Here is a 144,179-nt window from a genome sequence, read left to right as displayed (position 1 = left end):
TAAGGGCACGTCCTCATCCTCCTCAGTAGCACCAAATAGAAAGGAAAGGACAACAGAGTGGAAACAAATGATCTGAAAACTAAACTGAGTTACTACCACTATCATTCACTTAAGCTGGTGAGCAAAGAAATGCATTAGGTTCAAGTGAAGTACACACTCCACCTCCACCATTGAAGTTTTCAGTCATACAAAAGGAGGAAATATAGACTAACATGTCACATATACTGTTGGTTGCTCACAATAAAATATTAATAGTGGGTGTCAGTGATGTTTACCCATCTTTTATACAAATGCTATTTTTACATGGTTAAAACATCTGAGCAGAGCCATGAAATAGATTTTCTCCAGCAAATAAACATTTTGCACTTTTATTCAGGTGTCATATTTTCCTGGTAGCTGGCCAGCTTCTAAAGAAGCAATACTGAATTAATCTTAACATCAGATTCTCATTTAGCAGCTTCAAATCTCTCGCAGGAAATTACCAAAATACAAAAATCTGGAAAAGCAAAAGAAAGTAATAATGACCCTTTTTAAAAGAAAAAAGAGGTTATTGCAATTGTCAGTTTGTTATTGTTTATTTGCTTGTTTAAATTTGTTGGCTACCTAACTCCAGTACAGTATTGGTTGTCTTTATGTGAGCAAATTGTACATTCTGAAAAATGCTTTCAAAGAAACTTTGAGATAATACTATAATAAAAGCCTTCTCAAAATGGCTTCTAATGTAAGGTGACCAGATGTCCTGTTGTTGGGGAGAGTCCCGTGGTGTTTCAAAAATGTCCTGCTTTTTTAAAAAGATCAACTGCCGCACAGATATAGCTGGTGCGATAGTCACCACCACAGTCATTGGTGGCTCCAGGCCGGGTAGCCTCCTGTCAAGCTGCCCCCACTGGCCTAGACCCCCTCCTGGATATGATCTGGGCAGATTTGCTGTGGGCAGAGCCTACAAGTCCAGCTGAGCCGGGCTACTCCATGAAGAGGCAGGTGGAGCCGGAAGTCGCTAGGAGAAAGCCGAAGCGGCCAGGCATTTGACATTGCAAAAGGCTGGGCGGCTCAGCTGCTGAACATTTTCTCCTCCCCCTCCCCCTTCTTCTTTCTCCATCAACCCCCTGACTCAGCCATGGTGTGCTGCATGATCTTAAAATGAACTCTCAATTTTGACCCTTTGCTGAGCCCATCTGAAATGATGGAGGAGGGAGGGAGGGAGAGGGAGAGAAGGAGGGAGAGATAGAGAAAGAAAGAAAAAGAGGAAGAGGAAGGGAGAGAGGGAGAAAGAGAGGAAGGAAGAGAGAAAGAAAGAGATAGAGAGAGAAAGAAAGAGATAGAGAGAAAGAGAGAGAGAAAAATAGAAAGGGAGGGAGGGAGAAAGAAAGGGAGAGAGAAAGGGAGGGAGGAAGAGAGAGAGAGAGAGAGAAAAGGAGAAGGAAGGGAGAGAAAGAAAGAAAGAGCGAGAGGGAGGGAAGGAGGGAGAGAGAGAGGAAGGAAGAGAAATAGAGAGGGAGGAAGAGAGAGAAAAAGAGAGAGGGGAGAGAAAGAAAGAGAAGGAAAGAAAGGAAGGAAGGAAGGGAGAGAGAAAGAGACAAATGGAGAGAAACAGAGAAAGATAGAGAGAAAAGGAGGGGAAAGGAGAAAGAAAGAAGGGGAGAGAAAGAAAGAAAAAGGGAGGGAGGGAGAAAGAGAGAAAGAGGGAGGGAAGGAGGGAGAAAGAAAGAGAGGTGGAGGAAGGGAGAGAGAGAAAAAAAGAGAGGAATGAAGGAAGAGACACAAAGGAGGGAGAGAGAGAGAGAGAGAAAGAGAGGAAGAAAGAGAAAGAAAGGGAGAGAGAGAAAGAGAGAAAAAGAGAAAGAGAGAGAAAGGGAAGGAGGAAGAGAGAGAGAAAGAAAGAAAGATAAATCTTTTTTGCTCTATATAGACCAAAATTTTCATCAAGAACCCACCCCGTCATTTGTGTCCTTCTTTACCAATGTTAAAATCTGGTCACTTTATTATAATGTTTAGGGTGGGAGTGAAACTTTAAGGATAATAAATGGTGAAATTCCAGACAGTTTCCTATGAAGAAAAATTTGGTCAGCTTAAGAGTTTTGACATGATCCTATGAGACAGTATATATAAATAAATTATGTAGAAGTTCCCAGTTTCTTTTTAAAGAAATAAAAACCCTAACTATGCTGCCTTAGACGTTTCTACTTCTTCAGGAACTAAGAAACATATAGCAACTTATTTCAAAGTTATTTCTGTTCCCAGCCCACTTTCTAATCCTATCTGTGCTATTCCTCTAAGCAGAAGTGCTTGGTTTATTTTCTTTTTGTCCTTTGTAAATCATCCATGAATATTGATGGTTCTTTACCTTAATATCCTTTCATATTTCTTCAACTTGTATTAAAGTCATCGAAGCTTTACTTGAAGTTTGACTTTGTAATTAGATAAGAGAGAAAATTTGGGATGTTTCTGAGGATTCAGTAATAGGATTCAGGGATACAGAACATTTGGGATGTACAGTATCCCCAAATTCAATTTTGATGTTTGGTAAGAAATCTTACAGTAAGATTTACAAAACACAGTGGAACTTTTCCATCATCTGTTCTATATTATTTCAGTTCTACTTGGAGAATAGGATCTGCTAGAGCAGTGGTTCTCAACCTATGGGTTGGGACCCCTTTGGTGGTCGAATGTCCATTTCACTGGGGTCGCCTAAGACCATGGGAAAAGACAATTTTCCCATGGTTTTAGGAACTAAAGCTTCTAATCTGGCACCTTGGAACATATTTTTACATTCTGACCAGTCAGGTGTTTACAGTGGAGCTGTACCATTGATCTTCCTGCTAATCAGTTTAAAGCTCTGTTGGGAGAATTGGTGCTATATTAATGGTTGTGGGATCATCACAACATGAGGAATTGCATTAAGGGTTCGCAGCATTAGAAAGGCTGCCAACCCCCGTGCTAGAATGTCATTTCGACACAACATAGCTAGGGGCAAGAATAGAGGGAGAACTATCCCTGTGTATTAGAGTCAGGAGATTACCAAGTCCACACTAGAAAATCATTCTCAATTAGTATTTTATTTATGTATTTATTTAAATCAATCAAGAACAGATTAAGTATAAACATAATTATGAACACATGAAATGGACACAAATAAAAGGGAATATTAGGACAGGGATGATAGACATGCTGTTGCGCTTATGCACACCCCTTAAAGACCTTTTAGGAACAGAATGGCATATGTAAATCTCATGACAATCTCTATGGTCACTTCTTTAACTTGGTCACTGACCAACAACCTATCCTAGGGTTAATTGCCAGTGACAGACAGAGCCCTCATGTTCTCTTGCCCTTCATGTCCTGGTAGTTTGAATTTCTTGCCTCCAATTTTTACCAGCTGCACTATCAGCCTGGTTGCCAGATGGGCCATGCTGATGCTCTGAACCAGTGTCAATTACCCCTTCCCATAATTGCCCCTGGTCCGCCATCTCCTGTTTTGCTTGTCAATGAGTTCTGGGACCCAGTTACTTCCACCCACGTTGCTTTTCAAGCAGGCGTAGTCAGGTTTTCAGACTGGGTATGCAGTGGTTGGCCCTCAGTGTCCCCCACTCTGAGTCCAAGTATTATTTTAACAGACAACATGAGTTGACAGTCATGCCTGCTGTGGGGCCATAGGGTTGTCATGCTCCCAGGCTTCCAAAACTCTGTATTCCAATGTTTGCACATGGCCCACCCAGGCATAGTGCATATGAAATCACTGGAGCACAGCTATGCCTGATGGCCTAAAATGAACCAACAAACTGAGGCCTGGGTGGCTAAATGCCAGATTTGCAAGCAGTCTAGGCCAGTCTCGCCGGCTGCCCTCATATTTGACTCCCCCATGGTCCAAGCTCCACCTTGATTTTGATGGCCCTTTCCATGGCCAGATGTTTCTAGTACTGTTCGATGCCTATTCCAAGTGAGATTGTTCACATGCCCACTACTTTTTCTAAGGCCATAATTAGGATTCTGGAAGCCTTGTTTGCCACCCATGGCTTCCCTGACACCCTAATCATAGATAATGGCCCCTAATTCCACATCTGTCACCTTCCAGGTCTTTTTGGCATAGCTAGGTGTTTGCCATTTGATCTACTAAAGAGGATCTGGGCTGCCTGAGGCATTTAAATTGGCACGCAAGCCTCACCACCTACCTCCTGGCACAACATGCCTCCCCATACCAGGCCATTGGCCTGAGCCCAACCAAATTGCTCCTGGGTCACTGCCTAAAAATCCAGCGTAACCATCTACACCTCAGCTATACCATGGGACAACAACTCCATGCTGTGACCAACAGTAGACACTTCTAGCCAGAAGACTATTTTTTGAAAGAAAATTGGACTTTGTTATTGCTTTAAGATGTTTCTTTCTTCAGATGCTTCTTGGATGAGAAGTTTAACATCTTCAATGAAAAATAAAGTCCTGTTGCCTTTTGAAAAAAGAACCATGACCTGGATGACTGAAAATCTCCATAGACATTGAGTCATTTTTATAAAACTAGAAAAAATACGTTTCATGATTTTGTTGCTGATAAACAATGTAGAGTCCTAAAGTCAAGGACAACCATTTATTTATACATCACCTTTATTATATTTATACTGTACATAATTCAAGGCAGAGAACATACCTAGGTGAGTTGGACTAAGAGAGAATGACTGACAGTCACCCCGTTAACTTTTATGCCTAAGGCATTATCCAATCCAGGAATATCCACTCTAATACCCAATCAAAATGTAGTACCCACCCTAGTAGTCCTTTTATTGTCCATTGGACTGGCTGTTCTTTGATATCTCTTTGCATTGAACTTATCAGTTAACAGAATTTTCCAACCTTAGAAACTATTATGTATATGTAGAAAAATGAAGAAAAAATTAGGTGGGGGGGATCACAAATTCAGAGAAACGAACATGTACAAACCACTTCTCTAGACTATGCTTGCCAGTCAAAAGCAAGAACGATTCATGAAAGAAAAACTAATTACTGAGTATGAAAGCACTAAAAAGTGAAAATACTTTTCTGCTTTAAAAGAGTTACTTTATACATGATTTTTTTTTCAAAATTCTTTGTTTTGTAATTTATATTATTATTGACCATTTTCATACCCACATTTCTATGTTTTCTTTTTCTTTATACAAATTCCTTGCATGTCCAATAAATAAATATTATAAATAAATAATATTCAGTTCAATTCAAATTTTATGTTACACCACATTCTTAATAGCATTGTATGAATACAAAAATTCCTGTCTATTTAATTTAATAAAGAAATATTTTTAAAATGATAAACTACTGCATACAAATAGCTACAATATGCCTATGCAAATCTTTTGGGTCATATGTTTTAAACAATGGACAAACTTATTTTTCCAATTATTCAAATTATTAAAAGCTTTAGTGGTGCAGTGGTTAGAATGCAGTACTGCAGACTAATTCTGCTGCCTGCCGATTGTCTGCAGTCCAGCCGTACAATTCTCAACAGCTGGGAGTTGAGTCAAGCGGGTGTAGTCAGGTTTCAAGAATAGAGTAAAATAGAATAGAATGGAGTGGAGTGGAGTGGAGTGGAGTAGAATAGAGTAGAGTAGAGTAGAGTAGAGTAGAGTAGAGTAGAGTAGAGTAGAGTAGAGTAGAGTAGAGTAGAGTAGAGTAGAGTAGAGTAGAGTAGAATTCTTTATTGGCCAAGTATGATTGGACACACAAGGAATTTTTCTTTGGTGCATATGCCCTTGGTGTACATAAAAGAATCATAAGGTACAACACTTAATGATAGTCTGGGTACAAATAAGCAATTAAATCATATTAGGAACTAGTCAATATACATTGTAAGGATACACGCAACAAAGTTATAGTCATATAGATTTGTCGGAGTAGAGGGATGAGGGGAACAATGAGAAGATTAATAATAGTGCAGACTTAGTAAATAGTTTGAAAGTGGTGAGAGAATTATTTGTTTAACAGAGTGATGCTGTCGGGGAAAAAACTGTTTTGCGTCTCGTTGTTCTGGTGTTCAGTACTCTATAGCATTGTTTTAAGGGTACGAGTTGAAGCAGTTTGTGTCCAGGATGTGAGGCATCTGTAAATATTTTCACAGGTCTCTTTTTGACGCATACAGTGTACAGGTCCTCAGTGGAAGGCAGGTTGGTAGCAATTGGGTTTTTTTGCAGTTATGATTATCCTCTGAAGTCTATGTCTGTCTTGTTAGGTTGCAGAATCAAACCAGACAGTTATAGAAGTGCAGATGACAATGTCAATAATTCCTCTGTAAAACTATCAGAAGCTCCTTGATCAGTTTGAGTTTCTTGAGTTGGCGCAGAAAGAACATTCTTTGTGGTGCTTTTTTGATGGTGTTTTTGATGTTAGGTGTCCATTTTAGATCTTGCGATATGGTTGAACCTAGAAATTTGAAGGTCCCTACTGTTGATACTGTGTTGTCTAAAATTGGACGGGTTTATCCTAAAGTCTATCACCATTTTTTAGGGTTTTGAGTGTATTCAGTTCCACATTGTTCCAGTTGTAACACAAGTCTAGTTGTTCAACTTCCCATCTGTATGTGGATTCATCGTTGTCTCAAATGAGCCCGATGTTGTATCACCTGCAAACTTCAGTAGTTTAACAAATGGATCATTAGAGAGGCAGTCATTAGTATTTAGAGAGAAGAGTAATGGAGAGAATACATAGCCTGTGGTAGCTGTGCTAATTGTACAGGTATCTGATGTGATTCTGCTTAGCTTCAACTGCTGCTGCTGCTTCTTGTTTGTTAGGAAGCATGATCCACTTACATGTTCAGGTATCACTAGCTGGTTCAGCTTAATTAGAAGAGTATCTGGAATGATGGTATTTGATGCTGAGCTAAAGTTAACAAAGAGGACCCTTGCGTAGCATCATCTGTTGATCTCAGTATGCAAATTACAGGGGGTCTAACAGTGGATCGTGATGATTTTCAAGTGGGAAAGGTTTTCATAACTACAGATGTTAGAGCAACTGGTCTGTAGTCATTTAGTTCCTTGACGGTGGGCTACTTCAGCACTGGGATGATAATAGAGTGTTTGAAGCAAGAACAAACATAGCACATCTCTAGTGATTTATTGAAGATATGGCTGAAGATGGGGGCCAATTGATCAACAGAGACTTTTAAGCAAGAAGGAATTATCTTGCCTGGGCCTGGAGCTTTTCCTGGCTTTTGTCTGTGAAATGGGTCTTGCACTTCCTTTTCTGTAATCACTAGGTGTTGTGAACCCAATGGTATGGGGTCAGTTTTAGGAGGCTTTGCTATTGTTGGTGTGTCTAAGGTGGGAGTCGTGGAGATAGGTGGCTGTAGTTTCCTTTCAAACCTACAGTAAAACACATTCAGGTCATCTGCCAGTTGCTGATTTCCTTCAGCCTAGGAAGGTGGTTTACCATAACCAGTGATATAAGTGTTCTCCGCATGTTTCCTGGTTCATTTGTTGGTAACTGATTCTTTAGCTTTCCAGAGTAGCTTCTTTTTTACTGCTCTGATCTCCCTTGTTAATACAATTCTGGCCTGATTGCACAGTATTTTATCATTTTTTTCTCTAGGCTTCCTCTTTGAAATGATGTAGCTACTTAGATTTAGCTGTAAACCAAAGTTTGTTGTTGCTGTATATTCGATACACATAGGTCTTCACAGAAGCTGATATATAATGTTACAGTATCTATGAGTTCATCCAGGTCTGCAGAGATATCTTCAAAAATATTAAAATTTGCTCTAGACTCAGTGAAATTAAATATCTGTCATCTGAAATGTGTTTTCTAATAATGGTTTGCTGGGAGACTTTCCCTGGGTTCCTTTCTTCCAAGCCAGGAAATGAGAGCACTGACAATCCCCCTGGGATAAGTGAGGGAGAGAAATGCAATCAAGACACTAAGGCAAGCTGATGGAAATGTGGTCTGTCTTTTATTGTTCCAAAAGAACAATACAAAGTTTTGCTTCTGCGCCAACTGGCAACAGACTGACCCATCAGTAAGATTTCTACATCATTCTGAACCTTTGTAAAACACATGAGTGATTATGTAATTTTATGACCAGGGCAGGAAGCACAAATGACTTTTATAGTTAAGAGGATATACAGTGATCCCCCGCTCGTTGCGAGGGTTCCGTTCCAGGACCCCCCGCAATGAGCGGGTTTTCGCGAAGTAGCGCTGCGGAAGTAAAAACACCATCTGCGCATGTGCAGATGGTGTTTTTACTCCCATAGCGCTAGCGAGGAGCCGAAGATTGGGGGCGGCGCGGCTGTTTGCCGCCGGCATGGAGGGCTTCCTAGCAGCCCCCCAAACCCGGGTTGGGGGTCCGGGGGGCGCTGGCTATCGGCGCTTTCGAGCTGAGTCCGGGAACGAATTCGCTCCCGGACTCAGCTCGAAAAAGCGCCGAGACAAGCCGTTCCTTGGCGCTGTTTCTCGGCGCTTTTTCGAGCTGAGTCCGGGAGCGAATTCGCTCCCGGACTCAGCTCGAAAAAGCGCCGAGACAAGCCGTTCCTTGGCGCTGTTTCTCGGCGCTTTTTCGAGCTGAGTCCGGGAGCGAATTCGCTCCCGGACTCAGCTCGAAAAAGCGCCGAGAAACAGCGCCAAGGAACGGCTTGTCTCGGCGCTTTTTCGAGCTGAGTCCGGGAGCGAATTCGCTCCCGGACTCAGCTCGAAAAAGCGCCGAGAAACAGCGCCAAGGAACGGCTTGTCTCGGCGCTTTTTCGAGCTGAGTCCGGGAGCGAATTCGCTCCCGGACTCAGCTCGAAAAAGCGCCGAGAAACAGCGCCAAGGAACGGCTTGTCTCGGCGCTTTTTCGAGCTGAGTCCGGGAGCGAATTCGCTCCCGGACTCAGCTCGAAAAAGCGCCGAGAAACAGCGCCAAGGAACGGCTTGTCTCGGCGCTTTTTCGAGCTGAGTCCGGGAGCGAATTCGCTCCCGGACTCAGCTCGAAAAAGCGCCGAGAAACAGCGCCAAGGAACGGCTTGTCTCGGCGCTTTTTCGAGCTGAGTCCGGGAGCGAATTCGCTCCCGGACTCAGCTCGAAAGCGGCGAGAATGAACGGCGTGGGCTGGCGAAGGGCGGGCGGCAGCGAGGAGTTTGCGTGGGCGGTGGGGAAACTCCTCGCTGACGCCAGCAAGAGAGGGAAGACCCAGGAAAGCCGCCCAGCAGCTGATCTCCCGGTTGCCATCTACGCATGCGTGCCCATACACGCATGCGTAGATGGTATTTTGACTTCCGGGTTGAAAAATAGCGAAGTACCCTGTTCGCAATGGTTGGGGACGCAATAAACGGGGGATCACTGTATTTTGCTTGTTATCTCCTTTATCAGAAAATATCATCCTGACCAGGCACATGGTATAAAGAGCAAGGGCATAGCTGTTAAAATGTTCATGCCTTTTAAATGTTGATTGATGCCAGCCCTGCCTGTGAGGAAACTTAATGATTACTTAGGTGAGAAGCATGGGGGAAATGCAAGTTGGCAGGGAAGACTGCCCTCTTTTGGGGCAAAAGGGGATGGCTCTTTGAAACAGTAGGCGATGAGGTTCTATTGACCACTAGGAGGCAGTACATGATCAGATTGAGTATAATCAGACATCTGTTTCATTCATGAAACTAGGACTGACAGGAAAGGAGGTGAGACCGAAGTTGAACAGGAACCCATTTAACGTTAGAATAGAATATAATTCTTTATTGGCCAAGTGTGATTGGACACACAAGCAATTTTTTTGGTGTATATGCTCTCAGTGTACATAAAAGAAAAATACACATTTGTCAAGAATCATGAGGTACAACACTTAATGATTGTCATAGGGGTCAAATAAGCAATGAGGAAACAATCAATATTAATAAAAATCGTAAGGATACAAGCAACAAGTTACAGTCATACATTCATAAGTGGGAGGAAATGGGTGATAGGAATGATGAGAAAAAACTAGTAGTAATAGTAGTGCAAACTTAGTAAATAGTTTGACAATGTTAAGGGAATTATTTGTTTAGCAGAGTGATGGCGCTTGGGAAAAAACTGTTCTTGTGTCTTGGTGTGCAGTGCTCTGTAGTGACGTTTTGAAGGTAGGAGTTAAAACAGTTTATGTCTAGGATGTGAGGGGTCAGTAAATATTTTCACTCTTTTTAATTCGTGCAGTATACAGGTCTTCAGTGGAAGGCAGGTTGGCAGCAATTGTTTTTTCTGCAGTTCTGATTATCCTCTGAAGTCTGTGTCGGTCTTGTTGGGTTGCAGAACTAAACCAGATAGTTATAGAGGTGCAGATGACAGATTCACTGATTCCTCTGTAGAACTGTATCAGCAGCTCCTTGGGCAGTTTGAGCTTCCTGAGTTGGCGCAGAAAGAACGTTCTTTATTTATGACATTTTTGATATTAATTGACCATTTTAGGTCTTGAGATAGATAGAACCTAGAAATCTGAAGGTCTCTACTATTGATACTGTGTTGTCTAGTATTGTGAGAGGTGGTAGGATGGGAGGGTTTCTCCTAAAGTCTATCATCATTTCTACAGTGTTCAGTTCTAGATTGTTCCGGTCTTCGGAGAGGGGCGGCATACAAATCCAAATAATAAATAAATAAATAAATAAATAAATAAATAAATAAATAAATAAGACTAGTTGTTCCACCTCCTGTCTGTATGCAGTTTCATCATTGTCTCAAATGAGACCAATCACTTTGGCACCTCAACAGCAACTCAGACCAACAGCAATTGGGAGAGGATTGTATGAGGGATGTTTGCCTGTAGCCACAAATTCCCTCTAAATTGTCAAGATCATCCTTCCTCTTTGCACTCCTGCACTTGCACAGAAGGAGATGGGAGTTTCTGCCAAGTTGACAGATGAGGATTGGTGAACATGATGGGCTTGGGAGTGTTGAAAATGTCATAGTGATTTGCATAGCAGCTCTTTCCATGGTTTAGGTCCATATGAAGTGGACAGAGTTGGATGAATTCTCAGAATGATACCATTTAATTTCCTTTCTTTACACATGTCCCAGTGTGTCACTTGCTCGGGTTTAGCTAAGTTTTCGTCATGTTTTTACTGCCCGGTGTAGTCCTGATATGAACAAGAGCCCTGATATGAACATTAAGCCTGGAATATTGCCATATTTTGCTTAAAGGTGCTTTAACACCATACAAACAACATGATTATTTGCACTGTTGCAGTCTAGGGCAGTGGTTCCCAAGCTTTTTTTGGCCAAGCCCCACCTAAGCATCTCTAAAATCCTGAGCCCCCCCCCCCCCCCCCCACATATAATTCTTATTAATCAAAAAGTGAACTACTCACACGGAGAAAGCCTAAATGGCCATTAACTAGGTTCAAACAAGATTCCAATTGCCCCCATTAAAAATGAAATTGCCCCCCTGTGGGACTTGGGCCCCACATTGGGAACCAGGGGTCTAGGGGAAACCAAGGGGTAAAAGTGATGGGTAAAGCAGTGGTGTTATATTGAAATGGAGACTGCAAGAAATAGATGTGCTTCAAACTCATTCCTATTCCACTGAAAATGTCTTTTCTCCACAGGGTGATTCCGGAGGACTCTCAGTTTGCAAGTCCAATGGGGCCTGGACACTGGCTAGGGTGGTGAGTTGGAGGGAAGGCTGGTGCCTTTCTACCTAGATTGGATCCAAAGCAATATAAATATAAATAAGGGTGGAGTTTCAAACTTCCCTAGGGTGTCTCTTTTTTTGCTTATTTTTGCACCACTCTTCCTATGAAATACACAGCCTCAAGCCTTCAGACATGAAATCTGTACCAGCAACACTATGAATCTACTTTCCTTTTCAGCAAACTATTGACCAAGGGATTGATCATGTCAGATTCTTTTGGGAAAACAAGATTTATATATCATAAAGAAGTTGTTTAAGTTCACTACAGACCACAAAAAAGCAGTGTTTCATCTGTACGGGTGAGAGCCAAGTACTAAGAAATACTGATTAATTTGGTAGGGAAGAGGGGGAAATGGTGAAAATCTCACTTATCAAATCAGATCTAAGACTCTAAGGTATATTCTGCCATCTGGTGGTGAAATATATAACTGTGCGTTTTTGTTCCATTGTAGCACTTCTAAATCTGGGTTTTTAAATTGTTCAAAATATTTACACCTTACCTGGCCTCCATGAAATTCTAGGCAGTACATTTCCATTATTCAGAGGACCCATAAAATCTATTGGTGGCTTCAGTTTTACTTACCAGGTGGTGTGAATGTAAACAATTGTATTTTGTACGTGTTTATGGTACTTTTCATTATCACTATCAACTGGAGCCATAGAACCTATTGGTGCATGGCATAGTTTGGGCTTTGCTTAACACATGTTGTAAATTCAAACAATTATGTTTTGAACACAATGTTTATTATTTACAACAGACTTCTTAATTGACTACTGCCTAGAGTTGAAGATGATGGCAAATATTCAAATATTTCTACTGATATTCTATTTCAGTGAAGTTCAAGAAGTATTGGATAGCACAAACTGTATCAATTTTACTGTAGGAAGATGACAGTATTTTTAGATAGGAAAACCTACCTATTAAGGAAAAAAAGAACTTTCCAGTCCTTTCTTTAGCATTCTGAGTTTTGAATCCCTACAGCCTTAAGTGACAAAGTGCAATTTATGTTATGGCCTAGTGGTCAAAAACATTAGTGCATTATAGTGACAGACTGGAAATGTTCTAGATACATATAGAAATGAAACTTTTTCTTCAGCAAAAAAAAATGTTAGTATAACTCAGATGTGGCAGTCTATCCCAAGCATAGCATTATGTTCGGGTCTTTCAAACTGTGGAATTCCCTTGGAAGGTGTGGATAGAGTCCAAGGGGTAAATAATCTTTTGATTACATATTTCCAATAAACCCATTTTTAAAAGCTTAATTGTTTTTTACAGTGTTTTCATTGTTCTTTTGGGTTTGTTGGGAGGAAAATCCATTTGATTGGGTTCCAAGCTGGGAAAAAGATACTGGAAATAGCATAGAAGCTGATTGGGAATAAAGATTCTGTTTATTGGTGAACAGAACTACCAGGTTTGTGGGTTTGGAGCAGCTAGCTAATTAGCTAGATGAGTGCCAGGATTTTTATACAGGTCTTGAAATGCTGCTAGGAGGAAGGGATTGTGCAATGTTTGAAATGCCCTTAGGAAATTGTGCAATGTACTGAGCTCTGCGTCTTCTGCTAAATAGTGGGTAAATCTTATGTCCTAAATTAGGGGTCAACCTTTCAAACCTAAGAGATCACTAAATTCATTCACTAAATCCCTATATTTTGTCATTTAATGTTTTTATTGTTTTTTAAATTATATGGGGAGTTTTTTTATTGATGGGTACTTGTGATTTTTGGAATGAATGGGATTGTATGTTTGGAACAGATGACTATGGAATGAATGGATATAGTATAGATGGGATGCTTAGCTTACCTGGCGACAGAGGGGCAAGAGGGTTGGGGGAACCTATCTCTGGGGTGGTAGAGGGCCAGAAGATCCCGGGGTTGCTGGGGAGAAGCAGATATGGCGGGACCCATGGGGCAATTCGTTCTGGAGGAAGAAGGGATTGCTGCCTGAAAGCAATCCCTTGTTCCAGCCCCATGAGCTCAACTTGGGGCACTGGTGACGAGTGTAATCTGGGCCCTGGGCTCAAGCTGCTGCTACTCAATGCTAGGTCAGTGGTTAACAAGGCTCTCCTCATCCGGGATTTGATCCTAGAGGAGGCCAACCTAGTATGTGTAACTGAAACCTGTCTGGGCCCAGAGGGAGAAGTTCCTCTCTCTGCAATTTGCCCAGCCGCGACCCCAGGGAAGGGGGGGAGGATTGGCTATTATAGCCAAGGAGGCTTTTTGCCTGCGTAGACTCATTGCTCCTGAGATTGCGGATTGTGAGTTCCTCTTTGTGAAGTTGGACCTAGGGGTTCAGGTGGACTTGTTGCTCACATACCTGCCTCCCAGCTGCGTGTCAACAGCCCTGTCTGTGCTGCTCGAGGAGGTAACCGGGTTGGCGGTGGAGTTCCCCATACTTATTGTCTTGGGGGACTTTAATCTACCGTCACTCGGCGAATCCTCCAGGATGGCACAGAGGTTCATGGCCGCCATGGCAGCCATGGCCCTGACTCAAGTAGTAGTACAGGGTCTGACTCACAAATGGGGGCAGGCACCTGACGTGATATTTCTCTCAGAGCAATTGAGTAATGGTCTGATATTAAGGGGCTTAGATGTTTTGCCTATGTCATGGTCAGACCATTTTCTACTATGCTTGACTTCGAGGCTCCAATCCTCCCCCGCAGGGAGGTGGAACTGACTAGGTGGTTCCGCTCCAGACGCCTGATGGACCCTAAGGGCTTTCAGAGGACACTTGAGGTTTTACTAGATTCACTCGTACACAGTTTGGCAAAGTCTCTTGCAGTGGCCTGGAACAAGGCTGTGACAGAGGCTCTTGACTGGATTGCGCTGTTGCGACCTCTCTGTGGCACTAGACTCCAGAGAGCTCCTTGATTCACTGAGGAATTCCAGGTGTTGAAATGCCAGAAGAGAAGTCTAGAGAAGCGGTGGAGGAAAGTAAATCAAAGTCTGATTGAACACTTGTAAGAGCTCATATTAAGACTTACAAAGTGGCACTCAAGGTGACAAGATGCGCGTATCATGCCTCCTTGATTGCATCAGCGGAATTCCGCCCAGCTGCTCTGTTCAGGGTGACCCGCTCCCTTCTTAATCGGGGCGGAGGGGGAGCCCTTGCAGAGTAGTGCCAAGGAATTTAAGTATTTTTTTGCTGATAAAATAACTCAGATCCGGGCGGACCTTGACCCGAGTCATGAGTCAGTTGAGGTGACTGGGACCCGTCCTTGTCCATCTGTCTGGGAGGAGTTTGACCTGGTGATACCTGTTGAAGTAAATAAGACCACTGGAGCTGTGAGTTCCACCACCCATTTACTGGATCCGTGTCCCGCTTGGTTGGTCTCAGCCAGCAGGGAGGTGATATGGAGCTGGGTCCAGGAGATTGTCAATGCTTCTTTGAGGAGGGGGTCCTTTCCGGCTCCCTACAAGGAGGCACTTGTGCGCCCCCTCCTCAAGAAGCCTTCCCTGGACCCAGCCATCCTTAACAACTATCGTCCGGTCTCCAACCTTCCCTTTATGGGGAAGGTTGTCGAGAAGTTGGTGTCGTTCCAGCTCCAGCAGTCCTTGGAAGAAGCCGATTATCTAGGCCCTCAACAGTCAGGATTAAGGCCCGGCTACAGCATGGAAACTGCTTTGGTCACGCTGATGGATGATCTCTGGTGGCCCCGGGACAGGGGATTGCCCTCTGTCCTGGTGCTTCTTGACCTCTCAGTGTCTTTTAATACCATCAACCATGGTATCCTTCTGCGCCAGCTGAAGGGGTTGGGAGTTGGAGGCACTGTTCTCCAGTGGTTCTCCTCCTACCTCTCCGGTCGCAGTCAGTGTTAGTGGGGGGTCAGAGGTCGACCTCTAGGTCTCTCCCTTGTGGGGTGCCTCAGGGGTCGGTCGTCTCCCCCCTACTATTCAAAATCTACATGAAACTGCTGGGTGAGATCATCCAAGGGCATGGGGTGAGGTATCATCAGTACACCAATGGTACCCAGTTATACATCTCCACCCCTTGTCCAGTCAGCGAACAGTGGAAGTGATGTGCCGGTGCCTGGGGGCTGTTAGGGCCTGGATGGGTGTCAACAGGCTCAAACTCAACCCTGACAAGATGCAGTGGTTGTGGGTTTTGCCTCCCAAGGACAATTCCATCTGTCTATCCATTACTCTAGGGGGGGATTATTGACCCCCTCAAAGAGGATCTGCAACTTGGGTGTCATCCTCGATCCACAGCTAACATTAGAGAAACATCTTTCAGCTGTGGCGAGGGGGGCGTTTGCCCAGGTTCACCTGGTGCACCAGTTGCGGCCCTATTTGGACAGGGAATCATTGCTCAGTCACTCATGCCCTCATCACCTCAAGGTTCGACTACTGCAACACTCTCTACATAAGGCTACCTTTGAAAAGTGTTTGGAAACTTCAGATCGTGCAGAATGCGGCCACGAGAGCATTCATGGGCTTTCCTAGATATGCCCATGTCTCATGAACACTTCGCGGCCTGTACAGGCTGCCGATCAGTCTCCGGTCACAATTCAAAATGTTGGTTATTATCTATAAAGCCCTACATGGCATTGGACCAGAATACCTTCAGGACCGCCTTCTGCCGCACGAATCCCAGCGACCAATAGAGTTGGCCTTTTCCGAGTCCCGTCGACTAAGCAATGCTGTCTGGTGGGACCCAAGGGAAGAGCCTTCTCTGTGCCCTCCCCGGCCCTCTCAAATCAACTCCCCCCAGAGATTAAGACTGCCCCCACCCTCCTTGCCTTTTGTAAGTTCCTGAAAACCCACCTATGTCGCCAGGCATGGGGAAATTGATATATCACTCAGCTATTATGGTTTATGTATGGTTTGTTTGGGTTGTATGATTGCTTTTTATTATAAAGGTTTTTTAAAACTGTTTTTTTAAACATTGGATTTGTACACTCTATATTGCTTGTTGTGAGCCGCTCTGAGTCTTCGGAGAGGGACGGCATACAAATTTAACTAATTATTATTACTATTATTATTATTATTATTATTATTATTATTATAGTTAGTGATGGGCGAACCCAACGGTGTTCGTGTTCGGCAAGTTCGGACGAACTTCACACAAAGTTCAACCGAACCCAAACCGAACCTGAACTCCTAACGCTCTGTGATGTCAAAGCTCCGCCCCCGAAATCCCATCGTTTTTTTATTTTTACAGATTTTTTATTTTTATTCATTTTTATTTTTACGAAAAAGGATGCCACACCGGCACCACAAGCAAAGGGAGGTCCTTTCATGTAATTTTTTTTAAAAAAAATTTACATGAAAAGACCTCCCTTTGCTTGCGGCGCCGCAAGCAAAAGGAGCTGGGGAATCCCACGAAGAGATTCCGGGGGCAGAGCTCTGACGTCACATATACTGGCAGGTTGCTAAGCACACCAAGGTGATCACTTCCTGGATTCCGGGGGTGGCACTAGAATAATGGAAGGAGGATGGAATCCAGGGTTTTGTTTGGCTCAGAGTTTGGGGTCCGGCTATGTGCTTATGGCATGTGTCAGTTTGCTTTGTGTGGATGTCGGAGGGGGATGCAGTATTTTGAGGTGCCACTGTGGTTTGGCTTCTGGGTGATGGCTGTATTTCATCTGTGGGGTGTGTATGGCCAACCAACCTGCCTACAGCAACTAAGCCAGCACTCCACGCACAGAGACCAATATTTATAGAAAGTTGGCAGCTCTGACCACCAACTAACTAATGTCGTTTGGCGGGGCCCAGGGGAAGAGCCTTCTCTGTGACGGCCCCGGCCCTCTGGAACCAACTCCCCCTGGAGATTAGAATTGCCCCCACCCTCCTCGCCTTTCGTAAGCTCCTTAAAACCCACCTCTGCTGTCAGGCATGGGGGAACTGAGTTATTCTTTCCCCCTAGGCCTTTACAATTTATGCATGATATGTTTGTTTGTATGTATGTTTGGTTTTACAACAAGGGTTTTTTAGTTGTTTTAGTATTGGATTTACATGCTGTTTTTTATTACTGTTGTTAGCCGCCCCGAGTCTACAAAGAGGGGCGGCATACAAATCCAATAAATAAATAAGTAAGTAAGTAAGTAAATAAGTAAGTAAGTAAGTTAGTTAGTAAGTTAGTAAGTAAGTAAGTAAGTAAGTAAATAAATAAATAAGTAAATAAGTAAATAAGTAAAAAAATAAAAAAGTAAAAAGTAAGTAAATAAATAAATAAATAAAATAAATAAATAAATTTTGTTCGCCCTAGCACGAAGCTGAAAACACCAGCCTGAAGATGACGAGTGGAATTTTGTCAAAACGTCACCAAGATACTATCAATTTTACACGGGAAAAGACCCAAATACACCAAGACCTACCTGTACATATGTATGTAACATATTTTTGTTGATAATGAAAAGGAAGGGACAAGTATAGACCTATTCCAAGCTATTTTGCTCTCATTATCTAGCCATACCCTTACTGGGATTGGAACATGGGGAACATATGTATGTATGTATGTATGTATGTATGTATGTATGTATGTATATATATATGTATGTGTGTATATATATATATATATATATATATATATATATATATATAGGTGAGACATCAGAGGGAAGAAAGAACCATGGGTTACCCCCCCCCCCGTGGCTTTGGGCCCCCTGTGCCGCCATCCCCCTTTGTTGCAACAGCACCATTCCCTCATTCCAGCCAGCAAGTGATGCACTATTTCTTGCACGTTGCACCATCTGCAAAATTGCAAGTTGTACATATCTCCCTCTACAGCAGATTTCCAGCCTCACTTTCTCTCTCTCTCCCCTTCTCTCTATCTATGTCTCTCTCTCTCTCCTGTCTCTATCTCTCTACCTCTCTCCCCCCTCTGCATCTCTCTATGGCTCTCTTCCCCCTTTCACTATCTCTCCCCTCTCTCTGTATCTTTCTTCCCCTCCACCTTTGTATCTCTCACTATGTCTCTCTCCCCACTCTGTATCTATGTCTCTCTCTTACCCTGTCTGTATCTGTCTGTATCTCCCCCTTTCCCCTCCCCTCTCTCAGTATCTCTAGCTCACTCTCTTCCCCTTTCTGTATCTGTCTCTATCCCCTTCTGTATCTCTCTTTCCCCCTCTCCCTTTCTCTTATACCCCTCTTCCACACACTTTGTATAAACTAGCCACTCTTTTACAATCTGACCCATAACAGTTCATTTAGTGACCATTCAAAGTTATAATAGCACTGGAAAAAATGATTTATGACTGTTTTTCACACTTAAATCATTACAGTCTGTTACATTATCAAAATTGATTAATTAATTGCTTAGCAATTAGCTCATATTTATGACAGTTGCAGGGGACATATTATCTCATTTTGTAACCTTCTAACAAACAAAATAAAAGGGAAACACAAGATTAATTTAACAACATAACTGCAGTGATAACTGTGGCAAGAAAAATCATAAAATGGGGAAAATTCACTTAACAACTGTCTCACTTAGTAACATAAATTTTGGGCTCAATTGTGGTCATAAGTCAAGAACTACCTAAATTGGTCCCATGCCAGAGCCTCTAAATTTTCTGAAAGTATATTTATCAAATGTGAAGCTATTCTAGGAATATATACCTTGTTTCACTTCCCTGGCTGAGCAACTTTCAATGCCTATGAACAGTAAAAATGCTAAAAGATCTTAAGAAAGCAAAATGAAACACCATTCTGAGCATTAATAACAGTCCTCAAATAAATTATACCGGTATTATAAAATAAAATACAAATATATTCTAACAGTCTCACTAGATCAGATGACTAACAGGTATGACATAGGAATATGTTATAATTATTTGTGAAGAAAAAACTAGTTATGTATGCACATGAATGAAAACGATAAAAGCTCAAGTTTTTAGATTTCTAAAAGTACAGAAACTGTGAAATGTAATTTAGTCTTGATACATTAAGACAGTTTGATTTTGTCAGGTGCTAAACTGAATAAAAATATTGCTTGTTCTCAACTTCACGAAGAAATAACCAAAAAAAATCATAATGCAAAGGCATAATGTGAACTGTATTCCATGAAATAGCTAATTGTACAAATACCAGAAAGCTGAAAACAGTATACTCATTTCACTGAGGCAATCTGCCTTCCATTTAAATTACTTTTAATATTAGATTTGTTTATATTGTCTTTTTACTGTTGTTAGCCGCCCCAGTCTGCGGAGAGGGGCGGCAAACAAATCAAATCAAAACAAACAAACTCAATTCTATTCAATTCAATTCAAAGGAACCTGAATTGGTATATATTTGGGATTGCACAGAATCTGTTAAAGGGCCATGCATAAGTGGACCAGCATGCCTATTGTCCCTGTCCTAATGTTTCTCTATTATTAGTACCAATATCACACGTATAAACATTAATACATACTTGATAAAATACATATATAAATAAATAAACTTGTGGGAAGCCCTCACATCTCCTACAACAAGGGTCAGCAAACTATGGCTACTGAGTCATACGCAGTTCTTTGGCCGCTTGAGTGTGGTTTTCTGCAGAAGCTGGAAGGGACCTTGCAGCTCATCTAATCCAGGCGTAGGCAAAGTTGGCTCTTCTATGACATGTGGACTTCAACTCCCAGAATGCCTGAGCTATCATGATTGGGTCAGGAATTTTGGGAGTCAAAGAGCCAACTTTGCCTATCCCTGATCTAGTCCAACTCCCTGCCCACGCAGGAGACCCTTACACCTGCTTTACTTAGGATCTAACTCACAATCTCCTGATTGTGAGGCAAGAGGCCTAGGATTGCTTGGATTTTTAGGAGACCAGTACAGTATAATTAAGTTTACATTAAAGGGAGGTGTGATAACAAGGTTGAGGAACCTCTATTTATATATAAACTTAATATATATATACAGTACACACACAGTATTTCCTAATAATTCAACGGTTTGTAATACAGCACAACTGGGGAAATGATGGTGTGTGTGTGTGTGTGGTTTTCTCACATTTGAATCGAGGTTCCGTACTGCAAAGCACTGAAAATACCAAAATGCCAGGTATTCCATTCAGCGTCATGAAACTCCAAGTTACAAAATGGGGTCTTCCCATACAAGCCACAAACGCCCTTCTCAAAATGGCGACCACGTACGTAATTACGTATAAGGACCCTAGCGCTTGACTCATGAACCCCTTTTAGCTCGGAGAGGCGTAAAACGGAAATTATCTCCCGAAGACAACTCCCACTTTATGAGGAAGCGAATTCTCGCCAAGATTCGGCGTTAATTGTATATTTTAAAAAATTAAAAGTTCTTTTTAAAACACACACTCACAAAACCGCGAAAGGCAACCTTTCACTTCCGTACTCTTAACGGAAGCAACCATAGAGACTAGTCGGATCACGAAAAAAAAAGCCCTTAAAAGGTGGCGGCGCTTTAGAAAAGCGACGACCTCCCCAAACTGGGCAAAGCTTCAAGTTGCCTCTTCTAAAATGGCAGCGAGTGTTTCCGTGGCGTCGACCCGTGGTTTGTTTGTTTTTTCACTTCCGCCGGCTGCTCCTGCGAGCTCTTCTATGCGCTGTCTATGGTCTTTTTTTTCCACCCGGACCGAAAGCCGTAAGGCGAGCCTCGGATGGGGCGCATGCGCCATGGTGTTCTTTCCTCCCTCCCTCCCTCCCTCCCTCCCACCACCACCACTACCATTAAAACCGGGTTGGGTTAAATACCGAGATTTGCAGTGCATGTTGGGAAACCGGGGGTTTTGCTGCTTTTTTTCCTCTCTTGGGGGGTCTGAACTGAGGCTGCATCTGCAGAGATGGTGAGTCGGGGAGGGTAGCCACCTCGAAATAAGTAGCGAGAGGGAACGTAATCCGGACCGCGGATCACCGTCCTCGCTCCCTTCCCTTTTTCTTTCTCGGGCTAGAGGGGGAGGACGGGGCGTCCCCACTACCCTTCCGTGGGATGCTCTTAGTCGTCCCCCCCTCCAAAAAAAGGAATAATAATCTCTTCCGCGGCTCCGTTTTATCCGGACTCCCCCGAGCATCGTTTTTTCCGACGCCCCGAAAGGAGGCGGTTTCCTTTCCTTTTTTTGGCTCCTTTTTCGGGTTTTTTTGCCTCTCCTTCGGACGATTTTAATGGGGTTTGCTCTGGTTCCTCCTCGGTCCCCCCAGTCCCCTTTATCGCCCCAACAGCTCTGCCAGGTAGGCTCCGAGGAGGGTATTGAAGGGGCAGAGAAAGCAGCCGTTTTAACGCGACAAAAGGAGAGGTTTTTCCCGGTGCTCTGGGTGGCGCTGAAGCTGCCTGAACGCCTTCCATCTTGGGACTTCCAAAAACGCCGCCCTCGTTATATTCCTCGCAACTCCTGGTGTTTATTGAGTAAAAAAGCGTTGTTTGGTGGCTTTAAAAGAAAAGGCGCCCAGAAAAAAAACCTCGGATGGAAAGATTTGGGTTAAGTTTAGCTTGGAAAGGCTTGACCTCCAGGGGAGTTAACGGTTGTTTTTTGGCATCCAGGCTGCTTTGTATGGGAGGAAAAAAGGGAAACATAATAAAAGGGGGGGAAATGTCTTTCAATGTGCAAAAAGCTCTGCTTCTGGGTAATAATGCCCAGTACTGTATAACATACTCTACGTAGGATACCAAATTGGTTCTTAGAAATGTTACAAACATAACAACTCTAAACTTCTAGGTACTTTCACTCTCTAGGGAAAACATCTTAAAAGGAGGATAGAGTAAAAATCCAAAACTAAGAATTTGGACAAGTTCAATGGTTGGAGGTGACTTTCAGTTTCATAAAGCCTTTTTAAAGGCTGTATGAAACTGGAAGTCACCTCCAACCATTGAACTTGTCCAAATTCTTAGTTTTGGATTTTTACTCTATCCTCCTTTTAAGATGCTCTCCAGAAGCTTTGGACTTCAACTCCCATCAACCCTTGCTCACCTGGCCTCTGGCATTGGGGACAATGTAAATTAAAATATCTAAAAAAAAAAAGACAAGTGATGGGTTTAATGCTACCCTGAAATGGTCAAACCACTATTACTGCTTCTTATCAATTCAAGAGGAAGCGGTTAAAAGTGTTGTTTTCCTAAGAAGTTTAGAGGAGTATAGCTGAGTGTTACATTTGCAACATTGTTAAGAGCCAATTTGGTGTAATGGCAGTAGTTCTTGAACCTTCCTAATGCCGTGACCCTTTAATACAATTCCTCATACTGTGGCGACCCACAACCATAAAATAATAAAATTACAGTGATACCTCGTACCTCGTCTTACGAACCCCTCGTCATACAAACTTTTTGAGATACAAACCTGGGGTTTAAGATTTTTTTTGCCTCTTCTTCCAAACTATTTTCACCTTATAAACCCAAGCCGCCACCACTAGGATGCCCGCCTCCGGACTTCTGTTGCTGGCGAAGCACCCGTTTTTGCGCTGCTGGGATGCCCCTGAGGCTCCCCTCCATGGGAAATGCCACCTCTGGACTTCCGTGTTTTTGCGATGCTGCAGGGGACTCCCAGCAGCACAAAAACGGGTGCTTCGCTGGCAATGGAAGTGCAGAGGTGGGGTTTCCCAGCGAGGGGAGCCTCAGCGAAATCGCAGCATCACAAAAACACGGAAGTCCTCGAAACCCCACCTCCAGACTTCCGTGTTTTTGTGATGCTGCGATTTCGCTGAGGCTCCCCTCGCTGGGAAACCCCACCTCTGCACTTCCATTGCCAGCGAAGCACCCGTTTTTGTGCTGCTGGGATTCCCCTACAGCATCACAAAAACACGGAAGTCCGGAGGTGGGGTTTCCCATGGAGGGGAGCCTCAGGGAAATCCCAGCAGCACAAAAACGGGCGCTATGGCTGGCAAAAGGGGTGAGTTTTGGGCTTGCACGCATTAATCGCTTTTCCATTGAGTCCTATGCGAAACATTGTTTCGTCTTACAAACTTTTCACCTTACAAACCTCGTCCTGGAACCAATTAAGTTCGTAAGACGAGGTATCACTGTACAGTATTAAGAAACTGACCTTATCAGGGGTGGGATCTAACTTACCTCACTGCCGGTTCATTTCTTCCTGTGCTGCCTGGGTATGTCTCGCAGCTATGCATGTGCTCGCAGCACAATGCTGATTTTTTTAAAAAAAATTGCCCCCAAAAAGCAGACTACAATATGGCGAAACATGCGCATTGCCCTAAATTCGGCTTCTGCATATGCTCTGAAGTTCCCATGGTACAATATTTTTTTTGACAGTGTTCTATTTGTATGTGGGTGGACCTGCGTTGGAGACAGATAGAGGAGTGGTGTCTCGGTTCCTAAGATTATCGGAAATACGTTTTTTCTGATGATCTTAGGTGACCCCTTTGAAAGGATTGTTTGACCCCAATGGGGTCACGACCCACTTAAGGCATCAGACTAAAACCGCGGAGACCATGTATTCCAATCCGACCTTGCTTACTAAGCCAATTGGATGACTTTGGGCTGATCACTCAACCCTAGAAAAGAGGTTCTGGAAAAACAGCCAAGACAACTGCAGGGATTTGTCCAAGCAGTTTCTAAGAACCAAACACAGTTGAGCAGAAATAAAAATACACTTTCAGTCTTAATACATGTATGAGAGACCCACCTAAAGTTATCTATGAATATCTTTTCTGAGGAGTAATTTGAGCTTGGGCTCTGTCATGGCCTCCTTGGTACATAAACCCTAATGTCATGATTTTGGATTTAATTAAATCTATAACGTTCCTTACCATATTAATTAATTAATAACTCAAGGCAGCTAATGTATCTAATACTTCTTTATCCTCCTATTTTCTTCCAACAACAACTTGTGAGTTGGACTGAAAGTGACTGGCCCAAAATTACCCAGCTGACTTTCATACCTAACGTGGTGGTAGAATTCATAGTTTCTAGCCTGGTGCTTAACTATTAGACCAGTGGTTCTCAACCTTTCTAATGCTGCAACCCCTTAATACAGTTCTTCATGTTGTGGTGACCCCCAACCATAAGTCTAGCGCCAGTTCTCCCATCATAGCTCAAAGCTGATTGGCAGGAAGGTCAGAGGGACACCCCCACTGTAAACGCCTGATTGATTGGATAGTAAAAATATGTTCCAAGGTGCCAAAATAGAAGCTTTAGTTCCTAATACCAGGGGAAATTTCTCTTCTCGTGGTCTTAGATGACCCCTGGGAAATTATCGTTCGACCCCCAAAGGGGTCCCGACCCCCAGGTTGAGAACCACTGTATTAGACTAAAGTGGATCTCTTCATCACATCTCATCTCTACATCCTGTTTTTCCTCATCCAAAAAGCCTATAGAATAAGATGGATTAATTTATTAGATTTGTATGCTGCCCTTCTCCGCGGACTCCGCAGATTGAGAGGTATTTTGCAAACCAAAATGAACTACCCCACTTTCCTGGCTTAGGATGGATTGAATCTGACTGTATCCAACATCTGAACCTTGGGAGTAAATCAAAGGCTTGGTTTCTGTAAAATAGGGTGATTTGAACATTACTTATTAAAGGTTGCCATTTATGTTGGAGTGAAGTTGCCAGAATTTTTGCATTCTAAATGGGCAGGTATCTAAATTAACCGAGATTTTTACCACAAGTAACAGAACTTTCTAAGTCCCATTCTAAAAATGGGACTAAAAACATAAAATAATAGTTTGGGGAATCTTGCAAATGTGAAGACCAGACTTGCATTATATACGAGAATTTGTGAGCCGCCCCGAGTCCCCGGAGAGAGGCGGCATGGAAATCCAATTAATAAATAATAAATAAATAAACTGAACCATTGCTTTACCAGAGCTTTTCCAAATTAGTGCCAGATAATACAGACTACGATGCCTACCGTTCTACTGTTATTCCTACTGGCTGAGAATGATGGGAGTTGTCAGCCAACATATCTGAAGAACCATTAGATTTTAGCCCCCTGTCCAATGAGTGCTTTATGGAGTGAATGGTGATATATGTCTTTAAAAATTATATTGGAGTTTTTAAGTTCTTTTAGACATTTTAATCGGATTTCTGAGATATATACTGTTGCGAGCTGCTCCGAGTCCTTGGAGAGGAGCGACATACAAATCCAATTAATAAATTAATTAGTAAATAAATAAGAGTACCATGCTGAGGAAGCTTAAATTCTCTAAAACCTCTAAATCAATCTGGAAGCTCTAGCTTCTGTTATTCCTCTGCCAGGGTGTCTTTTATTAGACTCGCAAATTGCACTAAGCGAAGATTTATCTAACAAAATTAATTGTGTTTGCCCAATGTACTTACCACTCAAGATTAAATATGTTATGTATTCTTTCTAGTATCTATGGAGGGTCTGATAGCATTGGCTACCTGGAGTGCCTTCTGTGGTTTTGGCTAATATGCCCAGCTATCTAAGGAGAGAGGAGCAACCTTGCCATAGCCCTTGGTGACCCTGGGTTCTATCTGGAGAAAACATACTCTGTAATACTCTGTTTGTGGTTTAATAGAGAGATTACTTACTCTTGTGAAAACTCTGAGTTTTAAAGTAGGCCATAAGAACTAGTCATAAGATTGTAGTATGTTTTAAAAGTAGGGTCTCTGATGGCTTCATCCTTGGGAATACCTGAAGGAGGATTACATTTACTACAACTTTGGGATTCTGTGGTGTTAATCGGGTTGTAAATAACAGTGCTAATTTTAGTATTCAATTGTTAACTACTGGTGTTTTATATTTTTTTTATAGTAAATCTCAATTGGCTGACACACACACACCCAAGACCTCAGAAGCAAAAACAAAGTCTGAATTTAGGCCATTTCTTTTTTCAAACAGTGGACTTGTCTATTGCTTGGCAAATCAATTTATTTATTTATTATTTTATTAATTACTTAGATTTCTATGCCGCCTTTCTCCACAGACTCAGGATGGCTTACGACAGGAACAATACAAAAACATACAGGAAACCCAGTAATTAAAACAACCTAAATTTATGTAAAAACCGCAATAATCCAATTCATCTAAAACCCCCATTATAAAACATAATCACATTCATTCTACATACACTCATGGCCGGAACAGAGTATCCATGCCCATTGGCCCCAAGCCTGCAGCCTAGATGAGTTTTCAAACATTTCCGAAAGGCCAGAAGGGTGTAAGTGGGAATGTCGGGGGAACTGATTCCAAGGGCCAGGGCTATCACAAAGGAGGCTGACGGACCCGGAGTAGGCCAACTCTGGGACCTAACCAGCCGCTGGGATTTGTGGGGCAGAAGACGGTCCTGTAAGTAACCTGGTCCTAAGCCGTGTAGAGCTTTAATCTGAACGGTATAGATCAGCAGTGGGTTTTAAAGTTTTAAATATTTTATTCTGTTGTTAAGCCGCCTGAATCCTTTGGGAGCTGGGTGGCATATAAATTTAATTTTTTTTAAAAATCTTGCTGTCGGTTCACTTCTTCCCGCACTACGTGGGACCCCACATATTGCACACCATATGGCCACACCACATGGGCATGCACAGTGCAGAAAACTGCTTCTGCGCATGTGCAAAAGTAAAAAACTGCTTCTGGACGTGCACATAAGCCAAAAAACAAGATAGAGGCCCCTATGGCACCATCCCAAGAGCCCATTTGGGGGCATGGCCAACTGGCCATCCCAGTTTGGCAAGCGGGAAATTCTATAGAACTAGTCCAAACCGGGAAAAACCCACCTCTGGCGTAGATATATTTTATGTATATTAACAAATGTGGATGTTAGTAATTCTCAATTGTTCTACAAAACTGAAGTTTTATGTACTTTGTATTTTATATTTTGGAGAATAATTGTCTATCCTATATACCAACTTGAGTTTTTCCCACTGTATAAAACAATGTCATCATTATTGATAGTGATGGCTTGTTTGGATAAAATTACGAATGCTACCGATCGCCTACTCTGTTCTCCAACAGGATGTTTTTCTAATGATCCGACGTCACAAGACAACTATCTTCACAGACGCGAAGGAGTCTAGTACAGTTTATGAACTGAAAAGAATTGTGGAGGGGATTCTTAAGAGGCCTCCAGAAGAACAGAGATTATACAAGGTATGGAGAGCTTATTATAGGAAGTACTATATCTATGGGACTCTTAATAAATTACACCAGGATGTGCTGTTTACTAAGTTGGTATATCAGTGGTCTTGATCAGTTCAGAGGTTATATTGATTTTTTAATCTAACCGAAATGCTGCTCTTAGGACAGTGTTGGTGAAGCTATGGCATGGGTGCCACAGGTGACACGCAGAGCCATCTGCTGGTATGCGAGCCATTGCCCTAGCTCAGCTCCAACATGTATGTGTGTGCCATCCAGCTGATTTTTGGTTCGCACAGGCTCTGTGAGGGCGTTTTCGGCTTCCAGAGCCTCTGGGGGGATGGAGGAGGGTGTTTTTACCTTTGGAACCTGGGGAGGGTGAAACACGAGCCTGCTGAACCTACCAGAAGTTGAGAAACAGGCTGTTTCCATCCTCCGGAGGACCTTCTAGGGTTGGGGAAAAGTGTTTGCATTGAATCATGGGTGTAGGCACTCACGCATGCACAATAGTGCACGCACATGCTCTTTCAGCACTCGAGAAAAAAAAGGTTCGCAATCACTGTCTTAGGAGATATTTCCATCTGAGATCCTACCCTGTAAGCCTTCCAGAGGGATTTAAACACCTGGCTCTTCCCTTAAACATTGGGTTAGGATACAAGTAGAGCTATGGCGGTGTTTGGTACTTAAGGGGAAAGATATTTTTGTTTTTAACTTTAAAAAAAACAACCCTGATTGTTGTGAGGTGTCTAGCGTTATCATATGAGACAGGTGGTCATGTATGCGGAGTCTTCGGAGAGGGGCGGCATACAAATCTAAGTAATAAATAAATAAATAAATGCCCTGTAAATAAAAGAAATATTGGTCCTTCGGCATCCAGAAATCCCAAACGGCCTCAATTGTATTTTTTAGATTCTAGAATTTCCAGGAGCTCTGCCCCCCCCACACACACACACACTGCTTAGTCTGCAGCCAGATTGTAAGAAACAAATTACTCATTAGCTGATTCTGATGGTCTTTTGGAATCCCCACTGTTTTAAGGGAAGAGGACAGCAGTTAGGCTTCTGGATTTTTCTGGTCCTTATCTCAGTACTGAATGTTTGGGAATTACGTTTATGGCTTGGCCAGTAGCTGTATGTAGTATATCTTAGTTTTAGTGTTGGAAGTAGCACTCTCAGTATCCTGATCTTCATATAATTGCTTAAAAATCATACACAGTACATACCTGGGTATCTCTTCAGTGGAATAATTTAATAACCAGCCATTAAATAATAGCTATGTAAAACATGAAGTAGCTAACAACCCAAAGAGTTGTATCAGATATATCAATGCAATTGGCTCACTAGCCACTTGGTCCTTTGCCCATCTAAGAAACTATTTTTCTGTGTGCCCTAGAAAATTGGGGATTAAAGAACCCTTAGAATTAGAGCTCTAACCTCATACGTCATTTTTTTTGTAAGATCAGAAACAGAAATAAGGAGGGAGATAAATTCTTTCCATTGCATACTGGTTTGCAAGTAGTACAGTTTTAGTGAAGAAGAATAGAATACAGACTTCTTACTACAGGTATTCCTCAACTTAAGACCACAATTGAGCCCAACATTTCTGTTGTTAAGTGAGACATTTATTAAGTGAGTTTTGCCCCATTTTACGACCTTTCTTACCACAATCGTTAAGTGAATCACTGCAGTTGTTAAGTTAGTAACTTGGTTGTTAAGTGCATCTGGCTTCCCTATTGACTTGACTTATGAGAAGGTCGCAAAAGGTGATCACTTGACCTTGTGACACAACAATGGTCATAAATATGAACTTTCCAAGCATCTGAATTTTGATCATATGATCATCGAGATGCTGCAAAGGTCGTAACTGAAGAATGGTCATAAGTCACTTTTTTCAGTGCTGCTATAATTTAGAATGGTCTCTAAATGAACTTTTGTAAGCCGAAGACTAACTTTGCCCCTAACTCTATGGCAATGTGATGTGCGTAGAACAGTAAACCATATTCTAAACAGAGTTTGCAGTCTCATTGTCTAATTTCTTGATTTTAGTTACACATCTAAGTAGTAGTTGTTCATGATTACCAGACTTTTTTTTAAAAAAATGACTTGTCTTGCATCCTGGTGCAAATTACCCCATTTTTCAGGATGAGCAACTACTGGAGGATAGCAAAACTCTTGGAGACTGTGGCTTCACCAGTCAGACAGCACGGCCCCAGGCTCCAGCAACAGTCGGCTTGGCCTTCAGATCCAGTGGTGAGTTAAGTTGTTGCTTGCTTCTTGAAACCAAAGAAACACAGCATTGCCATTGAAGATTAGGAGACTTAAGACAAGGAAGTGGTTTTTACTGATAACCTAAGGGCGTTAGCCAAATTTGCCTTAGAAGAATATTCTGTGCCTGAGGTGCTCCCTTTGAAAAGACCCACTTGTAATCAGGAAATGCCACATCTAAGACAGCAGCCAGCCAGGAGATGGCTTCCAGAGGTGGTGTTAATGTGTAGCTAGATATATTGGGTCTCTGCAGCACAAGCCACGTAGACCTTTTAGCACTTGCCATTTTAGAGCCAATCTGATCGAGGAGTCCCTGATTACTGACTGCTACTGTGGTTCCCTGAAAATAAGACTCAGTCTTATTTTCTTTTGTGCTTGAAAATAAGGTCTTATTTTCAGGGCATGTCTTAACCTGCTTATCTTAGGACCACCACAGCCAGGCCTCCCACACCCCAACACCTGTCACAGTGCTGCTAGACCTCTACCCCACTGGGTCTTAACTAGGACTTATTTGGAGGGTATAATTTATATTAGGCAAGGTTATCCCACTGCTTAACAATGCTCACTGCCAGGAGATTCCTCCTTATTTCCAGGTTAGATCTACCTCTGGTGAGCTTTTACCCATTGCTGTTTCTCCTACTTTCAGGTGCTGCGGAGAAAGTATATTTTCTCTGTAGCAGCCCTTCAAATATTGGAATACTTCTCTGTCTTAAGCTTAACATATCTAAATGTGTATGTAGATTCTCAATCATCCAAGTCATAGCTGTCAGTTGGATGAGAAGCGAAACATTTCCTTCAAAGAAAAACAAGAACGTCCAGTTGCCTCTTGAAAAAGGGACACTATGTCTAGTTCCTTTAGCCATTTTTCATAGGATTTAGCCTCCAGACCCCTTATCCCCTTTGTTGCTCTTCTCTGCATCCTTTCTAGAGCCCCAGCATCTTGATCACCGGAACTGGATACAGTATTCCAACTGTGGCTTCATCAGTATGAATGGTATAGAAATAAAATGCCTATATGCTGCTTCTTGTTAAGGTTTAATCAGGATTAAGTAATCACTATTTGAAAAAAAAAAATAGGTGTGGGCTGTTAATGTGCTCGATTAATTTGCCATCGCTTTGGATTTCTCATGATCCTTCATTTTTGGTTTGGGATTTGTAGTAGCCAGTGATGTAGCATAAAACAGGACCGTTCCAAGGTGACGGTGTCGCGTGTCTTTCTCCCCCTTCAGAAGATGCCTTTGAGAACCTCCGCATCGATTCCTTCTCCAGCCCACCAGAGCTTCCAGACGTCATGAAGCCCCAGGACTCTGGCAGCAGCGCTAATGAGCAAGCAGTGCAGTGAAAAAAAACCCAGGCTTGTGGAGTTTGCTGCACAACCCATGGTATCCTTGAACCTTCTTCCCCCCAGCCTCATCTGACATGGAAAGATGCGGCGTCATCCCTTGTCTCTGATCTTGATTTTCCTTTTAGCCTTCCTCCTGTAAGCAAGGTTTATGTGTCGCCCTTCTAAACCCAACCTCACTCATTTGACAGAGCTATTTTCACTTTGGTTTTGAAAATAATAAAAAGGTCAGCTGTTTTTCCTCCCCTTTTTGTTGTGCGTTGTATGCCTGTTCAGTGAAATGGAAAGAGGACCTTAGGAGAGTTGATATTATGACAATTATTCTATAAACATTACTGCAACAGTTATTCTGCTCATGTCATTCCTTCTATCTTAAAGATGAAGACAGCCAATCTGTAGTGGAATAGAATAGAATTCTTTATTGGCCAAGTGTGATTGGACATACAAGAAATTGGTCGTTGGTGCATATACTCTCAGTATAGATAAAAAAACAAGATACATTCATCAAGAATCATGAGGCACAACACTTAATGATTGTCATAGGGTACAAATAAGCAATCAGGAAACAATATTAATATCATTCATAAGGATACAAGCAACAAGTTAGTCATACAGTCATAGGTGGGAGAAGATGGGTGATAGGAACAATGAGAAGACTAATAGTAAAAATAATGCAGCCTTAGGGAATAGTTTTACAGTGTTGAGGGAATTATTTGTTTAGCAGAGTGATGGTGTTCAGGAAAAAACTGTCCGTACCTCTAGTTGTCTTGGTGTGCAGTTCTCTATTAACACTTTAAACCAGCCCCAAAGGTGCTTTTTTTTTTTTCCTTTCAAGAGGCAAGTTGACTTTCTTTGTTTTTTCTTGAAGATGTTTTGCTTCTCATCCAATGTCATAAAGGAGAAACAAAGATCAGTTGCCTCTTGAAAGGAACGGGGGGGGGGGAAGCATCGTTGGGACAACGATGACCTGGATGGCTGAGAATCAGGCTTCTAAGGCAGCTTTCATCAACCTGTAACTTTCCATTGTGTTGGGATTCCATCATCTAAATTTTCAGGGAATTCGTGAAAAAAAACCAGAATAAATCAAGGGGGAAAAAACAAACTGTATTAAAATGGTTACAAGTCAGGGGAGAATCATGTAAAAAAATGGATCGCCCTGCCTGGCAGAGTCAAGCAAAAATGAGCATAACTGGCAACAACTTGCTTCCTCAGCTACCAATATTTCTCCATGGTTTAACTGCTTGGTATGACGTCATCTACGACTGTGCCTTAACTAGATTGCAAGCTACAGAGGGAATTTCAAAATGCTTTCCCCCTGGACACCCTGATAATCACATGTCATTGCAGTTAATCCTCTGCTTCTTGATAGGCAACATGTCTTGGACCGTAAGCCTCACAATCCTTTCCCATTAGATGAGGTGGCTGAAACTGATGGGGTTGACATTAAAATACTTAGAAGGTATTCAGTTGCCTTGCCTGTCCTGTCCTACTTTATCACTGTAGTATTGCTCGCTCTCCCCACTTTTTAAAAAAACTAATTGTCAGATCTAGATTGCATGTTGAGAGCTCAATAATCTGTGACTACCAAAAGGTGGCAACAGCAGCAGTTTCCTGTAGTGTCACTGCTTAGATTCGAGGTAAGAGCTAGCTATTTTTCTGAATAATCTAAAACAAAAGCATGAACTTTTTATATGGCCATGTCTCTTGTCATTATTAAACTTAGAAACCATCAACTAAAATTGCTTGGAGAAATCCATGTTTCCTTTGACTGTGATATCTAGGTTCTTAAAAAAAGATAGCCAAACAAGACCTGTGTGAAATAATTATAAATGCTGATTAGCTTTTGAACAAAAGTACCCACATCTATGAGACAATGCAAAATAAATAGGTTTCAGATTTGACACAGGAAAGAAACTCTGTTGCTTTAATTACTCATATACCATGTGCTACTAGCAGTCCTGCATAAAAAGCAGTGCCAAAAATGAAAAGATCATGACACAATCGGCTTTCTCCATTTTATTCAATATGTTTTAGCCTCCTAATCATTTTCGTTGCTCTTCTCTGCACGCTTTCTAGAGTCTCCACATCTTTTCTTAGATTGTGGTGACTAGAACTCGATGCGGTATTTAATCTTACTAAGGCTTTGTAAAGCGGTACTAGCACTTCATATGATCTTGATTCTATCCTCTATTAATGTAGCCTAGAATTGCATTGACTTTTTTGACTGCTGGCCCATATTTAAGTAATTGTCCACTAAGACTCTGAGATCCCTCTCATTGTTACTGGCATTAGGCCAGGTTTCACCTAGTCTGTAGCTATGGAGTTATTTTTCTTGGCTAAGTGTAAAACCTTACTTTTATCTACGTTGAATTTCATTTTGTCACATAGTGTTCTGACCTAGCCTTAGCAGAAACAAGAAACAGACTCCTTGTTACAAAACCCCCTCTTTATTGATCTCCTATGAATCAATGTCATTCACACACTGAAAAGGCCATGCAATAGTCTTTTAAGGAGTTAAGGTTTTAAGTTTTATTAAATTTATAAGCCGCCCAACTCCTGATGGACTCTGGGTGGTGTATAATGATTAAAAAACAGTATACAACAATTAAAATCCCAATACAAAAACAATCATCACTTCTGGGTCAGAGCAGAGTGTTATACATCAACGGCACCCGGCCTGCCAGCAAAGCCATATTTTTAAGGCTTTCCAGAAGGATAAGAGGATGGGGGCGGTGTGATAGCCGGGGTGGTGCAGCAGGTAGAATGTTGTACTACAGGCCACTGAAGCTGACTGTAGATCTGAAGGTCAGCGATTCAAATCTCATCACCGGCTCAAGGTTGACTCAGCCTTCCATCCTTCTGAGGTGGGTAAAATGAGGACCCGGATTGTGGGGGCAATGTGCTGGCTCTGTTAAAAAGTGCTATTGCTAACATGTTGTAAGCCACCCTGAGTCTAAGGAGAAGGGCGGCATAAAAATCAAATAAATAAATCCGGGGGTACTTTGGTTCCAGAGAGCCAGGGCCACCACAGAGAAGGCCCTCCCCTGCAGTCCCGCCAGTTGGCACTGGCTAATGGGACCTGGAGAATACCAACTCTGTGTGTTCTATAATCAGCCTCTGGGAAGTGTGAGGCAGAAGACAGTCCTGTAAAATAAGTGTTAACCAACACTTAAAATTGTGTTATGTGGGGGTACCTAGGCACACTCACAAACGCTCACACGGCTCCCTTCTGGACTAATTGTAGTCTCCGAACGTTCTTTAAGAGTAGGCCCATGTAGAGCACATTGCGGTAGTTGAGCCACAAGGTGACACGGGCATGAGCAATTGTGAAAAGAGACTCCCTATCCAAATAGGGTCAAAACTAGTGCACTAAGTGGACTTGTGCAAAGGTCTCCTTAGCCACAGCTGAAAGATGTTCTAATCTCGGCTGGGGGTCTAGGAGGACTCCCAGATTGCGGACCCGCTCTGAGGGGGTTAAAATCCCCGCCCCAAGTAATGGACAGGTGGAACAGTCCTTGGGTGGCAAAACCCACAGCCATTCAGTTTTGTTGGGTTGAGTTTAAGTCTGTTGACTCCCACCAGGCCCCCACAGTGTCCAGACACAGGCACATCACGTCCACTGCTTCACTGAATTGACACAGGGTGGAGATGTACAGCTGAATGTCATCAGAGTACTGCTGGAACCTCACCCTGTGTCATCAGATGATCTCACCCAGCAGTTTCATGCAGATGTTAAATAGCAGAGGGGAGAGGGCCTTAAAGAAGGGGCCTAGGACCTCTGTCTCCCTACCAAGTAACAGACCTTTATCAGTTCCTTGCAATAATTGCAAGGCTAGGAGCTCCCAGCTGACAGGCTTCAAATTAAATTCTGGCAAGCTGTCTTTGGCACAAGCACAATATTAAATATTAAAGCAAAAGGACAGAGTCTGTGAATGTAAGCAGTTGGCCACCAGAGAGCACTAAACGTTTTTTTAAAAACAAGGCACTACAGTATATAGTTGGGAAAGCTAAGAGAATGGAACACAAAACTTTTAAGATCTCGACTTGCTTATTCTGTACCATTATGCTAGATCTCTGATCAAGAAAGCAACTCAATTAGCCCATTTCACCGCTTTGTTAAAGATTAAGCAAGGTAATCTCAGGCATGCTGTTTATCACATTCAAATCAAGGGCCAAGGACCAATGAGAAAAGACAATATGGAATATGGAGGTTGAAACTACCTTTTTTATATATACTACCTAACTCTATAAAGGTCTCGTGTTTCTTTTTCCTGAGGTTGGGAGAAGATAGAGGAATGCCCCTTTCAGTTGCGACCCTATTTGGACCGGGAGTCACGGTTCACAGTCACTCATGCCCTCATCACATCGAGGCTCGACTACTGTAACGCTCTCTACATGGGGCTACCTTTGAAAAGTGTTCGGAAACTTCAGATCGTGCAGAATGCAGCTGCAAGAGCAATCATGGGCTTTCCCAAATATGCCCATGTTACACCAACACTCCGCAGTCTGCATTGGTTGCCGATCAGTTTCCGGTCACAATTCAAAGTGTTGGTTATGACCTATAAAGCCCTTCATGGCACCAGACCAGCTTATCTCAGGGACCGCCTTCTGCTGCACGAATCCCAGCAACCAGTTAGGTCCCACAGAGTGGGTCTTCTCCGGGTCCCGTCAACTAAACAATGCCGCTTGGCGGGACCCAGGAGAAGAGCCTTCTCTGTGGCAGCCCCGGCCCTCTGGAACCAACTCCCCCCCAGAGATTAGAATTGCCCCCGCCCTCCTTGCCTTTCGTAAGCTACTTAAAACCCACCTCTGCCATCAGGCATGGGGGAACTGAGATATTCTTTCCCCCTAGGCCTTTACAATTTTATGTATGGTATGTCTGTATGTCTGTTTGGTTTTTTATATTAATGGGTTTTTAATCGTTTTTAGTATTGGATTATTTTGTATATTGTTTTATTATTGTTGTTAGCCGCCCCGAGTCTCCGGAGAGGGGCGGCATACAAATCCAATAAATCAAATCAATCAATCAAATCAAAATGGTAATATTCAAAGCATAGCTCAGAGAAAGTTATGCTTGTTAAATCTGGCACTTTTAAAATCTGATTACCATTTTTATAAAGAGATCAGACTAGCACATGTTTCCTCTCCCTTCATAAAATCTTTGCTGTGGCCATTTTAATTAGAACTACGCTGAAGGCTATTTGCATCCTTTCTGTCACTTCCAGCCTGGAGTGTTTGAATTCATTATAGACGATAAACCAATTTTCCAAGCTGATATCCATCCAGTGTTGGACTACAATTCCTGAATCCTTTGATGTACCTAAAAATGTAGTCCAATATCAGTGCAGGAACCAGCATGGTGAACATTGCAGCAACTCTACTGTTGTCTATATAGGGCACAGTCTATTGAAACCCAAAGATAATATGATACATTGTGAGAATTATAATTGGGATACAATTTTATCTTGGGCTGCTTACTAGACTTCTCTTTCTTTGCATATATTCAGCTTATAAAAATGATGAGAACTATAAAAGCAAAAGAGGACTTTTCCCCTTAAATATGTTTTACTTTCTATTTCTCTTCTGGACGTTGATTCTATGTCTACCTGTAAAGGCAATTTTTAATATAGTTACCTATCTTTCACTTTTACTTTTATAACATTGGCTGCTGGTATCACCAACATTTTCTATATTGGAGCTGACAGTTTTTCACAGCGTACCCTAAAATGGGAAATCTTAATCTAATTGGATAGTTACAATTTATTATCATGAGTTATGTTGATGTAATGAGACCTGTACTTGGGAATCTCAGCTATGTGGCCATAATTTGTGTAAAGTTTTGTCCAAATAGTAATTGAAATTGTTATGTAATTATTTTTTAGATCTTATGACTTGGTCCACACATTACATTAAACCATGGTTTATTAAGTGCGCCATAACCTGCTTAGTACAAAAGTCAGCTATGAACTCAAAGCTAGCACACCAGTGACTTAAACATGTTGCCTATCCCTATTTCCTTAGAGGAAAACTTCATTCTGTCACACTTAGCCTAGCATGTGTAGAATTGAGTTGGGTCACTTCTCAATGTAGATCATTCTGTGCCTGCAGAATTGTATTTTGGAAGCATGTCTTAGTTCTTGGCTCAGTCTGCAGCTGGTTTTTTTTTAAGAAACCATCTTACTTATTTATTTTATTTTATTTATTTATTTAATTGGATTTGGATGCGGCCCCTCTCCGAGGACTCGGGGCGGCTCACAGCATATATAAAAACAGAGCAATAATGTAATCCAATTAATACTACAATTTAAAAACAATTAAAAGAAAAGATTAACCAAACAATTAACTTATTAACCAAACATTCAGCAGTAATACTTAAGACATTCAGTGGTCAGGGGAAGATCTAAAAGTCCCAAGCCTGGCGGCAAAGATGAGTTTTTAAGCTGTTTTGGAAGGCAAGGAGGGAGAGGGCAGTGTGAATCTCTGGGGGGAGTTGATTCCAGAGGGCCGGGGCTCCCACAGAGAAGGCTCTACCCCTAGGTCCCGCCAACCGACATTGTTTGGTCGATGGGACCCTAAGGAGGCCAACTCTGTGGGACCTCACCGGTTGCTGGGATTTGTGTGGCAGAAGGCGGTCTCAGAGATAATCTGGTCCTGTGCCATGTAGGGCTTTATAGGTCTTTGAATTGTGCTCGGAAACTGATCGGTAGCCAATGCAGTCCCACGGAGTGATAGTGAGATGTGGGCATTTCTTGGGAGGCACTGTCCTTCAGTGGTTCTCCTCCTACCTCTCCGGTCGGTCGCAGTCGGTGTTAGTGAGGGGTCAGAGATCAACCTCTAGGCTTCTCCCATGTGGGGTGCCCTCAGGGGTCGGTCCTCTCCCCCCTGCTATTTAATATCTACATGAAACCGCTGGGCAAGATCATCCAAGGGCATGGGGTGAGGTATCATCAGTATGCGGGTGATACCCAGTTGTACATCTCCACCATGTCCAGTCAACGAAGCAGTGGATGTAATGTGCCGGTGCCTGGAGGCTGTTGGGGTCTGGATGGGTGTCAACAGATTCAAACTCAACCCTGAAAAAACAGAGTGGCTGTGGGTTTTGCCTCCCAGGAACAATTCCATCTGTCCATCAATCACCCTGGGGAGGGGATCATTGACCCCCTCAGAGAGGGTCTGCAACTTGGGCATCCTCCTCGATCCACAGCTCACATTAGAGAAACATCTTTCAGCTGTGGCGAGGGGGTCAATAATTCCCCCCCAGGGTGATGGATGGACAGATGGACGTGTCCTTGGGAGGCAGTACCCACAGCCACTCCGTCTTGTCTGGATTGAGTCTGAGCCTGTTGGCACCCATCCAGACCCTGACAGCCTCCAGACACCGGCACATCACTTCCACTGCTTCGCTGAGTGGACATGGGGAGGAGATGTACAGCTGGGTGTAGTCAGCGTACTGATGGTAACTCACCCCATGCCTTTAGATGATCTCATCAATTAATGGTGGAGATCCATTTTAATGATTATGATACAGTCTGAGCCGTAAAATTTTCCAAGTTACAAAAAGATTTTTTTTTCATTTTTAATTTATTTATTTAAAACATTTATATAGACACTCATTGTATTATAAACTCTGGGCAGCTCCCACAATAATGAAGTTACATCCTCTGCCATGTGCATCTAGCATCACCACCATTCCCCCACAAACTTTTCTAGAATTGTCATTTTATTATATCTTTTTGTGCAGATTGTATGGAAAAATATAGACGTGTTTTTCCAACAAGCACACAAACTCCAGAATATCCAATACTGCATTGTATACAGGGGCATGTCAAGCTAAATATTATATGGTTAAAAAAATAGAGAATCTTTGTAAACAGCTAAAGTTGTATTTTTTTAATATACCGTATAGTTCCATTTAACCACTGAAGTGAGACAGGAAGGAAGCATAACGAGGACAAGCAAATATGGAAACTACCCCATAACTATAGAAAAGTATTTCTGCATTTCAGCAGAAATTACTCATCTGTTTACCTGTTCAGGTTCATAAAGTGCTAGTTCCTGTAAAATAAAGTTTGAAAAGAATATTTTTCATAGGTTCATAAATAAAAATTTCTGCTACCCAGACAGACTAGGGTGGTTTTTTAATGTATCCTATAATAAATATCCATGCATTCATAGGCCTAATAAAGGGAAGTAAAAAGCTGAATGTATATGTATAGCCTCACCTCCCAAAAGCATTCATCTGGATTGTCCTTTATCTTGACAGCTGCCCTATCTATTTCAATAAGTGCAAGGTATCACTTAGGGCCACATTCAGTGCAAAAGAATAATAGGAGATGATGGCAACTAGAGAATCTTAAGAATAAGATCACATAATATTGTGGCTCCCTGTCCAAAAAAATGCCTTTTTTAAAAAAAAGTGGCCACAGTTTCACCACGCAGGGATTCTTTCGAGTGTAAACTGCCATACTCTGATAGAAGCGGTCAGTTACATTTTTAGGATGATAGAATGACAATCAGTGCTATAGCAGTAACAAGAGATCAAGGAACCTTGGAGGTCATCTAGTCCTGCTCATGTAGGAGAGCTATACTATTTTTGACAAATGGATGTCCAATCTCTTCTTAAAAGCCTCCAGTGATGGGACAGCCCCAAAATCCAAAGGCAATTTTCTTCATTGGTTGGTTGTTTCTGAATTTTCTCCTTAGTTCCAGGTGGCTTCCCCCCTTGATTAGTTTCCACTCATTGTTTCTTGCCTTCAGGTGCTTTGATAAATAAGTTGGTCCTTCTTTTGACTTGACTATCTATACTCATTTCCTGCAATTGTTCTTCATGTGTTATAGCTAGAGTACTATTTTTATCAACGCAATTTCTCCTCCCACAGCCTAATCCTGTGATGGCGAACTTCTGGCACACATGGTACAGTAGGCACAAAGAGCCCTCTGTGGGAACACCAGCCGGCACACCAGCCCAGCTCCACCGTGCATGCGTGCGTGCCTCCCGCCAGCCAGCTGGTCTCCAGCTCTGCCACGCATGCACGGGTGGGGCGCATGCAGGAGACATGCAAGTGTGGGGGTGAGTTGCATGCACGGGGATGCTCGCATTGCATTTTGGGGCTTCATGTGGGACCCCATGCCCCATTTTGGCTTCCAGGTTGGTGCAGGATGCCTTCGAGTCCCCCTATATCCAGTTTTGGATCTGGAAAGCTTCCTGCATCAACCTGGAAGCCAAATATGAGAAAGGGGAGAAGCACGGGGGTCACATATGCATGCATGGGGGGTCACGCGCACATTGCATTATGCAGGTGCGCCATCGTACATGTGCTTTCGGCACGCAACAACAAAAAGGTTAGCCATCACTAGTCTAATCCATTCCACAGTGGAAACTTCTATGCCATCTTCCCCTCCAGTGTGTTGAGAATAATCCATTGGGGAGATTAAAGTAAGATAGAACTCAATTCCTGAGTTCACCTACAATCCTGTTATTTCCTGGTCTTCTCTCACCCAGCCTTTTGCTATCAGAAAAATACAGATTTAAGATGTTCTTTCCTCAGCTGCTTTAAACAATTGCTTGATGCAAGAACCATGTCTACAAAGCTTCCACCTATCTCTCATTCAAACTCAATTCAACATAATTCATCATAGCCACCAATAAATCTAGATACAAATTCAGCATTTGTACAGTTTCAGTCAATTTGAATAATGTGGAGAAGCAGAACAACAGGTCATCAGAAGTACTTAAAGTTTCCATTAATTTTTACTCTGCAGATATACAAAAAGCATAAGAGATAAGCTGGGCCACCCATAATTGCCAAAGTGTGAATAAACATCACCCTAAGATATAAACAGTACCACTGTATCATTTTGCCTCTTACCCACAAGGCCAAGTCTATTAAGAGATCACAGTAATTCTTAACTGATCAAGGATCTACAAGGTCATCTTCCCTTTTTCTCTCTCCTGATAAGAGGTCATATATCAGAAAAACCAAAGCAGTATTAGCAACAAGCCAAGCTATGAAAAATTATTGTTTTAAACCAAACTTCCAGGTATTGAAGGCCTACAACTATTATTGACCTCGACAAGATACATTGCACTAATCACAAATGATCACACTTCTATGAAAATCAGTGCAAAAGTTGTAGTTCTATAGCTCTTGAGTTACGATTTTGGGCAAGACTGCCCCAAGAACACAGCTGGCTACCATCAGTTTCCTTGGGGCCCATTTCTCATAATATGACCAGGACTTGTGGCTTTTTGAGCAAACGGCTTTTCAGTTGATCAACAAATTTCTATGGTCACAAAATATGCATTCTGGTTGCACTTTTCGCGACAGTAATTTTGGTGCTAGTAATCAGGCTATGGGACTTAGCAAGAGGGAGGAGAGCAATGGAAATGTACAGCGGAAAACATGCCAAGAAGGTTTCGGAACAGGTCACTGAGCCTACAGTACTTGCAGGTGACAATTCCCCTTCCCCCCTCACCAAGCACACAAGCAAACGTCTTTCTGCTAGCAGAGACCGCAAGCCGACCACATCCTGTCTCATAAAATGGCGGCAGAAGCCTGCCTGGTTCTTCTCTGCAATTTCTGCCCATATAAGGCAATCGGCGATGAGTGCTGTAGCTCACCACTCATCCAATCACATGAAGCCTAAGTGCAGCACCCAAAGCAGGAAGTCTTAGTCACACATATACGCCAGTCTGGGCAAGCAAGTGAAGGGAGGAGAGGAAGCATTTACCAGGTTGCATTGAGGAACAGGGAAGGGATCTGGGAACCAGGGCTTAAAGATTCGCCACTTGGGGTGGGGAAACATCATGGGTTTGGGGAAGGATAGAGTCAGGATTTGAGAAGCAAGGTTCTTTGGGCAGAGAAATGGAGCAAGAACGATAGGGGTGTACAGAAGAAGGAACTAGATGTTGGAGCTTATGTATAAGAGCCAGAAGGGGGAACATCTCTAAATGGTTACAGAAGGACAGGGTGGAAATGAATGACACAAGATGTCTGTTGCATTTGCACGCAGACTGATGGTCATATCCAGGGGTGGGCTGCTGCCCAGACAGGGGAATACAGTGGGGTAGCAAAAATGGAGCTCCACCCCAAAGAACTCAATTTGCACTGAAAGATGTTAAAGAAAATGCAGGGCGTCCAGCATAAGCCACGCCCACAGCGTGGTAGTGAAAAAATTTGGTAGCCCTTCGCTGGTCATATCAAAACCTGACTCTCCTGCCTGCCTTCTGTCCTTTATCGCAAGGGTCTTCAAGTTCGGCAACTTTAAGACTTGTAGACTTCCAACACCCAGAATTCCTCAGCCAGCTTTGCTGAAGCTTTGCTGGCTGAGGAATTCTGGGAATTGAAATCCACAGGTCTTACAAGTTGCTGAAGTTGGAGACCCCTGCAAGTTTATCGTGTCAGAAACATTGGTTCCATCAGACACAAAAAAGGGGGCCTTCCTGTTTCATATCCAGCATGAGGTTCTCACCTAGTACATGTACTGTACATTTCATTTAGTACAAGAGCAGCAAACATTGTCTAAAGAAGTGGTTCTCAACCTGGGGTTCAGGATCCCTTTGTGGGTCGAACAACCATTTCACAGGAGTCATCTAAGACCATGGGAAAAGACAAATTTCCCATGGTGTTAGGAACTAAAGGTTTTTTAGTCTGAGCACCTTGGAACATATTTTTACAATCGGACCAATCAGGCGTTTTCAGTGAAGGTGTCCTTTTGACCTTCCTGCCAATCAGCATAAAGCTCTGTTGGGAGAATTGGTGCTAGACTTTTGGTTGGGGGTCACTACAACATGAGGGGTTGCGGCCAAGTGTCAAATTACCATAACAAAGCAGCATTGGGCTTTCTTTTTGAAACTTGATAGGCCAGGTCATAACCAATTATTTGATACTAATATTCTCAGTTTTTTTCAGTGCAGTTATTTTTAATAGCCTCACCAGTTTCAAAATTTAGCCCATTTTACAAATGGACAGAAACTAAAGCTGAAAGCTAAAGGGGTTCACATTCTGCACTAAGCTAGAAATTGGGATGCTCACCCTTTTTTTCTCCCAGATAGCAATGGAAATAGATAAAACTCTTGGTACAAGGTCAGCTACATACATGTTTGATTCTTAACTCTTCCTAGCCGACTAAGATAACCAGATGATGGGTTGATCAAATACCCAGACTGATCAGTGCTTCACTGGGACAAACTACTATTTAAGATGACTTTAGGAAACCTCTACTGAAGAAGTGCACTCTGGGGTGCACCAAGTTGGATAATTTGCTCCAATGTAATATTCCTGTGCGAAGTGCTTAAAGGCCTTGTAGCATCTCAGTTCTAGTCAATTGTAGATGAAAAATATCATCTACCTCTATTTTAATCTGAATGCGGACCTGGGCTAAATGGCAACATGACATTAGTTATCTTTACAGATTATCCACACCAGGCAAGGCAGGCGGTATGTGTCTACTGGCCTTCCAATTTAGGAGGTAGCATTATATATTAATGTCGAGGGGACCCATGAACAGCTCTTTGGACACAAATACAGCATGTTTTACTTTATCCCATGCATTATGGTATATTTATGTGGAAATTGGTGGAAAATATTATAAAAAGATTTGCAGCGTTTTATTATCAACCTATGTGAAATACACATTATATTTCTCATTTTCATTTGGTATCAGGGTATTTATTGATGATTAGAATTGATGTCTGATGGCAACAATAAACTGGGTAGAATGAGTGAATTGAAAGATCATCTGTTAACCAAGACCATGATTAGAAAGCAGACAGATTCAGAAATAAAAATCAACTATGTTCCAAGTCTCATGATAACCTCATTGAAGAATCAGACTAACAGTCTATTGCTGCCTCAGATTTATTGTGTTTGTTTGTTTGTTTGTTTGTTGATTTGGTTTGGTTTGGTTTGGTTTGGTTTGGTTTGATTTATATGCCGCCCAACTCCCCAAGAACTCTGGGTTGCTCACAACAAATAAAAACATTTCAGCTCAGGTGGTGACTACTGGTTGTGACTTCGGCCAGGTTGCCAAGTACATTCACTTCTGATGAGATCAGACCAGACTACAGTAACACGTGCCTGGATGACACATAGATTAGATATTGAATTGTACATCTGATAGAGGTCACTATTTAAGAGGCTTCAGAGACAACAATCAGTCCAGATTGCAATGACGACATGGATTGACATTTGCAGCAAGATCCATAAGGATTGCAGTGATTGCCAGTTTGATATTTTAAGCTCTAAATTCATTAGGTCCAAAATATCTTAAGAACCCTCTCTTCCCATGCAAGCACATCTATTTCCTAAGTTCTGAAGGAGAGACTCTATATATCTCAATGGTAGCCAAGGAATGTTTCACTGGCCATTTTCATTCACTGTGTCTGGCTTTCTGTAATTTCACTTTTCAGGAGATTAAACAAGTACTGGTATTTCATTCAAATCCACCTTTTAAAAAAAATATTAAAAATCAAATATTAAATATTTTATTTGCTTTTTAAAAATGAATTGATGGCAGACAGGTCTTTTAGAATTCAATTGGTTTTAAATGCTGTAATTGATAGGGCACTGACTTTTTAAAAAGAGAAAAAGAAAACCTAAGTAGCAGACAGTTTTAAAGTTTGTTTGTTTTAAGCTAAGGTAAGGATTTAAAAAAAAAAACTATGCTACTTAAAGCTTCAGAGTTTATATTGACATCAGATACTTAATTCTAATGAATACTGTTTGATTTCACTTAACTTTCATTTGCAAATCCAGCCACAGTGATATAGAATACAGTGTTCCCTCGATTTTCACGGGGGATGTGTTCCGAGAGCGCCGCGAAAGTCAAATTTCCGCGAGTAGAGATGCGGAAGTAAATACACCATTTTTGGCTATGGACAGTATCACAAGCCATCCCTTAACACTTTAAACCCCTATATTACCATTTCCCATTCCCTTAACAATCATTTATTCACCATTATTGCTGGTACTCACCATTGAATAAGATACTTAGTGATCTGGATATTTATAAACATAATTATTTATTAACAATAATTATTTTTTTGTTACTTATTTGCAAAAATTATTAGTTTGGCGATGATGTATGATATCATCGGGCAGAAAAAACCATGGTATAGAAAAAAAAACCACTAAGTATTTTTTTAATTAATATTTTTTTGAAAAACCGTGGTATAGGCTATTCGCAAAGTTCGGACCCACGAAAATTGAGGGAACACTGTACATAGCATGGCTTAGAAATACGTAGGAACTTGTTCACAGGTTCAGTCAATACAGAATGTGAATCTTCAGAGTGACTGAATGAATCAATACTGCAATGTGTATCCATAGCAGACAGGAAACTTGGACATTTTACTCGATAGCTAGACAGAAATGTTTAACTTAATGTAATTGATTCATCCTAAAGAGTAATTGGCTCTCAAACAAATCTTGTCTGTCTGTCTGTCTGTCTGTCTGTCTTTATTTATTTATTTATTTTTTCTTTCTTTCTTATTCATTCATTCATTCATTCATTCACTCACTCATTTGATTTATATGCTGCTCCTCTCCAAGGGCTGTCTTTCCTAAATACCAGTGGTTTCAAACAACCTACACCCATGGAAAAAAACTCTGACACATGTGCCACAGGTGGCATGTGGAGCCATATCTGGATTTAAAATTAGATTTAATCCCTGGATAGTTCAGTGGATTTGCAGCTGGCTGAAGCGTAGATATCAGAGGGTTGTTGTTAATGGCGAGTATTCTGAGCAGAGCCTGGTTACAAGTGGTGTGTCACAAAGGTCTGTTCTGGGTCCTATTCTTTTTAATATCTTTGTGAGTGACATAGGGGGAGGTTTGATAGGGAAAGTTTGCCTATTTGCCGATGACTCTAAAGTGTGCAATAGGGTTGATATTCCTGGAGGCGTCTGTAATATGGCAAATGATTTAGCTTTACTAGATAAGTGGTCAAAGCAATGGAAACTGCAGTTTAATGTTTCCAAATGTAAAATAATGCACTTGGGCAAAAGGAATCCTCAATCTGAGTATTGTATTGCCAGTTCTGTGCTAGCAAAAACTTCAGAAGAGAAGGATTTAGGGGTAGTGATTTCTGTCAGTCTCAAAATGGGTGAACAGTGCAGTCAGGCTGTAGGGAAAGCAAATAGAATGATTGGCTGCATCGCTAGAGGTATAACAAGTAGGAAGAGGGAGATTGTGATCCTGCTGTATAGAACACTGGTGAAACCACATTTGGAAAAATGTGTTCAGTTCTGGAGATCTCACCTACAAAAAGCTATTGATAAAATTGAATGGGTCCAAAGACGGGCTACAAAAATGGTGGAAGGTCTTAAGCAGAAAACTTATCAGGAAAGACTTCATGAACTCAATCTGTACAGTCTGGAGGACAGAAGGGAAAGGGGGGACATGATCGAAATATTTAAATATGCTAAATATGTTAAAAGGTTAAATAGGGTTCAGGAGATAAATGTTTTAATAGGAAAGTGAACACAAGAACAAGGGGGCACAATCTGAGGTTAGTTGGTGGAAAGATTAGGAGTAATGTGAGAAAATATTATTTTACTGAAAGAGTAGTAGATGCTTGGAACAAATTTCCAGCAGTAACTGAATTTAAACATGCCTGGAATAAACATATACCCATGCTAAGATAAAACACAGGAAATAGTACAAGGGCAGACTAGATGGCCGTCAATCTTCTGTTTCTGTATCTGCCAGTACATGAGCTATTGAGCTAGCTGAGCTCTAACGTGCATGTGTGTGCCAGCCAGCTGGTTTTTGGCTTGCCCAAAGGCTCTGGAAGAGCGTTTTTGGCCTCCGTTGGACCTCCGTGGGGTGGGGGGCAGGGCAGGGCATTTTCATCCTCTCTAGGCCCCAAGAAAGCTTCTGGAGCCTGGGGAGAATGAAAAACGGGCCTACCTGGGCCCACTAAAACTTGGGAAATGGGCCATTTCTGCCTTCCAGCAGGCCTCTCAAGCCAGAAAAGGCTGTTTTCACCCTCCCCAGGCTCCAAGGAAGCCTCTGGGAAGAATGAAAAATGAGCCTACCTGGGCCCACTGGAAGTTGGGAAATGGGCCATTTCTGCCTTCCGGCAGGCCTCTCAAGCCAGAAAAAGCTGTTTTCACCCTCCCCAGGCACCAGGAAGCCTCTGGAACCTGGTGAGAGCAAAGAAACAGTTCTACCAGGTCCACCTGAAGTCAGGAAATGGGGGAGAAGGAAAGGAGGGTCGTGCATGCATCCACAGGGGCAGAACAGCACCGGGGACTATGTGCATATGCAGAGGGTGGGGGGCATTGAATTATGGGTATGGACATGTGCGCATATACAATCACACACGCTTTTGCACCCAAGGGGAAAAAGGTTCATCATCACTGACATACACTATGGATAATTAAATCCAGATCCCATTCTGTTGATTGGCATTCATTAACATTGCGCATATTACCTTCCTGTATCATTCTAGTGTCAAAAATCACCTAGATAGAAAATATGCCTTAACATTTTTTTCCTTTTCTCCTTCCCCCCCCCCAAAAAAAAATGCTATATACCACTGAAAAATCATGAAATGCAGATGAGTCCTTGTTGAGGATTCAAGGGAATAATTGTATGAGTGACAATGAACAAGGGTCTTTCCGATAACATTGATTTAAATTTTACAAGTTTTAAACCCAGTTCTGTTCTCCCCCACAGTTACACATGTATCCAGAATGGGGAAGTGAGGAGAACAGTAGAATTGAAGAGGAAGCAGGTGGGCTGTTGGGTGAGGGAAAGGGAAGCTTCTAACTAGTTCTTTTTTTAGCCCAATCAGTAAAAGTAGAAATTAAAAGTCTGAGGTTTAGATTCACATGATATCTTCCACCTGGGCGTTGTGTGTGTTGAACCCATAAGTACTTAGTAGCCCCTAACGAACCATTTAATACCTTTCAGTGCAGCATTTTAATCAATTTTTTTAAATGCGCCAATTAATTTGATAACAAGATTTGTTTTAATCTTAATTATTTTGTATAAAATCCCTATCAAACAACTTCTTCCCCTTCACCGCCACAGAGGAAATGCTTGCAATAAATAAGCTAAATAATTTCCTCTGCATACACTCACACAAAGTACATTGTGTCCAAGGGGGGGGGAAGGTTTAATTCATGTCAATTTACCCAGGTTCAATCCATTAAATCAATATCAGTTGGCCAGTTCGTTTTAATCACATGGCTGCTTCAATTGTTAGTCCTATGTTAGTTCAACTTTTTAAACCAGGGTGGCCTCAGTCTAAGTCAGTATTGCAGGTTTAAAACAGGTTTGCCACGGCTGACCGAAAGTCCTGGCCCTGATGTCAGATTGCCAATTTATTTTCATAAACTTATACGTTTCTAAGAGATATCTTTTTCTACCACTTCGTATATAGATAAAGAAAGTATAACACTTGTAAAATTTCATGCTGTGCTTTAAGTGTACATGAACAGATCTAAAGCCATGAGGGAAATATACAAATTGATGAGTCTGCCCGCAGAAAAAGCACTAACACACTGTTCAAACTTAGCTTGTTAATTCTAGTTTGTGTATTCAACTGTTCCAACACTCCCATTGGTGCTTCCTTGTGCTAACTGTAAGTTCCTGCTTGCAGCAGAAATCATCAAGATGATGGCCAACTGAAAGAGCATCCTCCAATCATATCCCAGAGAAACAGTAATGCACAAAAGGAATGAGAAAAATAATATGGGAGGTTCATACTATGGGAGAGGGAAGTAACAAGGGGTGTGTGATTTCTGTGAGTTTTGTGGTGGGCTACCAAAATAGGCTTTATTTTAAAGGAAGAACAAGATGCTAAGGAAGTGACAGCCACAGAGGAAGAAAATAGGGCCCACTGCATTTAAAGGGGCTACAGATGTTTGTTTAGTGACTGTTCAAAGTTACAACAGCCCTGAAAAAAGCGACTTGTGACCATTTTTCACACAACCATTGTGGCAACCCCATAGCCATGTGATAAAACTTCAGATGCTTGTCAACTGACTTGTATTTATGACATTTCAGAGTCACATGATCATGTTTTGTGACTTTCTCACAAGCAATGGAGAAGCCAGATTCACTTAACAACCTGTTTACTAACTTAACAATTGCAATAATGCACTTAACAACTGTGGCAAGAAAGGTTGTAAAATGGGGCAAAACACACTTAGTAAATGTCTTACTTAGCAAAAGAAATGTTGGGTTCAATTCTGGTCATAACAGGACTACCTGAAACACAATTTCATACAACATCGCTTGGAAAGAAGAAAGAGCAGAGATGAGAAATTGCAGGTCTGTTACTGCTCCAGAGTAAATCCAGCCCTTTGAGAAAAATAATTTCCAACTGAGAAATAAATAGACCAAAGAGAGATTGAACCCAGAAATAAGGAGGGACTTTCTGATGGTGATAGCGAATAACCAGTAGAACTGTTTGCCTGCAGAGGTTGTGAGAGCTCCAACACTTGACACTTTCAAAGGGAGACTGGATTGCCATTTGTCAAAAATGGTGTGGGAACTCCTGCTTGAGCGTCCATGCATCTTAAAGTTGGCAAAGTTGAGATATCCCTCTAGAGTATCAAGAGTAACTAAAATGAGACGATCCTGTAGATTAGAGGTAGAAATGATCAAGGCAACCAGCTATTTGCCCATCTGGAGCAATGTATCTAAGCCTCTTCAAATAAAGGAAATTGCCCTACCTTAAGCCATGACAGAGTCATAGCAGCTTGTCACAAAGGATCTTTAGGTTTAATGTCTATGGAGATTCTCAGTCATCCAGGTCATAGTTATCCTAAGAGGAACTGGACTTTCTTGGGGTTTTTTTTGAAGACATTTTGCTTCTCACCCAAAAATACAAGCAGATGAGAAGTTAAATGTGTTTAAAGAAAAACCAAGAAAATCCAGTTGCCGCCTGAAAAAGCACAATTGAGATGATCATTAGGCTTATTTTACTTTCATGTAAAAAGCCGCGCCCCCTCTAAAGAGTCCTCCTTTAAATTCAACAATGAGTAAATTAACATAGAGAAAATTATAGGACCTTGAATTTATATGGTATCTTCCAGTTCCAGGCTAAAATACCTTTGTTCTCACAGACATTTTAGATTTTGATTGTTGAAAACTTAATGTTAAGTGCCTGCATTTCTGGAATCATGGCTGATACACTTCACACATTTATTGGTTTTATTGTGTGTGCTCAGTGATCAGACATATAACAACAGGTTGGTCCTGAAGATGAGGAATTTCTGAACAAAGGGGTCTCAGAAGGCAGGATATTGTACTTTTAAAGATTTATTGAAAGCTGCAATAGACAGAACTGTGATTTCTTAAATACATTAAATATTTAGTCAATTAGTTCTTTAGGTATTAAAGTGTGTTAAATCTACTTTAGGATCTACATTATTGCTTTCATGTTTTCCTTCTCAAGGTAGAAACTGCAATGTTGGCAATTGCTTCTTTGAATAGCAGCAGCATTAATGAGTCTCAATCAAAAACAGATTCTGAGGCCAAAGATTGCCTAACCATGCATTGGTGGATTCTGATGGACTGATTTGATAAGAGCCCTTTGTTGATAAGAGCAACAGCAGGAAGAGCCCATCAAGACAAATGAGTTATTACCTCTAATTTGCCTTGGAATAAATAACACACCGTTGTGGCACAATGCAGTGCAGTGGCTAGGAGTAGGGCCTTCTTGGTGGCAGCACTATGCAACTGTTTTTCTAGAATACATTTCTTGAAAGTACTTCTGAACTGTACAACCACCCATCCTTCGCTTACAATATTAAATATTAAATTAATAGGTAACTAATATAAAGAAATAGTTAATCCCCACAAAAATGCCATAGAAATATTAGCAGAAGTCCTTCACATTCAAAGATTTAAGTCCCTTCCTGTTAAAATACTAGGAATTAGAAAGGAAGGGCTGGGAGGGATATTTGAATGTTATGAAGAGTCTATATCTAAACTGCACAATCATGCAAGTTATGTCACAAAGGTGTTTTTTCAAAAGGCAACTGGACTTTCTGGGGGTTTTTTGAAGATGTTTCGCTTTTCATCCAAGAATGAGGATGAGACATTGGGACAACCATGACCTGGATACTGGGAATCCAGTATTTGCTGTGACACTCTATCCATGCAAAAGGTGAACTGTGAGGAAATAAGATAGGAAGAATATTGCCACTGGTAAACATAGCTCTTTGAGAAGACTCTTGAGAATACTGCAGAGCACAAAAACCCCACCATAATAAGAACATAGAATAATAGAGTTTGAAGGAATCTCCAAGATCCCTTCCTTGTTCAATGGATATTAATCCTAAATTGAGAGGCATAAATGACCATGCTCAAATTATCCTACAGTAATTTGGACAGAATATGCACACATATAACATTCTCTAAACAATGCTATGATGCTGGGAAAGGTAGCAGGAATGGAAAGAGCACAACCAGGAATAAGTTGGGTGGACTCATTTACAATGGTGATACATGTGCACCATCAGAAGGCTTGAAAGATTAGGTAAGGAATGGATAGCATGGAAGAAATTTACAGTGGTATTTAAAGATTTGTGAATCCTTTTGAATTATCAATATTTCTGCATAAATATGAGCCAAGATATGATCTGGTCTCCACCCAATTCCCAAAGCCAAATAAAGAGAATCCTGTTAAATAAATTAGTCAAAAACATTTTATTTGTTCATTAAAGGAAATGATCCAAAACTATGTATTTGTTTGCGGCAAATGTACGTGAACTTTTGCTTCCAGTATCTGGTGTGCGCCCCTTAAGCATGATAACTGCAACTAAATATTTTTTATAATTGTTGATCAGCCCTGCATATCAGTTTGGAAAAAAATGTAGCCCATTCCTCCTTTAGCAGGTGAACCTAAGAAAAATCACATCGGATACATGTACAATTAGCACAGGTGCCCCCCAAGGCTGTGTACTCTCACTACTTCTCTTTATACACTAATGACTGCATCTCAAACGATCCATCTGCTAAACTACTGAAGTTTGCAGATGATACAACAGTGATCAGACTCATTCAAGACAATGATGAATCCGTATACAGACAGGAAGTTGAACAACTATCCTTGTGTGATCAGAACAATCTAGAACTGAACACACTCAAAACCGTAGAAATGGTGGTAGACTTTAGGAGAAACCCTTCCATCCTTCCACCTCTCACAACACAGTATCAACTATAGAGACCTTCAAATTTCTAGGTTCTATCATATCTCAAGACCTAAAATGATCACCTAAGATCAAAAACATAATCAAAAAAGCACAACAAAGAATGTTCTTTCTGTGCCAGCTCAAACTGCCCAAGGAGCTGCTGATACAGTTCTACAGAGGAATCATTGAGTCTGTCATCTGCACCTTTATAACTGTCTGGTTTGGTGCTGCAACCCAACAAAACCGACACAGACTTCAGAGGATAATCAGAACTGCAGAAAAAACAATTGCTGCCAACCTGCCTTCCATTGAGGACCTGTATACTGCATGAGTCAAAAAGAGGGCGGGGAAAATATTTACTGACCCCTCGCATCCTGGACACAAACTGTTTCAACTCCTACCCTCAAAACATCGCTGCAGAGCACTGCACACCAAGACAACTAGACACAAGAACAGTTTTTTCCCGAACGCCATCACTCTACTAAACAAATAATTCCCTCAACATTGTCAGACTTTTTACTAAATCTGCACTTCTATTCTACTAGTTTTTCTCATCATTCCTTTCACCCATTTCCTCCCACTTAGGACTGTATGACTGTAACTTGTTGCTTTTATCCTAAGATTTTTATTAATATTGATTGTTTCTTTATTGCTTACTTGACCCCTATGACAATCATTAAGAGTGGTACCACATGATTCTTGACAATTGTATCTTTTTCTTTTATGTACGCTGAGAGCATATGCACCAAGACAAATTCCTTGTGTGTCCAATCACACTTGGCCAATAAAATTCTATTCTATTCTTTACAGAAGAGCTTCAACTTAGGAATGTTGATAGGCTTCCTTGCATAAACTGTCTGCTTTAAGCCCTTGCAGAACATTTCTATAGAATGAAAACCGTGACTTTGATTTGGCTCTTACAAAACATTGACTTTCTTTTGTTTTTACCAAAACAAGTTGTGTGCTTTGGGTTATTGTCTTTCTGCATAATCCATTTCCTCTTAAGCTTCAGTTCATGCACAGACACTGACCTTTTTACCATGGAATTTTCTGATACAGTTCAGGATTCATAGTTCCATCAATGAGGGCAAGAAGTCATGGTCCAGAGGCAACAAAGTTGGTCCATATTCACAAATGGGATAAAGCTCTTCAAGTGGGATGTTGTGCTTGGCTTTCACCAAACTTTGCTTTCTATTCAAGGTTCTGTTTCATTCTCACCTATCCACAGAATATTCTTCTGGTAACCTTCTGGCCTATTCATGTGGTCTTTTGCAAACTATAGGTGGGCAGCAAAGCAAAGGTCTTCTTCTCTTAACTAGCCTGCCATGTTATTCAGTGTTCTCTTAATTATTTATTTTTAATTTTCATACTTTTCACCCTTAACCCTCCCGCTCCCTTCCCTCAGTTCTTTCTTATTCATAGTCCCAGCCAGGTCAGAGTTCTAGACAATTTCTTCTTTATGTCTTCATTGGCCTTATCCCTTTCCACCCATGCAAAATAAAGTTTCCTTTTTTTTTTCTTATCCTTTCAGCTTTTTCTTCCCATGAACAGTTCAGTGTTCTCTTGATGGTAGACTCATGAACACCGGCATTATCAATTCAAGAGAGGTCTTTAGTTCCTTAGACATTACTCTAGGCTTCTTTGAGATCTTCCAAATCTTGCACATCTTGTTCCTAATGTGATTTGGCTGATCAAAAATTTTGGGGAGCGTAATAATGATGCTGAATTGCCTCCATTTGTAAACCATCTGCCTGACTATGAATTAGTGAAAACTGTTTGGAAATTGTTTTGTAACACTTTTTATTATTTGGATTTGTATGCAAGTCTGGTGAGTGTCAACAACTGTTTTTTCACAGAAATGACCTTTGTTTTAGCCATGATACACTTCCATACCCTTATGTTATAAAGATCAGACTTTGACAGCGAATATCCAGAAATGTATTTTTTCAATAAGGCAGAACTTCCCAGGCTCATGCTGCATTATCATTCCATTGATTAAAACACCCAACTCTAATCTCCCCTTCAAATGATAGGCTTGGATCATTTCCCTGCATAATTGAAATAATTGAACAGGTTTAATGTGTTTTTTAAACTCATTTTTTAAATTGGGTTGTCTTTATTTGATTATCGGACTTTGTGGAAAACAGATCAGCAGAAATATTGAAAATTCAAGAGTTGCCAAACTTTTAAGCACCATTGTGTTTAGATCAGGGCTCTCTAACCTTAGCAACTTTAACACTTGTGGACTTCAGTTCCCAAAATTGACTTGTGGGCTTCAACTCCAAAAACAAAGCTGGCTGAAGAACATTGGTAGTTGAAGTCTTAAAGTTGCCAAGGTTGGAGTCCCCTGATTTAGATGGTCACTAAGAATCAACACAAATTTGAGCCGGGGTGGCGCAGCAGGTAGAGTGCTGTACTGCAGGCCACTGAAGCTGACTATAGATCTGAAGGTCAGCAGTTCAAATCTCATCACCGGCTCAAGGTTGACTCAGCCTTCCATCCTTCCGAGGTGGGTAAAATGAGGACCCGGATTGTGGGGGCAATAGCCTAGCTCTGTTAAAAAAGTGCTATTGCTTACATGTTGTAAGCCGCCCTGAGTCTAAGGAGAAGGGCGGCATAAAAGTTGAATAAATAAAATAAAATAAAATAAAATATATTCACAGAGGGGAAGGATATGGTACAATGCCTTCTCTAGAATATTTTTGTTGTTTTGTCTACCAGCTTCCTAGCAATGTCTCTTTTCTGGTTTTGTTTTGTTTCTTTTTCCTCCACCATCACCCTCTGGCTCTTGCAATAAGGGCGCAAGAGGCCAATTGAGCAAGGGAGGCTGCAAACTAGAGGGAGGGAGTAACAAACTAAACGCAGACAAGCTTGTGAGGGCTTTCAAGTTTGCTCTCAGGCTCTGGGAAGGATGTGGTTGCCTCATCTTCTTCTCAGTAGTTCTCTCCCCCCCCCACCCTTTCTAGGCTGCAAATATTGAACTGAATACTTCTTTGCAGCCAAGGAAATGAAAGTGGGGGAGGAGGAATAAGAGCAGAGCAAGGTGATTCAGTAATGCTGTATAAACAACATATTTTTTGAATCAGACCATGGGCCTCTCCCATGTATTTGTGAAGGAGATGAATACAGAATAACAGAGTTGGAAGGGACCTTCTGGGTCATCTAGTCCAGTGTTTTTCAACCAGTGTGCCGTGGCACACTAGTGTGCCGCGAGACATGGTCAGGTGTGCCGTGAAGCTCAGAGAGAGAAAGAAAACAAGAGAAAGAAAGAGAAAGAGCAAGAGAGAGAGAAAGAAAACAAGAGAGAAAGAAAGCAAGAGAGAAAGAAAGAAAGCAAGAGAGAGAAGAAAGAAAGAAAGATAGAGAAAGAGAACAAGAGAGAAAGAAAGCAAGAGAGAGAAAGACATAGAGGGAGGCAGGGAGGGAGAGAGAAAGAGCAAAAAAGAGGAAAGAAGGAAGAGAGAAAGAAAGAGGGATGGAGAGATAAAAAAAAGGGAGAGAAAAACAGAGCGAAAGGGAGGAAGAGAGAATTTTTTTGTCCACACTTTTTTTAGCCGTCTCCCCCCCCCCCCAATGTGCCCCATGGTTTTGTAAATGTAAAAAATGTGCCGCAGCTCAAAAAAGGTTGAAAATCACTGATCTAGTCCAACCCCCTGCTCAAGCAGGAGACCTTATACCATTTCTGACAAGTGGCTATCCAATCTCTTCTTGAAAGCTTCCAGTGATGAAGCACTCACAACGTCTATAGCCATTAGTTAATTGTTCTCACTGTCAGTAAATGTATCCTTATTTTTAGGTTAAATCTTTCTTTCATCAAGTTTCCATCCAATGAATATGGTTAATGAAAGTGAGAACTGATGGATGTTGGGATAGTGTTAGAGGTTATATATGGTTAGCAGAATCCAAGACCAAGCTGTGAAGAATAAGTTGGAATTACTTTTTAATATGTAAATAAATATATTGATTTTAGCTTAAAAGGTTTTATATAAAACATATCCTTATTTTGGTAGTGGGGTTTGAATGTTGTCTGCTGGTGGTGCACAGATCACTGAGTTATATGTTGTATGTATGTTCCTCATTATTACAAAAATTAATACAATTTATTATTTTTTTTAAAAAAATATCAGCTTCAACCCATTGTTCCTTGTCTGGCTCTCAGGAGCTTTGGAAGACACCCTGCTCTCTGTGACAGTTCCTCAAATATTGGAACCCTGCTATAATGTCTCCCCTGGTCTTTCTCTTCATTACACTAACCATGCCCAGTTCTTGCAACCATTCTTCCTATGTTTTAACCTTCAGCTCCCTATTCTTTGTTGCTCTTCTCACTCCTAGAGTCTTGGCATCATTTTTTATAGTATGGTAACCAAAACTGGATGCAGTATTCTAGCTGTGGTCTTACCAAGGCTTTATGGAGTGATATTTGCACCTCTCTTGATCTAGATTGTATCCCTCTGTTAATGCAACTCAGGGTTGGCTTTTTTGGCTGCAACTGCACATTACTGACTCATATTTAATTGATTGTCCACTAGGACTCCAAGATTCAACTCACAGTTAATAATAACAATTAATAATAATTTATTAGACTTGTATGCTGCCCCTCTCCTAAGACTCAGAGCGGCTCACAACAAATAGTACAGAAATGCAAATCTAATATTACATGCAATTATAAAAAACCCATTATGAAACAGTCATACAATCCAAACAAACCATACATGAAATGGAACAGCTAGGGGTATATCAATTTCCCCAAGCCTGGTGACAGGTGGGTTTTCAGAAGTTTACGAAAGGCAAGGAGAGTGGGGGCAATCATAATCTCTGGAGGAAGTTTTTTCCAGAAGGTCAGGGCCACCACAGAGAAGGCTCTTCCCTTCCTCAGACGACATTGTTTTGTCGACAGGACCCGGAGAAGGCCAGCTCTGTGGAACCTAATCAGTCACTGGGATTCGTGTGGCAGGAGGTCCCGAAGGTATTCTGGTCCGATGCCATGTAGGGCTTTATAGGTCATAACCAACACTTTGAATTGTGACCAGAAACTGATCGGCAGCCAGTGCAGGCTGTGGAGTGTTGATGAAACATGGGCATATTTAGGAAAGCCAATGATAGCTCACGCAGCCACATTCTGCATGATCTGAAGTTTCCAAACACTTTTCAAAGGTAGTCCCATGTAGAGAGCATTGCAGTAGTCGAGGTGATGAGGGCATGAGTGACTGTGAGCAGTGACTCCCTGTCCAAATAGGGCCACAACTGGTGCACCAGGTGAACCTAGGCAAACGCCCTCCTCGCTACAGTCGAGTTACTGCTGTTAAGCCAGATTTCATCCAGACTATATGTGTACTTTTGGTTTTTCTTGCCTAAGTGTAAGACTTTATTTTTCTCTTCACCGAATTTCATTTTGTTTGATAGGTTCCCGTGTTTAAGGTGTCAATATCCATCCAGCTCTTCAGCTTGTCTTCTGGGGTGTTGGCTATTCCTGCCAGCTTAGTGTTGTCTGAAAAATTTACTTGTTCCTCTTCTATTCCCTCAACTAAATCATTTATGAAGTTATTGAAGAGTAGTGGACCTAAGACAGAACCTTGTTGTTAGCATTCAACCCCTCTCCCCCCCCAAGAAAACACCCTCATAACTGACACTTCTGGTATTCCATTGCTTATTTTTTTCCATGAAAGTCATCAGTCTTTTGTCACTGAAGTTCCAAAATACCTCACGTTCAATGGCAACTGCTGAGGTAGCTGTACAGTAATCCCTCACCTATCGCGGGAGTTACGTTCCAGACCTTGCCGCGATAGGTGAAATCCGCGATGGGGAATTTATCCTCCTTCCCACCAGCTCCGGATGCCTGGAGGCGAGCAACGACCGGCTAACCTTTCCCCCCCACTACTACTTACTCTGTTCTTTGCAGCAGTTCGGCCAAATGTTGTGTTTTTTGCCTTGCCCCGGCTGTAAAGTCCCTGGTGAGTTGCCCCGGCTGTTTCTTTTTTTCTCTCTCTCTCTTCCGCCCTCGAGCACTTCCTCTTCCGCCCTCGAGCCCAGTCTGGAAATCCCCGCCGCGTCGCGTTCCTTTCTTTTTTTTCCTTTCGGCACTGGTGAGGGGGATTGAACGAGGGGATGGGCCTCCGCCGGAGCTCAGTCCCCGCCCCGCTCATCATTTGGGAGTCCCGCTGGGGGATTCTAGCGCTTGTTTGTGTGGTAAAATAATTCAAATGAAGCTGACTTCAAAACCCGCGATGAAGTGAAGCCGCGGCAGGTGAAGCGCGATATAGCGAGGGACTACTGTAGTCCAAATTCTGCAGTCCAAAAAAAACTTTTTAAGAAGCAGGAGATGAATAGAAGGACCTTGGAAGAATACTGATAAGTAGCTCAATATGCTCAGACATTAAAGATCAGATGAAACATAAAAACATAGAAGATTGACAGCAGAAAAAGACCTTGTGGTCCATCTAGTCTGCCCTTATACTATTTCCTGTATTTTATCTTAGGATGGATATATGTTTATCCCAGACATGTTTAAGTTCAGTTACTGTGGATTTACCAACCATGTCTGCTCGAAGTTTGTTCCAAGCATCTACTACTCTTTCGGTAAAATAATATTTTTTCACGTTGCTTCTGATCTTTCCCACAACTAACCTCAGATTGTGCCCCCTTGTTCTTATGTTCACTTTCCTATTAAAAACACTTCCCTCCTGAACCTTATTTAACCCTTTAACATATTTAAATGTTTCGATCATGTCCCCCCTTTCCCTTCTGTCCTCCAGACTATACAGATTGAGTTCATTAAGTCTTTCCTAATAAGTTTTATGCTTAAGACCTCCCACCATTTTTGTAGCCCATCTTTGTACCCGTTCAATTTTATCAATATCTTTTTGTACATGAGGTCTCCAGAACTGAACACAGTATTCCAAATGTGGTCTCACCAGCGCTCTATATAGCAGGATCACAATCTCTCTCACCCTGCTTGTTATACCTCTAGCTATGCAGCCAAGCATTCTACTCGCTTTCCCTACTGCCTGACTGCACTGCTCATCCATTTTGGGACAGTTAGAAATAAGACAAAATGCAAACAATGAACATCAGATATTATTCATAATGAAAGAAAGAAAATAAACAGTTGTTCAGGAGCAATGATAACTAAATAATTCTGGAGACACCTGAGTTCAAGTTCGTTTTTGGCAATACATGTTCACTGAATGACTATGGATTAGTCACACATTCTCAGTATCACCTTTCCCACAGGGTTATTGTTGGGACAAAGAAAACTAATTATGCTAACTTGAGCTCTTGGATGAAAGAACGATAAGGTATAAATCTAGCAAATACGTAACAAACTAAAGAGATATAGTTACTGGCTTTTTCTTTTACTATAGGCTTCTAAGAATATAAATATTCATTCCATCAATAAATTGAGGGACAGGCTGAAATACCAGAACATCAGCCTGATTACGGATACTTGAAAGTACTCACTGTTATTGAGTTCAATTCTTCAAGACCAAACAATGGATTGAATTCTCCTTAGACCAAAACAATAACATTCTTCTGCATTCTTCTACACTTCTTATTATTAAAAGAACTGCCTGATGGTCTAATATTATTAAAAGAACTGGCTGAGGGTCTAACCAAAACTATATCCATTGTTGTTGTTGTTTTTTGCTTTGTTTTGTTTGGTGCTTTAAAATATGTGTTGATTCAGGACAATTTTCTGGACAAGTCTTTGCCTTTTTCTTGGCAAGATAAGATTAGAGAAATGGTCAAGAATTGCTGAGAGTGTGTGACTGGCTCAAGGCCATTCAAAGGGCTTTGTGTCTAAGACAAGAATCCCACTCCCTGGTAATTTAGGATTGAGAAATCCTAAATTACCATGTGGAAAGAAGATATGGTTAATGGTTAAGATGAAGACGGAGTAAGATAACCTGAATTTTAGTTTACTTTAAGTACAAAAGCCTACTGAGTAACGTATGGCCAGTCATTAACTCAGCCCTTGGAAGAAGACAATAGCAAATGACTTCTGAAAACATTTCCTAAAAAATTGCATGGACTTGCCCATGACCAGAACAGAAGTCTGACTCTAAAGCATGCATACATAAATAATTTTAAATTAACAGATGACTGAATGAGGGCAATTGCTATTCCTGTTTTCAAAAAGGAAAAAAGTAAGCCCAAGCAATTGCAATAAATAATGATGACATTGACATCTATGAAAATCCAAAATGTACGAATGTTGAAAACAGTGAGGTGGAAGTTAAGCCTTAATAGACTAATCTTGTTTCATTTTTTTAATTAACTTCCTTAATAGATTTCAGAAAGGTATTTGACAAAATGTCCTCAATTTCTCATTAATACTTCTTCAAACTAGAGCAATATGCCAAGTGTCCCGCTACAAACTTATCTTGGGCCCAGTTCTTATCAACTTTTTCACTACTGACTCAGATGAAGAGGTGGCAGGAACATTGATCAAATTTGCCGATGATACAAATAGGTAGAATTCTGTATTGGCCAAGTGTGATTGGAAACACAAGGAATTTGTCTTTGGTGTATATGCTCTCAGTATACATAAAACAAAATATACATTTGTCAAGAATCATGAATCAAGAATCATTTGTCTAAATTTATGGGATAGCCGCTACTTGAAAAGATACAGTACAAATAAAATTCCAATGACTTTAGAAACATAGAAGACTGACGGCAGAAAAAGACCTCATGATCCATCTAGTCTGCCCTTATACTATTTTTTGTATTTTATCTTAGGATGGATATATGTTTATCCCAGGCATGTTTAAATTCATTTACTGTGGATTTACCAACCACGTCTGCTGGAAGTTTGTTCCAAGGATCTACTACTCTTTCAGTCAAATAATATTTTCTCATGTTGCTTTTGATCTTTCCCCCAACTAACTTCAGACTGTGTCCCCTTGTTTTTGTGTTCACTTTCCTATTAAAAACACTTCCCTCCTGGACCTTATTTAACCCTTTAACATATTTAAATGTTTCGATCATGTCCCCCCTTTTCCTTCTGTCCTCCAGTCCAGACTATACAGATTGAGTTCATGAAGTCTTTCCTGATACGTTTTATGCTTAAGACCTTCCACCATTCTTGTAGCCTGTCTTTGGACCCGTTCAGTTTTGTCAATATCTTTTTGTATCAATATCTTTAGGGAACAGCTTTAAAAATAAATGGAAATTTAGGTGGGGAAAAATAAATCAAATTTACTCCACTTTGCAAATGACACAATAGCTTATTTTCAAAGAGCACCTGGAGGCAGAACAAGAAGCAGTGGATGGAAACTATTCAAGGAGAGAAGCAGCCTAGAACTAAGGAGAAATTGATATAACTATTAATCAATGGAACAACTCAAAAGTTGTGAATGTTCCAATGCTGGAAGTTTTAAAGAAAAGATTGGACAACCTTTTTTCTGAAATGGTATAACGTTTCCTGCCTAAGCAGTGGCTTGGACTAAAAGACCTCTAAGGTCCCTTCCAATTCTCTTATATCTGTTATTCTGCAATAAGTATGAAACGGATTCTGAAAGCAAGACAAATGAATAGCAAAGCAGAATTTGAAATATGAAGCAACATAGGTATTAAAAATGCAAACAAAATTTTAGACTATAAAAACTCAGAATTCCAAATTGGAGACTATAATCTTTCCACTGTATTCTCAGTAGCTGAAGCTTGTTATCGCTGATTCTGGACACCATACTTTAAGATTCAGGAGAATTGAGTGAGATAGACAAAAAGGTTAATAAGCATAATAGTGACTTTAAAATTAAGTCTCATGAAGAGATATTAAAGGAACTGTGTATGTTTCAGTGCCAAAATATGAGAACTGAGAAGAATATATTTTAAATAACTGAAAAGTATCACATAGAAAACTTGTTTTCTATAAAGTATTTTTATATAATATGGGAGAAAGATAGTTTCAAGGAAGGCAGAAAGCAGTTGATTGTTATAACATTATAACCCATTACTCATTAGAAGTGAGATCTCCACAGAGGGATTATCAAATAATTATGATGTTCAGTGGAGCATCTTTCCTTTTAGGAAACTGCCAAATTCAGTAAATCAACCAGATGATATAATACATAGGTGAAGAAGAATTTCCAGTTTGATTTTCTAAAGCACATGACATTAAACTTTTTAAAAAATTCATATTCCTGAATCAAAAGGAAATCTGTGTTTCAAGAAGCAGTGGAGTCACAACATATAGAGAATATATATTTTGTGGTCAGAAGTAACCCTGCGTTTAACCAATTTCCTTCTAAAAAAGTTAAGTTAGGTAATGGAAAGAGCTTTTCTCTAAGACATAGAAACATAGAAGACTGACGGCAGAAAAAGACCTCATGGTCCATCTAGTCTGCCCTTATACTATTTCCTGTATTTTATCTTAGGATGGATATATGTTTATCCCAGGCATGTTTAAATTCAGTTACTGTGGATTTACCAACCACGTCTGCTGGAAGTTTGTTCCAAGGATCTACTACTCTTTCAGTGAAATAATATTTCCTCACGTTGCTTTTGATCTTCCCCCAACTAACTTCAGATTGTGTCCCCTTGTTCTTGTGTTCACTTTCCTATTAAAAACACTTCCCTCCTGAACCTTATTTAACCCTTTAACATATTTAAATGTTTCGATCATGTCCCCCCTTTTCCGTCTGTCCCCCAGACTATACAGATTGAGTTCATTAAGTCTTTCCTGATACGTTTTATGCTTAAGACATTGAAAATTGTCTCCCTATCTAGATGAATTGTTTGACATATTAGAAAATAATATCTCTCCCTCCCTCCCTCCTCTCTCTTGCAACAAAGCTGCAATGCCTCCACAGACTGTCCACATACTATCAACTTCCCTTTCCCCTGAAGTCACCTTACTTCTGCAAAAAGATTTTGGGGGGGGGGGGGAGAGATAATCAAAAATAAAAATTAAGTCGCGACCAGGGAATTTTTGTCTCTAACCGTCTCTCCTAAGAATGAAAAGAGAATCTGAGAGGTCAGGCCAAAGGCCCGTTTTATACAGCATTCAGCTTGTTACACAGATTATTTGGATGCCTTTGGAAAATCCACAAGCAGATGCCCAAGACAACGGTCACACAGCTGCCTATCATTAAAAAGTCTTAACAGAGCGTTAGCTGAGACACTAGTATCTTAGTTGTAAACACCATTGCCTGCTTTCCTTAAAAGATAAAAAGCACTCTTGCCTCATCAGATAAGATGTTCTTGTACGTTCAGGAAACCACAAGGGAAAACTGAATAATGTCATGTTGCTTGGGGATGAGGAAAGAGGAGGGAAAAAAAAGAAGTCAAAGTCTTCTCCAAATTTCCTCATGCTCTCAGCCAATATGGGCATCTGCACTGGCCTGGGATAAGGGGAGTTGTACCCTAACATAGCTAATTAGGAGAACTATGAACAATATGCTGGTTTCACCAAAGCAGCAAAATAAAGACTGAAAATCCTGTACAATCTAGCATCATTCACACTTTTCCTAAGTTACTTTCTTGTTTTAATATATAAAACTAACCGAAAAAATGCTTCCAATGAGGCAGAAGACCTGTTGGTTATCCTGGATTTAGAGGAGTCATTCCTAGTACAATTTAACTTTGGTGACACTCATAAAATGAGTTAAAGAATAGTATGAGTATATCCTGTGAGAGGGATCTTGGAGTCCTGGTAGACAACCATTTAAATATGGTTGTGCTGTGTGTGTTGCAGCTGCCAAAAAACCTACACAGTTCTAGGCTGTATTAATACAGGGATAGACTCAAGATCACATGAAGTGTTAATACCACTTTATAATGACTTGGTAAAGTCACACTTGGAATATGGCATCCAGTTTTGTAAAAAAAATATGTTGAAACTCTGGAAAGAGTGCAGAGTCAAGCAACAAAGATGATTAGGAGACTGGAAGCTAAAACAGATAAAGAACAGTTACTGGCATATGTCTGTCTAGTTTAATGAAAAGAAGACTGGGGTATCATGATAGCAGTGTTCTAATATTTCAGGGGCTGCCACAAATAAGAGGGAGTGAAGCTATTCTCCAAAGCACTTCAAAGTAAGACAAGAAGCAATGGGTGGAAATGAATCAAGGAGAGAAGCAACCTAGAACTAAGGAGAAATTTCCTGATAAGAACAATTAATCAGTGGAACAGCTTGCCTCCAGAAGTTGTAAATGCTCCAACGCTGGAAGTTTTTAAGAAGAGATTGGATAAGGAGTTGTCTGAAATGGTATAGGGCAGTGATGGCGAACCTTTTCGGCACCGAGTGCTGAAACGGGAGTACATGCGGGGGGAGCGCGAGAAACTGGAAGAGTAGTTCGCTGGTGCGCCGGGAAGCTGAGTTTCCAGTTTTTGGCGTGCATATGCATGCTGGGTCACCTAGTATTTCTGGTTTTGGCACACATGTGCGTACCAGAACCACCTGGCCAGCTTGCATGTGCACACTGGAACCAGCAGCTCAGCTTTCCAACATGCGCATGTGCACCAGCGATCCGCTCTTTCAGTTTCCGGCATGCACAAAGACCAGTTGGCTGGTGCCCATGAACCGGAATGAGCATCTCCACTACCCCGAGAGGAACTGTAGGTCAAGTGTGTGCTCCCCCCATCCCATGAGTTGGACCCTGAACTACCTGGGACAGGTTCATGGTTGTCATGGAAGCCATGAATCCCTATGGATTCGCCAAGTGATGGCAAGTATAAACATCCTTAGTTTGCTCTCAATCCTGAGCCTGCTGCTTCTTCCTAGATACTTTCAGACTCTTTCAATTAATTACCAGTGGTAAACAAGATACTCAAAAGATTGTTTATCTACTTCTGACATCTGCCTGTTGCAAAATTGTCATAAAATGTTAATGGCAATCTGGAGTCAACAGTCTGGAAAGAAAAACATTTTTACAAGGATTCATGATGTGTCTAGACAAATACTGGATCCCCAGTACTGCAGCACAGAGTGGCAACATGTTCAGTGACATATTTCTTGGACCTTACCAGGGTCTAGTTCATTTTATTTTATTTCTATTATTTTTATGCCTTGGACATTATGGAAAGCTCCGGGGTTTCTCAACATTCCCACAGATATGCTTAGAAAATAAAAGACTAGACTTTGGGAGTGAGTCTAGTTGCTCAGAAAATAATAAAGAAACCTCAAGTAGTAGAAACCTAGAAGATCTGTTAGGAAAAACATCACCAGTTTGCCTTCAAATAAAAATGGATGTAACGATTTGCCACATTCTGTATATGGAAGCCATTTGATGAAACTGCATGTTCTCAAAATTCTAAATATTCCCAGAAGAATCTTGGTAGAAAACTTATAGCAAAATACAAGATCCACTAGGAGAAGCTGTGAAGAGAAGCTGTGAAAAAGGCGCCTAAAGTCCCAGCACAAATTATCATCAGGTTATAATCAGGTGACAAGAAAAGAAAGGAAGATAGAGCACAGTACAAAAGGTTGCCCAAGTACATAAGCATCTGACAGTTTCCCTATATCAACTGAATAATATCCCTTAAAATCTGTAGTAATGGAAGATATTCTGATCTCAATCCAAGGCCAGTGCTTAAGTATGCTGCTAGAATTAAAATCAAATACCACCAATCCTAATTTAGAACCATCCTTGGAATGACCATGCAATTCGGTGTGATGGTCCCAGATGGAAAGAAATGCTTCCAGACAAACATGGACCTGGATTTTGTCCAATCTGTCCATGCCCAAATTCAGCTGTATAGGCTAGTGCTGCTTCTGCTGCTGATATTGTTATTATTGTTGTTGTTGTTAGATACATATATATTAATGCAAGATAAATTACTGAAGGAGGATAAAAATATTCCCATGGATATATCCCAACTGCAAAACAAAAAAAAAGATAAAATATATAATCAAAGTGATAAGGAACAGATTTGTAAAGCCACCAACAGTGGGTCAAGCTTCATCGTTAGCATACAGAGATTTTCTAAAATGTGTACTGATATATCTATGGTGAGAACAGAGAACTAATTGTGGGTATAGAGAAGGGACCATGCAACCTTCTCTTGAAACAGAATTGTCTTCTATTGTACAAAGGCTTCTACTCCAGAGTTCCACAGACCATATCTGCACCATTCTACTGCATAGCTCAGCGGGGCTGCCATTTCAACATACTCTGCTAAATCTAACTTCACTTAGAGCTGCTTTAGCTTCAGAATCACACTATTTTTAAAAGATACAGGTGGCCAAGCCTCACCCAGAGTCTTTCGGCCTGTTCCTTTTGCTTATAGCCAAACGTAGCTGAGAGCTACACCCCACAAATAGATTTAACCACAGCTCCCTGCTACATGGGGAGGGGTGGAGGCAACACTCTGAGACATCGGGGTGGGTAGATATAATTTCCTGCTCTACTTAAGAGAAGAGAGGCCTCTTGACACTTCCTGTGGTTTGGGCCTGGGAGGGAAAGGAGATAGCAAGAGTCATGTGATTATCTTCTCGAGTGGGAGGAGAAACTAGGCGGGGAATATGACGAGGCATCTTCTATAAATGAGCGAAGCACCACTGCCTCCATCTCTCTCTACTTCATCTGGCAGCTGGTTTCCTTGGTGGTCCGGAAAGATTGCAAACAAGCAAGAGGTAGTTTTACAAAATTGCTATGGGCTGTTAAGGGGAAGGGTGGGCGCCATGGATAGTTGCTCAAATTTCAGCTATGAACCTAGAATAATCACTTGTGTCTTTCATGAGACAAATGATTATTCTAAGTTTTCATAGCTGAAATTTGAGCAACTATATCCATGGGCTCCTTGAGAGCCTCACTTACCAGCATGTCAAGTCAGGTATTCTGAGCAAGAACCAGGACAAATTCATCTAAGGGGAAAATAGAGAAAGGAGTTCTTTAAGGTTCATATTTTTTCAAGAAGCAGGTGGAATAGAGAATAGGGTTGTTGTTCTTCTTAAGTCTGTTAAATTCCTGTATCTATGGTTGCAAGAAAATGTTTCAAAAAAGAATAAACCCATTCCTATTAAGCCATTTTAAACTTATTTAGGACGGGAAGCAAAAATGGGGAAGTTACATAAGTCATAGTCTGACTTAACAAGAGGAAATATGGCGGAGGTGCCAGCAAGGGCACATTTTGGCTTCTTCAGGCACTATGTAAGGGAACTTTGAAATTTAATCATGTGCCTTCTACTTTTGAGAAAGACCCTCAAACTTCTTTTCAAATCAACTCCACTCTCCCCAATCAAGATTGTTAATAGTGTTTTAAAGGAGTTCTTTACTTTCTATTCCATTGTTCACTTGTTCTAAGGCTATTTCTTTCCTATGTTGTTTGGGTGTAATGCAATTCCTACACCTTTGCTCAGAACCTTGATATGAAAACTCTCCTTTGACTCAGGATACAATCAATCTTCCTTCATGAATCCTGCCTCTGGAACAGGACTGGCTGGTAAGACATAATGAATTATTTCTTTTCCTCTATTTTGGAACCACAGTGAAATGCAATATCAAAGACAGAAGGAAGCAGAAGTGATCCTTTCATATTCAAGAGTTTGTAAAGCACACTCTGTAGGAAAGGGACCCACTGCTATAGTGCTTGAACCCTACTTAACAATAAGGCAAAGTTGAAAGGCTTTTGCCAAAAATCATTGAAGGGAGTATAAATTGTCTAAGTTAATTATATGGAGATTCTAATTCATCCATGTAACGGTTGTCCCAAAAGTGCTTTTTGAAGAGGTAACTGGACTTTCTGGGGGGGAGGGTTCTTTGAAGACCTTCGCTTCTCATCCATGAATCTTCTTTACCTAAAGAAGCTTCTTGAATGAGAACCGAAACAACTTCAGAGAAAAAAACCAGAAAGTCCATTTGCCTCTTGAAAAAGCACCTTTGTCTTTGCAAATACACAAAGATCTAGTTCAATAATTCTCAACATGTGCTTCAGAGGCCACTAGTGGTTCGCAAGAGTACTGCGGGTGGCTGAAATAAGTACCGTAATCTTTCTTAAAATGGCCGAAACCCAAAGAGAATACAAGACAAGGTTTTTAATATTGTTATTCAAAATTCTGGCTTTCTTCCCAAAATCTCCTAGGATTTTAGACAGAAGCACTGTACCAAATAATCTATGAGAGTTTTGTATTCTCAAAAATTTTGGTTGAGGTTCAGACCGATCCTACATAATACGGTACTTCTATAATGTAATTCTAATAGTACTTTCAATCACAATGCAATTATTTCATAAAAGAAAATTTCTAAACTACTGCTTTAATACGAAGAAGGGCAGGGAGAGATCAAAGACAATAAAAAAGAAAGAAAAATGGATATGGCATCTCTGGATAAATTAACCACAAAAATATTCTTTAAATGTCAATATTTTGATTTAAAAAATTAAGGGAAAGAAGAAATTTCATCAATATATCTTCACTTTTTAAAAATCACCTTAAAAATACCTGTGAACTAGCTGCTTTGTAAAGCTCTTTTTTGTTGTTCATTTGGAGAGATATTTAATAGTATATTTAATTCTTTATTTAAAAGTTCCAATTGGGCTTAATCCCAACTGATCGAAGACTTGGATTTTCTCCAAGGGATTATGAACAAGTCAATAGGTTCTTTGCACTGTATTTCAAAAATGTTTCTTCATAACACAGTATACAACAGCCATAAATTCTTATGCTACTCTTCTATGGCTCTGCTTTGCCGTATGCTATGATATTGTTTAGAATAAATCAAACTGATGTCTGTAAAGATCATATTCAAGTAAATGTGATCAGACCTAAATTCAAAATGATATTTTCTCTGAGCCAATGGATATATTTGTTTGTTAATCTTGGTAAAACAACAGACTAAATCATATGCCCTTTAGTATGATAATTGAAAAATAACATACACTTAATTAAATCAAATTACATTGTTGTAAATTGTCTATCGTTTTTGAAATTAATACAAAAACCAAACATTCTCTAAAGATATGTTCTTTATACTAGGTAATAACTCATTTCCTAACCCCAAAATATAATTAAGATAGGTCTGCAGAACATTCATTTCTTACAGACCACCTGTGATAGTACATCACCATAAACCTTTTTACCTGTAACTACTCTCAAAAATTACATTTACCCATTAAACAAGCTAATGCATGGTTTTACAGTACTGTACCCTGAAAAATAGCTATACTGTACTTTGTCTTCTTTGTCTGACTGGTCATTATGAAATAGGCATGCTATTCACACTTTGCTGTATTGTTTAAAGATGATAGTAAGGTACTGGAGCTGATCAATTTGGATGGCTGCTTTTCTCAGCTTCACCTGTTATCTCTACTAAATTTATTTGTGTAGGATTTATTTCACACTATTTTCATTGAACTTAATGCAAGTTACATAAGGCTCACTCTTCATTTTATCTCTACTAAAATGTTCTAAAACCCTGATTGACTTAATGTTGACCTGTTTATAGTTTTTCTAAATTGAGTGGAGAAGGCAAGAATTTCAAATAGAATTTAGTGTGCTAGATGTTTCTTTTTAAAAAAAAAAAACATTTTTCATTAACTAAAATTAATTTAGGGTGCTTTTGAAAGTTAAAGCATGATTTTAAGAAAGATTAAGTCAACTTCTTAACATGCAGGATAGTTACCAGACTGTGGAAGTTATACTGGTTTTCAAAGCTAATTGCTCACCTTTAAAAAAAAAAATTCAACAGAAATATTTGCTTTCTACAACAAAACCTGAACTACACATGTCTGTCACCACAATCTGCAAAACATCTACTTCTGCCAAAGAAAATAAGAGATTTCAAGGCGAGGATTGAGAAATGCAGTATCAAAGAAATGTCATTTAATAGCTCACACTCGTATATTTTTTTCCAATTCATCACCAATCTTTAATTATGATCAATCATTCCAGTAAAACCTCAAGCCCAGATGACTTATTTCTAATCCAATGTAGAGTGATTCTGTGTCACTTCAAAGTTTTGAACTACAACTTACTCACAACCTGTTGTGAGCCGCTCCAAGTTTCAGAGAGGGGCAGCATACAAATCTAATTAATAATAATATTATTATTATTATTATTATTATTATTATTATTATTATTATTATTATTATTAATCTTGCAGCTCCAAGTGCTATTTGAACAGAGTGCATGTGCAGAAAAACTAAAATGAATTAGGACCTCTGCTCAAATATAACACCTATTACTGGGTAATTTCTAATGTTATACATAAAACAAACAATTGCAGGAAGTTAAGTAAGCTAGAGAGATGGCTACCAATTTGGGGGAGAGGTTTCTTTGATTAAATATGAACTGGGTAAGCCAGATTTTACCACTTACTTCAGGACCAATGATATGAAGACATCAAGAGACAGATCTGTCAATAATTCTGCCATTATTAGTGAAATCCCTGTATAAAAACCAATATGATTAGCACTTTAAAAAGAGAGTAAGGAAGTGGGAATAGAAAAAGAAAGGTGAATTTAGTTCAGTTTCACACAATTTGGTTTTAGTTTAGCACATTCCTCCGAAATATACCTTTTTTTTAAGAGAAAAGAAAACAACTAGTAATTTTTGTCCTCCCCCCTCCACTGCACACATTTGGGGAAGGCGTTCCAGAATTCAAGACTGCACAGGGAGAAACAAGTTAAGAAAGGAAGAGATGCATAAAAATAATTTGGGATGCAAAGTGAGCATTGTACACTGGTCTTGGCAGACACACTACTAAAAAGTGCAGGCTATGCACATATTCATATATTCTCAGCACTTTGCCACATCAACAGGTTCAAAGGAGTCATATGAAATGGCCATCTAAAAAGTGGAATGCTAACCACCAGTTTTTCTTTTTCTAAATGTTTTTACTTATAATCGAATTCACAAGTTACTCAGTCTTTCTACAACTGGAGTGCGGGGGGGGGGGGAGGGGGGGCAATTTTGATGTTCAGATAGAAGGAAACCAAAGAGAAAAATGGGGAGGGAGGGAATTAAGCCATTCTCACGAGAATTTGGAGCCTTATTTTCTACACAATTTTGCCATATGTATCTAGTAAAGTGGTGAACCCATCCAGATTTAATTTATTCACCCTTTCATTCTGCTGTTAGAAGCAGTAGAAACTTTATATAGACTGTGAATGTATCTGGTAAGAGATCTTTTAACACTAAAAATGCTGTGTCACTCTTAGCCCATAAAACAGACTGTCAAACCTCTCCTCCTGCTAGCATCTCCCTGTCTTATCAGCCACCAGGGAGCTGTGAGCGGGTGGGGTAGGGAAGACTTAGGAAACAACTCAGGAGGCGATTCTGGAAGAAGATGACAGTTACAGATCAAAGATACATTTTATGGACAGTGGACTCATCCATAAAGTAGAAAGCACTACTAAACGCTTGTGTCCAAGTGTAGTGTTTCCTACTTTATGGATGAGTGTACTGTGAGCAACGGAGGCAACAAGGGACAACACAATTAAGAATGGAAAACAGAAACAGAAGCATAATGTGTAAGTATTGTCGGATTGTCCACCAATCATATTGCACAATATTTCATTTAATTAAGTACAGATTCCTTTTGATGTACTGCCATGATGTACTCACCCCTCTTTCCCAGCATTTGGACTTAAAGTTCCCCAAGCTACATTTAGGATCATATTACATGTTTTTGCATTTAAATAAAATAAAGGAGAAAAGCTACCAAAGTGATCATGGTTTGTACTTTTTCTTTGTGCAATTTTGCTATTTCCTCCGTCTTCCATGAGTCATATTCTCTCTTCAGCTACATTTCACATTTTTGAAGAGTCAAACAAAAATATTTTAGTTGAGCAAAGCCAAATTCAAAACTCATTAAGTTTTATTTCTTCTGTTAGTTACATTTAGAAACTCATTATATAGTTCCCTGCAAACCTAAATTAATTTTGCCATTTAGGGAAGAGGTTGGCTGAAGTGTGAAGAATGATGATAACAGGATAAGCTAGTAACTATGTATGTGGAAGGGGCTTCCTAATACTGAAATATTTCATGCCCATTAGTGTAATGAAAATAAAATATTAACACAAATATACATTGAATTCATTCAACAAAGGTTGGAAAAGCCAAAAGCTTCATTTTAAAGTTTTAAACATTTTAAAACTTCAAACTCAGTTCTGTTGTGTTCTCAACCAGTTTGCTGGTTAGATACAAAGAAATTTAATTGAATTAGATTCCATTAATATTAAATAATCTATTAACCTAAATTAGACCTTGTTTGGATCAACATTTAGCTTCTTATTCTGCTTCTAATTAATTAATTTATCTAATCAATAAAATATTATTTAAAGCAAACCTAAGGGTTAAAGGCAGTAGGCTTGAAACCAGATGATCTGCTTCAGTGCTGGCTTAGGTACAAAGATAATTGGATGACTTTGGGCCATTCAGTTTCTCTCAGCCTTCAGAAGGCAGCAATGGCAGTCTACTTTCTAAAAATATTGATAAGAAAATTTCAGGGATTTTTCAAATCGATCGTAAGTCATCAAAGGTACATGCGCATGCCCACGCATGCCCACATACAGCATTTTACATCCAATGATATCAATGAATGTACATATGAATATCTAACACAATGTAGAGTGCAGAAATTGCTCTGCTTTTCCTTTAAAACTTGTGTGCAAAAAACTGTTCATTTAAAACACTGTCCGCCTCAGATGTGGAGAAAAAGATAAGTACAGAGATGTTTTATTTTTATAATGTGAAAAGGGGAAGTACATTTTACCACATTTACAACCCTAATTTATTTTTATACATCCCCTCTATTCGTTTTAAAGTCTGCATGCCACATGGGAAGATTAAAGCACAATTCAGTTTACCTGAAAATCCTGTGCAGGCATCACTTCCAGATATATATCTTTCTCAGGGATTAAAGAACTGAAATGAAGATTCAAGAACTTTCCCATCAGGGCTACCAACCTGGTTGTGGTGTCTTAATTACTATTTGTCATCATATTGTATATTTCAAAGAACTGTTACAACTATGGTAAGGAAAGGCACACAGGAGACTGGATTCTTGGGAGCTCTCAGTACACGAGATGTCATCTCATTCCCTAAAATCAAAAACATGAGTTTCTTACCAGGAATAAAGGTACATGACCCCAGCATTTAGAAAGAGGCTTAAAATCCCCCATCTATGCATGCCAACGTGGCCAGGAGGAAAAACAAACAGCAAACATAGGCAGTTCATGGACTGTATATGGTCCCCACTTCCCAAAATATAGCTACAAAATGGCTACATTTTAGTGATGTAACTTTTGTTTATAATTTAAAATAAAAGGTTGGAAATGGAACAAGAGGCTTCTAAGTGGCTCCTGTTGAGATTGCTATCCTTAAATCACTATACTCTCACACAATGCTTCCCAAATTAGTTTTCCCTCACCAGTTTACAAATGGGAACCAGGGTGTTTTGCTTTAAAATCCTTTAATCAGACCTAAATCAGCCTAAGTTAATATAAGGCTTTTTACAAGGTTAAGAGTACAAATGGCACTTGTTCTACAGTGATCTCTTACTTAAACACCTACTCAAAAAAAGGATGGAAAGGTTTACCTGTGTCAAGGCAACCCTACCAATGCCATTTCCGAAGTGCTCCAAATTGAGCTTGTGCCTCTTCCATATTTAGTGGCACATAATACCTGTTCCCATTTACTGTTCTTGCTAGTCTCAAGGACAAAAAGATTATCAGTACCGGGCTACACAAAATGGGTCCATGTGTTTCAATAATTTTACTGAACAGGAAACATCTATAAAAATGCAATTAATTTATTGCACTCATTCAATAAAAGAACATTTGCCTAAATGTATTAATATATTATTTATATCTGTTTGCAAAAGTTGCATAGCTAGTAATTGCTCATACCAGACAGGAAACTTCTGTTTTATTTCTTGGGATCATATACGGTAATTCCACATAATTTCAGGACGATTTATTTTCCAGGCTGAGAAACAGCCTTTTGAATTCCACTATCACCTAGCACATACGTAAGGCTAGCAACAGAAATGAATGGCACAGAGAAAAAAACGTGGGGCATGGAATGATAACTATCAGTCAAAATATGTAATTTTTATTATGCTGCAGTATAATTTATCCTCAGTAATTACACAATTCACTCCATTGTCTAAGATTTAGGCTCATGCATACCAAACAATAAAATGAGAAATTCCACACCAAGAGTTTTGTTATTGGTTTGTGATTCAACATGAGTGAGAAGAGAATTTTAAAAAAGAAGTTTGCCATCTGTATACTTTTTTGGCATGGAATGCGTCTTCCTTTGTGAAGCAAGAGTAGAAATAATATTGCCAAAGTAGGATTTAACATGTATTAATAGACATGATGGGTAAGGTCAATTAATATCTAAGTTTCCTCCTCTCTTCCCCATCCAGAACACTAACTCACAGAAAAATCCTAAATATTTACTCATATTTCAGTTAAAGGATTGAAATGGGCAAAAGGCAAACCAGGATGGCTTTAACAGAGAGCCCTGTGTAGACAATAATCGAAAGCCTATAACAGACAGCTGCAAGAAAGATAAACACAACCGGGAGGAAGCTGTGTTTAAAGTGGGAGAGAACAGACAAAATATTGGGATTCTTTAAAAGCTAGAGGCATTATAGCCATTCCTTTATTGCTTTTTATTATTGGATGGAAGAATCTTATTTTGTTCAGCCTTGTTATTTCAAATCTGAACTTGCTCTGCTGAGTGTAATGCTTCAAATGCACAAAAGATCAAGAAAAATAAATTTATCTATGCATGTCTAATCACATACCATAGACACAAATAAGGTATATTGCAGTTGTTTGAAAGCTTTTTTTTCTATTTGAAAAAGAAGTGGTTTGAACACTATTATTAACTCTGCCCAAACAAAATGAACTCAAAATGTTTAGGTTTAAGAGCTTTTGGTTCACTAGAGGTGAAGCTTTTGTCTCACAATCAGGTTTAGAGTTCGATCCTAGGTAGAGGCAGAGATAGGGTCTTCTACTTGAGCAGGTGGCTGGACTATATAACCTGCAGGGTTCCTTCCATCTCTTGTTAATCTGTATTAAAGTACTTTTGGGTTTAGTTTAACCATAGTGATGCTGAGCTTGCCAGGTGAAAAGCTGATAGCCCAGATTCGAGGCCTGAGTGACATGTGACAGGGTGAGCACCCATTACTTGCTGCTGCTCCTGCCCACCTAGCAGTTCAAAAGCATGCAAATCTGGATAGATAAATAGGTACTTCATTGGGAAGGTAACAGCATTCCGTCTGCTTCGGCATATAGTCATGCTGAACACATGACCATGTAAATGTCTTCGAGCAACATTGGCTCCCTCGGCTAAGAAATGGAGATGAGTGAGCACTGCCCCCTGGAGTTGGACACAACTTGACAAGGCAAATCTTTTGTGTTAACAATCTTCAGCAGATTGAATAGAGAAATTTGTGCATGCATGGATTCTAAATCCTTAGGCTTTATGTTAATAGTTTCCCAATAGTTTATTTGAATCCTATGACAATCATTTTGTACCTCATGATTCTTGATAAATATATATTTACTTTTATGTACACTGAGAGCATATGCACCAAAGACAAATTTGTGTGTCCAATCACACTTGGCCAATAAAGGATTCTATTCTGTTCTATGCTATTCTATTCCTATTTTATTCTATTCCTATTCTATTCTAAATGGATGGGACTTAAACTTTTATTCTAGTCATTCGTTCATCCGAAACAAACCAAAAGTAATGTTGAAAAGCCTAATTTAACTGAAATATCCTTTGAACAGGCTTAAAGAAAATTCTGACTCAGCAACAGATTTTGCATTTCGTAAGTTTATTTGACAGAAAAAATCTCCTTGCTGTACATATCAAAAAAAATTAAATGCTTTTAAGAAATATGAAGAAAGTTCTGTTCCCACCCTCCCTGATTTAGGGTTTCTCAGCTTCTTCTCAGCAAAATTTCAGTCACCTTCCCCCTAAAATGCCTAAATGCCCCTGTTCCAGTTCCAAACTTAACCCTCGTGACCTGGCTCAGCTGATCAAAATGAAAGTGTCTCCTTTGAGGGAGGAATAAAAAGGAAAAAGAGCACTGCATATTGCATGTATTTTGTTCTGGGGGGAAGGGGAGGAGCAGGAATAGTTTATCCCTCAATTTTGCCACCACCGAGAATCGGCTCCACTGTTGCAGGCTATTGAAAGAAGCTGCCTGATTTTCTCCAGAAAACCTTGATAGAAACAGTGGGGAACAGAGGAAGGAGCTACTAAATAGCATTGCCTTCCCTCTAATTCTTGGTTGGTAACATGCACTCCAACTTTTTATTACAACCCTCCACCATTTCCAAGAGGGGAGGGGATCTGAGAAACACTAAATCAAACAGATTAGATCACATATCCCTCTACTTCCCACCCACCCATTTGTTTGGTTTGTTTAAAAACCTTTTATGTCTAAATCAAAAAAAAAAAGGAGACAGCTCTTTCAAAACACAGAAATAAAGATTTTAGCTGCAAAAACGCACAGAAAAAAAATGCTCACTGGAGGGGGGGGGAATCAAATGAACATCACCAACTGTTGGAAGAAGAGGAAGAGGAGCATAGATGCTGCGGATCCTGGTGGGTGTTGAGCAGAAATGTCCAGGGACAAGGGGAATGTAGCTGCCGACAAATGGCGGGCAATAAAGACAGGAACAGTAAAAGAAAAAACTAATGAGGTGATGGCAAATGAAGAGACCTCCACTCCCCCCCCTCATGCAAACACACTGGTTTCCAGTGGACATCAGGAGGTGGGGGGCTCCCACCTGGAACAGCACTGGAGGCTGGGGGTGGTGCAGTCTGTGGTTGCGAGGACAAGGACTTTCCGCTCTCCAAAGGGCTTACGGGGACCTTGGGGAGAAGATAGAGGGGGGAAATTAAGCAATACAAAACAAATTGGCAAACCCTTATCAACCAACCTCTTAGCCTAGAGGGGATTGGTAGAACTAACTACAAATATTTTAAAATACATTGTACTAAGGAAACATGACTACTGAAATACAATTGGTACAAATATTGGGACTGAGGAGAAAAAAAGGAAATTCAAAGAGGCAAAAGTGTATATATTGAAATGTCTCTGGAAAAACTTAAGAATGTATTTCCAATGTACTAAGCATGAAAACAGATTAATATAATGCCTTCCATATACTTAAAATCCACAGAAAGAAGCCATAGAGAAGCCATTTCTGTTTTAAATAAGTTATGGCAAATTTCCCTAACAGCTTACATTTCAGAGAACAAGTAGATAAGAAACATAGTTCTCTGAGTGAGATCATCTGGCAACATAGAGTGAGTTACCATCAGCACACCGATGACACTCAGATGTACATCTCCACCCTGTGTCAATTCAATGAAGCAGTGAAGGCGATGTGCCGGTGTCTCGGGGCTGTTGGGGTTTGGATGAGTGTTAAGAGGCTCAGGCACAAAGCCGACAAGACGGAGTGGCTATGGGTTTTGCTTCCCAAGGACAATTCCTTCCGTCCATCACCTTGGGAGAGAACTTTTGACCCCCTAGGAGAAGGTCCATAGCTTTGGAGTCCCTTTTGATCCACAGCTAAACTTAGAACACCACCTCTCAGCTGTGACCGGGGGGGGGGAGGAGCATTAGCTCAGGTCTGCCTGGTGCACAAGTTGGGGCCCTATTTGGACAGGGAGTCTCTTCTCAGTCATACATGCCTTCACACCTCAAGGTTCGATTACTGCAATGCCCTCTACATGGGGCTACCTTTAAAGAACGTTTGGAGACTGCAGTTAGTGCAAAATTCAGTTGCGCAAGTCGTTATGGGCCTTTCAAGGTATATCCATATTTCAACATTATTCCACGAGCTGTATTGGCTACCGATTAGTCCAAGTGCAATTTAAAGTGTTGGTCATGACCTATAAAGGCCTACGTGGCTTACGACCAGGTTACTTACAGGACCATCTCCTGCCTCATGAACCCCAGCGACCGGTCAGGTCCCACAGAGTTGGCCTTCTTCAGGTCCCATCAGTTAAGCAATGCCATCTGGGGGACCTGGGGTAGAGTCTTCTTTGTGGCAGTTCTGGCCCTTTGGAATCTACTCCCTCCAGAGATTCGTACTGCCCCACCCTCCTTGACTTTCGTAAGGTTTTAAAAACTCACCTCTGCCGGCAGGCTTGGGACCGTTGAGCATTGGCATCCTGTTCTGACCACATGTATGATTGTAATGGAATGATGTGGATGGTTTTTTTTAGATTAGTTTTAATGTTTGGGTTTCTTACATGTTCCTTTTGTATTTATTCCTGTTTTGTAAGCTGCCCTGAGTCTACGGAGAAGGGCGGCCTAGAAAACTAATCTAATCTAATCTAAATAAATAAATAATGGATAGAGCCACAAATTAGCCATTTACCAGAAGAGAAATTAGCAAAGATATCTTTGTTATATCTCCAATTTAGTTAAGGACATTCCATCCATCATTATTTCAGCTTAGCTTTGTCTTTTTCAGACAGGCCCACTAAACAAATAACGCTCATGGAAATAAAGATGATATTGATGCTCTGGCAAATTATCAAGCAAGTCATTTAATTTATACCTAAATGTAGATGAGAAGAATTCAGAGACTGGAGATTTTAGGATTAAAGACACTAGCACAATTTCACCATACATTCAGGAAATGAGTAGGAACATACTGTGTTAAAAATAGCAAAATTATAGTAAGTATAGTCCAGTAATCAAATCGTTACATTTATTGGGACCTTTAGCAATTGTTAGGCATTTCTAAAACTAGCAAAGTCATGCTCATTACCTTGAAGTTCTGCGACGAGGAGCTCGGGGACTGGGAGATTTGCGTCGCCGTTTTCGTCCTGGGGACCTGCTGTTGCTTCGTCTGTTTCTCTGCAGGGACCTATCCTTAGATCTGTCTCTGGATAGAGAATCAGGGTATGAAACAGACCTGGATGTTAAATGCATTCTGGAAATAATCTCTAAACAATTTCTCAGCCAAGAGAAGACTTGCTGAAGAGACTTACCTACGCCGATCCCTTGGCGCAGAGGCTGGTTGGGTAGGAGGGGAAATCTGACGCCGTTCTTCTGGGGAGTAGCTCAGAGAGCGGGAATCTCTCAATGAATCAATTGGTTTTCTAGGGCTGCGTGACCTAGCGATAGAAAGAGCCAATGGTTTAAAAAATGGTCAAAAAAGGGAAGAGACACTAACTGGAGGAAATAGATTGAAAAGATACAAGATTGGCAGAGACAGCAAATTTAATAACATTAATTAGGGAAAAGAATGACTTGTATCCATCTGGAAACCTTTTTTGGACTTTATACTCCAAAAAGAAAAAAAAAGAAAATTTTCATTTCAGGTTTTGACAATTAAGTAGACCATTATTATAGAAAGCAAAAAGTTAATATAATTGTGTTATGTATCTCACTGCAACAAAAAAAAGCTGAAAATCACTTTTTATTTCTTCCTTTCATTTTTCTTTCCTCATTTTATACATCTTTCCCCTTTCTCCCCCATTTTTCCCATTATCTATATTTCCCATTTTCTATATTTTTATTTTATATTAAGAAAAAAACTTAATTAAAATATTGTAAATATAAGAAACACTACTCTAAAAGAAAGAGGACCATCAAATACACTATCCAGAATTTCCCTTCTATATCCATAGGAAAACATGGCAAACAAGATAATGTAATGAAAATACCATCAGTTATAAACTGCAATGTTCTTAGCAAATATTTTTAAAGTAATATTTTGCAATATTTTTGAAGTACTTTTAGGTACGGCCAACAATGTGCAGTCCTATTGTAATTATACATCTCTAAACCAAAAGAAATAGTGTCACAAATCTTTCACAGCTCTTTTAGCATCTGGCAGTCTTCTTGGACTATTTCTCCAAGATCTCATGACATCTGCACTAAGCATGTGATGCCAGAAGCCATTCTAAACGTTCAGCAAACAGGACAAAGTCTCCTCTTATTAGGATGCCAAAACAAGGAAAGGAAGGCCTAGTTCACCTCTACAATTCAACAACATTTTCAGTAAATAATAGAACATTGATTCTTAGATGCAAAGTGTATCTCTTCATTGACAGAATACTTACTTTCTCTTCTCTGGAGATGGTTTCATCTTCACGGGGGCCTTCATCACTGCCTGGAGTCCTGTTTTAGGCACTGGCATGGGGGAGGAGGAAGATGACGAAGAGGAGGAAGATGAGGAAGATGAAGAGGCTGAAGAAGAGGACGATGACGAAGAAGAAGAGCTGCTGCTTGTACTGCTTGAGCTTTGAGAACGGCGCTTACGTTTGTCCATTTCTAATGGTTGCTCATCACTTTTAGTCTCTTTTAGCACTGGGCTTGGTGGTCTTTAGGAAAAAAGTACAGGGAAGAGGGTATAATTTAAGACTGCAACAACTGCATGGCTGCAACAGAGGAAAAATGTTTCAGCCAGGTTAACTGAAGAAACATTTCTTAATGGACACATAACTCCAGCTCATGTTGTTTATGGGAAATGTTTAGGGAAACAATTGATTTGAGTCTTTTCAAATTTTTTCTTAGCAGCAGTCAGCCTTTTTATAAAAAATAGTTGTAATAAGGAATCTTATGCATCATGAAATGACAAACTTGGTTGGAATAAGCAGCCCGAAAATGCCATAAAGAAAACTAACATGATTACTTCTTATCACACTAACCATCTTATTTTTTTTCTTTACATTTATATGTCCTTAAAAAACTAAGACCCACACTGCAGCGTCCTTCCAGATATGCTCCTGAGGTTTATGAAAAGCATAGAAACATTACTGGAAATAAAGTAAAATCGAAACTGATAACATTTTTGCAACATACCACTTTCTTTTTTTGTAATTAAAAGAATCTAACATGCTGTGAACTCAGAAGCATAGATTTTCCCTAACAAAGGCTACTGCTACTTCATGGAGACTCATTTCCTAGGAAACAAGAGATGAGTCACTTGCATTAACAGATTCAGAATGCAAACATTTTGAGTTGAAGATAGGGTACTCTTGCAAACAAAAAATAATGATGACTAAACAGCTTCCCAAACAGCCAAGGATTCAAAATGGAACATTGATTTAATTACAGGTTCTATCAAGCTGTTTCTTGCTATCCCATTAATTCTCTACAGTCATTGCCTTGCTGTGCTATTCCAAATCTTAAAACAAAAACCAAAAACCCCCAACCCTAGTTCTCCAGACTAATATCCTGAAAGCAGAATTACAACAGTTACATAAGCCAAGACTTTATTTATTTAAATTATGTTAAATACATATTTTGCACAAAGATAATCATCTATTTTCTGCTGGCATACTCTGATGCAGTACAATTCCACAATACCTAATACAGATAATACAGAGCAAAATTAGATTCTGTAAAAATACAGTACAGTATCTATTTGTCCTACCCAGTAACATCAGCAAATATGACCTCTGGTGGATAAAGGCCATCATTACAATCTTTCAAAAGCATGATCAATGAAGAATCATTTCTGAAATGTCTACAATATCAGTTCTACACACTATACTGGTTGATTTGGGCAGCTATAAAAAAATTGAAGACAAAACCAAATCTATGAAGAGATGAGTGAAAACTTATGTTTCAATTGGCAGTATAAATATGAGAGCTGAGGAAAATACAGATGATGGAAGATATACACAACGACCACTCTGTACAGGGGCACACCCAAAGCCTACCACTGCCCATGCAGTTGACCCAACCACTGGGCCATGATCAAGTGACTATCCCAGAATAGCCATGTTGCACCAGAGATCCTCATCTGGTTCCTATTCTCTGAAATCATCTATCACCAGCAATTTACTTAGAATCAAGAACGACTTTGTTGCTCCTTGAGCTCATTTGATTTCCCTACAGTAGAAGAAAGCTTGTCCCACCCATATTACAGCCAAGCATAAAAATACAGCTCGTTGGCCTTTTTTTTGTATTTGATTATATAAACTGGATTAGAATTCAACTGGCGCGAGAGTTCAATCAAAACTTCATTATATTACATCTAGCAATACTAGAAACAAAAATATCAATGGTGGTATTATACACGCCAGTATCTATTTTACATATTTGCACAGAATGTGCAAATACATTCTAACTGACCAAGAACTGGAAGTTGGGTATTATCTGTTAAAAAGTGCTATTGCTAACATGTAGGAAGCCGCCCTGAGTCTAAGAAGGGCGGCATAAAAATCTAATAAATAAATAAAAGACATGGGGGGGAGGAGTATTACTAAGAAGAAAGGTTCTTACTGTTTCTGTTCAATCTCGACCTCAAGATCCTTTGTTGCTTGATCATGGGGACTGGACTCAGATGAACTGGACTCAGAATCAGAAGTTGAAGAAGAGGAGGAGGAGGAGGAAGACGAGGATGATGAAGAGCTGGTAGACGAAGCAGATGAACTTCTCTTTGCTTTCGGAGGGGCAGAAGGTGGAGGAGAGGGAAGATCAAGCTGTAGGACTGTGGGACAGCTACTGGTAGTGTCATCCTCCATGACAGAAGCCACATGCGACTCAGCCTCAAGGGTAGGCAAGTGCACCTCAGACCTGTCTGCTATTTTTCCTTCAGATACAATCTCCTCTTCTTTAGGGGAGGGCACTAGGACAGAAATTAATGCTGGTAAGGGACTTGAGGAAGCAGAGGAGGAGGAGGAAGCAGAGGAGGAGGAGGAGGAGTGGGACGACAATTTAGCTTTTACAGGAGAGAGGGAGCCTGCATGAGAACCGCTTCTCCCTGACAAAGATGCACCAACTCCTGCATCATCTTTAATTACATCTTGGTGCATGCTCTGATTCCTATGTCCTGGGCTCTTTCGGATGGCTATAGAATCACCATTCTTTGATGCTGGAGGCAGGTCATGTAGCACAGGTAGATCAGGAGAGAGGCCCTTTCGCAATTTAGAAGATTCCTCACATGGTGGAGTTAAAGCGCAAGGAATGGCAACATTGTTTTTGCTGTGCCAAAGAGAAGAGCTTGCTGGCTTCTCTTGGAGGTCAGACTTGGGGTATCTTTCTAGAACAGGAGGAGAGCGAGACTTTCTTCCTGGAGATGGGCAGGCTTCCTGGGAGCCTGATCTGGAATGCTTCCTCACAGGAGATGACTGACAATCAGGGGACACTCTGGACCCAGTACCTTTGTATGTTGTGGTTATACGTGATGCATCTAATCTGGGTGGTGAACGGGACGCATTCCGACTTGTTGCAGTCCTCTCTGGGGACAACGGCAACATCTGTACTGGTGATTGGGAATGACCTCTGAATGGTGGTTTAGATTTCTCCTGACGAGAAGATGATCTTGAACGGCTTCTAACTGGAGGGGAAACTGAACGTTCCCTTCGCACCGAACCACGAGATTTATCTCGTCGCCTGGAGAGTGAACGGGAGTGACTCCTCCAGGAGGGAGAGCCAGATCTTTCTTGGCGCAAAGATGTTCTGGGCTTGTCACCATAGGATGATGATGCAGATCGATGTGGATGTGTGCTGGTGCGTGATTTCTCTCTGGAGAGTGATCTGGACCGTCCACGTCTTGGAGGTGTTCGAGATTTGCGTCTAGGACTCACTGGTGATACAGACCTCAGTCTTCTTGTAATTGGTGTTCTAGATTTTTCTCTTGCCCATGATCCAGATCTACGTCGTCGTGGAGGGGTTCTAGATTTCCTTCTAGGTCTTGGAGATGATCCAGCTCTGCAGTGATGTCGGAGTGGTGTTCTGGATTTTATTTGGGACCTTGGAGATGACCCAGATCTACGTCGTCTGGGAGGTGTTCTAGATTTTATTCTGGGTCTCGGAGATGAGCCAGACCTACGGCGTCTTGGAGGCGTTCTGGACTTCAACTTAGGTCTTGGTGGAGATCCAGACCGGCCACGCTTTGGAGGTGTCCTGGATTTTGGTCTAGATTTAGGGGGCGACCTTGATGTTCTACGTCTTGGAGGTGTTTTTGATTTTATTCTTGGTCTGACTGGTGACACAGATCTACTCTGAGTTTTCTCTTTCCATTCGGGAGAAGAATCCAAACTGCTCTCACTAGAGGGTATTTTTGGCTTCTCTGTAATTCCAGAATAAGAACCTGATCTACTTCTTCGAGATGACTCTTTAAATGACCCTTTCTTTTCTAAAGGTGATCTGGGTCCCATCACTGCAACTTTAGAAGTGTCTTTTATTTCCGGAGAAGATCCAGGTCTATTGTGCTTTGTAACTGTTGCAAATGTACTGTTCTCTGGTTCTGGAGGTGAATATACTTTGCCTTGCATTGGGGATGAAACTGGTTTATTTTTGTTGATTGACAATCCTGCAGAGCGACTAAGTTTGGGAGGTGACTGAGATTTATTATCTTCTGGAGATGTTGATGAAGAAGTAGAAGAGGAAGAGGAGGAGGAGGAGGAAGAGGAGGAGGAGGAAGAGGAAGAAGAGGAGGAAGAGGAAGAGGAAGAACCAGATCTACTTCGCCTTGATGGAATATCTGTTTTTTTAAGTACTGGTGATGATTCAGATGGCATTTGTTTTGAAGGTTGCATTTTTTCTTTTCCAGAGAGAGATGAACCTGATTTATTCTTTTGGCATGGAAGTGAAGCACTTTCTGTTACTGCCATGGAGCTGGACTTGTTGTGCCCTGGAGAAGATCCGGATTTTGTTTTCACTTCTTCAAATTTATTTTGCTTTGGAGGAGATTTAGATTTGCCATTTAGCTCAGGGGATGGCCTGGATTCACTTCTCCTGGAGGGAGATTTCTCTTGTGCTGCCTGAGGGGACAGTCCACATCTGACTTGCTTCAAAGGGGAAGATTCTGTCATCTCAGGAGAGTATCTTGACTTGGTCCTGGTAGGTGATCTTGACTGTTCTTTGGTCATTGGAGAAGAGCCAGATGTGCTTTGCCTTGGAGATGACCTAGTCTTCTTTAATTCCAAGGAATTATTTTTGCATTTATCAAGTGAAGATGATTTCTTCTTGGTTTCTAATGAAGATCCAGGTGCAATTGGTCTTAAAGGAGAAAGAGATGTCTCTCTCAAAGCTGGAGGTGATCTAGACTTGCTCTGCCTTCGGTGAGGTGATCTAGGTTTTTCTTTTGTCCCTACAGACCTTCCAGCTCTGCTTTGCTGCAGTGGAGATGCAGACTTTGATTCTGGAGAAGCTGCTCGCCTTACTGGGGATAAGGAGTTTTCCTTTGCTGATGATTGACTGGAACCAGACCGACTTTGCCTTGGAGATGGTCCCGTTTCCTTTTTCAGCATTGGGGATGATCCTGTCCTTGACTTTGTTTTCACTTCTGGAGAAGACTCAGATCTGTTTCGCCTTCTTGGTAATCTTATCTCTGGTTCTGGAGAAGACCCAGATATACTTTGTCTTGAAGGAGACTGTGATTTATTTCGCACTGCTGGAGAGGAACCAGCTCGACTTCTTTTTGTACTTTTAGCTTTTTCTTCAGCTGCTGAAGAAACTTCAGAATTCCTTGTAAGCCTAGGCGATGAACCACAACTGCTCCGAGGGGACATTCTGGTTTTGTTTTTGAGGACTGGAGGTGACTTGGATTGGCTACGCCTAGTAGGTGATCTCGATTTCTTTTTTGGTCTTGGAGAAGAACCAGATCTACTTCGTCTGACACTTAATCTCGATTTCTTTTTTATTCTTGGAGAAGTAGAACGACTGCGCCTTGGAGGCGTTCTCAATCTTTTCTTTCTTGACCTTGGAGAAGAACCTGAACGACTCCTTCTTGGAGACAACAGAGTTTTCTTTTTAGTTTTTGGAAGTGATCCAGAGCGACTACGTCTGGGAGATGCTCTTAACCTTCTTGATTCAGGAGAGGAACCAGAAAGACTACGTCTTATCACTTTTCTAGTTCTTTCCCTCATTCTTGTAGATGAATTAGATCGACTCCTCCTAGAGTCTGGAATTCTGGAAACTTTCCGATCTGGAGATGACACAGATCTGCTTCGTCTGGCTGAAATCAAGGATTTCTCTCTTCTTGGAGACGAGCTTGATCTTCCTCTCCTAGGAGGTGTCCTAGTCCTAGATCTGCCTCTTCTTGGTTGTGTTCTAGAGCGGGACCTTACTCGCCTGGGTGGACTTCTTGATCTAGACCTGCCTCTTCTTGGTGTTCTTGAACGTGACCTCCCTCTTCTTGGTGGTGTTCGCGACCTGCCCCATCTTCCACTATTTCTGCTTCTAGACCATCCATGCCTTTGAGGAGTTCTAGAACGAGACCAACCACGCCTTTGAGGTGTACGAGATCGACCCCATCTGGGAGGTGTGCGAGAACGGGATCTACCCCATCGCTGAGGTGTTCTTGAGCGGCCTCGCCACTGGGGAGTTCGAGAACGTCCCCTTCGCAAAGGTGTGCGTGAACGGGATCGAGCACGTCTCTGAGAACGAGACCTTCCCCTTCTTGGTGGGGTACGTGTGCGTGATCTAACTCTTTTAGGTGGGGTTCGGGACCGTGATCTACCTCTACGTGTAGTGGGTGTTTGAGAGAGAGATTTGTCCCTCCGACTGATTCTTGATTTGGAGCCTTTAGCTGGTGGGGTGCTAGATCGTTCACGTCGAGATGTCTTAGAAGACTGCTTTTGTCCAGAACGAGAGATTTCAGGGGATGAACTAGATTTCTCTCGCTGGGCAGAGGCTTTCTCTTTGTCTTGCCTTTTGGGAAGGACCTCTGGAGAACAGTTGCGAGAAACTGGAGCAGGCTTAGTTGGTGGGGAAGGAGAAGAGGAGGAAGAAGAGCAACTACCACTCTCTGAAGAAGGTGAGCGCTGAGATGTAGAGTCCTCGCGAGGCATCTTCTTCAATTTGGTCTCAACAGCCTTAGAAGCAGATGAGGAAGCTGTAAGCTCCTCCTTGCCATCAGGAGAAATCTTAGCCTTCGATGGAGGCAGAGTCCCATTACGGTCTTCAGACTGCTTCTTAACAGATGGAGAGGAACAGGAAGGAGACCTCTTCTCTTTAGAAGGGGGACACTTTTCTCGAGAATGATCATTCGGCATAGGTGAATGATGCATGCCCTTTGGATCATGCTCAAGTGAGGGGGTGGATTTTCGACCCCCATGCCGAACAGACTTTCTATCCTTGTCTCTTTCTTTCTCTTTGGCAGGAGATGAAGGACTTGGAGAATGCTGAAGGCTCTCACGTACCGGAGAATCCTTGGATAATTTCTAAACAGGAATATAAAAAATAGTAGCTAGAATTGTTCTTTGGAAAAGCAAAAAGACTTAGCATCCAGCTCCTAATGATTTTTTCAATTTCAAAATGCTTGTAATATAGTTATAGTTATATTACAAGCATTTTAAGAGTAAAAAGATCACTAGCAATTCATTAATAAGCTGTCATTTTACAACAGTATTTCCCAACCTGGATGATTCTGTGTGGACTCAACTCCCAGAATGCCTAACAATGGCATATTCAACAGAAAATTCTGAGGGCTGAAATCCACACATCACAAAATATTGAACACATTGTTCAACGAACTATAATTAGATTTTAAGTTTGAGGAAGACACCGATTCCATCATTTCTCCTTTCTAATTTTAATGAACCAGTCAGTAATCCTAACTGGTTTTTGGGACAACACCATTTTGTCCCAAATGACTTTATTTATGTAAATGTTTCTCACTTTCCCAATGCATGTATTATTATTTACCTCTCGGTTTTCTCTGCTTTCTCGAGGACTTGTGCTCCTGCCTCGCTGGGCAGGCTCAGCAGAAGATGAACGTTCTTTTTCTCCCAAATTCTTAGAAACCATTTCGGTGTCTTGTTTTCGCGAACTTGATGGAGACTTGCTCCGCTGCCTAAGGGAGCTCCTTTTCTGAACAATAGGGCTTCCTGATCTGTAAATAAATGATTAGAAAGTTAATCCACAAGAGTCTGCCCAAGTTTAATAGCTATATACAAGACACAAGAGTTTGATTTGTCAAGCTGTACCTGCTATGGGAAGCATCTGATGAAGAAGAGCCATCTGGGGAGGAAGAGCGATCCCGACGGTCTTTCTGAGATGCAGACTCACTGGTGGACCTGAGAGTTAATGAGAATCAGTTGTATACAAAAACAGATAAATTTTAGTTGCACAGCATAGATAGAATAGGTGGTTTTTACCTCTTCCGTTTCTTTTCCTTGGATTTGTGTTTGCTTTTGGGACTTGGAGATCTGGGGGGGAAAGTTTGTTTTGAATCATTCTTGAACAGTGATGTATGCAGTTATTGTTCCTCCTTCTGTTCCTTTCATATTCTTCACAGGACATCTATTCTAGCAATATCCAATAAACCTGTCCCTAAGATACCAACTCCAAATTCAGTCAGAAAAAAAATACAAAATAGATGTAGATACACTGCTTACAAAAACTACTGTTGAATACATGGAATCACGCATCTGCTGTCTACAGAATCTTATAGCAGCCTCTTTCCCCTAGGATCAGGATTCCATGAAAAAACACCACTGTTTTAAGATGTTGAAAACAAGTGCTACATTTGCAACTCTCACCTTCTAAGTCACTTTTGGAAATTAGATTTATGGAATCCTATTAGTTACAAATTATTGAACTTAATTCATCATAGCTTAGATGATTCTGAGAATAAGTAAACAGAAAGAACCACTATCTTCTACATCCAAACATTTTTAAAATGGCTAACAGTTATTAAGGCTCACCTATGCTTCCTTTTCTTTGATTCTGATCTAGAATAAAAAAAAAGAACAGAGTGGGAATTGGCAACCTGACGTTGCAGGTGTTTTTAATTATAATTTCCATCAGTTGCAGCCAGTGTCTAATGAACACGAATTACAGAATGTGTGTTCAGATCATTAAAAAAGCACCAGATTTCCTGTTCCAATATTAGACTTTATTCCCAAGTTACCAGAAAACTGATGTCATGCCCAATAACTTTAGGAAGGCAATGCTGATGTTCAAAATTGATGCTGGATTACAAATGTAAATTCTGCCCATGAATTCCATCGAAAATGGTTTTAAGCAGATTTCTGGAAAAGTAAATGCAGCATAGAGAGTGAGAAATACAAGCCTAACAGATAGCATGCCCCTAATTTTTATACAATCTCTTTATACCACAGAGGAAAAAAAAAGATTGAAGCTTTCTTAAAAGAATGCAAAAAACAATATTTTTGAAGATAGCACAAGAGTAAGTCATGATTAAATCATGTGGTCCCTAAAATCCAATCCTCACACTCACAATCCCCTTACCTGTGTTTCTTTTTCTTTGAGCTTTTTTTCCTTTCTCTTCGAGAAGGTGATCTGCTCTCAGTCCTTGAAAATCCAAAAGGGCAACGTACATTAGTTTATTTTTGTATTTCTAAATCTAAATTCTCCACCTCCCCGGCTGAATATATTGGGTTTGAAAAAAGAATTCAAGTGTCTTGGGTTCACCCACCCACCTGTCTCTGCCCTTCTTTTTCTTCTTCTTCTTTTGTTTTGGAGATGGTGACCTGGAACTGCTGGAGTCTTTTATAAGACTGAGGAGACAAAGTCCAAATAATAAACAAAATTCCAGAATTCAATTCACAACATTCTACATAAGCAGCCTATTATGAATCCCATCTTCCAGTATTTTTTCCTTTAAAAAAAATCTCTCATAGGTACAAGAAATAAAGTCAATTATACACAAATTCTAATCAAGAATGGAAATCAATCATGAATTATCCATAAAGTATAGGGTAAAGTATAGATGCAATCTTACTGCCCATGTGCAATGCTTGGTTAATATGTCTTATATTTCAGGTACTTTATTTGAATGTCTTTTTAAAGGTTCTTAGTACAATTGAAAAGCTCACTCTGTGGGGTTTTTTTTTTACAGTAGTAGACATAACCAGAGCTACCTTGTCACCCCTTAGTTTCTTCCAGTAGGAATTCCTCATACCTGTATTGCTTCTGCTGCTCCTGCTGTTGTTTAGCCACAGCAGCTGTTGCTGCCTCCTTGGCCCTGCGGTTGGGGTCAAAAGAGCTGCCATCCACATAACTGTCACTGATCCCAAAAGCAGCTCGCAGCCTCTCATTCTTCTTTTCATTGGCCTCGGCCAGCTGATGGGTCTCTGTAATACTGGTGAGAAAAAAAAAGTTAATGGAACATATATATCCAATACAAGGATTCTATCCATATGCAGATTGAAGCATGGCATATTTTTTGGAACAAGTCTCTCTTAAGATGAAACAATGGCAATAACATAAAATCACAAATGCCTTATTTTACCTAGACTTCTGCTGCTGTTCCCCCTCTTTGACAATTGCCACATCTTTTTCCAGAAGCATCATCCGAAAAGTGGCCACTTTCTCCTGAATCTCCCCTTCTCCATACCTATTGCATGCATCAGAATAGAATTTAATGTCTTAAAGAGACGTTTCCTTTAAAAGCTAAATCACTCAAATGAGGTATGAAAATATTTCTAAAATGCATGGATTATAAAAGATCTAAAATGCATGGATTATAAAAAGTACATAATTTAGAATATAGAATATTGATTAAAACCAAAATGTAAACCAAAGGAATTTTAGTTCAAATTCTGCTATTAGGACTCTTTTAGAACAGAAAGCATTCTGGCCATTAAATGAAATGTGGCCAATAATAGCCTCTCTTACTGAACTATTCCATGTATTATTATTGCATATTGCTACCATGAATAATATTCAAAAATATAATATTCAAAAGGGCTTTACAATATTAGGCATTGGTAATACAAAACGTATAATTTTCAACCATTTTGATTTCTAGTATATCCCAAATCTGATCATCCAATTTTAAAAGACTTGTAATAATCAAAAGTATGTAAAATTATCATTCTTAAATTTTGATGAAACATTTTCTGAACAAATTCTGCTACTTAAAATGAAAGCTGAACATAAAAAAACAAGAGCTATTATCACAACACTGTATTCCTTTACCAAATATATATTTTATATTTAAAATACTTGTTCTGCTAATAATTCTGAACATATTATACATGAAAAATAAACTGAATGCCAAAGACCGGAAAGACATTTACTATGTAAAGCATATTGATCATGTCATTCTCAAATTTGTATATTCTAATAAGAGAATATTATTTGCTCCTACCAGCTGACCATTACTATTGCTTTTCTCAATCACCACAATGTCTTGAAAATGTCTTAGCCTTGACCATCCTATAACAAACTCACCCTTGCTCTTCCATGAGTTCAGCCAGTTCTAAGCATTTCAATTCAACCTTTCTTTTGCGCTCGTGATCCAGGATGTCCTGGTTAGGTTTTTTAACCAAAGATGACTCCAGTTTCCTCAGCTCCTCTTCTGATTTGTAGTCAGTCCGATCCTTCTTGTGACGCACAGCCGAGAGGTTCCGTTGCACGTAACCGTTAGTGCCGCTGCCCCGGGGAGTGGGGAGTCCTATCCCATTGTACATGGCTCTCACAGACTAGCACCTCTGGTGCCTGATACTTAAAGACAGTATAAAAGAGCAGAAGAAAAAACAAAGATAAACTTTTTTCACATCACCATATGGATATATCCCCGCCATCTGCAATCAAGAAAGATTGCAGTCTTTTTTATGAATTACTTTTCCTTTTTGTTAAAAAGTTCCTTAGTCTCAAATCCATTCCATAGTCCCAGATAATTACACATTGTATCACTCCCTTATTTTTCCTGAAAAATGCCTATTTTCTCCCTACTCATTAGATCCCACCACCTGATCCCATACTTTAATTTTCTTAACAGCAGAGCAGATTTAATAGTATGTTTTCTAAAAGAATCATTTTATTAAATAATTTCATACGCTCTATACAACTGCAACTACTTCCCAACTATTCACTGTTCTCCATAACCAAAAGCTGCAGTCAATCATCCAAAATTCATTTCCCAATTTCTGCCTCAATTCTCAATACACTTGCATTCAGATTTGTTTTATCTTAATATATATCCTGTGCTCCAAGCACAAATCCTTTAAACTCCCCCCTCCCACTACTTTAAAAATATTGTATACTGTACATATCTGGTTTATTCCCAATGGTTCCCGTTAAAAATCTCCTTCCCACTAAAGATGGCATATTAACATGAAAACTTACTGGGACTTACTTCAGAGTAAGAATTGGCCTGCACAATTCATCCTCGAATCTTTTTACAAGCTTATCATTGGAAAAACACCCCTCCCTTTTTTTCAAGAATGGACAAGCCTATAAAGCTACCACCTACCCACTAGATTCTTATAATGGGTAATGTTGGTTTATACTGCATTATTCTCCTTCCTTTACAGGCTCCCATGACTTTTTCAAGAACGGAGTTTGTTTGTGCCTTCTACCCTTTAAAAGCAAGCTCTCAAACCCAGCTCAAACATAAACGGGTAAGTACACACACGTTTCCGTTTCGTTTTCTCTAGCAACATTATAACGAAACAGCTTGATAGGTTTCTTTAAAAAAAATATCCTTAGACTAATCTAGCAGTCTGGGAATTGCATGGTGGTCCCCCATCAGGCTCCAAAATTGCTTTGGTTTTCTTTTTTTTGTCAGCCAAGGCTTGGGTAGGTGCTGCCATCTGCTGTGACGTTTACTTCTTACCTTCCCTCCGAAAAGCCCCCAACCTACCTACCTGTAAGGCCTAGTCAGCCCTCTATTCGAGTTCCTTGCCACCTCAGGCCCGACCTTCCTCCGTAGAAAGCATCCCAGCCCATTAGGCCTCCTCCCTCACGGCCCACCGAGGCCCAAGATTCACCTTTACCCCTGGCTGCTTCGAGGTCCTCTCTACCTTTCCAACACACGAAGGGTACCCGACTCTCACTTCAACGCCCGCGTAAAGGCCACCCCACGTACACGTATACACACACACGCACACGGAGCCCGTGGCACCGTCTAGCCTCCTCCCCCCCCCCCCCCGCCTGGCACACCTCCCCAGGCCTGCCGCGCCACCCCGGCCTCAAAGCTGCTGCTTTTCGGCGTCCCTCTCCTCGCACAACCCCGCGTCCCCCGACCCTTCCTCTGGCTTTTGCCTGCGCCACTCGCTCGCGCTCCCTCACCCGACGCAGCAGCAGCAGCAGCCGCCGCGGCGCAGGCGGAGAGTGAGGGGGAAGGCGGGGGGGGGGGTGCAGGAGGTATCCTGGAACCTCCCCCCGTCCCCTCCAATTCGTTCTCGCCCGGAACTCTCTCCGCCCGTTGGCTTGTGGGAAATGGAGTTCGTAGACGGTTTCGGTAGGTCCTCCCTACCCGCAGAGGACGAGAATGAAGACTACTCGTCCCGATATGCCTCTCAGGCAACACGAAGGTCGGCCGCCATTTCCTAAAAGCGCTCTGGGAGAAGTGAAAAGGGTGCCTGGGGACCGAATTTTCTCGGTTTCTCCTCTCAGGTTTCCCTTCAAGCCTGTCTCTCTGTCCTTTTGGTCGCTACCATCGGACACACAGACACACTCGCAGGGCACCTTTCAGGAAATGCGGCTCCGACCGTGAGGGGTTGGAAGAGGGGGAAAGGGATGTAAATATCCGTTCGTCCCGTCAACCACCGCGCTGTTCTAAATTAGAATTGAAGGGGAGTGTAAATCTCGCGAGAATTTCGAGGCGGAGGACATGTGAATCGTATGTACGTTCCTGAAACGTTTGTTCCTGTGAGCATGGGTTTTCGAAGGATGCTGGGAATTGTAGTTGGGATAGGATAGCGGTCTCCCCAGTATCTTTCATAGGTGGACTACACATTCCAGTTGGAATTGCGAACTCCCCTTCTCAGTAAATAAAAAGGGATCCAGTTGTTTTCCTACGAGAATTCCCTGTCAAGCCCGATGGAAAACTTCAAAAAATCCGTTCTACTGCAGAGGGCGGATTAAAACGATTACCATGGTGCTTATTTTTTCCCGTCATGCACAGGCCTTCCATTTTGTTTTAAAAAAAACGTTTTCCACGATGTGATAACGTTGGCGTCAATGGAAAAAAGTGGCAATATTTTTTTTTTATCTGCATTACGGTAGACCCTCAACTTTGACACATCGAAATAGTCTAACCTGCCCAAGAATTGCCAGGAAAATGAAAAGACTTAATGGTGGAAATGCACAAGTCAAGATGTCAGAAAGTTGTTTAGTCTAGAGTGACCAGATTTTTACATTGGCAAAGAGGGACCCGGCAAAGGAAACAATTTATATATTAAAAAAATCACTCACCATTCTCGCATTAGGCGAAATGGAGACATTGGAGGGATACCACAAAAAGCCAAGGAAAACTTTTTAACGCACTCAAATTTACAAAAAACAGCAAGAGAATTTCACAGCCACCTCCTCCCACCACCAAAGGGGGGGGGGGGATATTAAGAGTTTCTCAGCTCCTCGTGGCACCGGCTACTACGGTGGCCCAGAGCACTTTCCCTCCTGCTTGCCCCCCCCCCCCCCATTGGCTGTCCCCCTCTTCATTCCAAAGTTGGGACATTTTAAAATGTCACGGAATGTGGAACAAATGATTGAAAAGCAGGACTGTCCCGCGGAAAGCGGAACATCTGGTCACCTTAGTTTAGTCACCCAATAATATAGCAGCAATTCATGTGTACTAACTCTACTTAAACTATTTTAAAGCTGCTATGCTCATATTACCTAGTATCAATTTTTTATGTACTGTAATATCAAACTCAATCCCGACAAGACAGAGTGGCTGTGGGTACTGTCTCCCAGGGATACATCCATCTGTCCGTCCATTGCCCCAGGGGGGAATTGCTGATTCCCTCAGAGAGGGTTCGCAACTTGGGTGTCCTCTTCAATCCATGGCTGAGTTTAGAACACCATCTTTTAGCTGTGGTGAGGAGGGGCGTTCGCCTGGTGCACCAGTTGCGGCCCTATATGGACAGGGAGTTTTTGCTCACAGTCACTGATGCCCTTATCACCTCGAGGTTCGACTACTGCAATGCTCTCTATATGAGGCTAACTCTAAAGAGTCTTTGGAAACTGCAGATCATGCCTTAACACAGCCGCATAGGCCTTCCAAAGCATACCCATATTTCTCCAGCACTGCAGACTTCATTGGCTGCTAATTAGTTTCTGGATGCAATTCAAAGTCTTGGTCATGACCTATAAAGCCCTGTATGACATTGGTCCAGATTATCTTCTACCGCATGATTTCTAGCGACCAGTTAGGTCCCACAGAGTCGGCCTTCTCCAGGCCCCGTCAACTAGACAATGTTGTTTGGCGGGACCTAGGGGAAGAGCCTTCTCTGTGGGGGCCCTGGCCCTCTAGAATCAGCTCCCCCAGAGGTTTGCACTGCACGCACCCTCCTCGCCTTCTGTAAAAGCTTAAAGACTTATTTATGCCGCCAGGCTTGGGGCCATTAGACCCTAGCCCCTGGCTGACGAGAGTAGTATGTTTTTGCTGTGGGAATGCTAATGAATGATTTTAAAACTTATTAGAGTTTTTTAAAAAAAATTAGTTATATTAATTGGATTTTTATATAAGTATTTGGTACATTGTTTTTGACATGTTGTGAGCCGCCCCGAGTCCTTGGAGAGGGGCAGCATACAAATCCACTAAATCAATCAATCAATAAAATATAACAGGTGTGTTTGACCTAACATGATTAAACTGGTATGCATTGCTTTCTCAACTCAAAGTTTATGCAATTTCATAATATATTGAATGATTAACAAATCACACAAGCTGTTTTTATCATTTTACCAAGAGTTTGGCTCCCTTGAGCTTGATACAATATACGGATACAGCCAATGGTGAGAAATTCTTTCTATTTATTTGCAGACTGATTTCTGACACTCATCTCAGAAAATGAATTATCACACCTGAAGAAAAGGAAAACTTTGGTATCTCCAAATAATACCTTTGATATTGGAAGAAATGTCCATATGGATTTAGTTCCAAGTAGCAGAAAGACGCTAGGAACATAGAGACTGCTTGGAAGGATGGTTTAATGGTAAACAGAACCACAGGGGTTTGAAGTCTTGGGTAGCTGAAAACATAGTCTGGAAAGACGTATATCTATACCAGGAGTAGCAGAGTCAAGGCCCGTGGGCTGGATCCGGCCTATGGGGTACTTAGATCTGGCCTGTGGGGCCACCCTAAAACAGCAAAGGACTTCTGGCAGTGAAAACACAGTTCAGGAGGATTGCACAACCCTTGCAAGATGCATTTTCATTGGTAGAAGGTTGCAGGATGCCATCGAAACCAAAAACTGAGCCCATGCTTTTCACTGGCAGAGTACTCAGGCTACCATAGGTGCCCTCCAATATGAGTGATATTGAGCTGGCCATGCCCCTTGCCCCCCCCCCCCCCCCAAGTCAAATACAACTCTGATACAGCCCTCAAATCAAATTTGGCACCCCTAATTTATACCTTCTTGGGACCTGCAGAAGTTTCTGTTCCTATACAAATATCCCATTTCTCATACAGAAACAGAAAGATGTATTTTGTTTTGCAGATAGACTGGCCCAGTCTTTTGTCTTATAGATAAGATGGCACCAAAATATCTCCTGAGGGCAGGGAGCTGGGATCTTTTGTTTCCGTTTCCTTTAAGATTTTTAAATTTCTCTTTTAGGGGAAATACTTTGCCTTTTTAATATCCTATGATATCTTAAAATATTTCATTTTTCTAGGAAAGGAGTGGGCGCTAACTTTTTACAACAGTTTCAGTATAAATTCATTAGAATGAAGTAGGATAGTTTTTGCATAGAAAAAAGAAAATAGCCCTGAGAAGGAACAGTTGCAGTGTTCCCTCTAATTTTTATTTTTTTTTTGGGGGGGGGGGGGGGGCGGAAAAGTATAGTGTCTGAGCGGCAGTCCCTTTGGGACTGGGCGGCACAGAAATAATAAATAAATAAACAAACAAACAAATAAAAAACCCACCCTGTTTTGCCTCAGAGAATTTCAAAATAAAATACTGTACTGTGTGACTATAACAGTGAGCTCATAATAGGGCAACTCTATCAATATCAAAATGCCACTTAAATAGTTGAGCTAGTTTCAAACTAGATTTTGATTTTCTTTCTCTCTTCCTTACTCCCATTCTTTTTCTTTCTCTTTTCCTTCCTCTCTTTTTTTCTATCTGTTTCTCTCTCTTCCTCTCTTCCTCTCTCTCTCCTTCCCTCTCACTCTTTCCCTCTCAGCTTCTGGGCAGGTTTGGAAAACTCTGAGTTGATGATGATTTTTAAGTGAGCAATTGCTCACTGCTCAGCTTAGAAGGAACTATGGTTGCAATGCAAATTTATGACCCATCATGCAGTAATGGAGAACTCTACCAGGGAGCAAGGAGGTAAGATAAATTGCAAATCATGTCTGAGGATTTTTAATAAAGAGAAATGGTTATTCCTCCAGTGACTGATTCACACATAAGCTATGGTTTCTTTAACTGATAAGTGAGATTAAAAGCATACAGTCAAAATCAAAGAAACTTATGATTTATGGTGATGTCTCTTTTATTATCATCCAGTTACTAACAGGATTTCAGAAACTGAATTATCATTAATTAAAGTCAATTGTGGATTTAAGTCATAGACTTAATTAAGTCATAGACTTAAAAATAGACACACAGTGCTATTGTGTAACTTCCACTTCATTCCTCACGTAATATTTCCAAGAATGTGGAATTTATAATTCAAGAAGAAGCTTGGAAATTATTGACCAGTGAAGAAAAAGTTCAGTTGATGTGACTGAAAAGAAAAAAAAATTGGAAAAAATAGGTACCCACAGGTAGACTTCTGTTTCTAATTCATATTTCTACACAATAAAAAAACAAGATATTTTTTATTTGAACAACAACTAATGTATTTTCCCTAAAATTAAGTCCGGGTCTTATTTCTTTTTCCTTACTGTTCGCCCCTGTGGCTGTACATATGCTTCCAGCCATGCTTTCCAGGACTCTGCACCAGGCCGTCGCTCCAGCAATACCACTGCGACTAGATGTTACTAGTCTCCTAGTAGCTTCTTCCTTACTAGACTAGACTAAGATGTGTTAACATCTTACTCTGGCCAATGATGTGAATCTATATTATGATGGGATGAATACAGATGATTGGGGTTTTTTTTTAAGTATCAGGGTTTTAGATTCATTTTAGGTTTTGGATTTCTGATATGCTTTATTTTTGTATTTTGTATTTAGCTTCCTGTGAGCCACCCTGAGTCTACAGAGTCCAAATAGAAGTCCAAATAATAAATAATAAATGTTGCTATTGACTGCCAGTGTTGTTCGCGGCCAGACTCAGCCAGGAGAATGGTGTGCTGATGAGCAGCTGGCTAGCACTGTCCTCATGTGTCCTGCCGCCCCAAGGAGCAGGTCTCTCCTTCTTCTTTTGGCTGCATACATGGAAAGCAGCAGAAGCAGTAAAGGTATTTCTCTCCCCCAAACTCCACCAGAAATGAGTCTTTGTGAAACTCATTGCACTGCCATCACTGCTGCATTCATGCATGCAACAGCACAAGAAGCCTTGCAGAGCCCTGCTCCAAGAGGCGGTGGTGGTGGCACAACAAGTCTCAAAAAGACTCATTTCTGGTGGAGTTTAGGGAGATAAATAAAGACTTCTGCTTCTGCTGATTTCCTTGCCTGCAAAAGCAGAAGAAATCTTTCTCTCCCTCAAACTCTGCCAGAAATGAGTCTTGATTAGACTCATTGTGCCATGACTGTCACATTTGTGCATGCAAGGGCACAAGAAGCCTTACAGAGTCCAACCCCAAGAAGTAGTGGCAGCAGGATGAGTCTCACTCTTTTGGCAGAGTTTGGGGAGAAAAAGAAAACCTCTACTGCTTCTGCTGCTTTCCTTGCATGCAACCAAAAGCAGAAGCAGAGTTCTGCTCCAAGAGATGGCGGGACATGTCAGGACAGCACTGTCAGGACAGCGCCAGCCAGCCACTGGTCAGCAGTCAGCTCTCCTGGCTGAGTCTGGCCGTAAACAGCAATGGCAACAGGACATCTAGTTGCAATGGCATGGCCAGGCCAACAAGCATGGTGCAGAGTCCTGGGAAGCGTGGCTGAAAATAAGTGCATAGCCACAGGGGTGAACAGTTGACGAGCGGCTATGTTGCTCTGTCACTGGAAGTCCCATCACTGCTGTTGCCTCCTTGTTGTTGCCTGCTGGTGCTGCTTGCAGTCAGACCTCGCTAGGAGACCGGCCTGTTGAACATTTTATCTAAGTTTTCTTTATAGACTGTAGCCAAAGTCATTTCTTGATGTTGTGTCCAGAGAAGCCCATTGTAAAAGAAAATTTCTTGCAAGTTAAAGAAGTTTGATTGAAGTTGCGAGAAGTTTTCTTTTACAATGGGTTTTTTTCTGGACACAATGCTGAGGAACATGATAGATACCAATATTTTCTCCACATTTTCATTTGTTTACTGTAAAGCCCGGTATTATTATTATTATTATTATTATTATTATTATTATTAATAATAATAATAATAATTAGATTTGTATGCCGCCCCTCTCCGCAGACTTAGGGCGGCTCACGACAGTGATAAAAAACAATATGTATTGACAAATCTAATAATTTAAAATCTAAAATAGCAATTGTACATTTAAAAAATCTAAAAACAAGGAACCACAATATTAAAAACATACATACAGTCATATCATGCACTAAAACGACATAGGCAGGGGGAGATGTCTCAGTTCCCCCACGCTTGACGACAGAGGTGGGTTTTGAGGAGTTTACGAAAGGCAAGGAGGGTAGGGGCAGTTCTAATCTCTGGAGGGAGCTGATTCCAGAGGGTCAGAGCCACCACAGAGAAGGCTCTTCCCCTGTGTCCCGCTAGACAACATTGTTTAGTCGACGGGACCCGGAGAAGGCCAACTCTGTGGGACCTGACCGGTCGCTGGGATTCGTGCGGCAGAAGTAAAACCTAGTTTACTTTAAAGCCCAGTAAAATCATCACGAATTGCAATATAATCATCAAATTATTCATTTACAATGTCCTTTTTCTTTTTGTCATTAAAACAGTCATTCTTTCCTAAGTTCATCTTTTCTTCTTTATCTTCTTCTTTGTTTTCATTATTGGAAATGATATTAAGCTTCCTAAGGCCATTGTTCTTTAGTTCTTTTTCTCTTTCCTTTTCCATTCTCAATCCAAAAGGGTCTCTTTTTAAATCATTAGAACATTCATTCTTTTCTGAATTCATGTTTATTTCCCTTTCCTCCCTGTTCTTTGTTTTCCTCATTAGAGGTAATATTAAACTCCTTAAAAGTCACTGTTATCCTTTAGCTCTTTTTCTCTTTTCTTTCTAATTGTCAATTCAAGTCTCTTTTTAAGTCCCAATGGGCATCTTTTATAACTTTTTCAAATCACAAAGGTCTTTTAAAAGCACCACCAATTCCTCATAAACACTTATCTCCATGTCATCAATATCCAGCATTTCTTAGTACAGTATTACAAAGTCCAGCTGTTAGCAGATGTCTGCTTCCATAGTCTTTTTAGTATCTCAATTTATGCCTTTATAGTTCCAATCTCTTATTCTTTCCAACAATGCAATATCTTAAAAGTTCAGTCTATTTCAAACAGATCAAAATTGTCTTTCAAAAGAATAATAAATTGCTCCTTGCACAATAGATTTCAGAAAAGTTCCCCCATTGAAGGTCAACAGCTGTAAAAACATCCATGAAAATGTACCACCATTGCAATTATTCCTCCAACCAGCAGTTCTGTTTTCTCTTAATTAATATGTTAAAATTTAATTAAATTTGCTTCAAAGTTAATTCAAAAATTAGATATAAAAATCCTCAAAAGTTGGGCTTTTACAGCCTTCTCTTATATTTTTCCTCTGCAACATTCAATGTTCAATAGCTGCTTTGTCTTTATTTTTTCCCCAGTCTTTTTGTTCCCATTAATTCAGCAGAAAAAAACATCCCAAACTTCAATTCAACTAAAAAACTCACCAGCACATCTTTTAGTTTTCTTCTTTATCACTCCAGCACTTTTCTTAGTTTCTTTTTCCAGGTTACTTCTGATCTTCAAAACAAATTGATATTTACATTCATAGCTGCTGCGACTTGGTCAGCTTTTGCAAGCCAATTTCCACTGCCGTCAGTCAAAGGCCTCAAGTCAGTTCTCTGTAGAGGTTTGCTGACCCCAAACAGATTGCCAATAACGTCCCTTTTCTTCACCACCACTGCAGGGCATTTCTAACCTGGTTCCGACTGAACCAGGTCCACAGACGACAGGGATTCAGTATTCGGAACACATGGAACTCCATGTCGCCGCGGCACTTGGCCAAGTCTCTCCGTAAGAACAATTTCTTATTCTTCCTTGAAAGCGAGATGTGCAGCTTTTTCTTAAATGCTTCCCTAGATGAAAGATCTAGAGTTTCTCCAAATAATGTAGATCAGGATTATCATACAGCTAATATCACGACACTATATTACTTTATATTGAATATATAGATATTATTATATTTTAAATACTACTTCTACTAATAATTCCAAACAAATAATAAATGATAAATAAGAAACTGGGTGTCAAAGGCCATTAGTCCCTGCCCTGAATTGGTTCTAACATGCCAATATTCTTCTGAGTTATCCCAAAGGTGATTTTTTTTTTCAAGAGGCAACTGGACTTTTTAATTTTTCTTCTTAAAAAGTTTAAGTTCTCATCCAAGAAGCTTCTTCAGCTCTGACAGAATAGTGCAGAATAGAAGAATTTATATTCCTTCTTGACAACTAGTAATCCGCATCCTTTTAGAGAGTCTTTGAAGCATTTGGAGGGGAAATCAACTTCATAATTATGTGATAGAAGTGTTTTCACGCTGAGCATCTGTTTTATATTTTAATTTTTTCAGAATTCCTAAGAGAGTGCTTTTGTCATCTCCAGTGAATTTACAATAAAGCAAAGATCTAATTTTTGCTTTCAAAATATTCTTAAATATGAAACTGAAGCCAGAAAATTTCCTTTTAGATTTTATGTATTATTTATTTATTAGATTTGTATGCCGCCCCTCTCCAAAGACTTGGAGCGATTCACAACAGCAAAGCACAGTACAAATCCAATGATTAAAAAATAGTTAAAACCCTTAATATAAAAACAGTCATACACCCCAAACAAACCATATGTAAAATGGAACGGCCAGGGGAAATCAATTTCCCCATGCCTGGTGGCAGAGGTGGGTTTTTAGGAGTTTGCGAAAGGCAAGGAGGGTGGGGGCAGTCCTGATCTCTGGGGGCAGTTGATTCCAGAGGGTCGGGGCTGCCACAGAGAAGGTTCTTCCCTTGGGTCTCGCCAGATGACATTGTTTCGTCAACGGAACCCGGAGAAGGCCAACTCTGTGGGACCTAATCGGTCGCTGGGATTCATGCGGCAGAAGGTGGTCCCGAAGTTATTCTGGTCCAATGCCATGAAGGGCTTTATAGGTCATAACCAACACTTTGAATTGTGACCGGAAACTGATCGGCAACCAATGCAGACTGCAGAGTGTTGATGTGACATGGGCATATCTGAGAAAGTTCATGATTGCTCTCGCAGCTGCATTCTGCACAATCTGAAGTTTCCAAACACTCTTCAAAGGTAGCCCCATGTAGAGAGCGTTACAGTGGTCGAACCTCGAGGTGATGAGGGCATGAGTGACTGTGAGCAGCGATTCCCAGTCTAGGTAGAGCTGCAACTGGTGAACCAGGTGAACCTGGACAAATGCCCCCCTCACCACAGCTGAAAGATGGTTCTCTAATGTTAGCTGTGGATCGAGGAGGACGCCCAAGTTGTGGACCCTCTCTGAGGGGGTCAGTTATTCCCTCTCAGGGTAATGGACAGACAGATGGAATTCTCCTTGGGAGGCAAAACCCACAGCCACTCCGTCTTATCAGGGTTGAGTTTGAGTCTGTTGACAGCCATCCAGACCCTAACAGCCTCCAGGCACCGGCACATCACTTCCACTGCTTCGTTGACTGGACATGGGGTGGAGATGTACAGCTGGGTATCATTAGCATACTGATGATACCTCATCCCATTCCCCTGGATGATCTTGCCCAGTGGTTTCATGTAAATATTAAATAGCAGGGGGGAGAGGACCAATCTCTGAGGCATCCCACAAGGAGAGACCTAGAGGTCAACCTCTCACCCCCACTAATACCGACTACGACTGACCGGAGAGATAGGAGGAGAACCACTGAAGGACAGTGCCTCCCACTCCAGGCCCTACAGCCGACGCAGAAGGATATCATGGTCGATAGTATCGAAAGCCACTAAGAGGTCAACGAGCACCAGGACAGAGGATAAACCCCTGTCCCGGGCCTGCCAGAGATCATCCATCAACGCGACCAAAATAATTTTCCATGCTGTAGCCAGGCCTGAAACCCGACTGTTGAGGGCCTAGATAATCGGCTTCTTCCAAGGACCACTGGAGCTGGAGTGCCACCACCTTCTCAACAACCTTCCCCACAAAGGGAAGGTTGGAGACTGGGCGATAGTTGTTGAGAATGGCTGGGTCCAGGAAAGGCTTCTTGAGGAGAGGATGCACAAGTGCCTCCTTGTAGGGAGCCAGGAAGGATCCCCTCCCCAAAGCAGCGTTGACAATCTCCTGGACCCAGCTCCGTGTCACCTCCCTGCTGGCCAAAACCAGCCAGGAGGGACACGGATCCAGCAAACAGGTGGCGGAACTCACAGCTCCAATGGCCTTGTCCACTTCATCAGGTGTCACCAGATCAAACTCTTCCCAGACAGATGGACAAGGATGGGCCCCAGTCACCTCGACTGACTCGTTATCAGTCGACTCTGTTATCCAATCAGCGTCTAGGTCTGCCTGGATCTGAGCAATTTTATCAGCAAAAAATATGTTACAATCCTTTGGCTTGCTCTGCAAGGGCTCCCCATACAGAGCGGCCGGGCAAGATTCCGCTGATGCAATCAAGGCAGCTTGATACGTGCATCTTGCCACCTTGAGCGCCACTTTGTAAGTCTTAATGTGAGCTCTTACAAGTGTTTGATAGGATTCGGACTTACTCTTCCTCCATCGCTTCTTTAGACGTTTCTTGTGGCGTTTCAACTCCCGGAGTTCCTTGGTAACCCAAGGAGCTCTCTGGGGCCTAGTGCCACAAAGAGGTCACAATGGCGCAATTCAGTCAAGAGTCTCCGTTGCAGCCTTATTCCAGGCCACGGCAAGAGACTCTGCCGAACTGTGGACGAGTGCATCTAGTATAACCTCAACCCCAAGATTTGAGGGACAAAGAACTTGAAAGAAACTTCGTTATTATATATGTTGACAGCAGTGAGGATTTTATAGGCATAAAGATGGACCCACCAATTCCCACAATAGAAGAGTAGATAATAAAGGTGACAGAGTTGGCAAAGAAAGCAAAATTGACTGTATAAATTAAAGAAAAAAATTACCTTGTTATTTCTTAGTTGGAAACCTCTTCTGGACTTTTTGCTCAAAACTAAAAAAAAATGTTGATTTTAGGTTTTGATGTTTAGAATTATTTTGTAGTCATGCAAATACTTGAACTGCTGTGAAATGTAAAGCAAAAAGTTGAAGTTATTTTTTAAAATCTACTGCACTATTTATTTTTATTTGTCAAGTACATATTTGTAATATACATAGGTTTAACATTGTTTATGTACATAAGATGGAAGCTGATAAGAGGGAACAAGGATGGTAGGCATTCTGGTGCGCTTATGCATGCCCCTTACTGACCTTTTAGGAATCAGTTGAGGTCAATAGTGGACAGTCTAAGGGTAAAGTTTTGGGGGTTTGGTGACAAAACCACAGAGTCAGGTAGTGAGTTCCAGGCATTAACCGCTCTGTTGCTAAAGTCATATTTTCTACAGTCAGGTTTAGGGTGGTTCACTTTGAATTTGTATCTGTTGTGTGCTCATGTATTGTTGTGGTTGAAGCTGAAGTAGTCATTGACAGGTAAGACATTGTAGCAGATAATTTTATGACCTATGCTTAGGTCGTGTTGAAGGCGGGTCTCTTCCGGTAAAGTATCTCTGGACACTTTCTAATGTGTTTATGTCTGATATGCTGTGTGGGTTCCAGACAGATGAGCTGTATTCAAGGACTGGTCTGGCTAGTTCTCTGGTTAGTAATCATGTGATATTAGTGGAGAAAAAGCTACATAAGATTAGATTAACAACTCTTGAAGCCTTTTTGCCAATGTTGTTGAAGTGGGCTTTGGCACTTAGGTCTTTTGATATAAGTATTGCGAGATCTTTAACAGAGTGAAGGTCATCTGCAAGGTCTTGTTTATTCAGCTTGTATTTGATTTTCTGATTCTTTTTGCCAATGTGCAGGACAGATCATTTGTTGTTTGAGATTTGGAGTTGCCAGATGTTTGACCATTCTGACACAGAGTCAAAGTCTTTATGGAGGGTAGCAATGTTGTCAGTAGTGTTGAAGAGTTTTACATCATCGGCAGGGAAGGGCTGCCTGTCGCCGGCACTACTGGTGTGCATGGTGCGCGTGCATCTGTGCGTGCAGGCATGCACATCAGTGCAGGATTCGGCTTCCTGCACATGTGCAGAAGCTGAATCTTGTGTGAGGATGCTCTTGCATGTGAAATTTCACCAATTTTCAGTGATTGGTATGCGTGAAATCTTGTGTGCAAGAATGTCCTTGTGCAAGATTTGGCTTCCTGCAAATGTGCAGAAGCCAAATCTTACACCGACGTGCATGCCCGCCCATAGGTCAGCTGGAGCTGGGTGCACAGCTCCATTTTTCCAACCGGAACTGCGCACCTGACTGTTTCGGCTGCAGCCCAATACTGATCATAGGCGAAGAAACATAGAAACATAGAAGACTGACGGCAGAAAAAGACCTCATGGTCCATCTAGTCTGCCCTTATACTATTTCCTGTATTTTATCTTACAATGGATATATGTTTATCCCAGGTATGTTTAAATTCAGTTACTGTGGATTTACCAAGCACGTCTACTGGAAGTTTGTTCCAAGGATCTACTACTCTTTCAGTAAAATAATATTTTCTCATGTTGCTTTTGATCTTTCTCCCAACTAGCTTCAGATTGTGCCCCCTTGTTCTTGTGTTCACTTTCCTATTAAAAACACTTCGCTCCTGGACCTTATTTAACCCTTTAACATATTTAAATGTTTCTATCATGTCCCCCCTTTTTCTTCTGTCCTCCAGACTATACAGATTGAGTTCATTAAGTCTTTCCTGATAAGAGAACACAATCACTTCAAATGCGATCACAAAGGTCATTTATATGGAGTATAAAGAGTGTTAGTCCTAGAATGCTGCCTTGGGGTGCATCGTTGTTAACAGGAATGGGATTATATAGGGCTCTTCCTATTTTGAACATTTGTTGTCTGTTTGACAGCCATCCAGTCATGTAGGGGTCCAGAGATGCCATAGGATTTCAGTTTCAGAAGTAGTTTATCAGGAACTACTGAGTCAAAGGCTTTACAGATGTCTATATAAATTGCGTCTATTATTTAGCCCTGGTCAAGTTTTGAGGTCCATATGTTTTTGCAGTGTAGTAGTTGTGGATTGCAGGATATTATTTTTCTGAAACCGAATTCCTTGTTTGAAAGTAATTGCTTGTTTGAAAGTTTCTCTCCTTGCACATTTTAATCTCCTTTTCTTATTTTCCTAACTTTTATTTCTTCTATATTTTTATCTTATAATGAAACTTAAAATAAAAATCTTATTTTATTTTGCGCTCTACTTGGGGCCACCCTTGAAGAATATTTGGAGACTGCAACTTGTCCAGAGTGCAGCTACGCGAGCCATGATGGCTGTACCTAGATATACCATTATCAATCCAACACTCCACAAGCTGCACTGGCTCCCGATTGGTCTCCAAATGCAATTCAAGGCATTGGTTATTACTTATAACACTCTATATGGCTTAGGACCAGATTATTTATGGGACCATCTTCTGCTTCACATGTCCAATTAGGTTGCACAGAGTTGGCCTCCTCTGGGTCCTGTGGCAGTCTCTTATTTACATTGTAAATAAGCTGTCTCAGACAGTTCTCTTAAAACAGAACTCTATTATTATTATTATTAATTAGATTTGTATGCCGCCCCTCTCCGTAGACTCGTAGAGTTCTGCAAATTATAAAATTGAACATAAAGTAATATCCTAATATACATTTCGAAACTGAACTAGAGGAATCAGCAAATGTAAAATAACAGAATAACATAGTGCTGTGCCCCAGGACTGAGCCCCAAATAATTACGCAATAAGTTGTCTTGGGTGACATCTGTGAAAAAAAATCAGGCACTCAGGCATGAAAATTAATTAATTTATTTACTTACTTACTTACTTACTTACTTACTTACTTACTTACTTATTATTTATTTATTTATTTAGACTTCTATGCTGCTCAGTCCCAAAGGGACTGCCGCTCAGACACTATACAGTACTTTTCCGCCCGCACTGAAAAAAAATTAGAGGGAACATTGCCCGAGACTACCAAATGTTGATCTCACCGGATTCCTAAGTGGTCAGTAAGGGACGTGCATAAGTGCACCAGCATGCCTATCATCCCTATCCTAATGTTTCCCTCTTATTAATTCCCATCTCATGAATATAAACAGTGTTATATCTACTGTATGTATACTGTACTACCAATACGTATTTGACAAAATTAAATAAATAAATAAAAGAACATGCATGGCGGAGCTGTGCTGTGAAGCCCAGAAGGGGGCGTGATAAGAACAAAAATAAAAGTCTCTGCAGCATTAAAGGTTTGGCATAATCTGCAGGAGTCTCTATGTTGCTTCCCAGGTTAGGAAAACACGAATGATCTCTGCATATCCTTCATTGAAATAGGTTAATTGCTTCTACCAGCTATTCCCTTAATGCTTTCAAAAGCAGCCTGAAACCTAGAGTTTAACTGAGTGAAACTTATCTTGCTGGTCCCTTGCTGTGCCAAATTCTGCCAATTTCAGTTCTCAAGTTTCTGGCATGGACTGCCCTTCAAAGTGTAAATCAGATTAAAATTTCCCTTAGTGCAGAACTACTTCCTGAAGAGAAACCAACCAGATATTTGTAGGGAAGTCTGCAAATCCTAACCATTACGTCTGAGCAATGTATATTAGGCGGATGACTTGGCAGGACTTACCAAACCATAAATTAACCAAGTACAAGTTGTCCTGGTTTTACAGCCACAACTGAGCCCAAAATTTCTGTTGCTAAGTGAAACATTGGTTAAGTGAGTTTTGCCACATTTTGCGACCTTTCTTACCACCGTTGTTACATGAATCACTGCAGTTGTTAAGTTAGCCATGGGATTGTGAAGTGAATCTGGATTTTCTTTGCTTGAGAGATGGTTACAAAAGGGTATCAGATGCCCCCCCCCCCACATCATTGCAATTGTCATAAATATGAGTCAGTTGCAAAGAGTGTGAATTTTGATCACATGATCATGAGGATGCCGTAATGGCTGTATATGTGGAAAGCAATCATGAATCATATTTTTCAGTGATGTTGTAACTGTGAATGATCGTTGAGGACTATCTTTATCCAATTATTGTGCTTTACTAGTTGGTTTGTAAGACATATAGTACAACCCTAAAACTTTGGTTAATTAACCCAGGGATGGGCAATTGGTGTTCCCAAAAGCCCTGTTTTGTGTCCCCTACCTTCTAAAGCCTCTCAACCACCATTATTAGAGATCAAAACATCTCTCAGCTGTGGCGAGGGGGGCGTTTGCCCAGGTTCGCCTGGTGCAGCAGTAGCGGCCCTATCTGGACCGGGACTCATTGCTCACAGTCACTCATGCCCTCATCACCTCGAGGTTCGACTACTGTAATGCTCTCTACATGGGGCTACCTTTGAAAAGTGTTCGGAAACTTCAGATCGTGCAGAACGCAGCTGCGAGAGCAGTCATGGGCTTACCTAGGTATGCCCATGTTTCACCATCACTCCGCAGTCTGCATTGGCTGCCGATCAATTTCCGGTCACAATTCAAAGTGTTGGTTATGACCTTTAAAGCCCTTCATGGCATTGGGCCAGAATATCTCCGAGACCACCTCCTGCCACACGAATCCCAGCGACCGATTAGGTCCCACAGAGTTGGCCTTCTCCGGGTCCCGTCAACTAAACAATGTCGGTTGGCGGGCCCCAGGGGAAGAGCCTTCTCTGTGGTGGCACCGGCTCTCTGGAACCAACTCCCCCCGGAGATCAGAACTGCCCCTAATCTTCCTGCCTTCCGTAAACTCCTCAAAACTCTCCTCTGCCGTCAGGCATGGGGGAATTGAAACATCTCCCCCTGGGCATGTTTAATTTATACATGGTATGCTTGTGTGTGTGTCTGTTAGTATATGGGTTTTTTTAAAGCTTTAAATATTTTAACTGATTGGATTACTTATGATTTGTACTACTTGCTGTGAGCCGCCCCGAGTCTTCGGAGAGGGGCGGCATACAAATCCAAATAAAAAAAAATATTTTTTTTTAAATGGCAGAACTACTCACTATTCTAAGACAATAAATTTACTAAAGCTGAATAATATGTAATTTAGACACTAAAGCACACTTGATAATATAAAAACTTCTACCCCTCCACCAAACCAAACATCTGTGCCCTCCTTTTGATATCCTAGCTTCACATTGTAGCTTTTGGAGTCCTATCCCCTTTAACATTAGTATGTTACAGGGCCATTAGTATGAATAAGAGACGAATAAGTATGAGAATTAGTATGAATAAGAGATGAATGTTTAATATTGGGTTTTATCTACTTTTTAATGTTTTAATAGTTTTCTACTTTTACTTTTCTGTTTTATCTTGTCTATTTTTTATTCTTGTAAGCTGCCCTGAGTCCACGAGGAGAAGAGCAGCCTATAAATCTAACAAACAATAAATAAATAAATAACCCATCTCCCCACATCCCCAACATATGAAGTTTGCCTGCTACTGGAGTAAACTATTATTAAATGCTCTGTGACTAGGCGTGTCCGTGTTACATAGACATGTAAGAAAGCAAGAGACATCTGCAGCAAAATTCTGGAGTACCAGGTGCAGCTTTTCTAACTACCTGCTAGCTAGCCAATCAGTCTTGTATAGTTCAAAGATGCAACTTATTTTATCTCCCTCAATTTGGGGCTTTTTTGCTGGAATTCATCTTCAGCAAACTCCCACTCTCCACAACCAGTGCTGAATGTTCACGAAAGGCTGATCAAAGTTGAAGTCAAGAATAAATAGGGTATATATGAGTTTTGTGGTTTTTTATTGTTTCATTGGGTTTTTTTTATTATTGTTATACAGTATTTACATTTTCTAAAAGAAAAAATATATTTTACTATGATAAGCCTCCCAGAATAGCCCCACAGAGAGATAGATGGCAAACAAACAATGCTGCGTAATTTATTCCATTCTTTTGTGCATTTCTTCTTTATCCAGGTTTTTTTATACACACACACATACACACACCTACCAATCAACTAACCACTCAGGATGGTTTCTCACATTGTTCTAACCCAGTGATTTTCAACCTTTCTTGAGCCGTGGCACATTTTTTACATTTACAAAATCCTGGGGCACATTACCAACCAAAATGACACAAAATGACACTCTAAGACAGTACATATTATCCCCCCTTGTGTGTGTGTGTATATACACACTCTTGAAACATTTCCAAAAACAGTTGAGGGCTGGGGGTTTTTTCTCTCTTATTCTTTGGGTGTTTTTTATCATATGCTTTAAATCAAGAGTCACTTCTCTCTCTCTTTTGTTTCTCTCTCTTTCCTTTCATTCTCTGACTCAATCATTTTCTCATTTCTCTTTTTTCTCCCCTTTTCTCTCTCATTTCTCTCTCTTTCTCCCTTCCTCCTTCTCTCTCTCTTGCTTTCTTTTTCTCACTCACTCTCTTTCTTTCTCTCTCTCTTGCTTTCTTTCTCTCTCTTTCTCTCACTCTTTCTCACTTTCTTTCTCTTTCTCTCTCTCTCTTGCTTTATTTCTCTCTCTTGCTTTCTTTCTCTTTCTCTCTCTTTCTCTCTCCCCTCTCGCGGCACACCTGACCATGTGCCACGGCACACTGGTTGAAAAACACTGTTCTAACCCATAATATGGTTCATTCATGGCATGTTGTGAGTGAATCCAACCATTGACGGTAGCTAGTCCACAAGAGTTTTTACTATAACAGTGTTACTGGTTTTTAAGGTAAAATCCTTGGGTTTTTAAAATCTGACTAATGCTAAATTTTCTGCTGATTACCACTTTTTAGAAAGAAAAATTTTGCCTCTGTATCCTCCAAGAGGAAGAGGAGTAGGAGTGCCAGCCCTATTGTTCTCTGGTGCCACATCAACAGCAGCGCTAAGATATTTGCACAGAACTCACATTGTTTTCTTTGTGAGAAAAGGGAGCGCCAGCTTTATTCCACCGCAATTGTAGCACTAGCAAGCCCTCCTTCTCAGAAGAGATAGACTGGGGTTCTCACTGAGGCACTCCTCCTCAGAAGAGGGGCCATTTACTCTCTCACCACAACTCAGAAACGCAGTGGAGGAAGCCACGGGGTGAGGAGGAGGCTCGCTTGTCAGCATTGCTGACCAAACACAAAGCTGCACTGAGGTTCTCCGAAGAATTCCAGCCAAGGAACAAGCAGTGCTTGGATGCAGATTCCACTCTGCGATAACATGCTTCAGTGGAAAAATTAGTGTAGATCAAGCATTCGTGAACACATACAACGGTCTCTTCAGAAGAGTAAATCCCAGCTAAATGATTTAAGGAACTTACTGGGTGCATAAAGAAGGCAAACTACTACTGAATTTCCATATTGTACTAGCCACTGTTTACTAAAGGGCAGTTGGCTGCTTCACTTAACATGCTGTGGCATGTTAAACTCTGGTCACAATCATAGTTCCCTCTAAGCTGAGCAGTGAGCAATCGCTCACTTAAAAATCATCATCAACTCAGAGTTTTCCAAACCTGCCCAGAAGCCGAGAGGGAAAGAGTGAGAGGGAAGGAGAGAGAGAGGAAGAGAGGAAGAGAGAGAAACAGATAGAAAAAAGAGAGTAAGGAAAAGAGAAAGAAAAAGAATGGGAGTAAGGAAGAGAGAAAGAAAATAAAAATCTAGTTTGAAACTAGCTCAACTATTTAAGTGGCATTTTGATATTGATAGAGTTGCCCTATTATGAGCTCACTGTTATAGACACACAGTACAGTATTTTATTTTGAAATTCTCTGAGGCAAAACAGGGTGGGTTTTTTGTTTGTTTGTTTGTTTGTTTATTTATTTATTTATTTATTATTTCTGTGCCGCCCAGTCCCAAAGGGACTGCCGCTCAGACACTATACTTTTCCGCCCACCCCCCAAAAAATTAGAGGGAACACTGGTCACAATAGCTGAATTCACATAGACCGTGTTGTACCTATCTCTTTATTTTTCCTTAAGCTGCTTAAGAAAAACATCACAGAGAGAGAGAGAGAGAGAGAGAGAGATTTTGACATGTAATGTCCTTAAGTATAAAGATTTTACATATGTGTAAAATATATCTTATACAGGTACATTTACACTTAGCAACATGTTCAAACTTAAAATGGAACCCCGAAGGATATTTATGACCCAGTTCCAACATCTCTCTTACACGTACACATACACATACACACACAGTTGATTAATTTAATTTTTAATTTATTGTTAGAATTGGAAGTTACCTTGCAGGTCATCTAGTCCAACTGCCTGCTTGAGCAGGAGACACTACGCCTCCCCAGACAGATGGTAGTCCAATCTCTTTTTGATTACATGATGGTCAGATCCACAAGTGAAGAACTCAATTAGCTATGTTTCTGCTCATACCTACACCACAGGACTATATAAGGTTCAATGTAATCCAAAGGCAGGGTCGGATCTTGCCCTTTTGTGCCTACATAGAGATTCTAGACCAATCCCCCATTTGACTCTGCCCCCAGAGGAGATTTCGCTGATTTGTCCAGTCTCTTTCTGACACATGACTGCAAATTGGGTGTTTGGCGGTCGACTCACATTTACAGTTTTCAGTGGTCATATTACCAGGATAGATGATGGTTTTGCCAGAAACTAGCATGTATGTCTGTTTTTTTAAAAGCAAAAACCAGTACATGTGTACAGTTTGTGGCCAAAAATCCCCATAATGAATAATGGGTTTTTTTGACAACTATCACAAAAAAGTTATAAAATTAAGTCTGGTCATGTAGAAACCAACTTTACAACTGTCATGACTTACAGCTATAATTGCCATGCCCAGTTATGATTGCAACCTGAGGACTACCTGTATATCTCTTTGTTGGACAGTCTAAGGCAAGGATGGACTGTATATATGATTCTGCTAAATACTATACAGAAGATTCCTTCCTGCTTATACTGCATATATTTAACATGCTATTGGAATTCATTTTCCAATGCAGGCAGTTATCACTTAACAACTGTCCTATTTAACAACCATCAAAGTTACGACAGCCAGAGAAATAACTTTATGACTGGTTCTTAGACTCAAGGACATCACAGCACCCCATTGGTCCCATGGCCAAGATTCAAGTGCTTCACAACTGGCAGGTGTTTGTGACCATTACAGCATCCTTCAACCATGTGACTGAGATAGGGACACTTCACAACCGATAGGTGCTTAGCACCATTGCAAAATCCTATGGTCACATAGTCACCAATTGCTCATTTCCTAGCAAGAAGAGTCAATGGAGAATCCTACAGTAAAATGCACAGTCATAAACTATCTGACTTAACAGCCATGGGTGATTGCTTAATGACTGCAGCAGAAGTGAGGTTGTAAATTTGCCTAGCAATGGGATTGATGATCCCAATTGTAGGGAGAACTATCTGTGGAGGGCTTGAACCCCATTGAATAAGATTGGAGTATGTCTTTAGAGCCCGACTGTAGGACATTTTTATGAACACAACCTATCCTTTTCATGCAAAAAACCTGGAACATCTTGCATAAGTATTCAGCCTATGGAATTGCTGATTCATGCTTTGGTCCAGGAGTTTGCCTTGGTGTCTCATTAGCGGAATCCTTACTATCCACAGTACATGGATAGTAGTCTACAGAGAGGGGTGGCATAAAAATATAATTAATATTGTTGTTGTTATTATTATTATTATTATTATTATCCAATTAAACTTCACTCAGTTAATATTGATGCCAGAGCTATAAGCTGGGTTTTGAAGACACGGCTATCCTGTATTCATGTCTATTGCAAGAACTAAAAAGGTGTTAAGAAAGATTTTAGCAAATATCAATATCCAGACCTGATCAAAAGTAGAAATAAGATTCAGATATTGTGTTCTTTTTCTATGTTCTGTTTTTGCCCAGAGCAGACAGCCTGCAATTCTCACTGGGGCAGGAGAACCAATGGCCACCTGAACGAGACTCATCTACTTTTGAGATAACTGGTTCTAACCAAGTAGCTCCCATATCCCTTCCCCCACAGGAATAAACAATTAGTACTAGTCAATCAACTTGTCTTAATTCTGTAACTTAACCACAAGAGTCCAGGGTCAGACGTTAGACATTTTAAGATAAGCTACAGCAACTGCTGAAGGCCAACTGATGTTTGGGTAGCTTCTTCTTTTACATTTGTTTTTGCGATTGGCTGGGTTTGCACAACACATTTATAGCTAAGTTGTAAAATATCATTGAGAGGCTTTACAACTTAGAAAACTCAAACCAGGTCCTTTACCTGCAGATCACTCTCTGCATTCCTTCAATACCATGAATCCTGTGTGCAGCTCAATTAGCTGTGAATATGGCCTAAATTCCTTTTCCCAAGGGACCACACAAAGACAGTTTTACAGCATTTCTTCTAGAGATGACCAGTTCTCCATGTTAGGGCTAATGTTTGGTCCTAGTTCTTCTTTTTTCCAACAATGCCACTGTACCTTGCCATCTTCCCACCATATCCTCCAATTACACCAAAACATAATTTGGCTTACTTTGCATAGTATATAAGCGATACTTGAACAGGGTCCATAGTATTGTCAGGGATGCTACACATCCTCCTCACAACGTGTTTTCCTTGTTACCTTCTGGGAGGAGTCTTCATGGTATCTGAAGCAGAACATTTAGATTCGAACAGTTCTGTTCCATATAGCATCAGTCTTGTGAACATTCAAGCTTCCTCTTTCCACTATTGAGTGAGAGAGAGAGAGAAACAGAGAGAGAGAGAGAGAGAGAGAGAATAATGTGTGTGTGCGCGCACGCGCACATGCAATGTAATTTATTAACAGCCATGTTGGCACATCTGGGAGAAACCCAAATCTCAAGTCCCAGGTTTTTCCAAACAGTTGAAAGTTAATGATTTTAACTATGGGCATAAGAATTTTGGCCCTTCTTCTTGCTGGGCATCTTCTTGCTGGGCATTCATAATCAGATACATTTGGTGGATCGGAAAACTTTATTGCCCACTCAGAAGGGGGACTGGAGCGATCACTGCTTGTCTGCTTGCTTCTTATAGGTTTCTGCTGCTTCAGCTAGTGCTTTCTTGGTGTTCTCCCATCCTTTTTTCAACATCTCCATCCCCTCAATCAGGGACATCAAAGGTAGCTGTAGGTAGCTTAGGTATGGGAACAAATTCCATGGCACCAGTAACCTGAAAAGGTGTTAGTCTGGTACTGCTATGGACAGCATTGTTCAATGTTACTTCTGCAAAAGGCAGCAACTCTGCCCAATTATCTTGCTGACACTCTACAAACAGATGTGGTATTCAGCTATCGTGTTTGTTCATTCCATTGCACCATTCGTACTCGGGTGAAAAGCCAAGCTGAGTCCCTGTGTGGATCCAATTGCTCTTAGGAACTCTCTCCAAAACTTGGCAGTGAATTGTATGCCTTGGTCAGAGATGGCTCTTTTTGGGATGTTATGCAGGTGGTAGATGTGCTTGAGAAATAGTTTTCTAATTTCCTGGCCAATGGTAGACCTGAGCAAGTGATGAAATGAGCTTGCTTGGAAAACAAGTTGATAACTGTCCAAATCGCCGTATTTCAATTGCTGTCTGGGAGTCCATGGTGATCTCCTCCCAGGGTTTGCTGGGGTTGGCCACTTGCTGTAGTAGTCCAGGTGGTTTTCCTGGCCAATTCTTTCTCATTGCGCTGTGGCACAGCTTTGTACTTAGTCTTCCACCTTGGTTTTTATCTTCAGCCACCAAAACTGCTGCTGAGTCAGGTGGAGAGTTTTTAGTTGTCCAAAATGTCCTCCCCATTGGGAGTCATGGCTTCATTGGAGCACTACCAATCTTAATCTGGCAATACATAAAGTTTGGATACCTTCCAGTCCAAGCCTTCTCTCATTGTTAAGATCTTCTTGTGGTCATTGAGCCAGGGATGACCAGGCAGGGCTGCCTTCAGCGTTGTAGTCCATTTGTCCTGACTAGGAGCACTTGGTTATCTGGTTTGGCCTCAGGTGAGGATTTGTACTGCTGCCTCCACTTGTGAAGGGGAAATGAGGGAATGGACACATTGTTCCTTCTGGCTGTCATATTATGGCTTTCTAGATAAAGCATCAGCCAATATTTTTTTCCAGCTGGGATGTGCTTCAGTTCGAATTTGAATCTTCTGAAGTATTGCACCCAATGTACCTGTTCTGGTGAGAGCTTCCTTGGGGGTTTTCAAGGCTTCGAAGTTCTTATGATATGTCCATACCTTGATCCGTACCTTGCCTCCCTCTAGGAATTATCTCCAAGTGAGCAGTGCCCAGCAAACTGCATAGGCTTCTTTCTCCCGAATGGCCCATCTCCTCTCAGTGGCTGTGAGATTCTTCAAAGCATAAGTGCATGGCAGGAGTTGGCCCTTTTGATCTCTGCAATACTACTGCCACTGCCACCACGTTGCTGGCATCAGACTGAATTATGAACTGCCATTCTGGATCAGGGTATTGCAGGATTAGTTCTTGGACAAAGAGTCACTTCAGTCTTTCAAATGCTTTTTGGCATTCCTTTGCCCGCCCAATTGGCTGATTAGGCTTTGGCTTTGTGGGTGATGGGTCTGTCTTTAGCAGCTCAGTCAGTGACAGCACCATTTCTACAAAAGCAGGGATGAACTGCTGAAAGAAGTTTGCAAAGCCCAAGAAGCTTTGTAGTTGCTTTTGAGTACGTGGGGCAGCTTTCACTTTCCTGGGATCAATCTCTATCCTCTCGTTGGAGATGTGATATCCAAGGTAGTCTAGGGAGGTTTGTGAAATTCACATTTTGAAAGTTTTACATACAGATTGACAGTCATAATTTTTTCTAAGACTTGCCACATTAATTTCACATGCTCTTTTAGGGTCTCGCTAAAGATGAGAATGTTATCTAAATAAATGAGTACCTCTTTGTATAGGTATAGTTGGGGTGCTTCATTTATGAATTGCGTAAAGACTGCAGGAGGCCCTTGTAGTCCAAAGTGCATAACTCTGAATCAGAAGCTTCCCAGTGGGCAGTTAAAAGCAGTCTTCCATTCATCCCCCTCCTTAATTCGTATGCGATGATAGGCTTCTCTCAAATCCAGCTTGGTAAAGATCTTGCCTTTGGACAAGTGATTCAGCATGTCTTTCATGAGAGGGCAAGGATATGTGTTTTACACACACATGATGTTGATCCCATGAACGTCAGTGCACAATCTGACCCACACACACCCCATTTCTTTGAAGAGCATAGGGGCTACAACTCTCAGTTTTGCCAGTTGAATGAAGCCTCGCTCTAGATTGGCATCAATGTATCTCCTTAGCTCCTCCAATTTGTTTTTTGGGGGGGTTGAGTACATCTTTGGTTTCAAGAGCGTGGCCCTCAGTTCAAAATTATGCAGTCCATGGGCTGATGAGGGGGGAGATAGTTGCAGTTTCCCTCACTGAAGATCTCCTTAAGATCTTTACATTCTACTAGTGCCCACTGGACTCCTGGGAATTTGGCTTCAACTGCAGGAGCCACCAGCTGAGGCAGGTCCCGACCAAGGGGTCCAGACCTTTAGAGTTCTCAACCTTTCTAATGCCATGACCTCTTAATACAATTCCTCTTGTTGTGATGACCTCCAACCATAAGTCGAGCGCCCAGTAAGAGAGCCCACGCACCCAGGCTCGGGTTCGTAAGGTGAAAATGGTTTTTAAGAAGAGGTAAACAAATCTTAAACACCGGGTTCATATCTTGAAAAGTTCGTATGAAGAGGAGTTTGTAAGATGAGGTACCACTGTAATTTCCTCAACACTGTCAAACTATTTACTAAGTCTGCATTACTACTAATCTTTTCATCATTCCCATCACCCATCTCCTTCCACAAATGACTTTATTATTGTAACTTTGTTGCTTGTATCCTTACAATTTACATTGACTGATTCCTCATATGATTTGATAGCTTATTTGTACCCAAATTATCACCTTGTGATTCTTGACAAACTTTTATGTACACTGAGAGCATATGCACCAAGACAAATTCCTTGTGTGTTCAATCACACTTGGTCAATAAAATATATTCTGTTCTATATTTTAGGTTCTTTAGATCAGTAGTCTAGTTTTACATAGAATGAGCTAAAAATAGCTACTGTTATATTGGGAAGTAAAATTGCCGTGGTCAATGGCTTAAGCAATCTTTTGCCTTTACAAAGTCTGTTCAAAGTTACCTGAGATGAAGGGAATTCCTTCTCCTTTCTTCAGTCTATGACTATTTCAGTTTCTGCTGCAATCCTTATTGGAAAGACAAAATACGTATCCATGTAACTTGATTATGTATGTTATTCAGCCATTTCCATATTTTCTCAAGCTTCCGATGACTCTGAGAACAAACATGTCCTCATACAAAATTGGTTCCTCGATCCTTAGGTTTGACTCAGCTCCAAATACTGACTCATACACTGTTCTCAGATGGCAATGATTTAGCCGAGTTGTATTTTTCTCTCCTTTCAGTTTTTTTTTAAAATCCCAGAGCAATTACATGGGTTTGCACATTTATTGTGTAGATGTTATCTTTTGTCAGAAATAGGAGGAAAATGGTCTCATTAGAATCTGAATAAATATAAAATCTGTGCCTGAATAAAAAGAAAAGAATAAAAATAAATGTTGAACAAGAAACACAAAAATGTATTAGTAAAAAGAAACTTAGATCCCATTTTAAAAATACTTAGCAGCTATAGTAAAGCAAAGAACCCTGTCAGAACAGAAAAGATATTTTCCTATAGGCAAAAAGATAACAGAAAGGGGAAAATATCATACTCACCTTTCCAGCTGCTCAGGTTGCAAAATTTAAGTTATAGAAAAGAATCTTAGAATATATATAATCTAATGAATGAAATTACGGCATGCCAGACAGATAGTCCTTGAACCGCTATCTCCAAGAAACACCCATCAGTGCTTAGAAACATAGAAACATAGAAGACTGACAGCAGAAAAAGACCTCATGGTCCATCTAGTCTGCCCTTATACTATTTCCTGTATTTTATCTTACAATGGATATATGTTTATCCCAGACATGTTTAAATTCAGTTACTGTGGATTTACCAACCACGGCTGCTGGAAGTTTGTTCCAAGGATCTACTACTCTTTCAGTGAAATAATATTTTCTCATGTTGCTTTTGATCTTTCCCCCAACTAACTTCAGATTATGTCCCCTTGTTCTTGTGTTCACTTTCCTGTTAAAAACGCTTCCCTGCTGAAACTTATTTAACCCTTTATCATATTTAAATGTTTCGATCATGTCCCCCCTTTTCCTTCTGTCCTCCAGACTATACAGATTGAGTTCATTAAGTCTTTTCTGATACATGTTATGCTTAAGACCTTCCACCATTCTTGTAGCCCGTCTTTGGACCCGTTCAATTTTGTCAATATCTTTTTGTAGGTGAGGTCTCCAGAAATGAATACAGTATTCCAAATGTGGTCTCACCAGCGCTCTATATAAGGGCATCACAATCTCCCTCTTCCTGCTTGTTATACCTCTAGCTATGCAGCCAAGCATCCTACTTGCTTTTCCTACTGTCCGACCACACTGCTCACCCATTTTGAGACTGTCAGAAATCAGTACTGTACCCCTAAATCCTTCTCTTCTGACGTTTTTGCTAACACAGAACTGCCAATGCAAAACTCAGGTGCTTTAGGTGCTCTGATCATCTATGAAAACAATAAGAAAGATTTCTGTAATAATTTTTTTCTAAATTTTCTTTCTTGCACTTTCCAGGAATATTCTTGGTATTCAGCTAAATCAGCCATCAATAGATGCACAGAAATAGACAACATTTATGTTGTATTCAAAAGAGAAGATGAAACTGTTAAAAAAGAAACAAGCAGACCAGAACACATCCTATCCAGCAGCCTTCATCAGGATAAGCAATGATTAACACCGGAGGAACAATCAAGCAGAAAATAATACCTCAGTCAAGGAACTGCCATGGAGAGAAGGACTGGTGGGCAAGCTACTTTACATGAACAAGGAGCAAACTGAATATCCACTGTGTTGATGTTACCTACCGGTAATTGGGTAATGAAATATCTGCAAACAATCAACCAAGCTCCAGGGAGCAAGTAACACCACCATACTTCAGATCTGAGCTATCCCTAGCTTCTTCTATTAAAATTAAAGTATGCCAAATATGTCCTCCTTTCATCTGTCAAAATTAGGTATGCGATTTGCAGGATCCAATACAAACATGAACAATTCTAATAATAAAGAAGCAAATGGTGGAAATACTTGATTTTATGCTTAATAACAAAGCAGAGTAAAGATACTTGTATATAAGCTTTTTTATTATTCTTTCTCACATGTGTGCACAATATACATACTCTCTATATCAGACCTGGGCAAGGGGCGGCCCACGGGCCACATTTGGCCTGCCCACTGTCTGTGACTGGCCCGCCCGCTATCTGTGACTGGTCCGTGGAGGTCGCGGTCCGCTCCAGAGTGAGGATGAAAGAGCTCACCGCATCTGCCGGGACTCCTCCGGTTCCTGCTTTCCTGATGATGAGGAAAGCAGGAACTGGAGGAGTCCCAGCAGACACAGTGAGCTCTTTCATCCTCGCAATGGAGCAGACCCCGACCTCTTACCGAGAGCAGCCGGGCACAAAAACCATGCAAACACTCCAGCGCATTGACTGTGGTGCACCATGTTGCCGTAAAGCAAACAATTAGGGGTCTGGGTGTTTAGGTCAGGCCAAGGTCTGAGTCTTTACAGTATTGGGTAGAATTGAGTTAATTATATTAGTCCAGCCCTCTAAGACCATCCCAATTTCTCATGCGGCTGCATGGCAAAATTAATTGCCCACCCCTGCTCTATATCATTTCTATCTCTGTATCTTCACCTACCTATATATCTACCTACCTATTTTGTGTGTGTGTGAGAGAGAGAGAGAGAGAGAGAGAGAGAAACTTTATTTCTAATTTTTTTAGAGTGGCCACGATAATCAGAAAAGGACTGACTTGACTTGACTATAACCCCTATATCAAGGGGGTATAGTAGACCTCCTGATACGCAGAAGCTTTTCATGAAAAAAAGAATTGACAGGTTGATCATCCACAAATGCCAAAAGGACAGACAGAAGGGCAGACTATGCTCCAAAGTTTGAATATTGAGAATCCAATCATAAATACCCAGGAATAGAGGAGGTGGATCCGCATTTCAAAATTTTCCTTAGCATAATTTCCTACAACTTATTGCCATTCCATTGTGTTGGATTTCAGCTCCAACCATTTGTCCCAGGAAACATATTAAAAATATCTTGTGCCAAACAGATTAGTAAAAGAATTAATGTGCCATGTAATTGTGTTATCCACCTTGCTCCGGTTCACGCATGCCCATTCATGTTGCTTCCAGTAATCTGATCCAATTGAGAAAAATCACAGCTTGTTTAATGTATTAAAGAAGATTGATAGATTGTTTAGAGAAACATATATCCACAAAATAATTCAAGAAACAGTGTTAGTTGTGAGTGGTAATAGTAATGGACTGTTCAGACACAGAAAGCAATACAAAATATATATTATATACAGCAATAAGGTAATCTATTTACATTTCTAATCACAATCTCAATATCCAATACAAACCAGCTCTAGACATAAAGTAACTATCAGTAAAAACGCCTTCTCCCAAACAGGAACTCCTTTGGCTTCCTCTTATGGCCAACTATGATCCATCTCTTAAAGGTATATAAACATACATTCATAGCTTATATTTATTTATTTTATTTATTTATTTTATTTATTCATTTTTTATGCCGCCCTTCTCCCTAGACTCAGGGTGGCTTACAACATAGCACTTTTTAGTAGAGCCAGCATATTGCCCCCACAATCCGGGTCTTCATTTTACCCACCTCGGAAGGATGGAAGGCTGAGTCAACCTTGAGCCAGTGACAAGATTTGAATCGCTGACCTACAAATCTACATTCAGCTTCAGTGGCCTGCAGTACAGCACTCCACCTGCTGCGCCACCCAGGCTCTTATATGTATTGTAACCCAATATAATTACATACAGGGTATTGACAAAGATGATTGAAAAATTGTCTTTCTTAAAAGGCTGTTTTACTCTGAAGCAGAAGCAAATTTCTCATCTCTGCTCTTCTTCCCAGGTGGACTGGTATATAGGACTCTGTTACAGGTAATCCTTGACTTATGACCACAATTGAGTTCAATATTTCTGTTACTGAGACATTTTACAATTTTACTTGCCATGCTTATTTAGTGAATTGCTGCAGTTAATAAGTTAGTAGCATTCTCATTAAGTCAATATGGTTTCCCCACTGACTTTGTTTGCCAAAAGGTGATCACATGACCCTGGAACATACCAAACGTCATAAATATGAGTTAGTTGCCATTTGCCAAACATCTGGATTTTGATCATGTGATTATAGGAATGCTGCAATAGGCATAAGTGTGAAAAATAGTCATATGTCCCTTTTTTTGAGTGTCGTAACTTCTCTCACTAAATAAACTCTTGTAAGTCAGGGACTACCTGTACAAAAGGAGACAAATTACATTGTGAAAGAGAGGACAATGTAAGCTATGCTGTGTGCCTTTGGCAATGAAGAGTAGGAGGAGGAAGGATGTAATTGTGTATATGAAGGTGATCTGCTTCTGTGAAGAAAAAGGCGATAGATGCAGGCTTGAAAGTGAAGTTGTATGTCTCATTGTGAATGAAAGAACTAAAACAGGTGTGTAGATTGTTTTCAATATTAATGAGAATAGGAATTAATTGGTGGCTGGTGGTTTCATGTTGTAGAATGGAAAATAATTGGTGGCTGGTGGTTTCATGTTGTAGAATGGAAAATAATTGGTGGCTGGTGGTTTCATGTTGTGCTATAGGGCAAGGGTCCTCATTCCCTGAGTCATGGCCCACTATTGGACCGTGGTCTATTGGGACCCAGGCCACACAAGAGGTGGGCCAGTATATACTCACTGGTCAGCATGTGTGTGCTGGCCTGTCACTCTCCCTCCCCAGCCAAGCTACCAAGCCACAAACAGTTGGGGGTCACTGTTCTAGGGAAAGGGTGATAATAAAATTCAGGGGTGAGTTTGATGGCAAGAATGTATGAGGTGATTGCTGAGGATAAACACTTCTGTTACATGATATGAATGGATCAGTAAAAACAAGATGAAAGAATACAGAAAATGCAACTGAGCCATCCAGGAAATGAAAAAAATGACTTTTTTTATACAGTATTCAGTGCAGATCTAGAGAAAAAATAAATATGGAAATATAATGGCGATATAAGGAGCCATGGCACAATTGATAGACTGCAGTACTGCAGACTACTTTGGTGCCTGCAATTTGGCAGGTCAAATCTCACCACCGGCTCAAGGTTGACTCAGCCTTCCATCCTTCCAAGGTGGGTAAAATGAGGACTCAGATTGTTGGGGGCAATATGTTGACTCTCTAAACCTCTTAGAGAAAGCTGGAAAGCACTGTGAAGTGGTATATAAGTCTAAGTGCTATTTCTATTGTTATATGCACAAAGAGAAAGGTTGATTCCCTCTGGATTTGTATATTGTTGTGATTGTTGTGAGCCGCTCCGAATCTCCAGAGAGGGGCGGCATACAAATCTAATACATTATTATTATTATTATTATTATTATTATTATTATTATTATTATTATTACTATTATTATTATTATCATCATTATTATTATTATTATTATTATTATTATTATTATTATTATTATGTCAATACAACACAGCAAACGAGATCACTATGCTGGATTTCATATTTCATCACCAGTCGGGCACTTCTCAAGCACCTTGGACTGTGTGATGTAGCGGCGAATTATGTTTGCCAATCCCAGTAAAGCAGCCTTTTGCAATTGACAGATGGAGATTTTGTCAATTCCGATGGTTTTCAAATGTCCGCTGAGATCCTTTGGCACTGCGCCCAGCGTGCCAAGTACCACTGGGACCACTTTCACTGGCTTATGCCAGAGTCGTTGCAGCTCGATTTTTAGATCTTCGTATTTCACTAATTTCTCTAGCTGCTTCTCCTCAATTCTGCTGTCCCCTGGGATTGCGATGTCGATGATCCATACTTTCTTTTTCTACACAATCAGGATGTCTAGTGTGTTATGCTTCAGAATTCAATTGTCTTTCCTCTCTTTCACCTATCATATATATTCTCTTCCTTTCATATATCCTCTCCTCTAAGTTCACTTTTACCCTTATATATATTACCACATGTCTATTTTCTTCCTATGTATTTGTGTATTGGACAAATGAATAAATAAAATAAATAAATAAATCTTCTGCTTGAGCAGGGGGCTGGCTCGAAGACCTCCAAGGTCCCTTCCAGCTCTATACTAATTGTGGTCAGTAAAATGAAGACCCAGATTGTTGGAGGTGATGTACAAATAATGCTTACATTATAAACTGCCCAGAGAGTGCTGTAATATAAGTCTAAATATTATTGCTATTGTTATATAGAAAAAGGGTGGAGCCAGCATCTTGCACAATTGGATGCCAGAAAATCCCACTTAATCACAAAGCAATGTTACAAGCGAAGGGTGAAGGGGAAGACTAGAAAGAACACTTTCTGAAGGGAGTTTAAAGAATAAAAGGTAGTGCGTGAAAAGCATATAGATATGAAGAAAGCAAACATGATTTGCAAGAATAGAAAGGCCTGATGAGATATAACAGTGCTGCTATTTACTATCTTTCCTTTTCTTATACTTACATCATGCTACTAGTTTCTTAGGCATATTCTTTATTACTACTATTGCTCTTTCCGTAACATTGCTTTACACCCCACCCCAAACTAAACAGTGCATTGTACAGTGGAACTTTCGTACTCATCACTAATTAATTCATGGAAACACAATGAGTATCAAAAACAATGAATGCAAAACAGATTTTTCTTTTAAGAAATAGTGTATTGAGTCACAAGTCAAGTTTTAGCATACCAAACAAAAAAAATGAGTACTGGGACTAACTTTTCATGACAACATGTGTTGAGTACTACATCCAATGAGTTTCAAAGCAGTTGAGTACCAAGGTACTACTGTATTTATGTTGTGTGCTTGTATAATTTAGATAACACTTATATTAGTTTATTGATTTAACTCTGATTACCAGTTACACAGATCCCTTTATATTTGCTTTGCTTGTAAATTTAGATTATTATTAGAGTTGGAAAGGACCTTGTAGGTCATCTAGTCTAACCCTCTGCTCAAGCGGGAGTTCCTACACTATTTCGGATAAATGACAGTCCAATCTCCTTGGTTTTTCTTACCTAGGTGTAGGCTTTTTCTTTTCTCTGCCTTGAATTTCATTTTGTTTGATTGGGCCAAGTGTTCAAGTCTGTCCATCTGGATCCTGAGCCTGTCATCTGGGGTATTAGTTATTCCTGCCAGTTGGGTAACTTGGTAAGTGCTTAATTAGAATAGAAATACTTTATTTAAAGGATAATGAGAACTTAGTATTACAGTATTATAGTATTCTTTAAGTGTATGGTGCCAATATTTTTAATTAACATTCCAATTAAAAAGTAAAATGATGACATTATAATATGGCACTCATCACAGAATGTACTGAGTAGTAATAGGCTCATCTGCACCATATGTTTTGGACTGTATATTGTAAAAACTAAGAGCAGCATTCTGGATATCTGCTCCTAAAAATTTGCAAGACATTTGCAAGCAAGCAATCAAGAGTTCATCTGGATTGAAAAACACACAGAGAAGAATGACAAATATGTAAATCCTGGGTAAAGGTACATAAACCAGGTAAGTCTGGTTAAAATATACGGTAATAGCATAGAACAGGCTGCTGAACCTGTTACAGATAGTCCTTGACTTATGTCCATAATGGAATCTGTCAATTGTAGTCATAAATCATGAAGGCCCTAAAGCAGGTCACTCTATACAACCTGATTTTACATCATTTGCAACAGTCTTTAAATGAACCCCTTATTTGCTATGGGGCAATTTTACTACAAACTATAAGTAAATTCCAGTTTCCAGCAAAAATGTCATAAAGTATAATCACATGACCAGAGGGCACTGCAAATTGCCATAAATGCTGGCCAGTTGCTAAGCACCCAAAATGCAGCCATTTGACTTTGGAGAAGGTAGGGAGAGAGTCATTAGAACTTCAAAACTGGGTCTTAAGTAACTTTTCAGGTCTGCTGTAATTTCTAACGATCGCTAAACAGTTAGTTATAGTTATAGTTTATTAGATTTGTATGCCGCCCCTCTCCGAAGACTCAACTGGTTGTAAGTTGAGAACTACCTATACAGTAGCTGGGTTTTTTTTTAAATAGCAGATTCCCTGGTCAAGAGGCAAAACTATAGGGCAGTTTTTCTCAACTTTGGCCATTTGAAGATGGGGTGGACTTTCAACTTCATGCTGGTTGGGGAATTCTGGGAGCTGAAGTCAGCCCATCTTCAAGTTGTCAAGGTTAAAAAAAAATACCACTTCTCTAGGGATAAAAAATTGTTTGCCTTTTGAGAAGATCACCCTGGGGACTTTGATAGGCATGCCTAAGGATGATCGTAGGCCTTGAGTGAAATTTCTATATATTAACAATGCAGGCTGGAATAATTGCACAAGGATAGAGCAGTATTTGACATTTATTATTCATTCATTCATTCATTCAATTTTTATGCCGCCCTTCTCCTTAGACTCAGGGCGGCTTACGACATGTTAGCAATAGTACTTTTTAACAGAGCCAGCCTATTGCCCCCACAATCTGGGTCCTCATTTTACCCACCTTGGAAGGATGGAAGGCTGAGTCAACCTTGAGCCGGTGATGAGATTTGAACCGCTGACCTACAGATCTACAGTCAGCTTCAGTGGCCTGCTCCGCCACCCTGGCTCTTTTGCTAAGCTATTGCAATTTTATAGCATGTGTTTGCTAAGTAGATAGTTTCAGAAGCTATTTTGAACTGAGGAAATTAAAAAACATTAAGAAATAAGGTTTCACATGTTCACACAAGTATATGCTGAGTTGATGGTCAGTGTGAAGGAACAAGGAAATGAAGTAGCAGAAAATATATATCTGTTGAGGACTGTAAGAAAGAAAGTATAAAAGAAGGAGACAGGTCCCAGATCATGGCCATTGACCATAGCTTCTTCTTGCCGGACAAAGCTATCCTCTCTGGACCTCATTGCAATGAGTTCTTAATGTAAGTTGTATGATGGCTTTTCTCATGTTCTCAATTGCTCAATTGCTCATGAAGTAAACCTCTGAATCTCTTGTGTTTTGTCTGTGTTCTTTTTTTAATTGGGATATTTTTATAACAGCCTTTGAGTGAACTTTTTTTGGGTGGTGGTGGATTTGTTCCGCCTTTATTCTCTCACATTCAGTTTATGAAAGACCCTGGGGTAGAAAGTCATTGTGAAAAAAAGGATCTTGGTGAGCATTTCATGATCATCAGCCCTGGTCAATCTTCCTGGGATCGCCCCTTATGGCTTTGTTTGTGATGCAAACTTAGGGATATTACTTTTGCTGTGGTGATTATTATGGCCACATTCCATGATATTTTCTCCACAAACAAAATGTGATGCTCTTAAGATATTGCCACCAAACAGAAACTAAAACTTGGTCTCCGGAAAAATATACAAGCTAAGGTTAGATTTTTCCTGAGACCGAGTTTTATTTTCTGTTTGGTAGCAAGATTTGGTAGCAAAATCCTATATGTGAGACAAATGAAGTGTAGAGTTAAGGCAAGGAATGATTTAGGATTAACAAAATGTTACAAAAGAACATAACCTCATGTCATTTTCCATAACTATTGATAATGAACTATGGAAAAATCGCAAGTCATTTCGTTATTGTGAGGCACTTTAGTTGGTTTTTACCAATGGCCAAACATACTGTGGTTGTTAGGAAATCTCTCATTTGTTGATTTTCTTTAGAATGCTGTTGTTAAACCACCAAACGTCCCACAGCTCTTTCTCTGAACTGCTTCTACTTTTCTGCTCCTCCTCCGCCTCCCTTTTCCTATCCCAGAAATGAAAGGGCCGGATCTATATACATTTGCAACATTCATTGTCATGCTCCAAAAGGGGACACTTTCACACCCACCAGGGGGTTATTCAACTCCTGTATGTGCATGCATGCTCTTGTGTATAATGCATGTGCACACATATAAATAGTACACATATATCTTGTCCTTCAGATATCTAACCCCAAGAAACTGACACAATGGTTTGCATACTGATCAAGCCTTTATCCAACCTAAACTTATCACGAACACCAAATTCATAAATAAAGGATCCAGTGTTGAGTCACCATAACACACGATTTAAGTATTGCCCACAAGATCATATGCTGCAACGTCCTACCGGTCAATGACTACTTCAGCTTCAACCACAACAACACAAGAGCACGCAACAGATTCAAACTTAATATTAACCGCTCCAAACTTGACTGTAAAAAATATGACTTTAACAATCGAGTTGTCTAAGCGTGGAACTCATTACCGGACTCAATAGTGTCAGCCCCTAACCCCCAACATTTCTCCCTTAGACTATCCACGATTGACCTCTCCAGGTTCTTAAGAGGTCAGTAAGGGGCGTACATAAGTGCACTAGTGTGCCTTTCGTCCCCTGTCCAATTGTCTTTCCTTTATCTCATATATCATATATATTTTCTTCCTTTCATATATCTTCTCCTCTATTTTTACATATTATCTTTATATATATTACTTCATGTCTATTCTCTTCCATATGTATTGTGTATTGGACAAATGAATAAATAAATAAATAAATAAACACTAAGGCAGGTAAAGCCGAGCCAACCACATTGTGGTTCAGCTGAACAAGGAAGCACAATCCCAATTGGTACTCCTAAAGTGGTAAGTCTCATCTCAAAGGAAAGATACCTAAAGTCACTACTAAGTAAACATAAAGGAGCTTCATGTATTTATTTATTAGATTTGTATGCCGCCCCTCTCCGTAGACTCATATGCTCAAAAGCATTTGGGTCACCAAGTGTTTTAACCTGCATATAGCTCTTAGATCCCTTGTTTGTTCCTCCCCTAAAAGGATTTGGGCTCCCAGCCCCCAACCTGTTTATTCACTTCCTTGTTGTCCCAGAAATTCAGGAATGTAGATCTTCAGTGGTCTCCAAGTTAACTCTTCTTTGTGTTCCTAAGCACACTTGAAGAATGAAGTCCCTTTGCAGTTCAAAAGAGCAAAATGCTGGGGACACATCTTTTGGACTGCTTTCTTATTTTCAGAATCTGCAGCCTCATATGAAGATTTTACCCGCTTTAGTGCCTTTTAAAGCGGGTGGGTCGGTGGGTTGTTACTTAAAAAAAATATTCCACTGTTTGGAGGTAGCGAACCTCTAAGTACTAGTCTTCTAGGAATCACTGAGCTTTCAGGAAAGGCTTGATTTGTCATAGAGTTGGATCACATACATTTTTGTCTGGTTTGGCAGAGGTTATTTTTTATAAAAGAGGAGTAGGAAGGAAACTTTTTTTATTCCAGAGGTTGCATTCCTTTGTGCAACCCACGGATAATGGCATACCAATGGGAGGGAGGAGTTACTGACACTCACCATTCACTTACACCTTCATACTTCAACAGGCACACACACACACACACACACACACACACACACACACACACACAAGCTCAAGGCCTGCATAAGATATTTTGGTGCCTGAAGCAAAAACAAAGCACCCACTCATTTAGCTCATGAATTAAGGTTGATACCAACATTCAAATTTTACTTTGACATAACAAGTAGGCTGCCCATGAGAAGTCAGCCAGCTATTTTAGGGGGCAATTTATTTATTTTATTTTTTATTTATTTATTTATTGGATTTATATGTCGCCCCTCTCCGAAGACTCGGGGCAGCTAACAGCAATTTAGTGGTCACAGGATAGGTTACTTTGCTTTGTTCCCCATTTTTTTTATTCCTGATGTCTAGACCAGTGTTTTTCAACCAGTGTGCCATGGCACACTAGTGTGCCGTGAGACATGGTCAGGTGTGCCGCGAAGAAGGAAGCTCAGGTTCCAGTCTTGCGACTTTTTGCAGAGAGATTGTGTGTGAGAGAGAGAGAGAGAAAGAAAAAGAAAGAGAGAAAGAGAGAGAGAGGGAGAGAGAAGGAGAGAGAAAGCAAGAGAGAGAAAGAAAAGAGAGAAAGCAAGTGTCAGAGAAAGAAACCAAGAGAGAGAGAGAAAGAAAGAAAGAGAGAGAGAGAGAGAAATGAGCAAAAAGAGGAAGAAAAAGAGAAATGAGAAAATGATTGGGACAGAGAATGAGAGGAAAGAGAGAGAAACAAAAGAGAGAAGTGACTCTTGATTTAAAGCATATTTTATTATTTTATTTTATTATTTGGATTTGTATGCCGCCCCTCTCCGAAGACTCGGGGCGGCTCACAGCAAGTGAGCAATATGATAAAAAGCACCCAAATAATAAGAGAGAAACCCCCCCCCAGCCCTCACCTGTTTTGGGAAATGGTTCAAAAGTGTGTATACAAATACACACACAAGGGTGGGGAGGAGACAGGGATGGAAAAAGAGAGGAGAGTGTGCCCCAGGATTTTAAAATGTAAAAAATGTGCCGCGGCTCAAAAAAGGTTGAAAATCACTGGTCTAGACCTCATTACAGATAGACTTCAACTTACGACAATTCATTTAGTGACCGTTCAAAGTCACAATGGCACTGAAAAATTCAGATGCACGGCAACTGATTCATACTTACAACCATTGCTGTGTCCCAAGGTCATGGAATCATCTTTGGCGACCTTCTCACAAGCAAAATGAATGAAGAATCCAGATTAATTTAACAAGCAGGTTGCTGACTGAATTAGCAACTGCAATAATTCACTTAACAACTGTAGATAGAAAAATCATAAAATGGGGCAAAGCTCACTTAACAAATGTCTCCCTTAACAACAGGACTCAGCTGTGGTCATTTGTATGACAATAGAAAAAATTGTCCTGCTTTCTCTAATAGTAAGGCTGGAACTGATGACTCTTACCCAAACATTGCTAGTGCAATGCTGACAAATATAATCTGATCCATCAGAGGACCATTCACAAGACCCTCACTTGACACATTCACACCTGAAGTCCTTATAAACAGAAGAACATTGACACTCACATCCCCTAAACACCACTGAAAATGTTACCTAGCCTGGTAAAGAAATGTTTGGAAACCAACTAACAAGCTTGGAGAACAAACCTTCACCCTCAAACATTGTTACTATAGAGCCGGGGTTTGCAACCTTGGCAACTTTAAGACTTGTGGAGTTCAACTCCCAAAGTTTCTCAACCAGCAAAGGGAATTCTGGGAATTGAAGTCCACGAGTCTTAAAGTTGCCAAGGTTGGAGACCCCTGCTTTAGAGAGTTAATTTGAATCATAAATCCATAGAGTTGATCCTACCATGTTTGAAGAGGACAGAAGAGGACAGAAATTCCAAATCTTTTCTATGCCATCAGTTCACCTGAAATAGCAGTAATATAGGGACATTTCTGGGAGGGAGATGGTGGAGTCTTCAAGTTGGTTTTTGAGTCTAGATAACTGCCTTGACAAAGCCCTGCAGGGTTTCTTTTTTGGAGGGGAGGGTGTGTGTTACAAGGCTTTTGTTTAAAAAAACCTGGCTCCTTCCTAAATCTGAAAGAGATTGACTGACCCAAGGTTATCCCACTGGCTTTGTACTTAAGGCAGAACCTGAACTCAATCTCCTAGTTTTTTATTGTTGTTGTTGGTATTATTATTATTATTATTATTATTATTATTATTATTATTATTATTAACAACATTTATATGCCACCTCTCTCTGAGGACTCTGAGGATTTTATATCCTGATAACCACTACATCAAACTGAATCACTCCTTTCCTACAGTACTTCTTTCTAAATGTTCTATCTGCATGATCAAATGACTTCTTTTCTCCCACAACCATCCTGTAAAAACAGAACAATACTACTACATTCATACCACAGGCTTGAGCAACTGAGGCTAGAACAGTGACTTGCTTGTCTATCCACCCAGGAGCCCTAATCTGAAGCCTTGGATGAGAGGGCAGAGGTCCTTCTCTCATCAGGTATAGAAGGCAGTTTACCAAAACTCAATCCAAGGTCTCTTTGTAGCTGGACAAGATGGAAAGCTTTGCAAATAAATCAGGGAAATAACAGGACAAAGTCCTGAGTGCCATTTATGGAATGAGTAGGATAGCCACATTACTCTATGGTGACAAAACAAATAATGCCGAATAAATCAGGAAGTTCCTATGGCACTTTTTCTGAACTGTGCATAATGGCTGCCACCTGTTCTATACAACCTATCCGAACCTTCTGAATTTCACCCGTAGTATTAATTAAAGTATTGCAAGCTGCAATTCATGAAAACCTATATCTTTCATTAACATTTGCTAGTTGGAAAAGGTGTGGTCAGACTTCTGATTTTATGGATGGAGGATAGATGGATGGATCATGGATGGATGGATGGATGGATGGATGGATGGATGGATGGATGGACTGACGGGTGGGCGGGCAGGCAGGCAGACACAGATAAAGAGCAGAAGTCATCTCAAAGGAAGAAGAGCACCCCAAACCCATTTGTAAGAACTCCCGAGGTTCAGAGTGGCCATATTAACCTCGTGCGGTCATGTCTTGCTTAACTTCGGCTTATCAATAAAGATACTCGCTGTTTTCCTGCAAAGAAAAATGAGGACGTTCTGATTCAGCGCGAAACTAGTTCCTAGAAACGTACCTACTGACTAGTCACTTATCCTTTTTTAATCTCGCCCTGCGAGGTTTTGGCAAGCTCCGCTGAAGCCCGGGATTCGTCCTTCGACCAGTCAACGTGAGAAACCGCAATACTAGTCCAAGCATGTTGCACCTAAGCAGCCGATATCCCCACCTACCCCCGCTCCTCTCGTTCGCTTTGGGGTCTTGTTTCTTCTCTTGCTTCCTGTCCCAGGTCGCCAGTTTCACCTGCCGGTGATGTCATCATAGGATGGGAGGGGTGTGGTTTAGGGAGGGATGAGGGGAACGAGAGGAGTATATAGCCGGCCCCATATAGAAAGGTGCGTGTATTTATCCTTTGCAGCGTCCTATCCGGCGGTGGAAACGAACTTGAAACTTTTATCTTCTAACTGAACAGGTAAGAATCAGCTATTGGGTGAGGGAAACGGAATACTTGGCTTTTATGATGTGAACGGGATATATATATATATATATACAGGTATACACAGACACACACACACACACATATTTTTACACAGACCAAACGCTGCCCCTGATCCACAAGTTTTCAAGACAGATAAAACTCAGCTTTTATATCCCTAGAAGATCGCCAACACTGGGATATACAAATAGGAGCATTTAAATATATATGTACGATAGCTCGCAATTGTATACTGCAACGGTGGCGATCGTCCAGCGATATGAAAACTGAGTTTTATCAGTCTTGAAAACTTGTGGGTCAGGGGCAGCGTTTGGTGTGTGTCGAAGTGGCGCCAAGACACCTTTGTCGTGTCCCCCAATATTAAGAGGCTTTAGAGGAAGCGAGGGAGACTCGAACCCGACACCTGTTTTTAGTTCCAGCTTAGAAGAGCCTCGTGTTACTAGCGGAGCGTTTGGGACAACCTGCTGTTTTGAGTCAGGGAGCGCTCAGGCGCGCGATGCCTAACAGGTCTGGGTTGGTTTTTCCTTATCCCAAATGTACTTAGTGGGAGAGGGAGTTAACCCCAAGTTCTAACCAACCGTATTGAATACGGTCATCTTCATTCATTCATTCATTTATTTGCTTCATATGCCTGTTGGATTTATATTGCTTCCAATCTCTTAATTCATGGCTCTGGGTGGCTAGCAATATTCAAGATAATAAAAAGTACTGTATCCCGGAAAAAAACCATGCAGCCGCCGAGATTCGGGAATTGAAACTCAAGCGATCTTCTTCCTATTGTATAAACAACTATTTTAATCCCAAACGGTGGGTTTCGGACAATCCTGAATACCCGCCCGCCCCCGCGCCTTTTCTTTTCTCTTTCCTTTTTCTTGTCTTTTAAGATCCTGCCATAAAGAGGGAATAATGCAAGGTAGAAGTAATAGGAGGAGAAAATATTCTTTTCCTTTATTCCTTTCCTCTCCCCCTTTCTTTCTTTAAGAATGAGAAACAACAGGTGTACTGGTGATCGTGCGGTGGAGAGTTGCGTAAAACGCTGGCTCAACGCGGTTTTCTCACCACCACCACCCCCTCTCTTGATCCGGGCGAGAGTTGGGTGGCGCCCTGAAGTTTTGATGGCGCGCGTTAGTTTTGCAGAAAGAAAGAAAAAAATCCCTTTCGCCCTCGAGATGGGGGGGAGGGGGCGAGTTTCGGTTGAAGGGCAAGGAAAAAGCCCGCCGGGCTTCCCCGCCCTCTTGTCGTCGCCCCCACCTGAGCCCCGCCCGAAATCACCCGGAGGGGGGAAACCTTTGTTCTCTGGAGCGTAACCACTCAGTGACCGCGTGTCCCTTTTGCCTTGAAAGTTGGGTAGTTGAACATAGTGAGATCGGGGTGGCGGTTGGCGAAGGTTCCCTTAACTCTCTGTAAATAATTATGTCCTTCCCGCCCTAAGAAAAGGATGCGCAAACCTAAGGGTGAAATCTTGAGTATTTCTTTAGTTGCCTCGGCTACAAGGGTACAAGCAATAAATAACTTAACCTGAATAAATCTGGAAAAACAAAGACCAGGATCAATCCCTACCTGCTGTATTTGCACTCGCTGCCCAGAGTCCATAAGGAGTTGGGCGGTTTAGAAATCTAACAAATAAATAAATAAAGGCAAATATACGTGTCCCAGGATAATGATGCAAGATCGAATTTGAATGGATCACCTAAACCAGAAATTCAATCTTTTTAGCCTCAGACTTATGCTGGAGCTCATTTTTCGGGGAACTTCTCTTGTATTTGCACAACCCATTGTGAAAAACTATGTCCGGTTAATATTTTTTTTAAGGATTTAATTGAGTAAACTGAATTCTGGCTAAGTGCATCTTGCAATTGCGCTTCATGTGCCTGTTTGAAGTGGACTGTAGAGATGGTTTAGGAAAGTGAATCTTTTTCTGAGACTAAGTTGGAGATGGAACACAAAGTATAAACTTCCAGGGAACAAATGCATTGATTCTTCTCAAATATTTCAGAGTCCCAAAAAAAAATTCCGAGTCGTTTTGCAGTTATTTATGTAGAGTATATCATATCATACATGGACTAGTAAAATATATTAACGTATCATCTAGATTAATAAAACTCTTTTTCTGTTTTACAGTTTCTCTGTTTCCTACAAATGGTGTTAGCTGGGATTTTAAAAGCATAAACTCTTCTATTAAGTGTTATACAGAAGTATTCCAACAGGTGAATTCCTATACACCTATAGCCTTGATGGCACACCTGTCTGAATAGCCATCCTGCCTCTGAATCCTAAGCTAAATAGAAGACTTGGCCCAGTGCCTCTGTATAGCAGTAAAGTTCTTCCCATCAGAAATAACAGCCCCTCCTAACTGAACTAGACTTTTTCTTCAAGGAAGGATGCTGACTATGTCTCTTTGTTGCAAGCAATGGTTACAAAGATGATATTACTGGCTGTTGTAACCAGGACTTTTTAAAGACTAAATGAGATGGTTTAATCTGTTGAATGAGTTTTAACCAATGAGCTTGAATGAGCTTTAACCATTCTAATTCTGAATTTGATTTTAGTTTTTTTTAAACAATTGATCTTGCTCATAGATTGGATAAGTACAATGGGATGCCATTCTACTTGCAAACAAAAAGAGATGACGTAGAACTGATCCTGCGACCATGATGTAAAATGATACAATCTTGTAGCCTTAATAGAATTTTGCATTGACTATTAAACTGATCTCCTGAAATTGAGAGACAATATGAAACAGTAATTAAGAGACTGGTTTTGGTCCATGGTTCAAGTCTCCATTTAAATACTAAGCACTAAATAACCAGCATAGTTAACTCTGGCTTACCAGTTTACTACACAGTTATTGTTAAGAAAGGAAAATACCTGTGTATACGTCACTGAGTTCCCAAAGACAAGGTCAGGTATAAATAGGATACAATGGCAAAACCAGTGGTTATGTTGACACGACACATTGAGGCATAAGTTAGCCAACCAGTTTGTAAAATAGTATGTTGTGAAAATTGAAACCCCTGTGATTAGCTCATGGTACTGTTCATGAATCCAGAAATAAGATTAATTGCATAAATCATTGTTCAATTAACTGTGGGTTTATGCACGTTGTGGGAACACAGCCAGCAGCTGTCATCTTCTGGGTAGACAGCATTCAGTTTCTTCTCATAATTTACAAGCTTCTCATAATTTAAAACAGGGAATTCCTATATTTTGAGCTCTTTAACTTGTCTTATAAATGTCTGCTTGCCTTTATACTTCTCACATTTTTCCATTTTGGAAAATATCTGTGGAAGAAACTTTATGTGCTTAATGAAAGCTTGTGCTTTTTAACCAAGTATGTTAGTGCTTCCAGATTCCAGACTTTGTGCTGCCATGGTCTAACATGGCTCTCCTCCCTTCCAACAATTGGAAGAAATTGCAACATATCTGGAGTATGACTGGTGAATTTCAGCCTAGGGAGAAGGGAAAGTGAGAAGATTGTAAATATGTGTATCTTTTCTGCCAAACACATCTACTTTCCACAGCTAGGATTAGAATTAAGAAGGAGTTTGGTTTGCCAAGAAGTAACTTTGTAGAAGTTATTTCTTGAGAATCAATATAAGTGACCTGGGCATGGAGGGGTGAAGAATATAATATAATTGCATTGCTATACCTGTGGGAGATGAATTATACGTACACAAAATGCTTTTGAGTGATGATAAGAGTTTTTTATAGTCACCCACACAGTTACATTCCGGATAGCTTACAAAATTGAGAAACATGAAACAAACATAAAGACACAGCAGATAAAACAATAAAAAAGCTCAGTGATATAGAGACAAGAGAAATCTCAAATACGGGGAGTCCTCCACTTATAACCACAGTTGGAACCAGAACTTCCATTGCTAAGTGATGCATTTGTTAAGTGAGTTGCAACCAATTTTGCTACCTTTTGTTTTTGTAGTAAGCAAATCTGCATTCTCCAATTGACTTTATGTGTGAGGAGCTCCCAGGTAAGCCACAAATGGCAATAACATGATTATAGGTACACTGAGATGTCATAAGTGTGAGGACCAGTTGTAAATAAGTTCTCAGCACTGTCATAACTCTGAATGGTTGTAAATTGAGGGTCACCTGCACATTAATATACACATATATAATCACTAGGAGGAATCATTTCAGTATGTAAACAGCCAGAGCAGATACAGCCCGTAGTGGACTTCAGCTGTTCTTGGAAGTCAAGCAGCAGTGTTAGCTCTGTTTAGGACTTGGATAGGGCTGATGAGTAAACAAAAAAGTTCCTGGAAGAAAACTGGGGCAAATAACTTTTTGTATCATTGCTCAGGAAACTGCATTTGCATGTGCTGTCACCAAGTTAATTTTGACCAGAGAGAAAACTTGATGATGTATATGAAACTCCTCTCTGGCTTTAGATTATTTTACAGATTTTAAGGACTGCTTATGTACACAGAGGTCTATAAACACATAGATAATGTTGCAATCAGACCAAAGTATGCAGCAACTCTTCACCATCACCACGTCTGATGAGGTGCAAGATACTGTCTAGAACAGTGTTTCTCAACATTGGCGGTTGTGTGGACTTCAACTTTCAGAATTTCTCAGCCAGCCATGAATTTTTGGAATTGAAGTCCATATATCTGTAAGCCACCAAGATTGAGAAATGCTGGTCTGATAGATAGCAGTATCACTGAAACAAAGCAGGAATGTTATTGGTCTTTTCACCCACGGAGCATAAACCTTCAACGATACAATCTATTTATGTTCTTTTCCTATTCTTTATAAAAATAAAACAAACTGTTTTAATATGCACCAGTGATTTTCATTGATAAAGTAGCCCAGTTGCAAATCTTTGTCAAGGGCTCAAAAATAATAACAGACAGCAATGGAAATCATTCACTTCACAGAGCTCCTCAGCTGCTCATTTCCAATCTCAGTTTTGGAAAAAAATAATAATTAAAACCCAGGGTCATTCCTTCCGCCCATTGATTTGGGTCAACCTAATCTTGGGGTGCTCTTTGTCCTGCCCATGGGTTGCAAGCCTCGAAACAAAGAAAATAATTAGGATAATCACTCAAACAAAACATAATCACTCAAACAAAAAGATATTGACAAAATTGAACGGGTCCAGAGACGGGCTACAAGAATGGTGGAAGGTCTTAAGTATAAAACGTATCAGGAAAGACTTAATGAACTCAATCTGTATAGTCTGGAAGACAGAAGGAAAAGGGGGGACATGATCGAAACATTTAAATATGTTAAAGGGTTAAATAGGGTTCAGGAGGGAAGTGTTTTTAATAGGAAAGTGAACACAAGAACAAGGGGACACAATCTGAAGTTAGTTGGGGGAAAGATCAAAGGCAACATGAGAAAATATTATTTTACTGAAAGAGTAGTAGATCCTTGGAACAAACTTCCAGCAGACGTGGTTGGTAAATCCACAGTAACCAAATTTAAACATGCCTGGGATAAACATATATCCATTGTAAGATAAAATACAGGAAATAGTATAAGGGCAGACTAGATGGACCATGAGGTCTTTTTCTGCCGTCAGACTTCTATGCTTCTAAAGGATTTTGCTTTAATTAGACACTGCCAATAGCTTGCCATAAGGGGATACAGCAAATGAAGTTGACATTGTAGATCTTTGTTGGTAATAAAGGAGAATATTTGTAGATATCCGTTAGTTTTAACATTTCAAGGTTCAAGGATATCTTATCCAAAGGCTTGTTTAAATATGTACATTTGTCCACATCATGCAGGAAAAGGGTTTTTTTTTGGGGGGGGGGGGGGGTTGGAGTGGTCAGTTTTGTAAAAGACCAAAAACAAAAGGTAGACATTTTAAGGTGGAGTTATTTTTGTTTTCTAGCCCAAATCTCCCCCCCCCTGTTCTCTTCATTTCATCTGAAATTAATTGTACTGCCAAATGAAATATGAGAACTATCCGTTGTAGTTTCTCTTACATTTTATATTTAGAAAGTGTTTCAGGCCTAGGGTTCACTTGCTTGGATGGGCGTGTGGAGCTTCTAGACATTAGCCCTTGAATTTTATTATTTAAGCATATGAAGAATGCACTAAACCAGATAAAATATGGCAGCTTTAAAGTCAAATAAAAGTCTCCATTGGTCCACTCCCAGTACTATTCATTTTGGATACTTGTACTACACTTTTCTAGGAATGTCATTTGCATAGATTACCAGGAAGAATTTGTTATCCACCCTTATTAGTGGTGGGATTACAATTTTTTTTACTACCGGTTCTGTGGGTGTGGCTTGGTGGGCATGGCAGGGGATGGATACTACAAAATCCCCATTTCTTCCCAATCAGCTGAGATTCAGGAGGCAGAGAATAGACGGGGTGGGGCCAATCAGAGTTGGTATTTACCGGTTCTCCAAACTACTCAAAGTTTCCACTACCAGTTCTACAGAACTCATTGGAACCTGTTGAATCCTACCTCTGTGACTTAATCCTAGAAAGGTCATTCAACTCATGGCCTTCCTCCAATATTATTTTTCCTGGCGTATAAAAATTGTGGTTTTTTAAAAAATTTGGGTGAGTCATTCTTGCACAGTAGCATAGGGAAGGGCTTTTGGCTCACAGGATCTCTTCTTTTTTTCTCTACATCCCACAGCTGTGACAACTTGATACCAATGTCAAAAGCAAGACAAAACTCAACAACAGACAATATGGAGATGCAGAACAAAAGGGTTTTGAGAACAGGCTTGGTTTTAATCAGGTTTTCCTTCACTTAGTGTCATATTGAAGTGTTCAGCAATAAACATCATCAGCCAGGTGATCTTAAGAATTACGACCAACACACCTTAAAGATGCTTGGCTAGAAGAATTATTCCCTTAAGATTCATATTCTTCATGACAAATTAAAATTTATTTACGGTATTTATTTTATTTGTCAAACATATATAGGATAGTGGTTTGTATAAACACAATGTAAATAAAAAGTAATGATAAAAGAGGACAATAGAACAGTAGGACAGAGACGGTAGGCACAATGGTGAGACAAAATGTGAGGCAAAACTAATTTTTTCTCCTCCCTTGCTCTTTGATTTTGGTTTCAACAGCCTGCTATAGCACAATTTGCCTAGGATTGATGAGACTGGGTTTATACAATAGGCTAAGCCTTGCTTTGTTTAATATTGGTTTTTGAATAAACCCCAGTTTGGGTTCAGAGAATATATTTCATTTTTCTCCACCACTCAGTCCATGTATCAGTATACACATACCTTGAAATATATCAATAACATACATGTACATGCATTTTAAATCAATCAATCAATCATAAATCAATATCCTGTTTTTGTACCAATTTCAGCTCCTTTTCATCAATCTGTCTTTCGCACTCCCCATCTCTACCTTCTCTCCTCTTCCTACTTTCTCATTCCTTCTCTCCTCCTCTTCTTTCCCTCCATTCATTCATCTCTCTGCTACCTCTCTTCTTTTTTCCATCGTTACCTCTAGTCTTTCCCCCCTTCTATTTCCTTCCAATTCTTCTCTATTCCCTCTTTCTCTCTCTTTTACCTTTCCGGAATATTATTATTATGTATCATTTCTCACAGAACATATTCAGCCGATAATTGTAGTACATAGTAGTACATTATTAAGCCCAAACTAAACCAATTATGTATATGAGGACACTGGGTGGATGAGGCTTTAGGGCTGAGGGACCAGTTTGGAAGCAGGATTGAATATTCTTAAGAAAGGAAAAGGAGAAAGCCCCTGGCTGGGAATGTATCTCCTGTCTAACAACTAGGTCAACAGTTAACAGATACCTGTTATTTCCTCTGCTTAATGTTGCCAACCAACTCCAGATGACTCCCATACAGCCCTGAGGGCACTAGGGATGATTCAGCTACTGAGACAGCCTATAGTACAACTATCTTTGACCTGTTGCAATCAAAGGGGGAAAGAAACTAATTGCACAAAAGCCATTTATATTCTAAGTACATGACTAATTGGGGAAAGAGTTGAACTCAAGATGAGATAAAGAAAGGGGGGAAAAATAAATCAAGTGCCTGAGCTGGACTTGGAACAATTGTTTGAGTGATGAGTTGGGGTAACCCTTGTATTTGAAGCCAAACCACTTTTAGGCTGAGTCAGGCTTGGGCTGATTTTCCTGAGTCAAATGTCAACATCATCTTTTAAAAAACCAAAACAAATTTTCCTCCAGGGGAAAAAAAAAAGATTCAGCCACCTGACTTCCTTCCCTGCCCATTTAAGTAAATGACTCCAAGTTTGGTTTGGCCTTTGCTTCCTATTCCTATGAGTTGTGGTGGTCCAGTGGCTAGAATGCAGTATTCCAGGCTACTTCTGCTTTCTGCATGTTGTCAGCAGTTTGATGCTCACCAGGCTCAAGGTTGATCCAGCCTTCCATCTTTCTGATGTTGGTAAAATGAGGACCAGATTGTTAAAGGCATATGCCAACATTGTAGGGCTGTAAAACACCATGAAGAGGGTTGTAAAGCAACATGAAGCAGTATATAAGTCTAAATGACATTGGTATCACATATGACATCTGCCATGGTGAGTTAGCAGTCACGATTTGTGCATAAACCTTGTGATCTCTCCATTTTCTTTTGTTAACAATTGCAGCAGGTGTTAATTACTCTTTCCCACTTGGTCATTGATGATAGCAAAATATTCAAATATCATATCTCAAATCTCCATTTGTAGCAAACCCATGACCTACATAGTTTGAGATCCTAAGACTGTAGTGGAGGAAAAAATCATTTCTGAATTAAAACTGACCAAGGTCTAGAATTTTGCAATTCTTATAGCTAAAGAATTACAGTTAATAAAAATGCTGGACCAGGAGCAGGAATACATGAGTTCTAATTCTTCCATAGGAATGAAACTAATTGCGTAACTTTTGGCCAGTCACTCTTTCTGAGCTTTACTGTAGGGAGATCACTGGAAATCACTTCTTGGCCAAAAAAAAGGTCATCAGGTGGTGGATAAACTTGAAAAACTAGCAAAAAAACCAACTACTAAGCTTAATCAAAATTAGTACCAAAAATATTGAATAAGACTCATGCAAAATATATTTTACTTTTCCAAAACAATTAATCAAGCAGGATGTTTGAAAATCAGGAAATGGGTTACCTCATAAACTCTTGTAAATACTGTATACTGATAGCTATTTGGTAATTTGGACATGATTGGGAGACAGCATGATTCATGGTGAAAGTGTGAGCATAGTCTTGAAGAATTTAATAGATACTTGGCAAAATGACAAAATTAGCTTTTTAAATCATCAGTTGTAGAACATAATGCAAATTCAGAGAAATGAGAATGATATTGTGATGGAAACTCTTGTACAGTATTCACATATACCCTAATTTCTTTCATGATCTGACTTTTAAAAACATTTTAGTTTGCAATTGCATCTCAAGTATCAGATTCTGATTTATTCTGCATCTCTAAAGGAGAGCTATAAGCTTGATTTAAATTTTTGGCTTGGCTGGGTGGTGGGAGAATTTAAAAAGCAGAATTTGTAACTAGGATGCAATTACAGATTCATTTGCAAATTAAAGGGGAGGCAAATTGCTGAATTGGAGCACAGGATCTGCTCAAAGAATGGTAGAACAATGGCTTTATAGGGCATGGGTCAAACCCCAATTTTTGCAGGTTATAGTTTTACAGTGAAATGTCTAAGCTTTATTTGGTAATGGTTAAAACGTTGCCGTTGTAACTGGGAAAACTAAGTTCAAATCCCATTTGACTCAGCCATTAATCTTCATCATTGATAGATTTACTTTTGAATTGACAGGTACTGTAGTCAGCTTGCGTAGGGCCACAGAAGGTGACTGGTAATTTTTCAGGAATTTTGAGAGCAAGAATTCCCGGCCACAATACGTAGAGTGCCATTCAGTTATTTGGTGGTTTGGAGCCTAATGGTGGCAATGGCACCCATTGAGCCAATTGTTATACATTTCTTTCTCACATCACTCCTCATACCCCTCCTTTCCTTTGGGAGCTCAAGCAACATTATGCATAGCGTAGCCTCCTCCAATTTTTCCATAACAACAAACCAGTAAGGTAAGTTGGGCTGAGTGATAGAGTGACTAGTGAATTCCCATGCTGAGCTGGAAGGACTTGAAAGGAGGACTTTCCAAGCCACAGTTTTAAATACCATTGTGGCTTTATGCGACTAAGGCTATTTATTTAACTTAGAAACATAGAACTTGCAATCCAAGTGGCTCCAGGTGGCATACTATACATGGCTTAACTGCCTCCATGTCCCAACAACACAATTACCATAAATAAACATCTAGAAACAATTATAAAACACATGTACACCTAAGAACCTGGGGGTTGAATGCAGCTTCTGGATATTCTAACTTTGTCTCCTCTAACTTAACATCTTTTCTTAAGTCAAGGATGCCCAAAACTGCATTGTGAGATCATTTACATATAAAATGTCCTCCCTGTGAACAAGCAATGGTTCCTTCTGTCAAGGGCATATTGTCAGAATGGGACTACTTACACCAATGCTGGGGGGGGGGGGGGGATCCTTTCATGGTTTGGTTGCCACAGAAAAGTTTTATCAGTTATATTTTCCAGACTTGCAAAATGCCTACCAGCTACCCAGCTTTTAACCAGAACCAACTGGGTCAAGAATCAATCTCCAGGGAGCAAGGAAAGAACTCTCCACTT

General features: G+C 40.6%; 3 protein-coding genes and 2 long non-coding RNA genes across 13 annotated transcripts in view; 3 read left to right on the top strand and 2 right to left on the bottom strand.

Annotated features, from left to right (window-relative positions):
• The first annotated feature begins 21,204 nt into the window (after positions 1 to 21,204).
• LOC139155253 (elongin-B) lies at positions 21,205 to 31,379 on the top strand. Of its 2 annotated transcripts, none has more exons than XM_070730365.1 (4): positions 21,205 to 21,340; positions 27,417 to 27,551; positions 29,677 to 29,785; positions 31,030 to 31,379. In XM_070730365.1, the coding sequence occupies exons 1-4, from the start codon at positions 21,338 to 21,340 to the stop codon at positions 31,140 to 31,142; spliced, it is 360 nt and encodes a 119-aa protein (XP_070586466.1). In that variant the 5' UTR covers positions 21,205 to 21,337; the 3' UTR covers positions 31,143 to 31,379. The 2 variants fall into 2 exon arrangements, with proteins under 2 accessions (XP_070586466.1, XP_070586465.1); XM_070730364.1 differs by lacking the exon at positions 21,205 to 21,340 and adding an exon at positions 21,642 to 21,722.
• Positions 31,380 to 66,828: 35,449 nt separating this feature from the next.
• On the top strand, positions 66,829 to 120,620 carry LOC139155263 (uncharacterized). Of its 2 annotated transcripts, XR_011557057.1 has the most exons (7): positions 66,829 to 66,874; positions 67,601 to 67,683; positions 92,420 to 92,506; positions 95,878 to 96,049; positions 97,239 to 97,384; positions 101,231 to 101,337; positions 120,128 to 120,620. It is a non-coding gene; the product is annotated as an uncharacterized lncRNA (long non-coding RNA). The 2 variants fall into 2 exon arrangements; XR_011557056.1 differs by lacking the exon at positions 101,231 to 101,337.
• Positions 67,059 to 73,282, bottom strand: LOC139155264 (uncharacterized). Its single transcript, XR_011557058.1, has 3 exons — positions 73,148 to 73,282; positions 70,556 to 70,625; positions 67,059 to 67,105 (listed from the first exon to the last, which is right to left on the bottom strand). It is a non-coding gene; the product is annotated as an uncharacterized lncRNA (long non-coding RNA).
• Positions 76,019 to 93,667, bottom strand: LOC139155262 (serine/arginine repetitive matrix protein 2-like). 6 transcript variants are annotated; one of them, XM_070730373.1, is made up of 15 exons: positions 92,232 to 93,667; positions 91,335 to 91,607; positions 90,391 to 90,495; positions 90,061 to 90,240; positions 89,579 to 89,656; positions 89,388 to 89,450; positions 88,841 to 88,867; positions 88,292 to 88,342; positions 88,121 to 88,210; positions 87,840 to 88,026; positions 82,467 to 87,355; positions 80,297 to 80,557; positions 79,220 to 79,345; positions 78,997 to 79,113; positions 76,019 to 77,083 (listed from the first exon to the last, which is right to left on the bottom strand). In XM_070730373.1, exons 2-15 carry the CDS (start codon positions 91,571 to 91,573, stop codon positions 77,074 to 77,076), a joined length of 6,423 nt encoding a protein of 2,140 aa, XP_070586474.1. In that variant the 5' UTR covers positions 91,574 to 91,607; positions 92,232 to 93,667; the 3' UTR covers positions 76,019 to 77,073. The 6 variants fall into 6 exon arrangements, with proteins under 6 accessions (XP_070586474.1, XP_070586473.1, XP_070586475.1 ...); XM_070730372.1 differs by having other exon boundaries at positions 93,177 to 93,667; XM_070730374.1 differs by having other exon boundaries at positions 92,242 to 92,997.
• Positions 120,621 to 133,419: 12,799 nt separating the features above from the next.
• Positions 133,420 to 144,179, top strand: part of LOC139155321 (claudin-4-like) — a 16,064-nt gene continuing 5,304 nt past the window's right edge. The window contains exon 1 of one of the 2 annotated variants that reach the window (XM_070730442.1): positions 133,420 to 133,490. The gene's annotated coding sequence lies outside the window, so the exon portion shown is untranslated. The remainder of the gene's footprint in view (positions 133,491 to 144,179) is intronic. The other variant, XM_070730443.1, reaches the window with a different exon arrangement.

The sequence above is a fragment of the Erythrolamprus reginae genome, unplaced genomic scaffold, assembly GCF_031021105.1.
Source record: "Erythrolamprus reginae isolate rEryReg1 unplaced genomic scaffold, rEryReg1.hap1 H_1, whole genome shotgun sequence".
In the NCBI taxonomy this organism is placed as follows: domain Eukaryota; kingdom Metazoa; phylum Chordata; class Lepidosauria; order Squamata; family Dipsadidae; genus Erythrolamprus; species Erythrolamprus reginae.
Note: the sequence above shows the minus strand (reverse complement) of the source record. Positions and strands in the feature narration are given on the sequence as shown.

Excerpts from the sequence above, each read along its gene's own strand:
- LOC139155253 (XM_070730364.1), top strand. The coding sequence starts at position 21,657 with ATGGGGTTTGCTCTGGTTCCTCCTCGGTCCCCCCAGTCCCCTTTATCG. Across the intron at positions 21,723-27,416 it reads CGCCCCAACAGCTCTGCCAG|GATGTTTTTCTAATGATCCG; the intron begins GTAGGCTCCGAG and ends GTTCTCCAACAG. Across the intron at positions 27,552-29,676 it reads AAGAACAGAGATTATACAAG|GATGAGCAACTACTGGAGGA; the intron begins GTATGGAGAGCT and ends CCCATTTTTCAG.
- LOC139155262 (XM_070730373.1), bottom strand. The coding sequence starts at position 91,573 with ATGTACAATGGGATAGGACTCCCCACTCCCCGGGGCAGCGGCACTAAC. Across the intron at positions 90,241-90,390 it reads GAACAGCAGCAGAAGTCTAG|TATTACAGAGACCCATCAGC; the intron begins GTAAAATAAGGC and ends TTTTCTCACCAG. Across the intron at positions 80,558-82,466 it reads GTCGAGATTGAACAGAAACA|ACCACCAAGCCCAGTGCTAA; the intron begins GTAAGAACCTTT and ends TTTTTCCTAAAG.